The 143408-nt window shown below is 37.9% G+C and overlaps 9 protein-coding genes across 14 annotated transcripts in view; 4 read left to right on the top strand and 5 right to left on the bottom strand.

The window, feature by feature from the left end:
* Positions 1-16674, top strand: part of prex1 (phosphatidylinositol-3,4,5-trisphosphate-dependent Rac exchange factor 1) — a 94335-nt gene extending 77661 nt beyond the window's left edge. The window contains exons 24-40 of the mRNA XM_053625208.1: positions 42-252; positions 1765-2029; positions 2986-3171; positions 6107-6195; positions 6292-6374; positions 6716-6806; positions 7274-7402; positions 7526-7567; positions 8875-9092; positions 11332-11434; positions 12242-12385; positions 12732-12846; positions 13137-13203; positions 13437-13612; positions 14202-14304; positions 15042-15109; positions 16004-16674. Of these exons, the coding sequence (XP_053481183.1) occupies positions 42-252; positions 1765-2029; positions 2986-3171; positions 6107-6195; positions 6292-6374; positions 6716-6806; positions 7274-7402; positions 7526-7567; positions 8875-9092; positions 11332-11434; positions 12242-12385; positions 12732-12846; positions 13137-13203; positions 13437-13612; positions 14202-14304; positions 15042-15109; positions 16004-16046 (2133 nt within the window). The 3' untranslated portion in view covers positions 16047-16674. The remainder of the gene's footprint in view (positions 1-41; positions 253-1764; positions 2030-2985; positions 3172-6106; positions 6196-6291; positions 6375-6715; positions 6807-7273; positions 7403-7525; positions 7568-8874; positions 9093-11331; positions 11435-12241; positions 12386-12731; positions 12847-13136; positions 13204-13436; positions 13613-14201; positions 14305-15041; positions 15110-16003) is intronic.
* Positions 16675-25022: 8348 nt separating this feature from the next.
* Positions 25023-62223, top strand: kcnq2a (potassium voltage-gated channel, KQT-like subfamily, member 2a). Its single transcript, XM_053625206.1, has 18 exons — positions 25023-25606; positions 36726-36816; positions 39566-39692; positions 40300-40475; positions 42334-42462; positions 43024-43134; positions 43231-43326; positions 44479-44573; positions 49039-49101; positions 49338-49367; positions 49866-49919; positions 51650-51840; positions 53802-53895; positions 56075-56206; positions 56776-56826; positions 57978-57992; positions 61270-61387; positions 61523-62223. The coding sequence occupies exons 1-18, from the start codon at positions 25296-25298 to the stop codon at positions 62219-62221; spliced, it is 2583 nt and encodes an 860-aa protein (XP_053481181.1). The 5' UTR covers positions 25023-25295; the 3' UTR covers positions 62222-62223.
* Positions 62224-62626: 403 nt separating this feature from the next.
* On the bottom strand, positions 62627-69304 carry si:dkey-183p4.10 (dentin sialophosphoprotein). Of its 3 annotated transcripts, none has more exons than XM_053625201.1 (7): positions 69118-69304; positions 68810-68971; positions 66800-68536; positions 66613-66685; positions 66269-66329; positions 66053-66178; positions 62627-63980 (listed from the first exon to the last, which is right to left on the bottom strand). In XM_053625201.1, the coding sequence occupies exons 2-7, from the start codon at positions 68850-68852 to the stop codon at positions 63879-63881; spliced, it is 2142 nt and encodes a 713-aa protein (XP_053481176.1). In that variant the 5' UTR covers positions 68853-68971; positions 69118-69304; the 3' UTR covers positions 62627-63878. The 3 variants fall into 3 exon arrangements, with proteins under 3 accessions (XP_053481176.1, XP_053481177.1, XP_053481178.1); XM_053625202.1 differs by having other exon boundaries at positions 69146-69304; XM_053625203.1 differs by having other exon boundaries at positions 62628-63980; positions 66059-66178; positions 69118-69301.
* Positions 69305-69345: 41 nt separating this feature from the next.
* Positions 69346-74839, bottom strand: dnase1l1l (deoxyribonuclease I-like 1-like). The gene is made up of 9 exons (XM_053625205.1): positions 74754-74839; positions 73491-73642; positions 73183-73271; positions 73006-73092; positions 72732-72853; positions 71815-71927; positions 71557-71714; positions 71065-71161; positions 69346-70986 (listed from the first exon to the last, which is right to left on the bottom strand). Exons 2-9 carry the CDS (start codon positions 73629-73631, stop codon positions 70906-70908), a joined length of 888 nt encoding a protein of 295 aa, XP_053481180.1. The 5' UTR covers positions 73632-73642; positions 74754-74839; the 3' UTR covers positions 69346-70905.
* Positions 74840-75067: 228 nt separating this feature from the next.
* Positions 75068-85508, bottom strand: LOC128607924 (TRAF3-interacting JNK-activating modulator). The gene is made up of 14 exons (XM_053625204.1): positions 85330-85508; positions 84273-84759; positions 81824-81929; positions 81656-81722; positions 81523-81550; positions 81389-81418; positions 80878-80973; positions 80037-80108; positions 79695-79835; positions 79451-79588; positions 77838-77973; positions 77505-77644; positions 76923-77048; positions 75068-75699 (listed from the first exon to the last, which is right to left on the bottom strand). The coding sequence occupies exons 2-14, from the start codon at positions 84591-84593 to the stop codon at positions 75502-75504; spliced, it is 1599 nt and encodes a 532-aa protein (XP_053481179.1). The 5' UTR covers positions 84594-84759; positions 85330-85508; the 3' UTR covers positions 75068-75501.
* A 1035-nt stretch (positions 85509-86543) lies between these two features.
* atp5pb (ATP synthase peripheral stalk-membrane subunit b) lies at positions 86544-97124 on the top strand. Its single transcript, XM_053625198.1, has 7 exons — positions 86544-86692; positions 87549-87585; positions 88540-88685; positions 92389-92552; positions 93337-93462; positions 94039-94218; positions 96905-97124. The coding sequence occupies exons 1-7, from the start codon at positions 86665-86667 to the stop codon at positions 96980-96982; spliced, it is 759 nt and encodes a 252-aa protein (XP_053481173.1). The 5' UTR covers positions 86544-86664; the 3' UTR covers positions 96983-97124.
* A 100-nt stretch (positions 97125-97224) lies between these two features.
* On the top strand, positions 97225-118594 carry eps8l3b (EPS8-like 3b). Of its 3 annotated transcripts, XM_053625197.1 has the most exons (20): positions 97226-97607; positions 98423-98508; positions 99658-99725; positions 99821-99885; positions 102508-102666; positions 102838-102987; positions 103721-103827; positions 104045-104175; positions 105615-105739; positions 105866-105986; positions 106081-106151; positions 106992-107066; positions 107384-107529; positions 110552-110723; positions 113794-113825; positions 114278-114371; positions 114898-115002; positions 115135-115220; positions 118028-118160; positions 118361-118594. In XM_053625197.1, the coding sequence occupies exons 2-20, from the start codon at positions 98471-98473 to the stop codon at positions 118400-118402; spliced, it is 1920 nt and encodes a 639-aa protein (XP_053481172.1). In that variant the 5' UTR covers positions 97226-97607; positions 98423-98470; the 3' UTR covers positions 118403-118594. The 3 variants fall into 3 exon arrangements, with proteins under 3 accessions (XP_053481171.1, XP_053481170.1, XP_053481172.1); XM_053625196.1 differs by having other exon boundaries at positions 97225-97607; positions 98448-98508; positions 105615-105986; XM_053625195.1 differs by having other exon boundaries at positions 97225-97607; positions 105615-105986.
* Positions 118595-119004: 410 nt separating this feature from the next.
* LOC128607921 (glutathione S-transferase Mu 3) lies at positions 119005-123645 on the bottom strand. 2 transcript variants are annotated; one of them, XM_053625200.1, is made up of 9 exons: positions 123522-123645; positions 121921-121996; positions 121725-121789; positions 121542-121623; positions 121042-121139; positions 120296-120391; positions 120061-120171; positions 119815-119927; positions 119005-119164 (listed from the first exon to the last, which is right to left on the bottom strand). In XM_053625200.1, exons 1-8 carry the CDS (start codon positions 123555-123557, stop codon positions 119832-119834), a joined length of 660 nt encoding a protein of 219 aa, XP_053481175.1. In that variant the 5' UTR covers positions 123558-123645; the 3' UTR covers positions 119005-119164; positions 119815-119831. The 2 variants fall into 2 exon arrangements, with proteins under 2 accessions (XP_053481175.1, XP_053481174.1); XM_053625199.1 differs by lacking the exon at positions 119005-119164 and having other exon boundaries at positions 119631-119927.
* Positions 123646-127598: 3953 nt separating this feature from the next.
* ampd2b (adenosine monophosphate deaminase 2b) overlaps positions 127599-143408 on the bottom strand; it is a 21859-nt gene continuing 6049 nt past the window's right edge. Inside the window, exons 2-18 of the mRNA XM_053625194.1 lie at positions 141882-142003; positions 140324-140454; positions 139946-140014; positions 139756-139864; positions 138717-138903; positions 138487-138619; positions 138209-138298; positions 137813-137942; positions 137463-137657; positions 137203-137334; positions 135972-136135; positions 135689-135815; positions 135391-135554; positions 133115-133235; positions 132105-132278; positions 131771-131881; positions 127599-127952 (exon numbers count right to left, since the gene is read on the bottom strand). Coding sequence (XP_053481169.1) covers positions 127740-127952; positions 131771-131881; positions 132105-132278; positions 133115-133235; positions 135391-135554; positions 135689-135815; positions 135972-136135; positions 137203-137334; positions 137463-137657; positions 137813-137942; positions 138209-138298; positions 138487-138619; positions 138717-138903; positions 139756-139864; positions 139946-140014; positions 140324-140454; positions 141882-142003 — 2372 coding nt within the window. The 3' untranslated portion in view covers positions 127599-127739. The remainder of the gene's footprint in view (positions 127953-131770; positions 131882-132104; positions 132279-133114; positions 133236-135390; positions 135555-135688; positions 135816-135971; positions 136136-137202; positions 137335-137462; positions 137658-137812; positions 137943-138208; positions 138299-138486; positions 138620-138716; positions 138904-139755; positions 139865-139945; positions 140015-140323; positions 140455-141881; positions 142004-143408) is intronic.

Raw genomic sequence — 143408 nt, 5'->3', positions numbered from 1 at the left:
GCTTACACCCCAACCATTTGTTCCATTTGTCCCATTCTCAGTTTGCAGACGAGCTGCAGAATAAGGGCTCGCCCATGCTTAAGCAGGCTAGCAGTAAACCTCACATCCTGGGCTGCATGGATTTTGTCCCCACCAACTGCCACCTGAACCTGATGCAGGTTTCATGCCCCAAGAGCACCACATCAGCCGGCCGTGCCTTCAGCATCCGCTTCGGGCGCAAGAATTCCTTTTTTGGCCTTGACCCAGACCAAGGTTGGTGTTCATTTAAAAAACTTAGTCTAGTTTTTGTCACTTGTTTAAAAATGGTTCCAACATAGTGAAATTTCAATCAAACTGTTTGAGGAAAATATGGCTAAATATTGGTAACGGTTTTACATTATTTGTTAAAAAGGGCCATGATTCACACTTGGGTAAATATAGCCTATTTCCCCAGCAAAAAAAAAACACACCTTACCTCATGGCTGTCAGAAGCAATTAGCTAGATTGTATCCCTGACATAAGGATTCCATTGAACAAAACTCCCCTAGATAAGAGTTAAACATCATGAAATAATAATTAAAGCATACAGTTTAAACCATGAGGGCCTCGTAAATTTCATGCCTTGCTGTAATGACTATTCCCACAGCAAATCAGAGCCTTTTTAAAGCTCTCAGGTTGAAATTACTTCCATCAACCTTCCATTACGACTCCATTAGGCCATGCTGAGTGGCTCAGTGATGTCAGCTCACCTCATCCCTGAGGAGCAAGCTCTCCCATTTCCTGCACCTTAAAGCCGAGGATTTGTTTTCATGTTGTTCACAGCTTGATGTTAGGCCTTTAGCTGAAATGGTTGATTGAGCCAATAAAGTCTTAAGCTAAATAGTACCATGTGTATTGTGTTAACTTTATTTCAGTGCTTTGTTTGTACACGTGTTTGTTATTACTGTTTATATATAATGTACATCATTTACCACATGCTAAGAAATAAGTTATAATCAGTTATAGTGTGAGGTTTCTGTGGCTTTTTTTCGGTATTTATATACACTTGCAGCATATTAAGGCTGTGTTATGTCTGGCTTTTGTTTGTTACTGCACCTGCCACTAGACATGGTTGCGTCTACATGTATCTGCACCAGTACCAGTTGTGTTGTTATGGCTCCTCTTTGAGGTTGTTTGGTTCAAGTGCTTCTCTTCACATCTGCTCAGCAGTTGTGACACGGTCAGAGATACTTCAAATTCTTTTGATGATTGAGCTCACTGAGATTACTGTATGTATCAGGAGCTTTTCCAGGCTGTGTGACTCTGAGTTGTCCCATATTTTTAAGCGTCGTTTGCAATACATGAGCTTGTAGTTGAATTATAGTATTGCTATGAGAAGAAAACCACTAGCATTACTGTCTATTCAAAAATGGCTGATCCCATTTAGGAATGCCACCTTTCTCTCATCTCTCCATCTGCTCTGGTTTTCCTCTCCCTTTGATGGCACTTTCCTTACAATACAATATTCTGTTCTATGAAATAACAATATTTTTATAAAGTGTTGAAAGTCTAACCATTGGTGGTAACCTTATTTAACGATATATTGCCTCAGTTACATATTTAAGTACATTTGAACATGAAGATAATTGGAATTTAAACAAGTAAAAATCTTATACTGATGTATGCTTTCAGCATGAAAAAAAATTAGGGTGTGGTACCTGGATTAAATATTTGCTGTCCCTTCACATCATCAACATAATCCAAATCTTCATCAGACCTTTCAGTCTACCGTTTCTTCCCATTCAGCCAATCTGAACCCCATGTCCCACACGGTCCACTGTGTGACCAGCATGGCAGCCCCATCCTGGAGCTGCATGGGCCTGGATGACGAGGAGATGGAGGGAATAGATGGAGGCATTGAGGCATGCAGGAGGCACACGCAAGGTGAAGGAGGCCTTAGTTTTCTCCTCAAGCAGGAGGACACCGAGAGCCAGGACAACTACATCTGCCTTTATAACCGGCTGGACATCGCGGTCAGGGAGATGAAGCTCTACGTGGCTCAAATTGATGTGTAAGTCTGAAAGATGAATAAAAAAACATTAATGGCAACAGTCAAGGAAGGTCACTACAGTGAGAAATTATGTTTTTTATTAATTGAATCTACAATATGTCTACTCTTAAGCTGTAGTAAAAAAATTTTTTTTTTAAATATTACCGTTTATCCATGCATGAATACTGCTTTATCTGAAAGTTTGAAGAATTCTTTACACCCACTTAGCACAATCACACCATATCATTTATCCCTGAAAAGTGTGTTGTCTGTTATAAATATTTTCCTCTCAGTTTCCCATAAACACCTTATACTTTTTGATACTTTTTCTAGTGTGGAAATACATAATTTTCATTTCTAATTAATGTAGCAATTAAATTTACGACTATATAATATCAAATGACACTTTGGATTGAGAATATACTTTATAGAAGATGCACTTTATAGGTTTCAGACAAATCAGACATATACATGTTTAGGTGGTCTCTCTTTCTGAGTGTGTGTGTGTGTGTGGGAAAATCTCCTTTATCAAATAGCATGTTTTAACATCCGGGTGTGTCTCCACCACACCAGAGAACAGCGAGTCCCACCAGCCACAGCTCTGTTCTACTTCTCCTTCCTACATCAGGAAGCCTTTTCTGAAAGTCTAAAAATATTTATGGGCAGGGCAGAGGAAGCCGAGACTGTAGCCATAACACACTACAGAGGAGGAGACACCATATTTCCCTGCTTCTCCCTTTTGTCACTTTTTTAACACATTGAAATAATCGCTGGGGGTGTGTGTGGCTCACATAAATAAAAAAAAACGAGCAACACCTCATTAACTTTAGCTCTAAAAGTTCTCATTCACATTCTCCTTGAGCTTTAATATTGTGATTGATACATTACCTAGTAATTACAATCAACCTGGAGCCGGTTATGTATTTCTTACATCTTTGTGTGTTTTTCTTTCTATAATATGTGGCTGTGTGCTGTAGGCTCCTGTCCTCCATCACCGGTCCCATCCAACCTCAGAGCTCTGAGCCTCCTTCCTACGACAATGTGCCGTCTACTTCTCCTGGGCATGAGGAGGCCATTCAGGGCAAAAGAGTGTGCTTCAAAGTGAATGAGGATGATCAGGAGGATTCTGGACACGACACCATGAGCTACAGAGACTCTTACAGGTGAGACAGAGACAACAAAGTCAACACTCGAGAGTATCCAGGATTAAATCTGCAGGAAAAGTTCAGATTTAGATTTTTGCAGGTGTTTAAAAATTTTTGCAAGCAACTATTGAGCTTGCTAGTGCTTGGTATTAATTGCATTAGCTAGATAGAGTAGAGTACTATTCATTAAAATAAGACAAAAGTAAAAATGATGATAATAATATTAGTCATAAACAATGATATTAGGTAGGTAAGATTAGCTAGTTAAAGGTTCAGTTCAGCATGAGCACTTATTAGACACATCTAATACAAGCAGCTAGGCACAATAAGAATAATGATTTTCTTATATAGTCAGATATAAATGCATAAATGTTTCCTGAGGCACAAACTACACACCCTTATTATATAGCTATAGTTTTTATTAGTCTGAATGGGAGAATAGTTTCCTGTCCTGTCTTTTCTCCACTGAGCCAAAGTGTTCCTCAATGTACCTTAATGTAACAAAGATTGATTGGGAGAAGCTGAGAGAGCCATGTAAGTCGTAAACTTATGAAGAGATGTGTGTCTGTGTAAGGAAACAGAAACAATGAATGAACTAGAAATTGAACCAGGTGAGCAGAACATTGATCAGTTTTTTAAAATGATTTTTTAAGAAGACCATGGCTGAAATGTAATTGCATAAAATTCCGTTTCACTTCCCAGGAATATTTCTATTTAAATGTGCAGTAACATTAAGCTGTCACATATTCAGTAAATGTATGGGGGGGGAAACTGCTAAAGTTCCAATTTTTCACTTTGTAATGAGTTCCATTGAAAGCATATAAATCATAAAACACTTGTTTAATAAAGTTCAGGCTGATTGTAAACAGCCGACTAAAGCTCGTGTGCTGTACATCAGCAGAGCCGATCCCCTCAGGTAGGTAGTGCTCTCTACAGTACAGGCCTCGTGGCTGCTCCTCCTGTGGAACAGGTGTTTTTAAACCTGACATGTTTTGCTCCAGCAAATTCACAGCACATTCTGTGTGTAGATGCTTTATTACACTGCGCCATGGCTAAAACCTCACGTCATCCTCATTCCCCTCAGTGCCGTTGCTCATGTGGGGTGTTTGTAATTTTTGCAGATGCTGGTTTGAGCAGGGCCTTGCTCACACTGACCACTAACAGCCTGCTGACTGCAGTAGCTCTAAATGGCTGGCTGCGTATGCACTCTCTTCCATTATACAGCCACCCACCATTAAAGCCTGATACCTTCTGAGTGGGTGATCTCATACATTACAGCCCCCCTCGCGTTACCGAGAAATTACATCAGCTTTTGGGGCTATCTGTGGAAAAAACACTTTGCTTGTTTTAATCTGGTTTCATGCATGTATTGAATGTGTGAGATTCAAGACTCCTACAGCGCTTATCTCATTTTTACTGTAGTTCTCGCTCTCTCTCTCTCTCTCTCTCTCACTCTCGCTCTCTCTCTCTCTCTCACTCTCACTCTCTCTGTCTCTCTCTCTCTCGCTAGTTTTTTTTTCCATCTGCTGTATGTTTCACTCCCTTGTGTGGGAGGATGAGTGTTAAGACATGGCTAAGTGTGTCCATTCTTGGCGAAAGCGTTGTTGCAGTAATTGTGTCCTCTGCTCTCCCAGACTGATCTGTTATTCTATAATCTCACGCAAATTTAGCCATTATCAGACTGTCCATATGCATTTAGTGACACTGTCACGAGTCAGTATAACACTTGTGTTAACACAGGCCTAGGGCATATTCTCTCTAGTCCATGGATCTCTAGTCCACTTGGAAATGGTCTGGGGTTCACTTCAGGTCAGTTCATTCACTTGTCATGGTACTTCCTATTTCAAGTTTTACAATGGTGGGAATATGGGATGCTGTGGTCTACAAAGGAGACAGAATGCTTCCTGTATATGACATATGAAGTGAAAATAAATTCAAGTGCCAATGACTACGCTTCAGAAATCATGAAGTATTTTTGTCTATAAGTGAGTCTTCTTGACTGAAATTCCTCGTCCTGGTCACTGACCAGCAAAAGTCAGGTTTGATATTGGAGAATACCGTTGCCATGAAGGGGTGTACTTGGTCTTCAACAATGTTTTGCTAACATCAACATGAATGCCAGGACCCACAGTTTCCCAGCAGAACACTGCCCAGAGCATCATACTGCTCCTGCTGGCTTGCCTTCTTCCCACAGTGCATCCTGGTACCATCTCTTCCCCAGGTATGCAATGCACACACACCCAGCCATCTACATGATGTAAAAGAAAATGTGACAAATCAGACCAGGCCACCTTCGTCCATTGCTCCATGGTCCAGGTCTGATGCTCACATGCCCATTGTAGGCACTTTCAGCGGTGGTAGACAGGGTTCAGCATGAGCACTCTGACTGGTCTATGGCTACACAGTCCCACATGCAGCACGCTGCGATGCACTGTGTGTTCTGACTTCTTTCTATCATAGCCAGCATTAACTTTTTCAGTGAACGCTGGATGCCCATGACCCTGTTGCTGGTTCACCGGTTGTCCTTCCTTGGACCACTTTTGGTAGGTACTAACCAATGCATACCCAGAACACCCCATAAGACCTGCCATTTTGGAGATGCTCTGACCCAGTCGTCTAACCATCACAACTTGACCCTTGTCAAAGTCACCCCGATCCTTACGCTTGCCCAGTTTTCCTGCTTCCAACACATCAACTTTGAGAACTGACTGTTCACTTGTTGCCTAATATATCCCACCCCTTGACAGCTGCCAGTGTAATGAGATAATCAATGTTATTCACGTCACCTGTCAGTGGTTTTATTGGTTTTAATGCTATGGCTGATCGGTGTATTTCAAAAGATTGTTTGCTAAGCAGGTTTAGCACATTAGAAAAGATAATTGAACTTGAAGTGTGATGGGAAATGGATAAGAAGTGAGTAATTAGTGTGAACGTGTAGTGTTTGCTGTTTCAGTGAGTGCAACAGTAACCGAGACTCTGTGCTGTCCTACACGAGTGTACGAAGCAACAGCTCTTATCTAGGGAGTGACGAGATGGGCTCAGGTAAATGCCAACACCTTTGAAACCTTTTTTTTTAATAGTTATGTGTAAGTTCTGCTTGAGTTTGTGTCCTAATATTGTGTGTATGGTGACATGTAGGAGATGAGCTGCCATGTGACATGCAGATTCCCCTGGACAAACAGGACAAACTACATGGGTGTCTGGAGCATCTGTTTAATCAAGTATGTCTGTAGAATCGTATGCTAGCCCAATATATTACAATATGCCTTCTTTTTTGGTTAGATCTTCCTTTGGCTTTTGATTTTTTTTATCTCTTCTCATCTTTTCTGTTTCTTCTCTCTGTCTACCCATGCTGCTCACTTAGTCCATCTTTCCTTCCTGTCCTTTCTTCTCTCACATTACCGCACTCTTCCTCAGATAACCGTGCCCACCTCTTCTTACCTCTCTGTATTAACCTTTGATCTTTGCCCTTTGCCCCTGGACATAGACTTCTCCAGATTTGCAGCAGGCTGTACTGAAGGGAGGATTCATTGCCATGCTGTGTGTGTTTTTCCCCGTTCAGGTCGACTCCATCAACAGCCTCCTGAAAGGACCGGTCATGAGCAAAGCATGTGAGGAAACCAAGCATTTCCACCCTGACCACACTCAGCCAGGTACGGCCCAATGTGGGGCAAACACTGGTGTGTGTGCTATGTTTGGAAAAGTGTTTAGGGTGTGTGTATTTGTGGTCAGTCATTACCACTTTCTGAACTCGAGCAAGACAGCACATCTTTTCTCTGTCTCATTTTATAGACTGTGCGCTTGTTTGGGTTTGTTTGTCTGAGTGTGAGCGCACACACACACACACACACACACATCTGTGTATTTGCAGTGTGTTAGAGAGGGGTCATAATTAAAACCATCTTTACAATAGAAGCCTATGAGGATCTTAAATGCTTTTGTATTGACTCAAATAAGACACGCATGTGTGTCTGTGCACGCGGGTTTCTGCCAGGAATCGCAGACAAGAAAGCCTCTTCCTTCTGCCACACACACACACACACGCACACACACAAACACTCTTTCATTTGAGCTTGAATAGCCCTCATTATAACTGTGTGTCACACCTATGTGGGGGCAGAATTCCGCCACGCAGACGACTGGACAGCACGATGCAGATACATCCTACACAAAAACATCCAGGAGGACCCTTGGAACCTGCCCAGCTCCATCAAAAACCTAGTGGACAGTCTGCATCGCTTCGTAGAGGGTCTGTTCAGAGCCTCTTTTAGTTTTGTTCCTGTGTAGAGTTTAAAAATTATTAAAATATAAAAATTTTGCACAAATTTTATTTGGTTGATTGATTTGTTGATATTTATTTTATGTGTTTCAGATGGGAGGAATCAGCTCTTGCTGGCCTTGCTGAAGTGCACAGGTAAGGGTATAGTAATATGTACAGTTGATTTCAAAATTACTGGCATCCTGTGACTCCCAATGATCAACATTTTCCACTCAACATTTCCAATTATTTCTCTAATAAAACCCTTATTCAAATTGCATATTATTTCTAAATTAGGTTCAGTGCTGTTATTCAGTCCAGGAAAGACTTCAGAAAATACTAATTGTGTCAGCAGTTATGAAAGCACTGTTTTCCTCCTTGAGAAAACTTTTATATTTGGAAAAACAGTGTTAACTCATTACGTTTGATATTCATAAATTTTTTTTTTTTAAAAAACACCACCACACTTTTGTGCAGTTTTATGATTTACTATAGTTTTACTGTCATTTCAAGAAGGAAGGTGTACTTTCACTTTCACTTCCTGTACTTTTTCAACAATGAGCTGCATTATGTAATGTTTCTGCTGTGTATCATGGCACTGTATAAAACCTCTGTAGATTCTATTACATAATGGTTAAATGATTTTCCAGGATCACTGAGGGTGTGTGCTGTGAGATATTTGATTGTTTTATTGGAATTCCACTGCCATTCCTATGTGTGTGTGGGGGGGTGTCTGTGTGAGATTCAGAGTGAAAGTTCAGGAGGTTGAAAGTAAGAGGAGATCTAGAGTGCGAGAACTATTGAAAGTAGAGAGAGAGAGAGAGAGTGAGAGAGAGGGTTTGTCTCCTGGGACCTGTGGTGAGAGACATATGGAAGCTGTTGAGAGAGTGTAAGGGAATCTGATCTTACGACTGCTTCCTATTGCTCTCCCCAAACACACACTCTTGCCAGGACCTGCTCCTGCTCTTACCCCATCCCGACCCTGCACTGCACCGCTGTGTGTGTGTGTGTGTGTGTGTGTGTGTGTGTGTGTGTGTGTGGCGTGTGTGTGTGTGGAGGGTGTCTTCTGCTTTGAGAGCGTTTGGCGGATTTTCAGCATAACGCTATCACGGCTGCCAAGGGCTCTGAATTAATACTCCACTTGCTCAGAGCAGCTTCCAGAAGAACAAAGTTAATCCACAACAAAAACAATATTGTATAATCAATGTGCTCAGTGTTTATATGTTGGATGACACAATAGCCAGGTCTTGAAATCCTTTGTATGATATCATTGTCTAAAGTTCTAGACAGTTGATTCTCACCAGGAGCTGGAGGAGTAAATAGGGGGCTATTACTTTCTCTCAGTCAGCTATTTTAATCCGTCTTGTTACTATCTTTTGCTCTTTCTTTTCTGAGGCCTCTGTCGTAGCCAGCTGTTACAAGTCATCTCTATCTCTCCATATTTCTCTCTCCCCCTTGTGCAGACACGGAGCTGCAGTTGCGACGGGATGCAATCTTCTGCCAGGCCCTCGTGGGTGCGCTGTGCACACTAGCCGAACAACTGGTCTGGGCGCTCAACCTTCGCTACAACAACAATGGTGAATATGAAGACGACTGCAAGGAGGTCAGCCACAAATGGCTGGAGCAGATCTCGGCAATCGGAGTGCTCTTTAACTTCCAGTCCACTCTCTCGCCGCACGTGGTGAGCCACACTAAACACTCCACACCATGGCTCCATAATCATGTGTAAAACTTTTCCCTGTTTAGCAACTCTATGACACCTGATTTAATGTACCAGCTAACTAGCAAGCCCTTTAATAGCTTCAACTGGGGTTTCCTTTGCAAATAAGAGGACTGATGGCTTAGTCGTTAGCAAGTGGGCCTCACACCTCTGGGGTTGGAGGTTCAAATCCTGGCTCCGCCCTGTGTGTGCAGAGTTTGCATGTTCTCTCCATGCTTCAGGGGTTTCCTCAGGGTACTCCGGTTTCCTCCCTCAGTCCAAAGACATGCGTTGTAGGATGATTGGCATTTCCAAGTTGTCCGTAGTGTAATTGTGAATGTGTGTGCGAGTGTGCCCTGTGATGGGTTGGCACCCAATTCAGAGTGTCCCTCACCTTGTGCCTCGAGTTCCCTATGATAGGCTCTATTCTCCCCATGACCCTGTGCAGGATAAGCAGTATGGAAAATGGATGGAAGTATGAACGGATGGAAGACTGAAAAAGGCTTATGGAAGGTCAGATGATGCCCAGGCAGAAATCATTAGGAAAATCCATACAAATCATCCTGGCTGATATTAAAGGAATATTCCAGTGTTTTGTTTTAACCTATTCTCTACTACATCTGCAGTGTATATCTTATAATATCTTATCATAGACAATCATTTCAACACACACCCCTGTGTATAATAAAAGCCTATGGACAGCTGTTCATTCATACATTCATCTCTCAGCAACCGCTTTTTCCTGGTCACGGTTGAGTTAGAGCTTGGGAACACTGGGCACGAGGTAATTCACACTTGGGGGCAATTTAGTGTTGCCAGTCTACCTAAGAAGAGGAACCTGGAGGAAGCCCACACAGAGAGAACATGCACAGAAACTCAACACATACAGTAAACCAAGCTCATGAATGAAAGTTGTTTCCCCTCTCTTGTTTCCCCCTTTTAATTCGCTTATGAATGCCTGTGTAGCCATGCGCATTTTACTTTCGATTAGCAGCAATCCGGGGGCAGCAATTGCTTGAATGGTGGATTCATTATTATTCTTAATGAAAAACACAACAACAAATGACAAACGCGCTTATATTAAACATTTTAATATAATTTTGTAAACATACAAACTTTTGAAACCAAATCTTCCGCCATCATCTTGTCAGTCAGCTCGCCTCGCTCTCATCAGATGATAAATAAAATCTGATCTGTGCTGTGACTCTGACTCATTCGGGTCATGCTGAATTGAGCAGACGTGTTCAGTTTTTAATTGTAGCGTCCGTTCTCTAACTGAACGAAATGATTTTTATTACTTTAAAAAAAGCAAAACGACAGTGGGGGCGGTGCCACGGTGGGGAAGTGATGTTATTGGTGTACAACCAAACACCATGAACACCGTCTATCGCAGCATGCCTAGTATCCAGCACATCTGTGTTGTATGTGTAATTGCCACAGAATACTGAGAAACTGAACAGAAACACAGCTATAATGAAAGTCTATGGGTGGTGGCTCAGTGGTTAAGGCTTTAGGTTACTGATCAGTTGGTGGTTCAAACCCCAGCACTGCCAAGCTTCCACTATTGAGTCCCTGAGCAAGGCCCTTAACCCCATCTGCTCCAGGTGTGCCGTGTATCATGGTTTCTAAAAATCCTCATCCAGGTTCCTAAAGAGCTGTGAAGAAATAATTTAACTGTACTGAAATGTAAGGTTTTAAACCTTACATGAATTCTTCATTCAGATATATTAGTAAATTAAGCTTCTAATGTGTATAGAATGTCATTTCAGAAATTGGACTACTTTTTCACAGGGATGAATTGTTATGCATTACCATTATAAAACCACGGATAAGACAAGCCCCTCTCACCCTTTATTGTTAGAATGTAATGGTTTAACTTTTGAATTTGTGTTTTTTATATATATATATATATATATATATATATATATATATATATATATATATATATATATATACACACATTTACACATACACACACACAGTATATAACTGTTTATATATAATAACAGTTTCTTGTTTATTGAGTTCAACAGCTACCATTAGACATTTCATATTTTTAATGATAGAGTTTAAAGTAAACGGTTTTTCCTTCTTTTCTCAGTACAGTTCTTTAAAAAATGTATAGTTACAGCTGCTGTAGACAGAGATGCATTTGAGAAAAGTTGGAGTATTCCTCAGAGTTTTTAGTCTGCTACATTTCGAGTCTCTTTCCATGTGACAGAGAGAGGAGCGCATCATGCTGGAAGACACAAAAGCAGCTCTGCAGGATCTGGATAAAGTCACTGTGTTCTTCCGACCATTGGAGAATGAATGCCTTGTTGCAAGTGAGCATCTGCTTCTGCTAAACATAAACTTTGAATACTATCTAACAGACAACAGTTTGCACACAGTGCCAGTATGGAGCATTTTAAGAACCTGTTTCTTAGTTGTGTTTGTTTATAAAGTGTGGTGAGACTTAAACTATTGTAAGTTTCCATAAGGTCGTCTCTGAACTGTCTAGGGTTACATTGATGATAACATGATGACACGCCATAACTTTGAGCTCTTAGACCAGGATTTTTTTTTTTTAAATCCCATCCGAAAAATATGCTTTTGAAGTCAGAGTTTCAGTGACAATGCACATTTCTGCTGTTTATAAATAATTAGAATGATGTGTTTCTCTGTAGAGAACAGCTGCAGGAGTCCACAGTAGTGTTACTGCTCCAAATCCCTTCCCTTTAAAGTCGCCTCTCCCTCAAACAAACACACACACACACACACCCTCCAGATGTCCCTTCCAGGAATGTCAACATGGTTAGCAGAGATAGAGATAGAGTTTTCTCTTTATCTCAAAGCCTCTGTTTTGGTTGGAGGAAAGAGAAAGGATTTTGTAATCGAGTCTGTCTTTCCTGCTCCGGTGCTAAATTTCGCTCCTTTGTGTTCCCTGTTGAGAATGTTGCTTTGGAGGTTGTTTTTATACACTTATATACTTTTTTTTTGTATACTAACTAGCAAATTATGAATTCTTACATTTCAAAGCAGAACACACTAGGAAACACAATTGAAATAGACACTAATGCAAGTAAAACGTCTCTTTTCTTTGTCTCTGCCTCCTTGTTTCTCCTTCATCCTTCCATCATGTCTGTCCTCAGACACGCCAGTGCATTATCAGGTGGAAGGCAGTCGGCAAGCAATCCGTGTCACACTTTACCTGGACAGCTGTCATTTCAGCGAGCTTCCTACACGTCTGCAGAATGGAGGCAGCCTCAAGCTGCACTCGGCTCTTTTCACCAGAGGTGTGTACATAATTTTGTACGGTTTAAAGTAGAGCTTCATTCAGCTCGAGGTGGGAGTTTCCTCTGCGAAGGATTGTTGACACCCTCTAAACTGTATCGTTTCTGTCTGACGCTTCAGTTTTGATAAGAAACTGTGAATTATGAGCTACTCATTCTAACCATGAGTTACTCATTCTGGGAAGTGTCTTGTTCCCTTTATGAATCTTGGTTTCCATCTAGTGGTATTTAGTGCATACTGCAGGAAATTAAAGACACCGCAGCTCTCCAACACTACCCCATGTACACTGTATATGTGCAGAAAGTACTTTTGCTAAAAGAGAGATACATGGTGCTGTCTTCTTTTCAGCATTGGAGAGGCCGGAAGGAGTGGCAGCTCAAGACTTTGTGGCCATGGAGGAGTTTCAGCAGCGGATCAACGCTGTGTCACTTGAAAAAGTCAAATTTTATTACCGGAGACTCAGGTAGAGTTAGACACACACACTGTAGTGCTATGGATCTCGAAGTGATTTATTATTTTTTCTTCTTCTAATTTTTAATAACAAGACTATGAAGATTGCCATAAACTGCTGTCAAAGTTGTTCTTGTTATATACTTATTTATATATTATAGTTATTTGGCTGTTCACTTAAATCAAATGGGTGTAAATTATTCCAGTAATATTAATGTGTTTCTTATAGGAAGTTGTTGATTTCAAGCATATAAGTAAATATTACACCAACACCACGTTAACACTTTGAACCTTTTTTTGCAGGGCTTTCTATTTAGAGAAATCCAACTTATCCTCCGGCTCAAATTCCACCGCCATGAAAATAGATCATGTAAGTAAACCTCACAGGAATGTTCGATCATGTCTCTGGTTTGTTTGCACGGACAACAGTTCCTCGGTGATGCGCTGTTTGCGTTCTTGCCTGGAGCTCCAATTCAGATTTGATCCCTTTATAGCTTTATCAAGGTGTAAAATCTTAAATGGATGGCCAGAGCAACCCCATGTGGTCACCTCAGGCAAGAACAGTTAGACTTATTTTCCTTTACCGGTTTTCCCCATGTGCAGCTGCTTCGACCTCTCAACACCCTGGATGACCTGTGCAGGCTCATGCAGACATACATGAACGTGAAGCCGAGTGCGACGGGCCACCCATCTGGAGTCAGTGTGCTGCTCGTGTCCTCAGAGCTGTGCAGCCGCTTGGGGGCTTGCAACATCAGCATGTGTGCTACTGGCATGCAGAGGTAACAGCCACTTAATGCTGGAGTGTTTAGAGCTACGTTAAACCTGGTTGTTTCACATGTTATCATCACACATAAAACTTAATCTTTCTCTCTCTCTCTCTCTCCCTCTCTCTCTTTCTGTTCTCTGCATCAGATAAATTCTTAACAATGACTGGATATAATCTCCCTTAGAAAAACTAGAATCAATGCCTACATATGCTTTTTAATAAGTAAAAGGTTTACTCTGCCCTGCATTACTGATTATTGCCCACGTGTGCATTGTTGGTGTAATGCAGTGTGGATATGTGTGCCAACGAACCTACAGATCAAAAGGAGTTTGCTCATTTATAATTTGCACTGCAGCATTAAGCTTTTAATCAGATTTGCTGTACTATGTGAACAAAGTCTTAGAGTGACTTTTGTTGAGCTGGTGAACATAAATGAGCAGAATCCATGCTAAAATGAGCAATATGAGTTAAAGGGCTGCAAGGGTTTCAAAATCCGCAGCTCTACGCAATGTGTGTTATGTTTTAAACTAAACCCTCCCGTCAGTTTCTGTGTGCCTTCATCTATCCCAGAATGCCTTTAACTTGGAACATGTGTTGTGCAGGTGCACACTGACTGTCTCCTTGGAGCAGGCCATGAACCTGGCCAGGAACCACGGCCTCATTCCCCGTTGCTTCATGCAGACTATGGACATTATGCGCAAACAGGTATGACACTACACTATACTATTATATACACTATTACTATATACGTCAGGGATAATCCACAGCTAGGTGTGCGTTACACGATTTTAATGCACGATGTGGAGGCAACCACGGAGTGCATTAAAATCGTCTAACGCACACCTAGCCATGGGTTTTCCCGCTTATACCATGGTGACTTGCCAGCATTGACAAGTTAAAGCTGTCATTGATGTTTGCAGTGCAAACGTATATGAAAGGATATAAATAACGGTTCATTTTTGTTAGTTATTTTATAAATGGGTTGTTAGATCTAAAATTCTGCCCGCTTTAAATCATACACCAAGATAAAGTAGTGTGATAAGATTTTCATTTATTTAAATGAATTATAATAAATATGACTTACCTGCGTCTATGCCGCATCGCTACTAATAATGAAGCTGTGAGATTGACTACTGTATGCAACTGTAACTGTATGTTACTATGGTTACAGTTGTTTATAGGCAGCGCGTTCATTTATTACGGCGATTAAACTGACTGGAACTACCTGTGTATTCAACGGTTTGAACGCACACCTTCCAACCAATCAGAATCAAGTATTCAGACAGACCATGGTATATTGTATTGTACTTCATTTTATATACAACTACTTTATGGTGTACAATAGAGGTAATATGGGCTGAGATCATCTGTTTTGATTTTTTGGTTGAGTGTAATACTTGTGTGTAATATAGGTTAATGTGTTCATCCATGTTAATCCATAGGGCACCAGAGTAGAAATCTCTGCCAAAAACCTCAAAGTGATGGACCAGATGCCTGCCTTCGCACCAAGGTATCAGATATTCCACTTGTAGCCAACTCTTTTTTTTTTTTTTTTTCTTCCTGAATACCCTTTGCAACATTTACAGTTTATCTGTAGCAGTAATGATATTTGACCCCTGGCTTTGGCCATGCGGGAGACACCTGAAAACTAGGCTTTTCTGCTTTCTCAGCTATAGCAGTGGTCAGACGAACATGAATAAAAATCATCTGAAGTTGTTAGAAAAGAAATCGCCACTTCAGAAAAACAGATCAGAAAAAAAAAAATCACCTATCAGATGATCTAGATGTTTTGCCTGTGAATTTGTGAACCTTGTGGGACAGCAGAAAACAAAAGGTTGATTATTTTACTTTTCTGTGTTGTTAAACGGGATGTTCAATAGTAAAATATGCCGTCAATTGCCATTTAATATTTTCTTTCAGTGTGTATTACATAGAGCTTAATTCATAATCCATCTTGTAATCATTTTTAAATGAGTTTTGTGTTCCTATTTGGGTGGCCAAGTTGTTTGATTTGTTTGATGATTTCCTTTCATGTCAGTAATAAAAGTGTAAAGACAAGATAAAAAAAAAAAACCTTGTTATATGTTTTATCATGTGCAAAATAATACGGACATTGAGAGGACTGCAGTTCAGACATTTTCATTTTGTAAGTCAGCTTATACAGTCAGCTGTGTGCTGAGTGTACAAATACAAACAGTTTTTCTGTTTGCAGTTAAATATCACTTTTAAACAAATTCTATACATTTTCCACCAAAATACACGAGTGTTTTTGTAGTAAAACACTGTTTTATTCTCTCTGCCTGCAAGGGTTGTCTTGTTAGCAATGTTAGCACCTCTGCTTTTGTAGTGAAGTCAATATTATTCTAAGAATAATGCTGAAAGTCATTTGTTTTGCTTGTTCCAGACTCTTCAAGCTGTGTCTCCCACCTTCCGATGGCGATCTCTGAGTCTCTCACCGCAGCCTCTTGACCGTTCACTTGAAATATTAAACGAAAGACTTGTGACTTTGTGACAGTGAGACTTCTTAAAGAGGTCACTTTGCCTTCGCCAGACGTTTCCGTTGTACCACACCTCGGCTCTGAGAGGATTTTTTTTATAGGAGGCTGACTGAGGCTAACACATCAGCCTGCATGGAAATAGTCTAGTCACAATGCTATCCTTGGCTAGCAGCAACTACTCTCACTGCTCCAGCACAGACTTCTCCTCTCAATGTACTTGGATTTTGCCACTGATTGGTGCCGTTCCTAAGACTATGGATTATGTTGTTTTTTTTTGTTTTTTTTAACCGAGTTACTAAACTACCTGTAACAGACTGTGTTCCTCTCTTTGCCTTGGACTGCAGCGTTGGTGAGCTAACCTGTTCTGTCTCTAGCTGGCGAGGCTAACATCTCTTCCACTGCCTCAGACATGTGGTGATTATGTGCAATTACTGTAGCTTAGCATGTGCATTCCTGCACTGTTCCTTTCCGAGAGAATTCGTCAAAAGGAGTATTTTTATTTTCCTTACATCAGGTCTTAGAAATTACTGAAAGCATTCCAGTCTAACCACCTGACAGTATTATATGGACCAAGCTGACACGGTTTTAGTTTATATATATATATATATATATATATATATATATATATATATATATTTATAAATGCTTTATTTTATTTTATGTTATAGTTTGTGTCAGAGTTCCATAATGTATGCAGGAAGGAAGATCATTTTAGGTGAGAAAGCTAAATAAAGTTGAACAGTTGACATCTATTGATACTAAATGCTCAAGATTTTTAATCAGATCAGAGAAAGTGAAGATATTTCATTGTTTGTGTCTGGTTTTGGCACTTTTTAATCTCTGGGTGTTACAGTGTAAAGAACTATTCTAGAGCATAGCAAGAGTGTTTTGAGAAGCACAATAAAAAAAGCTCAAATTATTCAACAGTGTTTGCTAAATACTGTACAAAACAAAGGGATCATTGAAGGATGCTTAAATATAGTGAAAACTATTTTATTGAATTTCCTTTCTCTCTCTCTCTCTCTCTCTGTGTGTGTGTGTGTGTGTGTGTGTGTATATATATATATATATATATATATATATATATATATATATATATATATATATATATATAAAACAGGTCCTCTAATGCTATAATTTAAATTGAATTATTAATGTTAACAATATGAAACTGTACATCTTTGTATACATGCTGTATATGTGAATAGCAGTCCTTGTTGTGTATTTCCACTTACATTGTTTTCAGTATTTAAATTTCTAACCATGCCCATGTGGTCAGTAGAGATTTACAGACAATTTGAAAAATGTACCAGAGCCGTGCTTCTTGTCCGTGGGAAAAATCTAACATTAATATAACATTTTGTTTCCTCAAAGCAAGCTCAATTGTTATTTATTGATTAGCCTATGATGAACTGAGCATAGGCTTTTTTTTTATTATTTCAAAATCAATAACTAATGTATAAATATACTGAATTTAATATATACTTACAGAACGGTATGCATAAGATGTTTTAAATCACATTTTATTTTGTGGAATGCCACCTTCTCCCACAACATGAACATACTACAGATATGATTATATGTCTTTGTTTTGTCACATAGCCGACAAAACACTGTGACAAAGGGTGTGTTCAGTGTTATGCAGTGCTGTGTTTTTGACATTCACGGTGCCTTTCGGATAGGAAAAGAATTGGGTGTCTAGTTTGAAAATACCTGATATGTATAGCTATGTGCAGCACATCTTTAGTTGGAACTGGAATAGAGTTTACCACAGAGTGAGATGATTACGTCTATTTCAGGCTGAGCTTGCTTTGGAGAAACCAGATTAGCATGCTGTAACATTAAGTTTTTGAGTATATAAGTGTTGTCCAGCCCCAGATGGATTTTCCTGCATCATCCTATGTTTGGGATTAGCTGATACATGTGTAAGAAACACAGAAAGGTTCATGTGTGTTAGTCCTAAGGCTTGGAATGGGAATCTCTTGGTCAGTAAAAAAAAAAGAAGAGAAAAAGCCTTGTATACAATAAGCTTAAGTATATAATGGTGATGCTCTTTAACTTGTAATATCTGTGGATGTTTGAATGTACTGAAAAGAGGTTTTTTTTTTTTTTTTTTAAATCAATGTGATTATCACAATGTCCGCTCATTAACAGTCTATTAAAATCTGACAGGTTTGAAGTAATTTGTTGTCACACTACTGGCTGATGTGTGTGATCACCTACACAGAAATACTCTCAATGAAACAGGTATATATCATATGGTTTTACTTCACCCCAATGTTCTGTCAGATCAGTATGGAAATTAAAATTTCTTGTGGTTAATGATCAGTATTGTATAATTAAGCTTGACATTATATAGTAAGATATGTTGCCTTGTCAAATTATATGGTTTAACTACAGGGTGTCAAAAAAGTCTCCATACATAGGGGAAATTAACACTTTTTAGCAAAATGTCTTCCAAAATTGTTTATACTTAGTTTATAGTATAAAGCCTTATATATTTATATCGGATAGCTTTAAAAAAAAAAAACGCCTTTGACAAAAGAAAAATGTATTGAAATCATTCTCATGGCTGGATCTGGAAGCTGTTGCAAGGTTCTGATTTGATTTTAACAGGAAACAGGACAAACACATAACACACGACACTGTTGCCAAACTCACCCTGTAGTTATTACTCCAATTTTTTCTGTAGTATATCAAGCAAACTTAAAAGTGCAGGCCAAGGAAGTCATAACAGTGTTCATCTAGTAAGGAGAATTTTTCATTTAGTGGATTTACACAGAACACGGGAGTTAAATCTGGTCCTCAAATGGCTAGTGTAGCTACAGGTTTTAATTCCCACTAAGCAGGAGCACAATGATACAACCCATTTGCTGTTTAAGGACCTATATTAGGGGTTCCCAAACTACGACATGGAGTCGTTTGATTTACAAATAAGGTTGTGAGAGAAACTCACAGTCTAATCTTTTCTTTCATTCCCTTGTTGTATAAATTGTTAGCACGAATTTCGCTCTAACTATGAAAACAGATTTTGTGTGCTACTGTTTTGAAAAATTTTAGGGCGTTACAATCAAACAAACCACATTAAAAATGAGCACATTTCTCTCCATCCATACCTTCGACTGCCTCCACTACTTCCTCGACAACACTGAGTGACTCTGACTCAGTGGAAAATGAGGAACATGCCAAAAAACAATTAATTGAATATTAATTTACAAGTCCTGAAGAAAAAAAAAATGTAGAGTGAGCAAGGCTTGGGGTTCTAGAAAATTCGTAAATTCCATTTAGTGTCATTTGCCCAAAACGTTTGGGAACCCCTGACTTAGAGCAATGAATTAAACAAGCTGTATTGGGTGTGGCCTCTGCTTCAATTCAAGAGTTTTATTGGTCACATACACAATTATATACAGTAAATAACTTGCAGTGAAATGAAAACCTGGCCTAATCCTCTTCAGACTGTGCATTAAATACTAAATATAAGTAAAAAATGCTTGGTTAGAATGTGATATTGGACACCGCTGACAAAAACTTACATTGACCTTTTTTCAATTTACACAGTTACTCTGAAGCCATGTCTTTTTTGCCCATTTACAGACAAATTGCATTTTTGCTTGCCGCACATCTCCAGGGTTGGGTTTGAATCCTGCCTCTGCCCTGTGTGCGTGGAGTTTGCATGCTCTCCCCATGCTTTGGGGGTTTTCCCCGGTTTCCACGCCCAGTCCAGGGTGTCCCCCTGCCTTGGGAGTTCCCTAGGACAGGCTCCAGGCTCCCCGCAACTCTGTGTAGGATAAGTGGTATGGAAGTTGGTTGGTTGATTGGAAGTGTTTAAAATCTCTTTAGCTTGTGTTGGATTGTAAGCTTTAATTATTAGGATCTATTATACCCTAATTATATAAGCTTCTGCTGAGCTACTTAGGTACAGTATAGTCACTTTTTGTATAAATATAATTAGCATATTTTTTCATCTAAGTGACGCCAGTGATTTACTGCGCTCATTAACTACAGTACTGTAAATGCCCAAGGCCCAGAAAGTTTCTCTTATCTCATCTGAGATTCAGAGCTGTTAATCATCTATGTTTAACAAATGTTTAACAGCTTACTTTATTCAAATTGTTTCACAGTTTTTGTTAGAAATGGTGAAAGACAGCTTTTAATGATCTAACTTAGGAAAAAAAAAATCACATCTGTCAGCCTTACATTTTATTCAGAGCTCTATACTTCTGCCAGGTTGTGGAGGCAAAAAAGAATTTCTGCATTTATTGTTTTTACTTAATCTAGGGGGTGTAACAGCGTGCTGTGTAAAGAAATAGTTATACTGTTAACATTTTATATTACTTCCATCCATCCATCCATCCATCTTCTATACCGCTTATCCTTCATGGGGAACCTGGAGCCTATCCTAGGGAGCATCAGGCACAAGGCGGGGTACACCCTGGACAGGCCAATCCATCGCAGGGCACAATCACATACACACTCACGCATCTATTCATACACTACGGACACTACAGACATGCCAATCAGCCTACCATGCATGTCTTTGGGAATCGAGCCCCCGACCCTGGAGGTGTAAGGTGAACGTGCTAACCACTAAGCCACCGTGCGCCCCATTTTATATTACTTATGATATATTATAAGTTATACATCATATTTTTAAAAAAAAGTTTATTCATTGACATGCTGACATGACACAATGCCTATGACGCACACACATGACCATCTCACAGACTTCTAACTGTGTTTCTAGGTTGTAAAGTTCTAGGTTTTGTTCAGTTCTACCGCTAGTCTAAAGTTTTATTTAGCTCCAAGCTCCTGCACCCCCTCTCAGCACTGTTTCCCTGCTAATGCCTCATTTTATACTCATGAATTTCTGCTACAATTTGAATGGAATATAATTTAACTCTTACTATCGTGCTTTATTTTAAATATTACTACAAAAATGGATTTCAGTGTTTCAAATTGAAACACTGAAGTCCTCCTTCAGTAAGCTCACAGACTAATTTTCTAATTTTCCCTGGAATCTTGACAGTGCATTTTTTTTTTTTTTTTAAGTGAGTCTGGCATGGCTGCAAGTCATGCAGAAGGTCCACGGAAGTGCAACGTTAGAACTATTGCTGAACAAATTGCTGCAAAGTCATCAGCGCTGACTTGAACCCATTAATTACCATTAAAATACCGAAGAGAGTCAATATAGCTCTTGGCCAGTAGCTCTATAGAAGCTGTCCTGTGGCCTTAAGAGAAGCTCTTGCTTATTAGCTTTAGATTCCATTTCCTGTTGTATGATTTCCTGTACACGCAACTCAACAGCATGTTAAACTTAAGCACTGTATATTTTCTATATACTCAGTAAGTGATCCTAGATGTATGTAGATACATAACCTTATACTTTTCCCTGCTAAAAAAAAAAAAGAAAAGAAGCAGAGACATTATATCATGCTGTTCCATTTTCAGTTTGAACTCCAGCAGTAGGTTTTGTTTCTGTCCTGATAAGCCCTGCTTTTACTCCTACTCAGGTGCTCAGCAACTCCATCTTTTAATATTGAACCATTACACCATGCCTGTTTTCCTTATTCAATTAGATCTAAATGTGTTGCTAATGTTAAAATATGCAATAAAAGCATCTCTTTATGCATCAGCTTTGGTCTGTCAGTACTGACAAAGCTGCCAGAGCATGCACTGACAACAACAATTTTGCACTGAAATCATCTTAAAGCTATCATATTAAGTTATGTATATATCGCTCCACTATCTTAAGTTATGTTTAATGACTTTTCCCTAAACTTAATCATGGGGTAACAATCCCGAGGTTCACAGGCTCCTGCCCCTGCTTTCTTAGGCTCACCAGCTTGGATCCTATGGATACTAATCCTATAGTCCTACTATGATCAACCTGTCTCCTTTACCTAGAAGTTATAGTGATAACCATTTACTTAAATTCTTTATAACTACAATTGTTGCTGCAGAAGTGTGGAGGTTATTATAACAGCAAATGGGGGTTAAATCTGGAATGCGATGTTCAACAAACACTTATGGGTGTGATGATCAGGTGTCCACAAACTTTTGGCCATAAAGCATGTACAAAGTAAATCAAGTGCTAAATATAAATGGTGCAAAAAATATTCTCAGGCATATTGCTCCTGGTGTCCTTATAAAAGACACTGATATTGGTTAGAAAGATTGCACGTAACAAGTAGCAGTCATGGTGAAGGTGAAGAAGCTTCATAAAGTAGCAAAGCCCCTAAACATCCCTGTCACTACCGTTGGTTGGGGAATTGAAGACAAGACGAATGGGCCAAAATTGAACCACAATGGTGCAAAACTCCAATTACGGCTTTCCTTAGACGTCCCAAAGCTGTAATTGCCAGCAATAGCTTTGCAAAAAAGTCATTCATTTTTAAACGTCTTTTTTATGCTTATGAATACATTTTTTCTGTTTATATTTATAAGTACAAGGTCAAAGGATGTGTGTAACTTTGAAGTGGATTTATGCACTTTCAGCATATTAAAACAAAAAACAAAAGTATCCAAATACTTATTTCCCATCACTGTATGTAACTGTGCTTCTATGAACCCTGAATAACCTCCACAGATGCTGTGAAACATGCCAAGACCTTCAACCAAAGGCATGTAGTGATGTACAGTATATAATAAATACCTCTGTCATACAGCCATCTTTCCCTGGAACCATCTTGCCAAAATCTTTCAATGACCCTGGTGGTTATCAGAGGTCATAGAACCACAGTTACCTACATAACATGCATTCTATTTCATTCTAATTAATTACCAGGGTGGCGTGATACACATGGATATGGTATACTCTACCAACAGTATTAAGAAGAACTCAGGACTCACCTTAGGGCTACCAAGATGACCGCCACTAGAGTAGATAAGGAAAGCCATTTAACAAGTATAACAAGCATCCTGTCCCAGTGGGATATCCAGCTCTGCGAGGGAGAAAATGTAACGCTAGCAGTTTTGCGATACTGTTATTAGGATCCACTGATCTGATATAGTCGCTGTCCAATAAGTCAGTGGTTTTCAAAGTGGGGGCGCCCAGGGGGTCTCAACAATTTGGTGTGAAAAATAAATAAATACTTGATTTTCTCTCTAGGGCGCACGGTGGCTTAGTGGTTAGCACGTTCACCTCAGGGGTTCGATTCCCACCATGGCCCTTTGTGTGAGGAGTTTGCATGTTCTCCCCGTGCTACAGGGGTTTCCTCCGGGTACTCCGGTTTCCTCCCCCAGTCCAAAGACTTGCATGGTATGCTGATTGGCATGTCCAAAGTGTCCGTAGTGTATGAATGGGTGTGTGAATGCATGTGTGAGTGTGCCCTGCGATGTATTGGCACCCTGTCCAGTGTGTACCCCGCCTTGTGCCTGATGCTCCCTGGGATAGGCTCCAGGTTTCCCCGCGACCCTGAAGAGGATAAGCGGTAGAAGATGGATGGATGGATGGATGGATTCTCTCTCTCAGACAACCACACACACACACAATCAATTCTTAATGTAATGTAATGTAAAGATGAAAGAGGTAATTATTAATAAAAAAAGGGGGGGGGGATATTCAGAAGTCTGTATTTTTAATGTGTTTTAAAGACATCTTGCAAAAGGGGGGCCTTGGTCAAATGTTAATGCCATTTGGGGGGTCTTGCCCTGGAAAAGCTTGGGAACCCCTGCAATAAGTGCCCCACTGCTAGGCCCTGCCCTTCTTGTACATACTGCCTGAAGTTCTGCAATGGTAGAGGGGCTGCTATCTAGGGGCCAACTTGTGGGGGTAGACTAGAAGAACCTTGATGCCTTTGGGGGAGTCTGGAGGAGTGCTCCACCAGGCAGGCAGGCCCTTAGTGGTGTTGGAACCAGGTTGTGGTGATGTAAAGGTGCCCAGTGAACAGTCTATTTGGCCATGCTGAATCTGTACCCTCCTATCCAGGCCCTCTTTGGTGGCCAGTAGGAAGAATGACTCTGTCATGCAGGGTAGCTTTTGCAGAGTCATCAGAGAGTCTTTACATGTACTGGCCAAAGTGTTCCACTACCAAGACTAAGGTGTGAATCATGACATTTTAATCCCTTTCAAAGGTTTTAATCCTATCCTTAGTTGTTAATCCCTTACAGAGGGATACAGAAAGATTAACCCTCTTGGAGGGACTGCTCCAAATCTAGTTGCAAAATAGCTAGTATATTGCCAGCGCCTGCCACACAAGTCATGTCAAATCAAGTGGGTTTTTAATTGTCATTCCTCTTTATAACTTGTATACATTGGAATGAAATGTCGTTTCTCCAGGACCATGGTGCAACACATAACTGTACACAAGACTACTGTACATTATTGTAAAGGTTCTCCTATATGGCATCAGGCTGAAAAACCATTTTTGGTTCTAAGTGGAATCTTTATTTTTAAGAGTGAAGGCACAACCTACCTGGTACTGGAACATGTAGTCCCATATGTATGGAGACGTTTGGGACACCCTGTATATCAAACAGTACTGAGTGTGTTGTAAAGATAGTATAGTATAAATATAGTATGGGCATATGTTGAATATTGGAGTTCTGGGATGAGCACAATACAGCAGCAGTCCTTAGGTGCAAGTCTGCAGTGTCCAGGACAGATTATTCATTGTAGCAAGGGTACCCTTTGTAATCTGATTGTGATCTTGGTGTAAACTGGCCATTCATTTTATATAAAACATCTTTGTTTTATAGAGTAGTAGTATTTTCCAACTGTCATTAGGATTGGTAAAGAAAAACAAAACAAAAAAAACTACAAAGTTAAAATGATTTGAATCAGCATGATCTTTTAGATATGATTCACTGCATGACTTGCATATGTGGCCACTACACCTTGCTCACGTTTAAAAACTAGTACGAATCAACTCTGTTAAAGTTACGACTGGTTAAACTCGGGTAAGAGGCGGAGTTAACACCCCCCCCCTTCCCCCGCACCGAAAAACCCGCCCCTCTCCCCGCACGCCCCTTAACGCGTTTCCAACGACTTCATTCATTCGGAATATAATAAAATCTCTACGAATTGCGCGTGCGATGGGGTTTCTAACGTAAGTACAGGACGGAACTTATTCTCAGGCAGGAGAGCAGGAGAGAGCTGCAGATTTTTTTTCCCCCAGTGGGGGAAAATCTCCGAACACACACCCATTCGGGCAATGCTCGCTTTCCAGTCTGACAGCCTGGCTCTCTGAGGCTCTGACAATGACGAAGAAATCGGCCAACGGGGACCTCTCTCGCTCTCCGTCGCAGGAGAAGAAGAAGCCGAAGGTGGGTTTCGTGGGAGTGGATGCCAGCGGCGCGGAGACGAGTCGGGACGGCGCGCTGCTGATCGGGAGCGGAGAGAGCGCGCGCCGGAGCTCCAGCGGCAGGATGGGGCTGTACAGAGCGCGAGCAGGCTTGGGCGGCGCGCGCGGGACTCACCGACGCAGCGCGGGCTACCGGAGACTGCAGAATTTCCTCTACAACGCACTGGAAAGACCTCGAGGCTGGGCGTTCGTCTACCACGCTTATGTGTGAGTAAAGCTGCATCACTTACCGTGACCGTCTAATACACAGCATCAGAATGGGGAAAAGTTTTGCAACAGCTGCACGTTTTGCCGCAGAACCGCACGCATCACTGTTTTCCCCGTGTAGGATGTTTTACCTTGCACGTGCATGAAATGACAGTCCTACTCTTAAAACATGAAACATTTAAAATTCTAGTATTTCTAGTATCTGCAACCTGCTTTTTAAAAATGTATTAATTAATTAATTAATTAATTAATTTATTTATTTATTTATATGTTCTATCAGAACTGATTTGCATATTAGCGTTATTTTGTTGGAGATAAAGGGAAACGTGGCTCAGAGTCAGGGACACACCTTTTATGCAGATGAGGATCTTTCTTCTCCATGCGGCGTCGGTAGAAAGCCGTGAGATGCGCGCGACCGCTTACGTTCAGCACCGGTCAGCTCCCGCACGCAGCTCCAACACACATACACACACACACACACACACACACACACAGAGAGAGAGCTTGGTGAGTCGGTGCAGTGCAGATACCTGCTGTTGGACTGCTTATTCTAAGAAACCTCACCATTACTCTGACTATAGTTCATATGCTTATTGAGCCTGTGATTGCTGTACTTGGTATGCACAGGGTAGTGATGGGTTAAGGTTATTTAAGGTTAGGAGATTTTAACTAAGTATAAAAGCCAGGTGCTAGTTTAGTATGACTATATATGTTGCATCTATATATATATATATATATATATATATATATATATATATATATATATATATATATATATATATATATGCGTTGTTAAAACTATAGATGTAGCCTATGAGCAGGGCTGTAACCAGGATAAAACATTTAATGAGGTCCACATTGCTGAAACGTGCCACAGTTAATACTGTCTGGTGCAGAATGTGTGCAATTTGTTGTCCTTCCATTTTTTTTTCTCCATAAACTGCTCTGAGTGACATGAAATATTTTGGCTTACAAGACAGCCTAAGGTACCTGTTGATTTCTGAATTTCTGTTACGTGATATTAGACCATCAGTACAATAATGCACATGGTATGTTATTAATAAGTAATATTACATTACTGTGGTCCAGACTTTGTTATCCTCATAGCTAGTGACGGCCATGATTATAAGTTTGTGAGGCATCACACTTGTGGAGTAAGACCTCCAGGGTTGCCGTAAAGAGGGTGTGTGGGGGAGATTCCCTGAGTAGATTGGGAGCCAAAAAAGGATCCTAGGGACCAAGAGTTGTCCATGAGAATGAAAGGTGAAAACGAAAGCTTTCTTTTCTTTCTGTAGTTTTATTTCATGACAGAAAAATGATTATTTCCCATAGCAACAATCACGATAGCAGTTCTCTCTAAGCAGAGCTCAGGCTCCTCTAAAGCCACAGAAGGCAGAAGTAATTGAAACACATCATCAAGAGTGTCCCATTAGCTCCAGTCTCCATGGTACATTTGTCTGATTTCTCCTCCATTCTGAAACGATCCAACTATGTGGTGCAGAGCTGAAATGCAAGCCCTATAATATGGATGAACCCATTTCAGATAGCTTTCATTTTATTTGTGCACTCTAGTCTTTATGTTTGTAACATACAGGAAGTTCAGCTCTCTGATATCTGCTGGTGTGTGCTAGATTTATTATTTATAAACGCACCAAGCCACAGTTTAGAGCCTTGGTCTCCTTCTATTTTTTTATTTGGAGGAGTGGACTATGCTGACTTCAGTGTCTTGCCCTTCTAAGGTTTTATTTTTGTTACCTTCCTCCAGTGCTGTGATAGCTCTCTGCACACAATACTGTCCTATTTAACTGTTGTGTAAGGCTAAAGAAAGAGCTGCTTTGGTGCTTTGAGCTGAAGTTTCCTTATGATATTTGACAGAGCATTTTACATAGACTGATTCATTTCAATAACACCTTAATACCAAAAAAAGGTTCCCAAAAGATGAAAGCATTACTTCTAGTCTAGGGTGAGTAAAATGTTTTGAATCTTATCATAATGTAAGCAGTAGGACACATACTTTCCTGGTTATCTTGTTTAACAGGACAGTGTTTGATGATGAAGAGCTTCTTCAGACTAGCTGTCCATGTTCATAGTGAATTTGTAAGATGCTTGCTGACTGAGTTGAATGAGTCAAATCAATTATATAGCACATTTTATGTAATGAATGTATGTTTGCTGCCATCATACCTAATGGACTATATCTTTACTAGTTCATTTTCACTGCCAATACAAACACAGCCAATACACTGAACAGATACACTGAACAAAACAATACATATTTGCCCTAGGGCCATGTATATCTTTTTATTTAGATCTCTTTGGCTTAATTTATTATTATGTAATTTGGTGTATACATACTGTGGATATAAAAAGTCTTCACTTCCCTGTTAAAACTGCACATTATTGTGATGTAAAAAATTAAACCAAGATTAAGTAATGTGGGATCATTTTCCAGTTTTAATGTGGTATACACTGCCCTCCACTAATATTGGCACCCTTGGTAAATATGAGCAAAGAAGCTTTTTTTTTTTTTTGCTAATATGGAGGAATAGTATCAGATCCCTTACCATGTATTCTCCAACCTCATCAGGCATTATAGGAGAAGACTCAGAGCTGTTATGTTGGCAAAGGGAGGTAGCACAAAGTATTGACTAAAAGGGTACCAATAATTGTTGCACACCTATATTTAGCAAAAATATTTTTGGGGGGATAAACCTGTGTTTTGTTTGCAATTGTTTGATAACCATGAGAGCAGAGTATTTTTGTGAATTTTTTTTTTAAACAAAAGATCAAAAGGTTAAACAATAAAGACAATTTTTCACAACCTTCTTTGCTTCTTTTGCTTATTTACCAAGGGTGCCAGTATTAGTGGAGGGCACTGTAGCAACCAACAAAATTCAAGTGAAAAACAAATAGAAATGTTTCAGGGGTAACAGGGCTCAAATACTGTCCTATTTTGGCACAAAACCTGCATTCCTCTGTTAAACAGCAGAAGATAAAAAAATTCACCTTCCAGCACAAATCCAAGTTAACAAACAAATAGCTTCAGAAGAAGATCATCAATGTTTTGGAGTGGCCCAGTCAGAGCCCAGATCGAAATCCTATTAAAAAACATGTGAAATGATTTGAAGAGGGCTTTGCACAGGAGATCCCCTTGCAAATTGATAGATCTGGAGCATTTTTGCAAGGAAAAGTGGAATAACATTTCCAAATCAAGATGTAGACTCTTACCCAAAATGAGTGCTGTATTACAAGCAAACATTGCTTTAACAAAGAATTTTTCTTCCTAAAACCTGAATTTTGTTGGTTGCTATATCACGTTGAAGGTGGAAAAAGATCTGACATGGTTTATCTTGATTTCTGCTATTTTAGCAGGGGTGTGTAGATGATTTATATCCACTGTATATATTTACACACATAGTCAGCAATGGATAATTTGGGACACTGTACACTTCACTGTGCATTGCAAAGGCTGACACTGTGAGATAATGTCTTATGACCTCTGTGGCTTCTGCCCAGTTTGTCCTTTTTCACAAACATAAATATTGTCTTTGCACGGTGGCTTAGTGGTTAGCATGTTTGCCTCACACCTCCAGGGTCGGGGGTTCGATTCCCACCGTGGCCCTGTGTGTGTGGAGTTTGCATGTTCTCCCCGTGCTGTGGGGGTTTCCTCTGGGTACTCGGGTTTCCTCCCCATGTCCAAAGTCATGCATGGTAGGCTGATTGGCATGTCCAAAGTATATGAATACTGAAAAAGTGTATGAATGGGTGTGTGAATGTGTATGTGATTGTGCCCTGCGATGGACAGGTACCCTGTCCAGGGTGTACCCCGCCTTGTGCCCGATGCTCCCTGGGATATGCTCCAGGTTCCCCGTGACCCTGAAAAGGATTAAGTGGTATAGAAGATGAATGGATGGATGGAAATATTGTCTTATTGTGCTATGCCTCTATCTCTTCATGGTCACAGCTCACTGTCTGGCAGCTGTCTTCATCTTTGTCTTTCCCTTGTGCACAAATTTTCTAAATAATAATTATGATATTATATATTGCAGCTTTCTTTCAAGATTGGAAAGATAACTGTACAACCCATTACACAGTGAATGATGTATAATAACTGCAGCAGTGTTGTATATCTCTCTCTCTCTCTCTCTCTCTCTATAGATATATATATATATATATATATATAATAGTTTATATATAAACGTTTTATATATACCTTCAACAAAAAGCTACCATATAGGTTAATGCCAACATCAATCTACTTCAGCAGCGGCCGACATAGTCTCTGCCTTCTGCTTCTTGTTTTACCAATCCACTGCAATTCTTCATCTATTCTGGTTCAAACTAATACGGCTCTATGAATATAAGTAATGAGAAATAATTAACCTCCTTGTGTGTTATCTGTGTTGACTCCCTCTGGCAATAAGCTATATTAACCACACAAAAAAGCACATTATCATTCAGGGAGTGAACAGTGCACATAAATGGCTTCTGTAATTAATATAATATGTACATGACCAGAAAATCCTAGATTTAAATAGTACTTAATTATGATTTAAATTGCATTGTATGTAAAACCTTATTTAAACAACTATTGTAAAATGAAAGTATTTGACAATTTTCCCCCACAAGGAGGCCATTCAGGTACTTGTTGGGTCCCCTGTCCTTTCCCTTGACTATTGCATGTTTCTGGTTGCTATACAGTGTTTGCAAGGGTTATTAGGTCATCAAAACTGGTCCAGGATGCAGTATCTCAGCTTGTCTTCAATCTTCACAAGTTCATGTACGTGAGTGGTTCCTGCATTAGATTTGAAACAACGATGCTTACAAAGACAAAAACGGGCCAGCATACCATTGTAATAAACTTGAGCTCTTTGAACCACAAATTCAGCTTGGCTTGACAAACCTCCCTTTAAGACGCAAGTTAGACTCCCTTTAAGACTCTTCCTTGTCCTTGCACTCGGGGGGTGGAATAAATTTTCCCTGACTGTCTGAATGGAAAAGCTGGCATCTGATGCACCAACACTAACCATACACATAAAAATATTATTTAACGTATATACTTTTGTATAAACACTGATTCAGTCTAATCTGCACTAGCACCCCGATTTGTTTTCTAACTAGATCTTAAAGCACTTCTATAAGTCACTCTGGATCATGGGTGCTCAATCTTTTTTTTTGAAGTTAACTGTAAAATAAATTGACATAATGATTAAAATCAAATTATTCATTATTACTTAAATGTGCACAATAATATTTGGCTACTATTTGGTGCCATGGAGTTTTTATTCTAGAATTTTCCATAGAACACTTAAAAATGAAAAATTATTAGGTTCACATTGCGATTATTTATTTGCCAACTTTTATAGGATGTTTTTGATGTATTACGATTTAGATTAGGGTCAGTCCATCTCAAGTGGTGTAATAATTTTAAAGTTGGTTGCTTGACCATTTTTCATTTTCCTAGTTTTTTTTTTTTGAGTGATTACCTCTATATATTGGCATTTCAAAACCACCATTCATATTTTTTACTTGATTTAACCACTATGGCCATCTTTGTTTCATGGCACACAACAAATTTTGTAATCAGTGGAATCTGAAACACAATTTTTACAGTAGAATGCTACTATAGAGGACTTATTTCTGTAAAAATAAAATAAAATTGAGGTTCGTATCTGGTCCCCCACCAGATACCATATTCAACCCGAAAGTGAGCGCAATTTTAAAAAAAATTCACTTTCTTGCCCCCATAAAAAAATAAGAGAAGTGTCAAACCTGAAATGTTTTGCATGGACACTATACTTACCTAGATACCCCCTAAAAAATTAAGACTGAGACTCAAACCCTATAAATATATAAATTATAAATTGACCCTAAAAGGGGAACTGTGAGCAATCTTGAGCATTACAATTGGACTTAAGTTTTAATTCAAAGGAACATGAATGTGCAAAATGTTTATATATGTACATGTACTTTGTAATGTGCTCTAGAGATCAGTTTTATTCCAAGGAGCTAGGACCATCCTGAGCTGAGATATTGAGTTTCCGTAAATAGCTGTATAAGCAAAATTTGTTGTGTGCCATTAAACAAAGATGGTCCTTGTGGTTAAACCAAGTAAAATGAAGAAGAAAAATAAATAAAAAATGGTATTTTGCAAAGCCAATACAGACATCACTAAAAAAAAAAAAAACTAGGAACATTTTAAATGGTTATTCAACCAACTTCATAATTATTGGACCACTTGAGATGGAATGACCCATTAAACCCAATTCAATTCCTGTATCAGTCAAGCTGGCTAAAACTGTAAGAACTCATTAATAAATAGAATAACTATGCTAACAGTGGGGTGTGTTTTCCACCACTCTAAAAAAATAAATTAATTAAAAACACATACCTCCTGGCTATGTTTTGTACCCCACTTGGAGAACCATGGCTCTAGATAATGGAATATGCCAAAAGCTACAGTATGCATCTAAATGTAAAATAAAACAGTCCCCAAGGCAACATATTCATTACCATTTTGTGTAATACATTTAGTTAGGATCCCTGCTGTTGTGAACAATTGTCTCTATAATGGTGCAATGTTCATTAACAACTCTGAAATCTGAAATCTTTGTTATCTTAAACTCGGAAATCTGTAACCTTCGCAATGATATTTAATATATTCTCTCACTCCTGTATCTCAGTACAATATTATATTTAGCTAAACAGAGTTTAAATTGTCAAAGACATAAACAGAAAAACCCCATTTTTTCAATTGCTACTCAACCAATGCAGAAATGATTGGTAGATTTGGTTATGTTCTTTCTTTGTCTATTTTCTAACCAATAATTGACATTTTTAGCAGTTTCACTATACAGTGTAGACAGGTTTAAAGAGTTTATCAAGCCTCAATTTCAGACATCAAAGAGCTTTTTCTGAGAAATGAAATATCAGCTCTCATGAAGTGACGCCAAGTTCCACTAAATGATTAGTACATCACATCAGGAGGCAGATGTCGGCTTCCCATTCTCCACTGATCACACAGACACACATACACATAAACACAGAGAGGGATAGAGAGGGAGAGAGAGAGAGAGAGAGAGAGAGAGAGAGAGAGAGATTACAAGGTTTTCTCCATCTGAAATGTCCACTTGATTCTCCTCCTCATCAGGTTTCATCATCATTGTTAATGTTCTTTCTTTCTTTCTTTCTCTCTGTTCTATAATCACATGCCTGTTGCTTAGTCAATATTTTGGCCCTCTTTTGTAAAACTTCATCATTCCTTAAAGGTTCATTTAATTTGGGACAGCTGAAGGCTAGGATGTGCTCAACTTTGGGCAGGGGAGGGGGGTACTGTGCTATCATCCTGACACCTCATCAATAATTTAAGAGCATTCTACATGACAGTGGGCTTTTATGAGAGAGGCGATTTTATATGTCTATAATATTATTAGTCAATTTCCGCTGTCTGCTACCTGCAGTGTTGCCTGTCTTGTCTATATGAAATAGCAGCACATTGGACAGTGAAGCCACATGTTTGGGTTCGCTTGAATGTTCCAGCTTGTCTTTATGAGGATAAATACTGCAGTGAACAGATGGAGACGTCTGAGACTGCAGCTGCACAGTGCTTTGGTCAGAAAGTGCAGATTTACACAAACTCTAGGCTAAAGATTGTCTAATCAATACAATATCTGGCCGAGCAGGAAACACCACTGGAGTAAAACAACATTATGAGCTCATGATGTAGTGCACCACAAACCTGTGAAGCACAATAACACATAACATATTTAAACCCATAAGATCTATTATTCATCTCTAGATTAGATTCTGTGATGACAAAGGAAAATGGAGCTATCATTATCTGATTCTGCTGTGACTAGTGAATGCATATAATCGTATTATCTATCTATCTATCTACCTATCTACACAGCAAAATCACCAGTGTTGATTTAACACCCACAGTGTTGAAATCACACTCTTCAGTGTTTATATAAGTCCACTGGACTCAAATAAACACTCTGGGTGTCAATTCAACACTAGGGATTTTACTGTTAATTCAACACTAGGGATTGTATCTATCCAACTCCACAGCTGTTGGCTATCCATCTATCTATCTATCTATCTATCTATCCATCCATCTATCTATCTATCTATCCATCTCCACAGCTGTTAGCTATCCATCTATCTATCTATCTATATATCTGTCTATCCAACTCCACAGCTGTTGGCTATCCATCTATCTATCTATCCATCTATCTATCCAACTCCACAGCTGTTGGCTATCCATCTATCCATCTATCTATCTATCTATCTATCTATCTATCCAACTCCACAGCTGTTGGCTATCCATCTATCTATCCATCTATCTATCTATCTATCCAACTCCACAGCTGTTGGCTATCCACCTATCTATCTATCTATCTATCTATCTATCTATCCAACTCCATAGCTGTTGGCTATCTATCTATCTATCTATCTATCTATCCATCCATCCATCCATCCAAATCCACAGCTGTTGGTTATCTATCTATCCATTTATCCAACTATCTATCTATCCAACTCCACAGCTCTTGGCTATCTATCTATCTATCTATCTATCTATCTATCTACCTAAATACCCACCTACCCACCCATCCATCCATCCATCCATCCATCCAACTCCACAGCTGTTGGCTATCTATCCATCTATCTATGTATCTATCTATCTATCTATCTATCCATCTATCTATGTATCTATCTATCTATCCAACTCCACAGCTCTTGGCTATCTATCTATCCATCCATCTGTCTATCTATCTATTTATCCAACTCCACAGCTCTTGGCTATCTATCTATCTATCTATCTATCTATCTATCTATCCAACTCCACAGCAGTTGGCTATCTGTCTATCTATCTATCTATCTATCTATCTATCTGTCTGTCTATCCAACTCCACAGCTCTTGGCTATCTATCCATCTATCTATCCATCTATCTATCTATCTATTCAACTCCACAGCTGTTGGCTATCCATCCATCTATCTATCTATCTATCTATCTATCTATCTATCTATCTATCCAACTCCACAGCTGTTGGCTATCTATCTATCTATCTATCTATCTAGCTAGCTAGCTAGTTATTTATTTATTTGGTTATTGCTATATTCATTTTACTACATTAGTTATTTAGTTCTCTCAGAAAACCTGCTTTTAGTGGTCTGCTAGGTCACTGTGCTTTTACATCAGTTATGGAAATTCAGTTTTATTTATAGCACTTTTAATAATGGACATTGTCAAAAAGCAGCTTTATCCAGGCATAAAATTTACATTTAAGTAGAACTACCGTCTAATATGCTCTTTCAGTATGCTCTCTCTCTCTCTCTCTCTCTCTCTCTCTCTCTCTCTTTATTTGACAAAAGAGTCTGTTTGGACCTTGCTGAGACGTCAGTGCTCTTAAATTGCATCTGACACCTCACTACAGGTTGCATCAAAGCCTCCTCAGCTTTATTTTAGTTCAATTTTTTCTAGATTTTGAGCTGCACTGCACTAGCTTGGGCTCAAGAGAAAAGATCCAAATTACTAACTGTAAATACAATGCAGGCAAAGCAAAATCTGATATATTTATGTTTCTCAAGAAGATGCTTCCCAGACTGGGAAGAAGACTATATAAGCTACAGTCCCCTCTGAAAGTATTGGAAAAGCAAGGCCAGTTTGATTGTTTTCACTGTACATTGAAGACATTTGGGTTTGAGATCATAAGATGAATATGGATCAGAATTTCAGCTTTCATTTCCTCATATTTACATCTAGACGTATTTAACAACTGAGAACATGGCACTTTTGGTGGCAGACCTCCCAATTTTTAGGTGAGCAAAAGTACAGTATTGCACCAGATAGTCTTAAAGTAAATGAAAGTAAATAACACTTAATATTTGGTTGCAGATCCCTTGCTTGCAATAACTGACCCACTGACATCACCAAACTGTTGCATTTCTCTTTTGTGTTGCTTTTCCAGGCTTTTACTTCAGCTTTTTTCACTTGCTGTTTGCTATCCCCTCAGTGTCCTTTTCAGGAGGTGAAATGCATGCGCAATTCAGTTAAGGTCTGATGATTGACTTGGTCAGTTTAAAACCTTCCACATTGTCCCCCTGATGAAGTTCTTTGCTGTGTTGCCAGTGTGTTTTGGGACATGGTATTGTTACATGATAAAGTTCCTCCCAATTAAATTGGATGCATTTTTCTGTAAATTGGCAGACAGATTGTTTTTTTATACTTCTGAATTCATTAACTGTTGTTTTGGGTTTCTTCTTTACAGCTCTCTGTTTCTGTCATCAACAGCTCTTGTTTTCCTTGGCCGACATGTTCCATGTCTGGTTGTTATTATACCAGAACTGAAATTCTGATCAACCGTCACATTCATCTTTTAATCTCAAACCCAAATATCTTCAATGTATAGTGATGACAATAGAATTGGACTTCTGTTCTAAGACTTACAGATGGGACTGTATATATAAGCTGTAGGAGACTACTCAAGAGACTCAGTGTGTCACAACCTGAAAAATATCCCAATCTTGCAGTAGCAGCACTTACTCACAAACATGTATACTAGACTATCTAAAAGAGCTGTCAAACAACCTCGTTTTGTACATGTATATGTGTTCTGAGTAGCCTCATAGATACTGTATGAGAAGGTAGAAATCTCATTGGGAAATTTGAGACACTGAGACATTAAAAGCATCAGCATTCTGGTTTACTTTAAGCTGAAGTGTTGGATACTGCTAGTTAGTAACAGTAAACAATGTGGCACCTAGTCTTACAATATTTATGAGTTTATGAATGGCTTTTTAATGATAAAAGGACAACCTGAATCTTTTTTTCCCTCACTGGAGGCGGAGCTAAAGCCTGGGCCAGAAAAAAAAAAAACTTTTTAAAAATGGTTTGAACCACTTTTACACATTAAAATTATAACATAATTAACATTGTTAAAAGTCATCCTAAGTCAGTTTCTTCACATGTCTAGACTGTGAAACTGATATAAGACTGATTTGTTGCAGATTGATCTAAAATAGACCTGGATCATGAAAAACAGACTTTCCTAAATTAAACACATTTAATTTGAAACCTAAATATGATCTATGTGTTTTTTTCTTTTAATGTTTCAGTTTCCTGCTGGTGTTCTCCTGCCTTGTCCTGTCTGTGTTTGCTACCATTAAAGAGTTCAAAAACAGCTCAGAGAATGCCTTATACATTCTGGTAAGTATCTTAAAATAGGCTTTTTTCCTGGCAAGTGCCATGAACTAAAGCAGACACTTTCACGTTAAATCTTTTCCCATCTTTTCACACCTATTGCTCATAATCTGCTACAGTGGCACACTGGAATAACTGACAGACAGGACAAGTTATCTAGTGTTAAATGCTGTGTGTTAAACTCTTTTGTTAGGAGGGCTGCTCTTAACCTTATCATAGCTGTGTTACTGTTGTGGCAGCAGAGCACTGAGGGATTGTGTAAAAAAGGAGTTTGTATGTCTTTAGGAACTAGTGTGGAACTATATTGTGTATATGTGTATGTGTGTATATGTATACCTTTTTTAGTACAAACTTTGTGTAAATAGTAAATTTTTATTTTATGACTTCTACATTATCGAGTCAGTACAAAAAACATTTTAGATTTCCAAACATTAGTTTTCCAGCACAAAATTACATGTTACTGAAAAATATTTATTTGTCAGTAAAGAAAGCAGCATATTTTTCAGACAAAAACATAATGAAGGCTGCTGGGTTTGCTGAAAAAATAAGAAGCAAGTGCAACAGTTAAAATCTCCAGAAGAACTGTGTCTGGTTTTGCAAGACGCTCAATAAAACTTACCATTTAATTTCCTTAAAATACTGCACAAATTGTACCTGAGACTACCATTTCTTTTTTAAGAAAATGGTTGTTACACCAAATATTGACCGTTTCATTTGTTACTGTTTACTGCTATTTATAGTATTTATTTTAAACATAGGGACATTTAATTTCATTATTTTTGAAGGCATTTTTGTATGTGCTTAAAACTTTACTGTAGTTACTGAATAATTCACTGATGAGTGGTCATGATATTAGATGTGAGGGCTAGATTCTAATATACAGTACATCAGTAGCTTGATAATGAAACTGTTAAGGGTGAGCAGTGCATTATATTACAAGGTCGCATAGATGGCATAATAAAAATGATGTGGGACAAACCTAAAGGCACATAGAAAGCTGCTTTTGTGATTTGTAATTTTTTAGTCCATACTGTCCTACTGGGTTCATGGCAAGCTTCCTCCAAATACTAATCACGGTAAACAAAAATAAAAAACACTAAACTTACGATTCTGTCATCTGTACTTTTGCGTAATTTGTAGTTTCATTAGATAATGTTTGCTTAGTCTGTCCATTTTTAGTTTTTCCTCCAAAGACATTTTTAGGGAGAGAAAGATGGGAGGGTTAAGGGTAGGTAAGGGGGTGGGTGTGCTTTGGGGGGGCACAGTGTGATCTTGAGCTTTACATCTTGAGGGAAGAAGCTATTTAAAAACCTGGTAGTCCTGGTACGGGTCCTCCTGGATCTTTTCTCAGACAGCAGGAGGGGAAACAGACTGTGGGAGGGGGTGGGAGGTGTCTTTAATTATACTGGAGGTGTACATCTTCAGCAAATGTAGATCTAAGAAAACGTACTACAAGAGACTGATGCAAACGTTGGTAGCTCCATCATCTTTGTAAGACTTAAGCTTACTGATGTGTCAGCTATGGACTTATCAGCTATAGGGAGTGGAAAATATCAGTCAAAATGAAGATCAAAAGAAGGGAGCGTTTTACTCTGTGTTATCACATGCCTTGTGCACTGCTTTCTTGGGTTTTCATACATATGATTAGATCCTGCAAACTCAATTTACAATGTATTAGCCATACAAAGATTACCAAAATTATTGATGCTATTGGATACTATTATGCTGACTCAAACAAACAAATATTTAAAACTAAGCCTCGCCTTCTTTCTTTGTGGCTGCCTTTGGGTGGGATTATGTTAATATTTCACATAGTGATGTAGACATTTGCAGAAGTAATATCTGGACTTCGAACAAGCTGTTTTGGGCAGGTTTGGAAAAGTGCTCTCTGTTAGATAGAATAAATCCTTTTGGGGGAGACTATGAGCTTTTTAACTTTGCAGATCTTATACATGTACAGACAGATACATTACACACTAAAGGAGAAGGAAAACATTAAAAAGCATAATATGACTCCTTTAAGGCTACATGAATCTACAGTCTGAGCTAGAAAGAAATCAGCCTCAGCCTCACTTCTTCATACCATTCTACTTACAATAGTCCTACAAAAGTCCAAAATGATCAGTCTTCAGGTATATATTAACAGCAAATAATGTATGTAGATTCTGATGTAGATTCCACAAATTAAACCATATATTGATGTCATTTTTCTTTGAAAGAGTAGGTGGAGGGCCCTGCTAGCCTGTTTATACCAGCCGCCCCTGGTATAAATGCACTTTAAAACAAACAAACAAACAAACAAACAAAAAGAAAACGAATAATAAGCCAGTAATTTAAGGAGTTAATTACTAAGCACTGCTTTCTTGGGTTTCTCATACATTTATAAGATCCTGCAAACTCAAGTTACAATGTATTAGTCATACCAAGTTTACTAATATTACTCGAACTATTAGACACTATTATGCTGACACCCATTCCAGGAAATGACAAAAGAGATCACTGAAAAACAAATATTTAAAACTATTCCTCAGGTTGAATCTTTGGTCTGTAAATATGTGACATACATTGATTTTTAAAAATTCCAAAATGTATTTTACTGGTTTGGGCCTTACTGCACTTTCTACCTCATTTATAATTCATAGCAATAATGTTGATCCTCCCCAGCCTTTTTCTGCTATTGCTCTTATATTGCTGCCTGCCACTGATGAGCTGTGGGATTTTATTGGTAATGTGATATGTCTCCACATCTCCTCAGGAAATTGTGACCATCGTGGTGTTTGGTGTGGAGTATATAGTGCGGCTCTGGGCTGCTGGCTGCTGCTGTCGCTACAGAGGATGGAGAGGGAGGCTGAAATTCGCTCGCAAGCCCTTCTGTGTTATAGGTGATGCTAATCATTCTTTTCTAAGAACATGAGACATTTGCGTTTTCACTTCTGCCGTCAGACCCCGCCTCCACATCCTTTCTCTTTTCTCTTATGCACTTTTCCACTGAGACAGGAAAAATGGGCCTTGGTTGCATTTTCTGGGAAATAAAGTGCAAAGCTGTTTGGCATGCTCTGAACTCAGACATTAGAGATGTCAGTACTATATTAACTGCAGCAGAATAATGGCTGTTTGCTCCATTCGAGCTGCTTAATTTGCTCACACCAAGGAACTGCACTGGCTGTCAGACAGGTCTCAATCACAGACTTATTTCCTATTCATCACTCATAATGAAAGGAGACAACAGGGAGACTATTCCTTGTCTTTGAACTGGAAAATGTTGTTCACATGTACTCCAGTTGATCCAGATGAATGTGAAGTGGTTCTACCATAACTAAAAGAGTTTTAATAACAGAGAGAAAACTGATTACAAGTGTTATTTTAATTAGCATTTATTGGAAGAGAAGGGAAGTGTCTTCAAAGAATCAATGACCTATAATTCATCTCTGTTGCAATGACCAAGGGCTGTGTTGGGAATGAAAAGTGACTAAGACTTCTCCTGTGCAGACATCATGGTGCTGTTTGCCTCTGTGTCTGTGCTGGCTGCTGGCTCACAGGGCAATGTGTTCGCCACCTCGGCCATCCGCAGTCTCCGGTTCCTGCAGATCCTCCGGATGCTGCGCATGGACCGTCGGGCAGGCACATGGAAACTACTGGGATCTGTGGTCTATGCGCATAGCAAGGTGTGTGTCTGCATGTGTGTGAATGAGTGATAGGGAAAGAAATGTTCACAGACATTACAATGATGGTAAAAGTTTGCTTATTGCCAGTAGGGAAGCAAAAGTTTCACAACAAAATGATAAATCAGGGTGAGTTGACAGTAAAATAAAAATTTTATTGAGGAAGACTCATTGCCTTACTTTAGTAAGTCTATTTAATAGCCTTTGTCATGCTTATGATGTTGTGTTCTGAATGACTACCACGTATTTGACTATTTTTAATCACGGTATAATTCTGTGTGCCTATAATCAGTTAAACATTGTATTACCATTCTTGGCATTCATAATATTGTTGTGATGGACAGCAATCTTCACACACTCTAAGGTTTCTTATTTTGGACAAATTTGAAGACCTTATGTATCTTTCTTCCCCTAGTATGTTGTTGGAAGAATTATGGGAAGGGCTCTCATAATTCTTCCAACAACATACTAGACAAAGCTGCTACACTGGGGGATAACTGTTCTATAAGTAAGGCATAAAGCAGTAATAATCAAAAATGTGGGTGTAAATATGATGCACCCTGACACAAAGTTGAGCTATTATTACCAGCCTGAAGTGGAGTATTTTCCAAGTGTTTTATTCCTCTTATACTACAGCAATTTACCAACAATTACAATTTTTACTTTATTAATGAATGGCACATCGTGCTTTTTACCCTTTTATTTTAGTTACTATTAATGTTATGGAACATCCTCAAGACAAATTACAGTAGTTCCTTTTAGTAGTTATGGTAAACAGTCAGTCCATTACTAGCTTCTTGTAACAAAGAGGTCTCAGGGATAGAGTAAGGATTGATATGCTTGAGGTTTATTAAGCACAAAACAGTTTCGGAAACAGTCCGGGTCATAACCAATAAATACTCAGAACTCAGACAAATCCAAAAACGTGAACAAAGAGCTTGAAAAAACAAAAATAAACAAGACACAGAATCAGCATTGAAATCAAAGGGGCTAGGCAAAGGCAAAATGGGTAATTCACAGACAACAATCCAAACAAATCACAACTTGGAACTTCAGGCAAACTCAAAGACATCAAATACTGAAAAGTCCATGTGCTTTTTTTATAGCGATCAGACAGAAAACAGGAAATGCAGCAGAAGAAAAGTTTTAGAATTTGGGGGAGGGTGCCCTCTCGTGGTCTGGAGGGGACGTGACCAGGCTGGGTGTTACACCTCTCATTTTTTTTCTCTCTCTCTTGAATTTATTAAGATCAAAAGATTTGGGCATGTACCAAGAAACCAGAAAGTGCAAAGTCCTCTGATCTGAAGACAGTGCCATAGTGAAAAATGTAATAAATGTTACAAAGACCTGACACCGGAAACTCCTCCATACATGTTATATAAACCTGTCCTTATGTCTCATTCACCATAGTGCCAATTATACATTTTGTCTTTGATAAATAACAACATTTTTAAATCTGTTTGTTACTAGATTATGTGCTGCGTCCATCATACAATTTCCTGTCAATGAGCCTTTACTACAAAAATGATAATGTATCATAACGCATGTATTGATATATACCCGTGATTTGAAATATAGTGGCACTGCTGTCAGTGTTGCTGTTATAGAAAATTCATCTTAACAACTTGACACCAAACAGATTTGAGAATTCAAAAGTGCTTAGGTATAGTGTACTTTTAAAGAACACAATATTATTGTAAAGCATATTAAAAAGGTTACATAATTATTTTGACTGGAAAATGTGATATTGGCACATGCCTAGAGTCTGATGTCATAATCAGTATTATTATTAATAAGAGTTATAAACATATAAACAGATCTAAGATAGTAGATGTGTGCCGTCTGTTTTGTTTACTCATAGGAGCTCATCACTGCATGGTATATAGGCTTCCTCTGTCTCATCCTGGCCTCTTTTCTGGTGTACTCAGTAGAGAAGGATAATAATGCAGAGATGTTTGAGACCTATGCTGATGCTCTCTGGTGGGGGCTGGTGAGTATCATAGCCGCTAACATCAGCCCAGGCCTTTGTGCCTTTGTGCCTTCATGCACTCCAGCACTAGAGCACTGCTGTTGACTAATGAGATTGTGAACTCTCATGAGGATAGCTGAGGAAATCTACCCCATTACTGTCTGAACTGACTAGAAATGCTGTTGACCACTAATGTAAAAATCAGGCTTACTGTTGAACAGAAAGTAATCAGATTCACATATAGTGTAGTGTCTGAACTCACAATGTTTATAAATACAATATATTTAAAAAAAAAAAAAAAAAAAGATTCCATAATCTGCTGTAAGCAAAGCAAAACAATACCATAAAAGCACCATGCTAATTAAAGCAATATCACATGTAATTTAGAAAATAACCAAATTATTTCAATTTTGTGCAAGAATTTCTTAGATTAAAAAGTTATAGATCATTTGTTCTTGAGCAAAAGAGAATTGATTTAGTAAGGTTTTTGATCATGATAAACTAAATGATAAACTCAAAGCAATCCAGTGTACAGTGGATCTGAATCATGTGGTATGATGTGAAACATGTCTTTATCCTCAGATCACTTTGACCACTATTGGTTATGGGGACAAGTTTCCTGTCACATGGAATGGACGCCTGATCGCCGCAACCTTCAGCTTAATTGGCGTGGCTTTCTTTGCTCTCCCAGCAGTAAGTTTGCATCCCTGTAAGTAAGCATCCCTGTCATTTCCTTTAGTTCTTTAGTCAGTTCTTTTAACAATCTCCATCCACCACACACTCTCTCAGGGTATTCTGGGTTCAGGCTTTGCTCTGAAGGTCCAGGAGCAGCACAGACAGAAGCATTTTGAGAAACGCCGGAACCCTGCTGCAAGCCTTATTCAGGTAAATCACATCTTGCACACCACAAGCAGACTCAGTTGCAGACCTGAATTGAATATATGGAAGCTTTCAGGGTTTTTCATTTCTTGCTTGAGCAGGGACACTGATCCTGAGAATTAAATTATGGTTATGCTGAGGTAATGGGATGATTTTTTTTTTGTCAACATTCAATCATATAGTTAAAGAAACAAATCACAAAAATTAAGTCATTGCTAATTATGAAATGTATGTAAATGTGTTTATGCCTTTGGACTGTTAGCCTCATTAGCATTTTAAATTATTCTCTTAGATTACAATGTATACACTTACAGTATCCCATTCAATCAGCATTATGTTTGCGTAGATGAGATAAAATGCTTCATGCTATAGTGCCTGGCATAAATATTCATCTCCATTGAACTTTTCCCCATATTCTAGTGTTACAACCTGGAACTGAATTTCTTCTAATAGCTTTGCACCTCTGGCTTCTCATATTTTGCCCATTTTTCTTAGTAAAATGGCTTAAGCTGTGTCAGTGTGGATAGATCCTGTTGGGGAACATCAATTTTCAAGTCTTGCCACAGACTGTCACTAAGATTGAGGTCTGGTCTTTGAACAGGCCATTCAAACACATTCAAGTTCTCAATTTTGAACCACTCCAATGTAGCTTTGGCAGTATGATAAGGGCCATTATTTTGTTTGAAGGTGAACCTCTGTTGCAGTCTCAAGTCTCCTGCAGACTAGAACAGGATTTCTAAGACTGCCTTTTACATGTCTCTATGCATTTTGTCCTCAACCCTGACTAGTTTCCCTTTCCTTGCTGATGGTAATCAACCAGACAACATGATGCTACCACCATCACGCTTCACTGTGGGGATGATGTTCTCAGGCTGATGAGCAGTATTGGGTTTCTGCCAAATATAGCAAACATATTTAAGTGATTCACAGTGAAGAGGGTGAATACTTATGCAATTATTTTTTTTAATTTATAAATAATTAATATTTATTTACAAGCCATATTCATTTCAAATATTAACATTGCGTAGATTCATGACATGTAATCCCAATTAAGTTCCAGGTAATAACACTACAAATGTGAAAAAGTTGAAAATGGATTACCTATCTTATATACCTTTTGGCATTTTTTTAATTAGCAAAATTAAATTTCATCATCAGGCTGCCTGGAGATTCTATGCAACAAACCTTTCTCGAACAGACCTGCTGTCAACCTGGGATTTTTACGAGCAGACAGTATCTGTTCCAATGTACAGGTACAGCAGTACATTTGAGCTGTCATTTCAATGTCAGCTATTGCATCACTATTTCATCATTTTTTGGTATTTCATAGTTGAATTACTCTCATTTTGATACTTTTGCTCTAACAGAAGTCTATAAATTCAGTATCTCCAGGGTACCACTAATAATGTGTAATAAACCATTAAAGACCTTTAGGCCTTAAGATAAAAAAAAAGTGCAACCTGCATTAATGCCTGAAGGAGTTTTCATTTTACTGTGATGGAAAAATTTTACTGAGCCAGAACTGCAAACATTCTGTTCTTTCGTTGCCAGAAACACAATGGCCAATTGTACTTTTAAGATATTAAATGAGTCATTGGTTCTGTTTACATGTGTCGTTATATCGTAGTTTTACTGCTTAGTATGATGAAAAAAATGAACCATTAACCATAACACATTTTTGCAAAAAATTTAATGAAAGAAAATTCAGTGTGCTAGTATACCATGATAAGAAAATTTGAAGTAGATTCAAAGAGTTACAGTGTTAATGTTATGCCATGATACACTATATGACCAAAAGTATGTGGACACCTAACTATCACACTCATATGTCACACCCAGCCTTCCATAAACTGTTGCCACAAAGTTGGAAACACACAGTAGACTAGGAAGTCTTTGTATACTGTAACATTACAATTTCCCTTCACTGGAATTAAGGGGCCCAAACTTGTTCCAGCATGATAATGCCCCTGTGCACAAAGCAAGCTCTGTGAAGAGCACAGTTTGCCAAGGTTGGTGTAGAAGAACTTGAATGGCTGCAGAGAACCCTGACTTCAACCACACCAATCACTTTTGTGTTGGATAAACTGGACTGTGTGCCAGGCCTCATTGCCTGTCATCTGTGCCCAACCTTACTAATGCTCTTGTGGCTGAATGGGCAAATCCTGTCACACTGCAAAATCTAGCAGAAAGCCTTCCTAAAAGAGTGGAGGTTATTATAACAGAGTGGAGGCTATTATCTTTGTTATTGCAAAGTTGTAACCAGATACTGTGAACGCAGAATTCATGATATTAGATTGTATGGTTGTATGGTCCCATTAATTTTTCATGCCATTACACCATTTCCAAAATATCTTATGAATTTAGCTGTTGTAATAGATTTTTAAAGAACACTTTAGCTAAACTCTTGTTACAGCCTGATAGATATTGCTAAAATAGATGCTACAGTGCTGTGTGTCCTGATTTCTCCTGTTTACATAAAACAAAGGCAACCTGAGTAAACACACAATATAGTTTGTATTTTTTTTTAAGCTGAAGCAAAAGAAAAGTTATTCAACACATATCACCCATGTGGAAAAACCAATTGCCCCCTTAAATTTGAAATCTGGTTGTGCCACCTTTAGCAGCAATAACTGTAACCAAACGCTTCCGATAACTGGAGATCAGTCTTTTACAAAGCCATGCTGGAATTTTGTCCCACTCTTCTTTGCAGAAATGCTTTAGTTCAGCCACACTGGAGGGTTTTCAAGCATGAACTGCCTGTTTAAGGTCCTGCCACAGCATCTCAATTGGTTCAAGTCAGGCCTTTGACTAGGCCACTACAAAACTTTAATTTAGCTTGTTTTGAGCAATTCATGACATATGGCCCCAAAATGCTAATGGAAAGTGTTCGATCACCAAAAAGATGGTTGTTTTGCCTTAAGAAGAAAGCAGATCTGTTATAAAGTCTATAGAGATATGGAACCATGGCCATTGCAGGACTGGGCAGGATTTTGCCAGCTGAGTATGTTTCTAAGTATAGCTTTATAAATGCCTGGAAGAGAGAGGGGCATTGACCAGTCCCTATGACATCACCAAATATTTATAAGGACCTGATGTGGTACTGAAAGCTCTCTTCGATTTGTGACCCTCTCTGATCCCATTTAAGTTGTAGGCAGTAAGACTGTAGCTGTTTTGAGTTGTTCCAGTGCTGAAGGCACCAGACAGAGTGGGTAACTATATTATACTGCTGTTTTGGTTCAGCACACAATAATCAATTCAGGAGTGGTGACCTATTCCCTGCTTCTGTACAAACACGAAGACTGCAGACACCAAGTCTGATGTAGCCTTTCTGCAAAGCCACAGAGTTGTATTCTTCTATGGCTTTATTTTCTGTGGCAGTTAGTAGGTGGAGTGTGATCAAGGTGGCGTGCCGCCTGAGAGCAGGTTGATGGCATAGTCATAGGGTCTGAGCAGAGATAGGGCGCATTCTCTGGATTTCCTAAACACCTCTTTGAATTCACCTTATTTTAGCTTCATACTTAGAACTTAGCTTCATACTTTCCTGCGTAGTTGCATCGCTATCTACAGACATAGTGGCTGCAGTGACTGTAAGACGAGATAGGCAGTTATAAAAGTGAGGGGACCAGGCTGCAATTTCTTGTTGAAAAAGCACCATTGTGGGAACAGACTGATTAAATTGAACCCTTGTAGATTGAGCACATCTTGCTAAGTCTACAATTTCAACATCAAGAATCAGGTGTGTAAGTGCACAAAGCCTGCACCCACAACAGACCTTTCTGAATCACGATGCCACATAATGATATCATATCAATATCCTTGAAAGGAAGAAGGTTTGAAAGGCTGGATGGAGGTTGTAGGACTCCATTGGTAGCTGAAGCTATAGCAACCTCTCTAACATTGATTACAGAAATAATATGATCAGAGATAGGCCACTCCTTGATATATGACTGCAGCATGGGGCAGCATGTAATGTTCAGTAATAATCAGGTCTCTAGTGAAAAACCATGGAAATAATATCAGATTCTTAAAGTGATGCATGCACAGATACAAGACACTTTGCTCAAGTTGTGATTAACCTGTTTTTTTCCTTTTCTTTTTTTTTGTGTGCATGTTATCAGAGCCAAACACCACATATTACTTACAACATTTTAACAGCCATCTCGAATCAGTTTCTGAAAGACCACCTTGTCAGTCTGATTCAGGTTTATGGGTCTTGCCCCATTCAAGCAGTTTGGAGCCTAGTCTTGTATGATTGAAAATACCTGCCTGGGAAAAATGCCAAGATGGCCACCAAGTGGACATATTTTACTATAAGGACTTTAAATTACATACAGTACCAGCCAAAAGTCTGGAGACACTGGATTGACTACATATTTGTCATTGTCTTAAAGGCATTTTGATGCTAAGTGTAATTTTTCTCTCTTAGTAACAGAAAAAACAAACCAAAAAAACATAAATTGTTTTATGATTATAATTTAAAATCCAGGCAAAAGAAATGAATAAGTCGATATTTTTTTGTTTTGTTTTTATTGCCAAAAATATCAGATACCAAAATCAAAAGTGACTTATGTTTATGGTTTATTATCTTTGTTTTCACATCCCACCACCCAAAAGAGCTAAATACATTATTTACATTAGTTCATTCAGTTCAGAGGTAGCTCGGTCTCCCAGGTCCAGGCCTCATTTATAGATTTGCTTACCGTGTGTTGGAGAGTCAAGTTAAGTTATGCTCAGCTCAAAATCTTTTTGCTTCACCAAGATCATATGTCATAATCTCTGATATTTTTATGCAGTACAACCCTCTTCAAAATTGTCTATGATCATTTCAGAATATCATTCAAAAGCTATATCCAAGGCTAGCTAAAAGCAGGGCATATGTGTATTGACTGGACTTGACTTAATGATTTACACTCTTATCTGCAACGACTGATTTAAGGGATGCTTTTCTGTTTGAGTTCATTTATGATTTTATTTTTTGATATACACAGAAGCAAAAGAAATACGAGTTGCTTTTGAATTGTGTATCTGCTATTTCTGACCATTTAAAAAAATCTGTTTGTGTTTAACTTCTTCTGTCTGGATTTTTAAATAATAATCAAATAACCGTTTGTGTTTTAAAAAATACATATATATTATTATTTTTTTTTCTGTTACTGTTTTTTTTTTGCACATAAATAGAATGACCAAAAAGTACACTGACCTTTGATAAAGGCTTATGGTTGAAAGATGAATGTAAATAGTGAAATTAATGCCCATGTATAAATGCATTTCTGATTCAAAATGTAATTATAATAAGGAGTTTTTGCTTTACCTGAAGTAAAGCTGATTCAGAAGATGCCAAAAACGTGCAAAGCTTCATTAGGAATACTGTTAAAATTTTAAAATATAAGAGTTTTACTTTGTTGAACACTTTTCTTGGTTACTGCATAATTCCATGTGTTATTTCATAGTTTTAATGTCTTCTTTATTATTCTAATATCTGCATTATTGTTATAAAATAATATAAAATAGTTAAACAAACAAACAAATAAATAGAAAATAAAACCTTCTATGAGCAGCTGTGTCAGAAATTCGGACTGATAGTGTATAGTGTATTATATTTAGTTTGCATATAAGACATCTATAATGAAAAAAATGCAAAATGGAAATAAAAAAGGGTTTATAGCTAATGCTAATTTTTCAATAATAAGTGTGTTTTCTGTGAATCTATTTCCTCAGACTGATCCCTCCTCTCAATCAGCTGGACCTCTTGCGCAGTCTGAAGGGCAAGTCTGGATTCAGGTTGGAGTGACACTTCTCTATTAATATTAAATGGATTTCTTCCAAATTTTATTTTGTGCCAGCAGTATACAGGAGACATGGGAGTCCATTTTTAGTTAGTGAATTTGTTGTTATTTTCAATTATATGAGTTTTGCGTTAGTCACAATTCCTTAATCATTCAATACTTTATTAATGCTATCTCATAATTTATTGTCCGTGTCTGTCTATTCTCTCTCTCTCTTTTTTTAAACCAAAGGAAGGACTCACAGCCTGAAGCTTCTCCCAGGTTGGTTAAATAGCTAAAGTTTTCATGGATTTTTGAATGTCGATTTCCAAAAACCACTCATTACAAAGATCATTCATGTGGCAGATTTTTTGGGAGTTCCATGCACCAGCATTATTCTTCGTAGGAATGCAAAGTCCATGCATTTCTCTCTGGATATCTGTGATTCAAAAAATTATATTCAGTTCAGTAGCACTTTATAATACAGTACTGCTTCATATATTTACAAGGTAAAGACTCTGGTACAACACATTTAACATCTTATATCAATACCGCGTTATAAAGTTTACAAAGGTTAATTACGTTCCTAAATTTATACTTGAGCTGTATACTTTTGACAAGTGAATACCTTCTAATATACTGTACTGTAATATTTCAAAGCATATTTCAAAATTGAATTGTCTTCTCAATAAATTATCTCTTAATTATGGCCTCCACCATTTTGACAATTCCTTGTACAATCTCTTGTGTCTCTCACCACCCACTGAACCACACTTGCAGTAGTGAGATTTCACACAAAGACCCCCTCTGTGGGTGTTGCCCGAGAAGCAATAGGTACCGTAGCACACAGATACTAACATCTGCACGCCCGGATTTTACTCCAGCACTTGGATCTGTGTCTTTTCCCTGTTTATAATTTCTCATTTCTGACCTTGTTTCGAAATATGTTCCTTCAATTTATTCTCCGTAATGTAAAAATGTCAAGTGCCGCTTTTTGGATAAAAACTATAAAGTAGTTCAATGCATTTTAACACCCAGTTTTTCACATTTCACTGGTTGTGTTGTTGTCAGTAGACTCTGCTCTGATATGTCAACTATGATCACTATGAAGACCAGACTTTTAGCTTTGAGTGAAGACAGAGTGGGAGAGAGGGTGTGTTAGAAGGATGGAAGGATAGACAGATAGACAGAGAGAGAAATTGCAAGAGAGATGCTTGTAGCACAGCCTGACCATTTCAGGAGACCTTTCAACAGCTTGAAAGTTGCCCAATGAGGTTTTGTGAATTATGTGTAGGCCTAGTTATGTGTAAAATGTAATTACCAACAATAATTTAAACATTAACCACTTAGGAAATTGCCTTCAGTCCCACCGTTAGACAAAACCTCTATTGGGAAGCTCTTTCTCTTTTGAATAAAATGTTCAGAGCTGTGGAAAATACAGATAGTGTCTGTGTCATCAGACCATGTAGCCTACCATTTTGCCATTACAGCAAGCTTTTTCATAAACTAGCAATCTCACTGCAATATGCAGCATGCAATGAATGACACAGCTTCATCTGTATTTATCATGTCCAAATGGCATTTGAATTGAGAATTATTTGACAGTTGCTGCCACAACAACAAACCAAAAAACAACAGTATTTCATTTGACAAATCAATAAAACCATAAAATCAAACCTATTTCTGTGATATCATCTTTGGCATTCCAGGATCTGCACAAAGCTTTCCTCACAGTTTCTCTTAGTTTCTGAAAATACTTGGCACAAATCAAATTTGAGTGGTAATTTAAGGCAAGCTTGACAATCTTGCACCTGATCAATGTCTAAGATATTAGATTATATTTTAGACCGATTTTTTTTCTTTTACATAATGCCTATTATTTCTTAAGCAACCTAACATACAATGTTTATGCAATCTAATATGAAGACAGTAGAGCACACACTTTCAGCATGCTCTACATACAAACACTTTCAGCATGCTATAACATGCATGACTTCTTTTCTGCTGTTTTTCCAGTGCATTATACATGGCTGTGGCAGCATGAGGGGACTGTAGATTGCATGGCGTAAATGATGGGAAGCATTACTTGTTTATTGTTTTTGTGTGATATTTATAATAAAAAAAAAAAACCCAATTAGGATGGAAGCAGTTATACAAAGTGAATTGAAAATGACTTATGTCCATTGCCATTTGGTATATCATGTCTTAATGAAAATGGTTTTATTGTTACGTATATAAAGAAAACGATTTTGTTATTGTATTAATATAATCATGAAGTAATATGAATCTTGACACTGGTGTCCAAAATTGCAGATTTTGTCACTGAACAATAGTTAAACTACAACTAAATGTCCTTCTAAAATGGAAATTGATCATTGAAAATGAATGAAATGAATCATATTTCCAGAATACAGAATGTTAGACACTCTATTTGTTTCACAGGAGTATGTGTCAATTCTTCAGCAGTGTGTTGTCATTTATATTATCAATACATATAAATAATGATTTGATTATTCCTTTGCTTCTGTTTCACTCGTACACCCCCCAAAATGCTTCACGCACAGCCGTAAGTCAAGCATAAAAGAGAAAGCATTCCCCAGCCCCTCAAAGAGTGCAGGGGGAAAGGAGACCAAATCACCTGGAGCAGACGAGGGAGCGGCAGAAAGTCCTAGCAAGGTGCCAAAGAGCTGGAGCTTCACTGAGCGTAACCGCTCCAAACACTCCTTTAAGATGAAAGAGGGTCGGACCTCAGAAGGTCAGAATTGTTTTTCTTTTTATATATATACACACAGTAACTCCTGCAGGCAAACACACATTCACACACACCTATAATTACTCCTTGTGTTTCAGTTTGAGTTTTGCTCTTTAATGTGAGGACCATGTGTGTAATAAGAACAGGTTGTATTGACTGGCACAGAACCAGCTGTCATAGCCTTTTCCCAGATCTGTCATGTTCAAAAGATGGTGTCAGATATAGTCTACTGATTAGCATAGTTTATATAAAAAATTGAGGGATAATTATTTCCATAACATGCAAATTTTCATTGACTGTACTGATCCATAGGTTATGCACAGGAATTTGAATAGTTCTCCTCCACTAGCTAGTTTCTTTGCATCTTCATGCCATGCTGTGATCAGCTTTAAAAAAAAAAAAAAGAGAGAGATTTTATATTTCATTTCTTCCTGCTTACAGTCTACACTCTCATCGCTTCCTTTCTCATTTCTCTTCACTGAAAAAAGTGCTGATTGAGATGCAGGATGAAGACTTCGGAACGAAGAGTTCTCCAGGTTAGGCTGTGATCCAGAAATATGATCCAGAAAGCATCAAGATGACATTGCAGTTTGCTGTTAAAAAATATATGTATATATATATGTAGTAACTGCAACTGCTTTATTAGTCAATTACTGCCTCGAACATAAATGTTTTGGGTAGTTAATAGACTTCTACATTTGTAGATGAAAATGATTAGTTTTGAAAATGTGGCCCACTTTCAGCATCAAAGCCATGGCATCATTTAATCATGATGGGTCCATTCATAAAGTGCAATAATTAGCCACCTAATGTCTGCAACTTGTGATTGACATGTGGTTCTTTAAACCATTTTCATCTGAAACTTTTAACCATTTCTTTCCCATTTCTCTCTCTCCACATTTTGGCAGCAATTGAGGGGTTGATCAGTAAGACAAATCATGTTTTTTAGGGTTGCGCTTTTACTTTAAGCCACAATAACACAAGCTCAGCTAGGAGCAGCTACAGAAGAAAAAGAGTGCATGTCTAAAAATGGCTTTTTAATTACTGAGTTGCAGCTTGCCTTAACAAGATTTGCTTTCCATGCAACACCCTCTGTCATAAACTTTGCTGAGTCCTGCGTCTCACCAACAGAGGTTACTAAAGGCCTATCCTGGTAGTGAAGCAATATCTTAAATGCCTGAATATGCATATCTGCTGAATTATTCATCATCAGTTATTTTAATGATTATGTCTTTTTTTGGGTATCGCAAGATATCAAATGCAATAATAGATTTTGTGACGAATTTTTTATGACTGAATGTGTTGCAAACAAATATATTTTGTCATTTTGCTCTTTTCCCCCACCCAAATTCTTTGCATTTACCTGCATGAGGATTTTTCTATGCTTTTGGAGGACACAAAAAATGGTTGTTTACAATATTCAGTGATTTCATCAAAGAATCACTGACTATTTTATGTCATTTGAATTGGTTGTATAATTCATATGACTCATACCATATGATTCATATGACTCATATTAATATCTTAATTCATATGACATAAAAATATTCCTGTTACATTTTCTACCATCTTAACATGCCAGCCAGCGAAGCGTAGTACTCGCTAGAGTTCAAATATGTCTTGCTGTGAGTCTTTTTATGTGCACAGTGCGGTTTAATATTCAGTGTGTCAGGTAAGTGGTTTATGCATGGTTAATAATGCAATTAAATCTTAGGATGAGAACAATGAAGCCTGTCTAAATTTTCTGCTAAAAAAGATACTAACACCTAAAAGATAATTATACAATATACTGAGCTACCAAGTAATAACTTGGCTTGATTATGCTCTTGAGCATTTGTGTTTTTAAGATCGAGATTATTGCCACTGGAATGTTCTAACTGAATCACTGCTCTTGTGGAAAGCCTGATAGATATATGAGAAACATTATTTTAGTTTATAAGAGAATTTGTGGATGTGTGTTATAGAAGCGAGTCTTCCTGAGGACTTTGGCGATGATAGAACATATGAATTTCTGCAAGATATGTCTCCTGCACTGAAAGCCACCATAAGGGCAATCTGGTAGGAGACGGCCACATGGACTGTCTTTTGATAATGTTTGTGAAGGTTTTCAGTCACCAGGTTATTAAATAATCTATCTGTATTACGTCATTGTTCTTGGACTTGATGTCAATTTGCTTAGACTTACAGTTACTTGATTCTTTATTATGGACCAGCTTCTAATTTTAAAAATGAGATATTAGACCACTTTAAGCAGGATAAAACATGAATTAAGATGTTTTGCACATTAAAGAGAGACCTTGACAAAAGTAAATATCAGTTTGAATAAATATAAGACAATACAATGCAATATACAGTTCCCTCCAAAAGTATTGGAACAGCAAGGCCATTTTTTTGTTTTTGCTATACACTGAGGACATTTGGGTTTGAGATCAAAAGGTGAACATGAGACAATAGATCAGAATTTATTATAATATTTTGAGATACTGGATTTTTGATTTCCATGAGCTGTAAGCTGTAATCATCAAGATTAAAACAAACAAAAAAAAGGCTTAAAATATTTCACTTTATGTGTAATGAATCTAGAATATATGAAAGTTCCACTTTTTGAATTAAATTACAGGGAGAAAAACAACTCTAACACTTTAACAACCTAGAACCTGGCACCTTTTGTTTGAACCCACCCATTTTTAAACTGATCAAAAAATATTGCAACATGACTGGCAGGTGCATCTTGTTGCCCAGATGTGTCCTGTTACATAGATTTTTTAACAATTAATAGCTCTGAATGTCTAATCTTAGTTTAAGCCCTGGGTTTCACCTGTGAAGACTGCATTTGTTGTTAAAAAGGATAAGCCAACATGAAGACCGGAGAGCTGTCTATGGGATAAAAGCAAGCCATTTTGAACTTGAGGAAAAAAAAAGAAGATCGATCAGAACCAAGTGTCGGACATAGCCAATACAACAATTTGAGATGTCCTGAAAAAGAAAAAAAAAACAACCAAACATCAAACCATGGAAAACAACAGCAGTTGATGACAAAAAAACATTGTGAGAGCTGTGAAGAAAAACCCAAAAACAAAATCAGTGACATCACCAACAAACTCCACAGGGCAGGGGTTAAGGTATCACAATCCACCGTTTGAAGAAGACTTCGAGAGCAAAAATATAGAGGCCATACCTCAAGATGCAAACAACTCATAAGCAGTGAGAATCAGAAGGCCAGATTGGAATTTGCTAAGAAATACAGAAATGAGCCACAAACGTTCTGGAACCAAGATTAACCTCTACCAAGTGATGGAAAGGCCAAAGTGGGAGAAAGAAAGGATCTGCCCATGATCCAAAACATACAGTACAAGCTCATTGGTCAAGCATGGTGGAGGTGATGTAATGGGTATGGCTGCTTCTGGAATGAATAAATTCAGAAGTCTACAGAAACATTATGTCCGCCAATTTTCTGAGAAATTCATACAATGTAACTGGGAGGAACTTCATCATGTAGCAAGACAATGATCCACAACACATCAAATGACTTCATCGGGAGAAAAAAGTGAAAGGTTTTAGACTGACCAAGTCAATCACCTGATCTTAACCCAGTTGAGCATGTATTTCACCTCCTGAAGAGGAAACTGAAGGGTGAAACCCACCAAAACAGACAAAAACTGAAATTAGCTGCAGTAAAAGCCTGGGAAAGCATCACAAAAGAGGAATGCAACAGTTTGGTGATGTCAGTGGGTCGTTCGTTTGATGAAATTATTGCAAGCAAGGGATATGCAACCAAATATTAAGTGTATTTACTTCAATTAACTTTAAGGTTGTTCTTATCTGTTGTAATACTTTTGCTCTCCAAAGACGGCAAGCTCTAAGTGGCATCTAGATGTAAATATCAGGAAATAACAGCTGAATTTCTGATCTATTGTATATTCATCTTTTGATTTCCAACCCAAATGTCTTCAGTGTATAGTAAAAACAAAAGAATTGGCCATGCTGTTCCAATACTTTCAGAGGGCATTGTATATTTCCTAGCCCCTTTACAAAAGGACAACCTTTTGGTGTAATTCAGTGGTTGTGCAAATTGATTGTTGTTCTACATAATTCTAAACTAGTGTAATCATCTTAAAAATCATTGGTCTCAAAGTAATACTAATTGTTTCTCTTCTATAGAAATGTCACATCTAATGAAACCACTTCTGTTGATATTGCTGTTTTAACTGAGAAGATGTGCTTGTCTTGCTCTCAGTATCATGCGTTTCCTGGTGTCTAAGAGGAGGTTTAAAGAGAGCTTGAGGCCATATGATGTAATGGATGTGATTGAGCAGTATTCAGCAGGCCATCTGGACATGCTGTCTCGCATCAAGAACCTGCAGTCCAGGCAAGAACAATGTCAAATCACAGCTGCATTTACGTTCACATAACAACTGGGTTAATAATTCCAGATTTCTTCTACACATGCTTTCTTTGTACACAATATTTTGCCTTTTAAATTTTTGATTGCTGTTTCTGTAATCAGGTACAGTGCCCTCTGGTGGTTACACAATGTTGTATCTTTCTAGCATTTAAACACTCCCAATGGTTTGACTATAGTGGCTCAAAGCTGTCATACTCATGACACATTCACTCATCTCTGAGCACCCATGCACCCTAAAAAAAGTTTCAATTCTTTTCTTTTCTTTTTGTCTCACATTCCAAAATTCTGATGTGAGTCAAGACTCATGTTTCTCTCTCAAATAAGATTAATATATGTTGTGAAATCAAATCATTGTTCCACACATATACAATATATTCCAACAGCAAATAACCATTGCTTGTGTGTCATGACAAATGTGGGCATGGAATATATTCTCACTTATTTGTCCTTGGTTCTCTATGGAGCACTGTGTTTGGTATCCATGTGTTGCTTCATGATGCTTTGCCCCATTTCTTCTCTATGTACTTTGGCAGGATAGATTTGATTGTGGGCCCCCCACCCCCTTCGACCCCTCGCCATAAGAAGTACGTAATCAAAAGCCACAAACAGTTTGTAGTTTGCCCATTATTGAACAGCATTGCAATGCATATTGTCAGGATTTTAATCTGAATGCTTTTTACTAAATCAATTGCAATAAATGTAGTTCAGTATCCTGTTCTTATAGCATGACCATATTCTTTAAATGCCTGTTCTGAATCATGCCCAAACTGCTGTTATAAAAGCTACAAAAGCATGTAAATGCTGTCCAATAATTCTGTACTCACACCAGTGAGCATATACTCTAAATAGTGGGGGACTAATACATTTATGCATGCCATTCTTGCATTTGAAAATGAAAATCAAGCCAACCATTAACAATAGAATCAGTGAAGCATGAAGCATCATAAGGCATGGTACCAGGTAATATTTTTTTGAACATTCTTTATTTGCTCACTTATTTAAAGACCTTTTTCCTACAGGTATTATATCAAATGTGTTGCCAGTGACATGGCTGGCATTAAGTATAGTTAATACATCACCACTCAGTTGGGTGGATCTCTCTGCATTGCAATATTATTTTCCATGTGACCGTGCCAACTTTGACAGAGTGGACACTTGCAAAGAGTATGTGGGATGCGCTTGCCTTTATAACACCTAGATAACTAGCTAGCTTGATAGTTAGCTGTCTTGCTAACAGAAGTGGCTTGTGATTATACATTTTGGTGGGGCAGGACTACATTAAAAAAGAACATAGCCTCAAATAAATTTATGTCAAGAGGTTGTAGGTCTATTGAACCCTGTAATTAGGAATTGAGAGCTGACAACACACAATTATCCAGAATACAGTCTAGCAGCTAGTTTTGGATATTTTTAGAGGTAATTTATTTTGACTGTGTTTGATACAGCAAGGGTGTTTCACACTGGCATTGTCACAGTGGTTGAGGCTCACACAGAAGAGCTAATGTCATTAATCAGGGTTCAAAGGTTTCAGCAAAATTTCCAGCCCAACTACATCCACCACACAAACCACACAAGACCTGAAAATATCTCAAAATGTTGGAGATGCATTTGCCTTTGTGTGGCAAACAAGGTCACTCTGGTGCACACATATTTCTGATGTACAGACATTATCCACTCCATAACTCCCCTTTCCGTCTCCCAATCTTTTGCAGTATATCTTACAATAGAAGTACAGATCGACCGATAATCGGTTTTACCAATATTTTTCAATATATTTAAGCATTTTTCCATAATCGGTTATCGTTTTTTCAAAATCAGATCCACCGATAAATGGTGTTTTGAGAATTGCGCCATAACATTCATTAATGTACAAATGAAATATGCGACGTAAATGCTTTATATGTAGTTTCAGCAGCTTGGTGCTAAGAAATGGAAATGGAAATCTCACGGAGTTTACCTCATCGAAGCTTTTATTTTTTAAAAAAATACACTTTAGTAACAGTGCACTTTATTTTTTGCACTCTTTCAGACCCCTTTATTTATTTATTATTTTGGTGTATAAATTAGAGTTTTGTTTTGTTTTGTATACAAGGAAGTGAAATTGACAAAATTGTTATAAATGAAACGGTTTGTTTAGTTCAATGGTGGTGTTATCATTGTTTCAAAAACAGAAGTAAAGCAATCAATAAAATACCGGTTCTGCATATCAGTTATCAGGCACATAAACATGCAAATAATCATATCGGTATCGGTTATAAAAAAATCAATATCGGTCGATCTCTAAATAGAAGTGCCTTTGTGCGGAATTGTATTCGATTTCATTCAGAATATTTGCTATAGCACAAGATCTCGGCGGCAATCGAGTATTTTAGCCCAATTTGGCATAAAATTTGTGGCCCTGGCAACCCTGTCTTTAACGGTTCTGTTCTAATAAAAACTCTATGAAGTTAAATGAGACAGTGAGTGCTTCATATTTGTGCAACATCTAGAATGGCAAGCAAATCAGTGGAACATGAACTTATATCTGTCAAAAAACAACATTTGTTAAAAATCAAACTCATTGGTTACTCAAAAGAAGTGATTAGTTTTTTAGTATTAGGACTTGTGAATTGCCTTTACATTCCACACACCTTTTTCAATCATCTTGGTCTTCCATTTTAGTGATTAGCTGTTAGTTACAGTTTTTATTCTACTGGCTATTATAGTAGTTAGGCTCTATTTTACTCCTTTGTTGTTTGGTTTATGGTATCACATACACTCTGTTCCTGCAAATGGTGTTGGCAGCTTAAGCATTACTTCCTGTGCCAGCCTATGGTTCACATGGTTAGCACTTGAGTGAGGAAGAATGCTAACTTTGGATATAAACTCTGAGTGCCAGACAGTGCGATGGTTATCAGCCCTTTTACATGCTCATTTAAACCCAGCATCAAAAGCAGGGGTCACCCAGAAGCCCTCAGTAAGAGGACTCTCTGGATTGGGACCTTATTCCTCTGCTGAAATGGTGTCAGGTTGTGACTAGTTAAAGAGCATGTGGGTAGCCTCTCATGTGCTTTACCTGTTTGTCTTGGCCTTATGGGTGTTGATATTGCTGCTCAACTAGACACCTGTTTCAGTACTGATACACCTACTCCCCACCACTGAAACACTAGCTGCATTACCATCCTACTGTACACATCCCCTGCTGCGTTTCTATACTTCACAGTGGCTACCCCCGAGAACCTGTTCCACTGACAGCTTTTAAGCACTTTGCTTTATGAGCTGTGCTGGAATTAATACTGCTGTTTTCTATCTCTTTTCCTAGCTCTAAAGTGGGTCCATGTCTACACAGCGAAATCCCCAGTGTTTCATTAACTCCCTGAGTGTTTATTTAATACTATCATTTCAGTTGTGTCTAATAAAGAAACACATAAAGAAACACAGTAGGGTGTTAAATTCAACATTCTGGGTGTTATTTCAACACTGGTAGACTTTGCTGTGTACTTCTCTCCAAACTTGTAATGCTAATAGCATTAGCCTCTGCCATATGTAGAACCCACAGGTCAGTTCCTGTCTCTGTTTCCTGTTTTGACACCTAATGTCGTCTCTACTTATAGTTTGCTCATGTTTGAATCTCATTATTCTGATATGGATCATATCTGTTTTTCATTCTGTATATGTCTCAGACCTTATTACTGATCCTTCTTCATTGTCGATCTTATCTCGCTATTCCTGGGCCCATATTTTTTCCTGTCCTTGTGTCTTGTCCACTTTTGAGCCGCGGCACTTTTACTTATATTTGGTCAAATAAGACCCATATGCACCTCAAATCAAAGATATTTTTAAATATAGATTTTCAGCTTTAATGTAGTTTACACTTATATATAGTTTAATGCATCATTTTGTTTGCTGTTTTGAAAAAAGACAAATGGTCCACACACTAGCCAGATATATAAGATGTAAGAGATAACATGGTGTGAGAGATCTGAAGCATAATGTAATGTGTAGAACAACTACATTTTTTAAGTAGAAACCTAAAACTTAAATCAAGATATGTACAAGATATACAGTAGGCTATATTGTGCGATAATTTCATCCTCCTCTTGCAAGTGTGCACTCTTAAAGAACTAATGAATTATAACCAATAATTTGTAAGTAAAAGCATAATGTTGTACATAAATTTGTTTATTCAATAACCAAGTATGTCAACTTTCAACTAGACTGGGGAAATTGAGAATAACTAAATCAGACCAAGAAAATACGCACATAGATAAACCTTGCCATTTTCTCATTATTTCAAACTGACTGATGTTAATGCTTCAGACTACACAGTAATCTGAAATCTTCATAGACTGGTGACAGCCTGATATGTATATACCTGATATGTCTGCAAATAGCCCAATGTTATTTAGGATTTTGGTCAAAAATGTACTTTTGTCAGTATCATATTTGGGTATGGCAGCTATAGATTTAGGTGGTGCTACAGTACACCAGTGAGTTAAAATCTCAATACATTCTAGGCAAGTTCAGCTCCTGAAGTCTATAGCTGACTCTATTCCTAATTCCTAAGGATAACTAAACAAATTTCCCATCCCACCCCACCCTGCCAAACGGAAAAGGCAAAGGGACGGTGAGGGCACAAGAAAACAGTATTGGAATGCAGAATCATGGTTTAATACTTTCTCTGATCTTGCTTTTGCAGAGACTGTGGCACTAACCCTTTTATTCTGATGTTGTGTGTGACATAGAGAGCATGAAATTGTGAACACTGCAGCACTATTTTGCATGTCTCATTTTCTCAAAAAAAAAGAAAGAAAGGAAAAAAGAAAGAAAAAGGCAGTCACCCAGGGATCGTTATTGCCTTCCATATAACCAACAGTTTTTCCAGTGCATGATTCAGTGCATATTCTTAAACATTTGCATCCCTTTTATTTTTAATAATTAAGACCATTCAGTATTGTTTCTTTGGATTTGTTTCACACTGTATATCTGTGAGGAGGATACACAGAATCTCAGATCTAGATAGAAGAGATTGTTTCATGAATTATCAGGGTGGACCAGATAGTGGGGAAGGGAGTATCATCAGGGGATAAGGAGAAACCCAAGAGTGATACTGCTCAGGAAAATGACCCCAGCATGATGGGCCGATTTCTCAAGATGGAGAAACAGGTAAGAGCCTTTTTTATTATTGAATGTTTCACGTTTCACATATATTAGTTGTTGTGATATTAGTGATAGCACAAAGTGGGCCAGTTTCCAAATATGAGTGTAGTAAATAGCTGAGAACAACTTTTGGCCATGCAGGTGGGTGCGATGGACCGCAAACTAGACTTCTTGGTGAATGTATACACCACACGCATGGGTATTCCACGCTCTGAAACTGAGGCTTTGCTGGGTTTCAAGATGGCTGATCCAGCACCACCTTACCACAGCCCAGAAGACAAGAGTGAGAAGGTGCCGGACGAAAAAGAAGAAAAGAAGAGCCCAGAGCCCAGCCCGACTGGGACGCCCGCCAACAGCATGTGCCGCCCATCCACATCCTGGCATCAGCAGAATGAGCAGCCGCTCAATGTACCTCTTTGGAATAACAGCCGTGGGGCATCACCGGGCACTGATGACCCATCACTTTACCGCATCCCACCTCCACCATCACATGAGAGTGGGGAGGGTGGACACCAAAGGCGACACAGACGCACACGGCCTAACGCAGGCGTTGACAGTGACACATCCCTCTCCATTCCTTCAGTGGACCATGAGGAGTTAGACCGCTCATTCAGTGGCTTCAGCATCTCACAAGCCAAGGAGGAGGATTTCCTTCCTCCAGTGAATCTTGGACTGTTTGGAGGCGGAAGAGGAATGGCCTTCTGTACTCGTATCAGACCCTACTTGGCTGAAGGGGAATCGGACACAGACTCAGATCTTTACACACCTGGTGCTCCCTCACCTCTATCATTTACAGGGGAGGTGGCATTTGGAGACAGGGGCTGGCCAGGTCTGAAGTAGAAGAAAATGCCTTCAAATTGCAACAAGAGCCTTCAGATCCTGAGTGGGTAATAGCAACAGAAACTTAATCAAAGAACCCAATGTGGTCATTAATGCATGAGGACTAAAATAACACATTTAGAACCCAATGAACATGATCCACTCAATGGACACTTGTTATTTGGTATGGCCATATCATGTTCATAATAATAATATTACTTTGGCACGAGAGTGACTTTAACGAAAAAAATTGAACATACTTTGTGGCCTCCCAAATCAAGACATCTATCTTGTTTGCACACTTAAAAAAAATTTTTTTCATGTAAGCAGGTATTGGCATGAGTTATTCATCTCATGGGTCATTTGTTTGTACTAATGTATTTATGTATAGTTATGGTACCAATGCTTATTACCAAGGCAATATTAGAAGCACTTTACTTATTGATTGTACATACATAATAATAATTAATGATAGTATGCCTGCTTTTGCTCTTAGTTTATTTTTCCTTTTATTTCTTTTATAGATAACATAAGAGACTGTAATGATGAACAAACATGGATGAATTTCTGTGACATTTAATGGGAATGGACTGATGCTTTTATTTAAAAAAAAAAAAAGATTATCCCAACCAAAGATACAGAGAGAGAGAGAGAGCACTTCAGAGCACGATCTACATTTACACATTTTTAGTTCTATCTGCAATACATTTATAAACTTAGCATGTATTTTATTTTTATTAATACATTTACAGGAGTTTTTACAGGTAAAAATGTTTACATTTTACATTCAATTAAATGTTTATTATAATCATTATCTTGAGAATCCTTAAGCATCACCATGCCTTTGGAAATTCCAATCTGGTTAATATCTCATCAAAGGTTAATCATCATATAATTAAGCTTGTTATATGTATTGTTATAAATACATTTTTTTTTAAAACCTGTAAGAAATAGTGGTTAACAGGCATAGACATTTGATTGGCAGCTTGTAATCTACAACAACATTCCACATTCTTAAGCAAAAGCATCATTAGTAGCTTAATCATACATGTAAATCTTTAAAGAAGACAAAGCTTTCAGACATAAGGAGAGTTCAAGTGAAATTGCAGTATAGCATTATGAAAAGTATTACAGTTTCAATCCACATGCAATGAATTTTGATTCCCTAGTAATGGCACGACAAATGATGCACTATGCTTTATTAAAGAGCCCTCAAAATATTTCAGTCCCAGTATAAGTGATTACACTAACGATTACACTAACTGCATGGCATGTTTAGAGGAATTTGACTTTAATTGATAATGGTAATACAGGATTCTGTGCCAGTAGAAAAAAACCACTATGATATAAACATTCTTTCCTTCAACTAGAATCTTTCCATTGATGCCCAAACTGATGGCAAACTAAAATGACCAAGAGCTGTTACGTTATGATGAGAGAAAAAAAAATTCTTTTTATATAATTTAAAAAGGATTTCCTAGAGCATGTTAGAAGGCTGCAACGTTACAAGAAATAAAGTTGGTCTGATTTAAATGGACTTTTGCCTGCTGCCTATTTTACAAACATTAATAAGCCACTTATAATATCTCATTCCCCTAATTCTACATTTACACCTACACCAAGAGTATAATATTGATTCGTATTGTGTTTTCTTAACCAGAAACAATGAGGTGTGAAATCAGTGAATCCAATCCAGATTTTCTGTTGCCCACCAGAATGAAACGATGCCTATTGCTGTCAGTAGGCCAAATGCTAAGCTGGACTTCAGCACAGCAAGACACTGGAATAGATGGACAGAAACATAGAGAAGAGGTTTGATGAGAAATTGAATAATTAACTTATTTGAAAGTAAACAGTGTACTAATACAGGAGGCGGTTTATCTGCTCAACATTTAATATGTATTTATTGCATTGTTTGTTAAAAACCCTTATACCATGGCACTGTTGATTGGCAATTCGTGATTCTGATTGGTCAGACGGTATTGATTGACTTTCTATAAAATCACAGCTCTGACAGGTGCTACCAACATATTTTATAAGTTGAATATTACAAGTTTTCTGTGAGCAGACATTTATTTAACATTATTGGGAGGAGTCTTCAGTGTCAGAACCTAACCTTAATTTTTTTTTTTAAGTAAAAAAAAAAAAAACTGTGTCAGCTTGTTGCAGGTAATGTTTTTTTTTTTTCAATTGAGAGAAGTTTTCCGACACGGGATAGTTTTCAGAACTTTGTCGTTTCTCTGTAATATGTTTGCATTTGTTGTCTCATTAACTTGTGTGTAAAGAGTGAGAAATTAAGAGTGACTATTGAGGGAATTACTGTTTATAGCTTTTAAAATGTACAGTGCCCTCAACTAATATTGGCACCCTTGATAAATATGAGCAACGATGGCTGTGAAAATTTGTCTTTATTGTTTAACCTTTTGATCTTCTGTTAAAAAATTTCACAGAAATACTATGCTCTAATAAATATCAAAAAAATTGCGAAAAAAACAGGTTTATTAAAAAAAAAATCTGTTAAATATAGGTGTGCAACAATTATTGGCACCCCTATGAATTCATATTAGAAAAATATATTTGAAGTATATTCCCACTGATATTTTATATTTGTTTTAGTATACCTGGGTGACTAGGAACAGGAAATTGTTCAACCATGACTTCCTGTTTCACAGGGGTATAAATATGAGGTAACACATAGGCCAAATTCCCTTAGTTATTCATAACAATGGGTAAGACAAAGGAATATAGCTGTGATGTGCGGCAAAAGGTTGTTGAGCTTCACAAAATGTGAAGTGGCTATAAGAAAATAGCACAAGCATTGAAAATGCCTATTTCCACCATCAGGGCAATAATAGCATATATTGTCTATATATAGACTATATCTCCAGTCTATGTTGTCTCAACGCACTGTGAAGTGGATGGTTCGAGTGGCCAGAAAATCTCCAAGGATCACAGCTGGAGAACTGCAGAAGTTAGTTGTGTCTTGGGGTCAGAAAATCCTGAAGTCTGAAGTCACCTACATTACCACAAGTTGTTTGGAAGGGTTTTAAGAAAAAAGCCTCTACTCTCATCCAAAAACAAACTCAAGCATTTTTCAGTCTGCCAGACACTACTGGAACTTCACTTGGGATCGAGTTCTATGGTCAGATGAAACCAAAACAGAGCTTTTTGGCAATAAACACCAGAAGTGGTTTTGGCGCACACAGAGAGGTAGCCATATGGAAAAGTATCTCATGCCCACGGTTAAATATGGTGGTAGCATTGTAATGTTTTGGGTCTATTTTTCTGCCAGAAGACCTGGACATTTTATTAAGATACATGGCATCATGTAAAGTAAATGAAAAGGTTAAACGATAAAGACAGTTTTTCACAGCCTTCTTTGCTCATATATACCAAGGGTGCCAATATTAGTGGAGGGCACTGTAAGTATAACAGGAACCAACTTATTTAGTGGACAATCAACTATAAATTGAACAAAAGTATGATGTGTCATTATTTAATAAATGAAAAAACAATTTTTAGCATTGGCAAATTGCTGTGGTATTAGAGGAATAAAACACAGGATGTGCTCTTATAGGAACATAATCAACTTTAGGGTGGTAAGGCATCACAGCTTTATTTTCCTATAACACGAGACTCCATTGTCCACCAGACTCAATTTTATTCATTACATAAAAGATGATCAGAAATTGTTAACAAACAATAAACAAAAAGTATTGTTTTTCCAATCTGAAAAGGTGCTACACATTTATTAGTAGTTTTCTCCCGCAAACACAATGGGTGCAAATAAAGTGAAAAGGCTAAAACGGTTCATTCTTTGTTTAATATTGAACAAATCACAACAATACTGACTTTTACCTTGTTCCTCGGAGGATGCTGCTTCTCTGCTGCACTCACTGGCTGCTGTTCCTTTGGTTGCATCCTTGACCTCTCAGGGTAGTAAGGTTTCTCCAATGGGTCATCTGACTCACTGTGATACTACAATACGAACATGATCATGGACTCGCAAACGCCACTATCATGTGTCATGGTTATAATCTAGTTATGTAGACAAGTTATGGTGAATACCTCTTTTTTCAATATGTTGAGATCTGGTGTGTTGAGATCTGAGTCCAGATCCTCTTCGGTGCTATGGGATGAGGAACAAGGCCAATCAGGTAGATATGCAGTCTCTTTTAGAAAAAAGTTTCAATCAAGCACCAAGCATCATCAGTGGTTCTTTGGTTTGTTCCTCTGAGAGAAGCCTTAAACGTTATATGTATAATGCAACAACAGAGGATTTTACAGAGGGAAAACTAGAACCACTCACCATCCAAAGAACCCTTGAGGAATGAGCATGCCATAACCATGCAAACTGACCAACTCTACACTATAATGGGTGCAATAATGTAGAAGATGTTGAAGCTCATTACCTGTCAGACTCATCATCATATTCAGAAGATTCATCATACCTTTCCAATCGAAAGGTAACCTTATGGTTCCTGCCTAAAGAGAGTAAAAGGAGTAAAAATTCCTCACTTACTTGCAGTCCATTCACAATTTTATCAATGTTGGAAAGGCAACCACGGAGAACAGAAGTGTGTTCTCTGTAGCACTTACCCACAGTATCCTCTGGGTCAGCCTGATCACCATAGAATCTATAAAACGCCTCAATTCTAGTTTTCTCCAGCTCCCAGTCCCGATTTTTATTTTCATCAGACTTCTCCACGGCTCCCTCTGTGTACTCTTGATTTTCTCCTTCGCCTGAATTTATCTTAAATGAATCTTCAACAGTCAAGCCCCAGTCATATTCATCTAAGCGCAGGTTGTCTTCATCCATCAGCAGTGATGAGGACCACAAAACCTCATTTATTATGTTTTTGGTATCCCCTACATTGTCTGAAGACTCTGAAGATGATTTGTCATGGTCTTTTATGGCTGTGTCTGTTTTGTCTGACTCTATGCTTTGGTGTAATTCTGTAGATTCTGTATTGGATTCTTCATAATATGAAATAGAGCTTGTGTTTGTGAAGCCTCTTTCCTCGACATCACAAAATGATAAATGTCCCTCATATTGTTTCTCAGGACTGTTAACATCCCCATTCTCTGTATCTGGACATATGTAATCAATATCATTATCCACCCTCACCATGTCTTGTGTTGAGTTATGTTGTGTAATATGAGACTTTTCCTCTTCCTGCTTTAATGATGGGAAAAAATGAGTTTCTTCTTCGCTTGTGCTGCGATCATCACTACTACTGTCACTGATATAGTCTGCTTGATCATTAAGATCACTTAGTGCTGCAGCATCCTCTTTATTCTTGGCATATTCCTCTGTGTTTCTATCATTTGGTAAATATTCTTGGACATCCTCTTCATCAAAGCTCCCTCTCTGGAAAGACAGATCTAAGTCTGCTGATGCTGAGATCATCTCAACCTCTAGGTCCTTAATCCCAGAATTATGATCTAGGGCACAACTGTCTTTGTTTTGCAAGTTCACATTTTCTGCATTGGACAAATCCTCCATCTTGTCTGTGAAGTGATCGTCACTAGAGCTGATGTCTATGAGGGTGAACGGCTGGGCTGTAGCATTTTCAGCAGGCTCTTCGGTTTCACTGTGTGAAAAATCCGAGGGATAATCTGCAAGGCTTTCCTCAATCTGTTCTTGGTCCTCCTCTGTAAACTCTTTCATGTCATCACTGTCATAGTATTTGTCAGCAATGTTTTGACTCATTGCAACAAAAAGTTCATCCTTGTTACCAGTAAATTCACACTGAGATTGTTCTGTTGTGCTGTAGTTCTCAAGTAATTCTTCGTCTGATTCGGATGACGTCTCTTCTGGTGTTTCACTCTCACTGGACATTGAAGGTGATTTCTGTGGCTTATATTCTACGTTAAACGTTTCCATGTGTTCCTCCTCTGGGAGCTCCTTTTCATCTCCTGATATGTTTAATTCAGTAACTAGTCCGTGCATAGAAACACCTGCTGCTAAGTCACTTTGCATGTTTCCTTCCTCTGCAGTACACTCACCAGCTGTATAGTTTAGTTGTTGTGCTTCTGGTATCATCGTGTTTACAACCTGATCATTATCTATTTCATGAGAAAGGCAAAATGGAGACTCTGTGTCGATAGGGAATGAATTACTTGACTCACTCTCACTTGTATCAGAGCTTGCTTCACTTTCTTCCTTTTCATAAACATTAATGAAGGTCTCAACTGAGCCTTTCTCTGATGTTGTCCAGAGATCACTTGCACTGTTCACATCATCCATGTCCTCATCCATAACTAGCTCTGTTTTAGATGTGTTAGTGCCCTCATCTGATTGTAGATGCTCAAAATCTACATGTATGTCAACATCTAAAGGAGACACAAAATTGTGCAAAATATATACAGTGAGTATTACAGTTAGATTACATAAACACTCTTAGGAAAAAAAGCGTTCTGAACAGTTCATTAATTGGATTCCCTTCTGATCAAGACGCACTGTAGTTGAATCCTTTATAGAACCTTTAAGGGTTCGCCTGAAAAACCCTTTAGGCTTTTAGATTGAAGCTTTTTTCTAAGAATGAAGTCAGAATAAGTTCGCAAGTGTCACAAATTGTACAAAACAGACAATTTAATTATTCTTACCTGAAAAAGCATCCTTAAGCAAATCCGCAATGTTTTGTTCCATCTTCGTTGGCAAAAATTGTAGCTTGTAGTTTCATTTGACAAATTTCATGTGATTCTTTTAACTTTGAACAAAAATTTGTGCTCAGTTGTGCGCTTACTTCTTTGTCTCACAGTCGCTTCCTGTCAAAATCAGGTCATGAAAATGTTTTCATCCTCTGTACAGTTTCCATACACATAAATAAACTTAACCAAAAACATTACAATTAAAAAATTAATAATTAATTGCACTGATTAATAATATTGCACAAATATTGATACATGCTTACCCCAAATAAAAAGCCATCATGAAATTACCTGTTGTTACTCCGTTGGTTGAGTAAAATTTTATTTGAGCTGTGGTTTCAAATGCTCGCAACTGAGCACCCCAGAACAAGTACATCCTCTTTCAGTACCAGGAACAGCTGTACATGCATGCTGCAAAAAATAGGCAGAGAAAAATAGGTGGTGAGCTTTATATTCCCCAGTTTATAGACTTAAAAATGTCCTATAATAAAATGTCCTATAATAAAATGTCTTATAATAAAATGTTCTTGGTTAGCTAGTTTATGTCCACATACCTTTCAGTTCTGAGAAAATAACCATGTTTTGATTTAATGTCTGTTTCTACATACAGTGTGACTATACACCAATTAGTCATAACATTAAAACCATCGAGGCATGGACTGCACAATACCTCTGAAGGTGTGCTGTGGAGAAGATCCTTTAAGCCCGGTAAGTTGTGAGGGGAGGCCTCCATGGATCAAACTTGTTTGTCCAGCACATCCCACAGATGCCCGATCAAATTGAGGTCTGTGGAATTTGGAGGCCATGTCAACACCTTAAATTCTTTGTTATGTTCCTTAAACCATTCCTGAACAAGTTTTGCAGTGTGGCAGGGCACATTATCCTGCTGAAAGAGGCCACTGCCATTAGAGAATACTTTTGACATGGTCTGCAACAATGTTTAAGTAGGTGGTATGTGTCAAAGTAACATTCACATGAATGCCACGACCCAGATTTCCCAGCAGAACATTGCCCAGAGCATCAGACTGCATTTGCCCGCTTGTCTTCTTCCCATAGTGCATCCTGGTGCCATTCTTTCCCAGGAAAGCGATAAGTTGTTTGTTTTGCCCTTGACTAATGGTTTGTTAAAGTCATAATATTTCTAAGCAAAATGCAACCTTGTGGTATTTGCTGTAGACCTGTCATAAGCACAGTGTGTTTTCCACCAGCTTGCCTTCTTTGTATAGTGCATCCTGGTGCCATCTCTTCCCCAGGTAAGCGATGCACATGCACCCGCCATCCACAGGATGTAAAAGAAAACAGGATTCATCAGACCAGGCCACCTTCTTTCATAGCTCCATGGTCCAGTTCTAATGCTCACATGCCCATTGTAAGCACTTTTGGCAATTGATAGGGATCAGCATGGGCACTCTGACCGGTCTGTGTCTACGCAGCCCCATAAGGAGCAAGCTATGATGCGTGTGAGTTCTGACATCCTTCTATAATGGCCAGCATTAATTTATTCAGCAATTTGTTCTACAGTAGCTCTTCTGTGGGATAGGACTAGATGGGCTAGCCTTCACTCCCCATGTGCATCACTGAGCCTTGGATGCCCATGACCCTGTCTCCGGGTTACTATTTGTCCTTCCTTGGACCACTTTTGGTAGGTACTAACCACCGCATACCAGGAACACCTCACAACACCTTCTGTTTTGGAGATGCTCTGACCCAACTGTCATTTGGCCCTTGTCAAAGTCACACCGATCCTTATGCTTGCCCATTTTTACTGCTTCCAACACAACAACTTTGAGAACTGACTGTTCACTTGCTGCCTGATATATCCGACCCCTTGACATGTGTCACTGTAATGAGATAATGTTATTCACTTCACCTGTCAGTGGTTTTAATGTTCTGGCTGATCAGTGTATGACTGTATTATATGGTGGAAAATATGCAATAGCAAAAATTGTTAAAATATTTTATTAAAAATCATCAGAAGCAAATTTGGAACAGCCACTCAAGGATTCAAAGATATGGTCAAATAAAAAGGTACAAAAAGTACAGGTTTTTGTTCAGAGTTCATTCCGGAGGTGGTAGTGATGACTTGACTTTAGGTCAACCTCTACTGGATAGTGGTCACTCACTTCCAAAGCCTAAAAAAGAAAACAGTCAAAGTCTGACATTTGACATTCAGTTATTTGTTTTGTATCAACCCATAAACTATAGAATACCTCTTGTTCACTTAAACTGAACTCCCTTTTGAAGTTGAAGGGTTGAGCAGAGTCCGGTACAATCCCAGAAATCAGTGTTTTTCCATGTACAATTATCCTGAGGGGAAATAGAGAAAACGTTAGAATGCGCAACAGTAAGCTTTTATAGTTTTTAATGGCAATAGAAGTGCAACAAATGCTTGCCTAGTAACATAATTTTAGGCTAAAGGAGGCCTATGTGTTGTAATTTTGGGCAACATGAAGTGGTGCGGGTTATTATGGGACCATTAATCATTTGTTATCAGGAAACACTCAGGATCACATGACTCACATTAATCTGCCTTCGACTTCTATAATAACTCGAAGTCAGCTAATAATGGTTGTTAAAATGTGACTTTGCTAAAAACATTCAAGTAAGGAAAAGTGAAAGATTTTGACTAATGACAATGTTTCTCCAAGTTTGTTAAAGTCATAATATTTCTAAGCAAAAACTTAGTGGTATTTGCTGTAGACCTGTCATAAGCGCAGTGTGTTTTATCACGAACAGTGGTGTCCTGTTCATCCGTAATCAACCAGAGGAACTTTGGATCATTCCTTAGTCTAAGCTTCTTCAGGCCTTTAATAGTGACATAGCCACAGTCAGCATTCAGATCTCCCAGGAGCATCACATTCTACAGTGATATTACAAAGCAAGAAACATCCTAAATGTTAAATCTGTAATATTGAAATGTTTAAGAATCAATTTTCAGAATTAAAAAAGTAATGATGCACCTCGGTTTTCCACTTGTTTCTGACAACTTGAAAGACTTCAAAAAGTTCTTCCATCTCATTCATGGCCTTCCTAGGACATGAGTGATGACCAATGATGATAAAGTTTTTCACAACTGTAAAAGAAAATTAGCAGTCACATTAAGAAAGGCAGTAATATGGAGCTGCGCTTGTTCACACAGGTTTGTGTGCACTCATGAGTTTCAAGTATTGAAATGTTGTTGTTGTTGTTTTTTCTTCCTCGGAGCAGCAATTGATTGGTTTCCTAATGATCATGATGTTTTCTGCTTGCACAGTTCAATATCTAAATATTTGCAGGTGAAACTGGGATTTAGAATATGGAGGAGCCAGAGTTCTTTCATGGGGGCCAACAGTGTGGAAGTATTACCATTCAAATCATGTATTATTATATATATGTGACAGGAACAAGTTGTTTTATTTTTATTTGCTTCAAATATAGTATCTATTTCTGCCCTATGAGTTTAATGGAACTAACCACAGTTGGGTGGTGAGACCTTAAGGTTTAATTGCTTTAATGATGAAATTTATATGTATATACACAGCAGTCACAATCTCAAAACAAGCACCTTGACTAAAGGAATCGATTTTACCATTACTAAATGAGAGCATTTCTCTATAAAGCAATCTTAAACTGTATTCATTATGAAATTATAGTATGCCATGATATATTATTTTCCATTAAAATCTAGCACTGTATCTCACCATGATGAGTGAGATATAAATTAAAAATACAATTGTGTGCTTCCAATTTGTGGTAACAGTTTGTGGAAGATCCACATATGGGTGTGATAGTCAGGTGTGCATAAACTTTTGCTCATATAGTGTATGTAACCCAACACACCTTTCATCATACAAAATGGTTTCTTTGTGAATTATAAAATAAAACCTATTACACTTACAGGTTGTGGGTGAGTGGATCCTTATGATGAATGGTTCTCTGGAGAATGTTTCGGTATCATTGAACTCTACCTGTTTCAGTTCATGATAATAGACTTGCTCTTGCACCTGCAATACATCCTTCCTGAGGTCATAGCAAGATGATTTAATATGATATTTAGGAATTACATCTATTTAGGGTTTGACCAAAGGCTTAACAATGCCAGTGACTGGATGTTATATTTATAGATTAGTTATTTTGTGCACTATGTCAGCATAATGTATAATCCATCTTACCTATAAATATAAACATACTGCTCCTTGTATGCATTCTTCCCCAGCCTTTGGCTCTCTAAATGAGTGTACACATTAGATTTTTCAAACCTAGGCAGAATGATAAAAATTATTATTTTAAAAAATAAATACAAGAGTTTACTGATTTAACACACTGGGGTAAATCAGCAGTACATGTACCTGTTTAGGTTCATAAGCAGTGCAGGAATGGCTTTACCTTTGGAGTCTCGCACTTCCTGAATCAAACTGAGGTCACAGCGGGAAATTATCTGAAAAATGGAGTTGAACATAACTGAAGATTGGGAAAGACTATGCCTGAAGCGCCACCTTCTTTCTATTTAACTTCCTACCCCATATATCTCTCCGCTAGTGACAGAATTTCCATACCCACCGTGTCTCCATGTCCTCCCTACTATTCATCCTGTACTACACAAGAGTCTACTATGTCAATGAGGAGAGTAACATCCTTGGTTTTATACTTGGTTTACCTTTGTTAAAATCCCCATAACTCTTTTGTTGTTGGCTTTTGCTTCTCCAAAGCTTTGGACATTAAAGGAGCAAATTTTCAGGGAAAGTGCTGTTGTTAAAAAACCAATTCCCACGATGCAGATCAGCAAGAGAGATCTCATTTTCACAGCACCTAGTGGCAAATGGAAAACAACAATACTCTAAACAATACTCATTATGCTCATTTATTTATTCGTTGAGTCAAATACACTGTATATTTGTGGTGGACTAGGAACATCTGCCAGAAGTCGCTACAGCTGAATTATTGAAAAATGACCAAAACTGAGAGGTTTTTTTTATGGCAATAAAATACTTTGACATCTCTACTTCTTGAAAACATAAATATTTTTCACAGAAATTAGATTTTTATTTTTGGCTACTTTTTAATCATGTTGGTTAAGGAGCCAGTTTAACAAATACATTTGTAAATGTAGTCAGTCTATATTGCTAAAGATGTCTAAACCCTTAAGCCTAATTAATCCAGTTTATGATCAGATACCAGCAGTCAAACTGTCTGAGATGGTCCGGCACCACCACATCTTTATCAAACAGAGACACATTCTGTACATCTGTTTTAAAAATGTTTAAATAAAAAGACATTAATAATGAGAAATTTAGTCAACAGAACAGACCTGACTGAATTCATTAGCATTTATTTCACCACCAGTGTTAGTTCAGTTGAGCGATGACAATGAGACTTATCACTTCTGTTGGAAGTGACATATGGTGATGAGATGCATATGGCTGATAACCAAAGTGATAATCAGCATTTCCTACTATAAATGTATGATTCTTTAAAATGTTTATATTATTTTGTTTATTTTAGATTAGGTTTTGAATGACATCTTTCAGTGGAATTAGAATGAAATATTTAAATGCAATTTTTTTTTTTTTTTTTTACACTTCACTTTTGGAGGTAACTAGATTTTAAAACATTATTTCTATTTGAGACACATGCAAGGGAGAAAAATATTTTGGTTCAGGTAAGCCTGTTTTTAAAACTACATGTACTGTCTACATGTCTATATTTGACCATGTGAAGGGTTTTTCTAGGCCACCAGGAATATTTGTAGCTCATAAACGATAAATAACAGCATTAGTGCTACATAACCACTAACAGATCACGGATGTAATGTTGCACTTCCTGGTTCACATCATGCTGTTAATAAATGGTCAAGCAAATACCACAACACTGATTAGAGATTATGATAGCTTTGGTCACACTAGAGAAATGGAGCACTTACCGTGAGCGACGGGGTCATCACATACTGTTGTACAGTTGTACAGTTTGAGTCCATGTTTTTAAAAGGCTCTCGTTAGATCACACAGGAAATATGGTGAAAGGCCTGTGGGAGGGACAGTGTTGTTTGAGGGTGTGTATGTGTGTCCTTTTAAAATAAGCTGTGTCAGTGGTCCTGCATAGCGCAGCTCTGTCTGGAAAGCTGAAGAGAGGGACCGAGTACGACACAATGGCCATTCAGGACCATCGAGTCCTTGTATTTTTTTGCTCAGTGGGATATTTCAGTTAAAATCACACAATAGAAATGACTTCAGTAAATTTCAATTCTGTACACAGCTTTTATTCAAGTCTTTTGATTTTAATCAACCAAAGTCTGTCCATTTGAACTTAAAATGAAACAATACTAGTTTGAGATTGTGTAAATCGTTAACTTCTAGAACGTACAGATAAAGATAAGAAAAAGCATGAATACAAAGTAAACCTTAGTATGTAGGAAGGATACGTAACCTCACTTTGAAACCTTACAAGGATAAAATATTTCACTTCTTAAACATCTAAAAAAAAATGGTTACAAGTTCATAACTATATAATCTATTCTACATACTACACACACTGTGCAACATTTTTACTAAAATTATTTATGGTGTATTTTGGCTCATATCATAATAAATATATGTTATATAAATATATGATATACAACCAATAAATATCAACCTAAAGCTAATACACATGTGAATGTGATGGTGTCTCTTTCAGACAGGTCTGAAGCAGCCCGCATGTTGTGCGGATGCTGTCTGCATTAGATAGTCCTCCACTCTCTCCTCCACTGCAGAGTAAAAGTCACGGAGCTGCTCCCTGACTGATGGACGGTAGATCCAGACAGCGAACATTACTGCAGTTAGTATCAGGATGAAGAACAGAGCAAAGCACAGAGTGCTACAGAAACGTCTCTGTGAGGAGAGAGAGGGTTAAGGGGAAAAAAAACACTTCATTATTATGAGTCAAGGAATTATTGTGAGGTAAATTATTATAAAACATGCATTTATGGAAAAGGGTATACTCTGTAATTCAAAAAATATTTAATATACAGTTTGAATAATTCTCTAAACTGCATTTATGTAATAATCAACTGTAAGACAATCAGCTGGTGGTACATACTGTATATTTCTTCTGTTGGTTTGTATTGACAAAAGGACTGTACTTTTATGGCCATCACCTCTGGCTCTTTTGTTAAACTTATAGCTTTCCCAAATTGTCACTCTTCTCTCCTCTGAGAAATTATCTATGATTTTCAGCAAAACGCTGATACAATTTAGAAAATATGGACTCATCTTTTATATAATCCACCCATTCATCTTCCATAATGCCTATCCTACATAGAATTGCAGGGAAGCCTGGAGCCTATCCCTAGGAACTCAGGGCACAAGGCAGGGGACACCCTGGAGGAGCTGCCAACCCATCACAGGGCACAATCGCACACACATTCATAATGAGCCTTTATTGGTCACATACACATGACAGTGAAGAAATTCTTGTGTAAATCGTTAGTTAACTTCTAGTACATACATATAAAGATTAGAAAAAGCATACCCCAGCATGTCAGGAAGCTGGGGTCAGAACACAGGGTCAGCCATGGTACAGCGCCCCTGGAGCAGAGAGGGTTAAGGGCCTTGCTCAAGGGCCCAACAATGGCAGCTTGGCTTGAACCCCTGACCTTCCGATCAGTAACCCAGAGCCTTAACCGCCAAGCCACCACTGCCCCCATTCACACACTACAGGCAATTCTGAAATGCCAATCGGCCTACAATGTATGTCTTTGGACTGGGGCAGGAAACCAGAGTACCCGGAGGAAAGCGACAAAACACTGTATGCATTACTTAAATGTTAAGCCATTCGTTTTTGAATACATCTTTTTTAGTTATATATCTGGGTCTCTAATCTGTTATGCTCCGTCTTCTAGTCTATCTTTGTTTTGTATGACCCTATTCATTAAAACCTGTAATAATAACCAAATAATACGGCGGCCATTTAAGCTATTATTCCTAAATTCAAACTGGTCTTCCAACAAAATACAAGCACCAAGAAATGCTAAGAAAACTGTTTAGGCATTTTTTTAAGCACATATACAGTTTTGCATGAGAGCATATATTTGTGTCAGTTATAAGATTCCTACCCTTGGAGTTCTTCTGCTATTGCGAGCACTTAGTGTGTTCAGCTCGTCCCGACACTGAGCCAAACGAGTCTGATAACTGTAGCACTCCTGCTCCAGGGCCTCCAGTTCAGCCTTCAGCTCCACACACTGCCATGATTAATAAGACAACACACCCATCAATCACATAAGAAGCATTTAAGGTTATAATATGAACATATTTAATGCAATGCCATATATTTCACTATTAATATCTTAACATACATCCTCAGGGTATGGAGACTAGATACAATTTAAATTTGAATAAGAAAAATGATTTATATTACTATGGTTATGCTTGGGTTATTCTGACCTATTAATAATAGTGAAATAAAATGATTTATGCATATATACATATCATTTAATCACTTATTAAATATATAGATGATGTTATTTCACTCACACCTTTTGTTAGGAGAAGCAAACAAGCATGTGAAGGACTTTTGTGTATCTATTTACATAAATATTGTTTATATTGCTAAGATTAAGAGAAGCAGCAAATACAGCGGATATTATAATAGTGAAGCAGGCTTGAGGATTAAGCAACACTTCAGAGAGTATTCATACCTCCTTGTCCTTTAGGCTGAGTCTCTGCTTGGCCTGGTGGAGCTGCTCAGCGAGGCTGTTATCCATCCCATCAAACTGGTATGACTTGTGTTCCTGCTTGTGCAAGTCCGTGATATTATTCCAGGATCGGTGACTGTTTTCTGAAAGGGTTAACCCGAATAATAAACCTGCTTATGACATGACTATATTTCATGACATTAAATTAAGCATTGGTCTTTACAATTTCAAACAAAAGACAGTCAGAATTAAAGCTTATGTAAAGTGATATGATTTAAGCAAGTTCTAGGCCAGTAGGTTAAAATGCTATGCTTGATATGCAGTTGTGGAATGTACCTGTGAATTTTTCTAGTTGTTCTCTCAGGGTATGGTTGTCCTGCTCCAGCAGAAGGACAGCGGTGCGAAGTTCTGCCTCGTCCTGCTGCAGAATATCACACTGCTCCCTCAGTGACTGCTCGTTCACCCTGGATCTCTGCACAACACACACGTACAAACATTTACTGTAAGTCTTCGGATTGTATGATGTACATTCTTAAACAGCAGTTTTCTAGAGTTCTTGAAACGTAACTCTCAAGGTTTGGAGACTTAAGTATAATGAAAAGTAAGAAAACGTGGCTGAATGACAGGTCTGTTAAACTATGTACCTGTACTGTGAAATCAGCTTGACCAACTGTCAAAAAATGACACATTTAACAACTATTCCATCCACATATTGCCACCAGTGGACAAAATTGCAAGCACAAACAATTTCTGGCCAAAAAAGTGGTTCATCTTCAGTAAGTTATTTATTCTGAGCAGGTGGTGGATCCTGAAAACATGTGCTTACACCCTGGTGGAAAGTGGAAACAGTGTACCCTGGCCCATACACATTCACACACATGGGCAATTTAGCGTAGTCAATCCACCTACTAATATGCTATTATTGGAACCTGGAGGAAACCCACATGGACATGTGAAACTCCAGCTCAGGATCAAACTGGCAAGCCTGGAGAAGTGAGGAAACAATGATATGGATTGCACAACCATGCCACTCTTATAAAAATATCCATAAATGAAAATCTGCATAGGTTGATTTATACTCAACATACTAAAGGCTTAGGTATGTATTGACTAGGTGAACAATGTGCACAATTATTTATCAGCAAGTGGCTGAAAATGCTCCATCATTAATATATTTAGAGGACTTTCACACTGGCAGTTTAGTCCGAAACAGATGATGGTTTCCATGAAAAATTGGTAGTGTGAAAGCTGTCACGCGGACCGGGAAGCACACAGTGTTACCAAACCCGAGACTACCTGTAGGAGGTGGTCTGAGTTCAGTTAAACTGGAACTGTGCCATGATTCCCAGGAATGAGAACGCAACTAGTACTCGGGTCCACACTTGTTCGGGAAGTAAAGTAACCTGCGTGTGTGTTTTAGCCGATGACGTCATTAGTTTCCACAACACACGTGTACCATGAGAGGCAGGGGAGGTGCACTGCTGTGCATAAAATCATTTAGCACCAAAATCATTTTTTTTTTTAAATATGGCGAGTCGCATTGGGTTCAGCATGTGTGTTTGTGATGACGTAAAATGAAAGCAAATGCACTGGGGTTCAGTAGAATCGAGTGAGTCTGAAACCAGACCAATGGTGCGGGGGGAAAACTCGCCGTCAAATTCAGACCACAGCAAACGTGCCCAATGTGAAAACCACCTTAACCATTTACAACTCCTTGTAAAGTTTTGCTAAATTTCCTCTCAAGTGCGATACCATAAATTTGTCACGGTAGCATTTTCATTTATATTCACTGAAAAAAGCTAGAAGTAGTGCAGTTGTCCAAATTCATAATCTGCAATAATCTGAAAATCCCACAGCAACATAATGTGATCAAATGGTGCTTGGCCCCCTGTAATTGCTAATAGCAGCTTTTTTTTTTTATTGCCTCTTATCTCTGCTTGTGGTCTGACCTGAAACTGATTCTGTAGCTGTTGGAGCTGATCTGTGCACTGCTCCTGACTCTTCCTCAGCATGTTGGAGCTCTCTCTCAGCTCCTCATACAGCTTCTGCCACCGCACTGACTCTGCACGGGCCACCTGTAGTGCCTCCTAGTGGAAAGATGATGTTGGGATCATAAGTTGACAATTAGAGTTTAGATGATCTTGTCTATGAATGAGAATGAAACCCGACTGCTTCTTCAACAGTTGCACTAACCTGCAAGTTCTGCAGCTTGCTCTGTGCTTCCGAATTCTCCTCTGTGGCCTTCTGAATGGCCTCCAAGGCCTTTTTTTCATACTCCTCCTTCTGGCTCTCCATCTTTAACACCACCTTCTTTAGTCCATCCTGAGGAACCCTCTAAGGAATAAGATGCAATCACAGGTTGTGAAGAAAAATAAAAGAAGGATTTTAGATGGACAAAGCACTGTGATATACACTCTTTTGGTATGTTCACACAAAACTGGTTGATAGCTTGATCTAGTTATGAATTTCTAAATTCAGTTTGTGAACACATAGTTTATTAAGATACAAATCAAAATTTCTAGGACTCAGACTTACCTTCATGCACAGCTGTAGCTGAGCCTCCAGTGTCTTGATCTTGTTCTTCAGCAGATCTTCATCACAGCGAGTCTGTGGGAGGAAAAGGAAATGCGGTGTGACACAGGCACAGCTACAACGGATGCAGTTTCACTGAAAGCCAAGGTGTATGCACTTGAGCATATATCTTAGATTTTATGACAGTGTAGTGCCATATATTGTGCCAGTATATCATTTTTTTTATCTAGCTTTATGAACAAGTAGATGTAGAAATCCTAAAAATAATATTTAAACAAATATTATGAGGCAAACCCCTGTCAGCTCTACCTGTTGCAGATGAAAGTATTATGCATTTTGTTAACTGTTTTGTTAACTGTTCTAGCACCACAAGTGCTATAGGAGAAGCTGTATATATACAGAGAACTGTGTATATATATATATATATACAGAAAAGGCCAAAACACAAAGCATGTAGGGTATTTGCTACCTAACACTTTTTTCCGGCGGTGAGTCAATGTCGTTCTCTTTTTTTTTTCTTCACACTGAAGCAAGCAAACAGCCGGATACGTCCAAACCACAGAACCCACTCGCACATTTATATTTCTGACACAAGTAGGAAAGACAGCAAAATTATGTACGTTTCTAGTGCATATTTTCATGAGCTGTCTGGAAAATGCGTTTAAAATCTACCGACATAGATTAAGTGACTATGTCAGGTGGTTTGAGTACAATTTATTTCTTTTGTATAACTGTGAAAAATTAATTTAGAACAACAACAACAAAAAAAAAAACAGTACAAATTACTGGAATGTTTGAGAGGTGTGAGAGGAAATAATAAACCAGTGTGATCTGCTACACATACCTTCCACAGCAGCTCAGTTGAGTGCAGCAGTGTTGACGTACTCCTCTGTAGGGCAGTCAGCTTCTTTTTCAGAACCTCCTCTCTATACAGCGCCTCCTGCACAAGCCACAAATCAGACCAGATGTGAACACGGTTAATTGTTACAGTATGTCTGATCATCATGAAGTGAGCTAACTGGTATATGTTTGATGAATTATTTGTCCAAAAGTTAGATATTTGATTTACTTATACATTATATGAATTTGTAGTTGCTTGCGGATGTGCATTATTACACTATTGCTGTTATCAGGAAAATTTTTTATTTATTTAATCCTCAGATATACTTTTTAATAATTGTAACAGGTTTAGATGGGAGCAGGGAACATTTGGATCCATGATCTAATTAACACTATAACACAGTAACTCGATATTCATGTTGCAAAGCTTTGAATGATCGACACATGCAGTCTATTCTATGCTACAACATTAATTATATAATATTAATTCAATAAAATATAGCGCATAAAATTACCTCTAAATAAGTCGCCAACTGCTGAACATCCTACAGTAGGCGAGATCAAGAGAAATTGACAAACTTAATAGAAATAAAATGTGCAGTTGTTACATTGAAACAGTTGCGAACAGTGACTTAATTAATCATCTCACCTCATCTTTGACAGTTGCAGTGCCTGACCTACGAGAGAAGAAAAAGCAAAGTCACAAAACTGTAAATGAAACCTACTGACAATACTACAGTAGTAACTGGATACCATGTACTGCATGAAGGAAGATCACTCACTCAGTCTGTACACTAGCAGTGTGTAGAGTCCTGTTGTTTGTGAGCTGAGTGATATCTCTAAGGAGAGCTAGGAGAATCAAAATATACTCAAATGAGCAATGCTTTTTGCTTATGAGCTAATCAACATGTATGCTGTATGTAAAGCAAAAAAAAAAAAAGTCTGCTTGCCTCGTTCTTGCCTAGCTTTTCCTCTCTGATGAAGCGAGTCCAGGACAGCTGCAACACGGTCATGCTTCAGTGTATTTTCATTATTCAGTGAAGCAGTGGACACTGACTGTAGGGTATTACATAGTAAATGGTAAATGGTCTGCACTTATATAGCACCTTTTTAACCTTAGTGGTTCTACAAAGAGCTTTACACTGTTTCTTATTCACCCATTCATTCATTCACACACACACACACACACACGCACGCACACGCGCACGCACACACACACACACACCATTCATGCAGGGTGGTAGCCTGCCATTGGGAGCAACTTGGGGTTCAGTGTCTTGCCCAAGGACACTTAGACGTGGGCCAGGGATTGAACCACAAACCCTGCAGATGGGACAACCCGATCTACCACCTGCGCCACAGCCGCCCCAATATAAACACAGTGCAATATTACTGCAAAGATATAAGGATAAAATGCTTGAAGTTATAGAGTCTTCAGGATAGAGAATTTAGCATTTTGTGGTTTGTGTGACAAGAATTCTTTGGATTATTACCATCAAGAGATGTTACCCCAATTCTGAAAAAGTTGGGACATTATGGAAAATGCTAATAAAAACAGTGATTTGTAAATGTTTTTAAACAAAAAACATATAAAGACAACGTGTTTGATGTTTGACCTAATCACCTCCATAGTTTTTCAAGATAAATGTTTATTTTGAAATTGATGCATGCAACACCTTCCGAAAAAGTTGGGACAGGGGCAATTTAGGACTAATAGCCATGTGACAAGTTGAAATAAGAAGGTGATGTGAAACAGGTAGGGCAAGTGTCTAATCATAGTATATAAGGAGCCTCCAAAAAAGGCCTAGTCCTTCAAGAGCAATGATGGGTCAAGGCTCGCCAATCTGCCAACAGATAATAATCCAACAGTTTGAGAACAACATTCCCCAAAGACAAATCGGTAGGATTTTGGGCATTTCACCTTCTACAGTGCACTATATAATTAAAAGTTTCAAGGAATCCGGTCAAATTTTGGTGCGTAAAGGGCAAGACCGAAAACCACTTCTGAATGCACATGATCTCAGATCCCTCAGACGTCACTGTCTTAAAAACCGTCATGAGTCTGTAATGGAGATCCTGACATGGGCTCAGGAATACTTTGGTAAACCTTTGTCAGTCAACATCATTCACCGCTGCATCCACAGATATAAGTTAAGGCTTTACTATGCAAAGCAGAAGCCACACATCAACACTGTCCAGAAGAGCTGCGGACTTCTCTGGTCTCGGTCTCATCTGAGATGGAAAGTAGCACAGTGGAATCATATCGTGTGGTCTGATGAGTCAACTTTTCAAATATTTTTTGGACAAAACAGCCGTCGTGTTCTCCGGGCCAAAGAGGAAAAGAACCATCCAAGCTGTTATTAGCGTCAGGTCCAAAAGCCAGCATCTGTCATGGTATGAGGGTTTGTCAGTGCCCATGGCATGGGTAACTTAAACATCTGTGAGGGTAGCATTAATGCAGAAAGATATGTACACATTTCGAGCAACATATGCTGCCATCCAGAGCAGGACAACGCCAAACCACATTCTGCCCAGGTTACAAGCGCATGGTTGGGTAAGCAGAGAGTGCAGGTGCTAGCATGGTCTGCCTGCAGTCCTGACCTGTCTCCGATTGAGAATGTGTGGCACATTATGAAGCGCAAAATAAGGCAACGAAGGCCATGTACAGTTGCACAGCTGAAGAAATGTATAATGGATGAATGGGGAAAAATTCCACTTGCTAAACTTAACCAACTGGTGTCTTCAGCACCCAAACGCTTAATAAGTGTTATTAAAAGAAAAGGTGATGTTACACAGTGGTAAACAGTTGAGTGTACCAACTTTTTTGGAGTGTGTTACAGTCATCAGATTTGAAGAGTGCATATTTTCAAAAATCAGTTAAATTCACCAAGTAAAACATCAAATAATGTGTTAATAATGTGTTTTCAATATAGTACCGGGTGAATTTAATCTTCACGTGACTCTTTTTGTTTGTTTTTTTGCATTTTCCATACTTTCAAACTTTTTCAGAATTTGGGTTGTAAAAAAGAAGAGGCTGGTAAGGACATGTTTGTAGCTGCTGTAACTTAAAAGATAACAGGTACTTATTTTGCAGATTTTCCATAACAATAAATGTTATGGGGAAAATGGTTGAAATGTATGATGTCATTTATTAATAACATTTTTAAATTGTAATCATTTGTAAATTGCTCTGGTATAAGAGGAATAAAAGACCTCGGGATGTGCTGTTATAGGAAAATAGTTCAAATCGGACCGCATCAAGCCACCCCAACGTTGATTACTTTCCTATAACAGCATGCCCCCTTGTATTTGAAAAATTTGTTATTTTTAAACAACAACAACAGTAACTTAAACTTGTAGACAGGCTATCAGAATATATGTGTGTTTACTCTTGTTCACCTGCTTAACTGGGCTGAGTTTTGGACGCCTGTATGATGTAGACATTTGCGTCACACGACCTTCCTCTTTTGCGTAATTACGTCTTGACCGTGGAGATAACAGAGCATTCACACTGCAGTCAGCTGGTCGCCTCTTTGAAAATTCATCCTGCCTTTTGCGGTGTAGTTCATTCTTAATCCATTTCGTATCCACATCTCTGGTTGGACTTCGGCATGTTGTTATATTGTTTCGTTCCGCAAGATTTCTGTGCTTTACAGCACGTCGTTCCACTTTTAAATCATAGTCACACTGTTGATTTGTGTTGCCATCAAGAGTGATCATCGTGCCCTAGTTGGATGGAGCCTTGTGCTTTGATGCTTTTCAAAAGTTGATGCTTTATGGCAGTTTTCTCAGTTTTACATGTATATCTCAGTAGAAAGGATGTCTGGTTATTCACCTCTGAGGTTTTTTCTGGCTTAAGAGCACACACTCGCTGATCTTCACACAGCTGCAAACACATAACAAACTATCAAGCTTCATTTAATTATCAGGTCCTTTTAATGATTAATATATCTATTAGTAGTTCTAGCTTTTGAAAACAGTTCTGTCTTACACTTCTTCTGAAAATGAAACCCTACATTGTAGGATACTAAATAGAACCTTAAAGAGAGCAAATCAAAGAACCCTTTGGAGTACTAGAATGAACCATTTTCCCTATTAATGTCAAACTGGCAAAAATAATGACAATAAATGATTAGATGAAAAGATGACCTTTTAGTAAACAAGTTAAAAAAATAACCCAAAAGATACAGCACCTCATCCACTGCTCACATTCATTCATTTACACAATGCTATAAATTTCACATGTACTCCTATGATGTGCTATGCAACATTTTCATTTCTAATTTCTCAGAATGTACTAATTACACAAACTACATAGGATGTTTAGCATTTACATACATTGAATATTCATGTTAGCTGAAAAACTGCACTGATACATAAACGAGAGCGTAGTAGGAAACAAACTGAAACAAATATTCGTAAGAATCCTTTAGTACTAGAAACTTTGAGAAAATACCTGTTTCATGTGAGTCCTGGAAAACAAAATAGTGCTGAAAATGGAGTCTGGGAAAACATTTCAGCTGAGAAAGTGAAAATGAATTCGAACAGTAAAAGCGGGTTACTTCTTCAGCCTTGCCAGTTTACAGGAAGTAAGAGGAAGCACACAGTCTTGCATGAGTTGCTCTATCTCTGCAGCCACCCATACTGAAAGTGCTGCTGCACAAGGATGGGCCTTTAGATTAGAAATGGTTGGTGTGTTCACATGGCACTACTCAGCTGAATTGCTGGTGCTTGAAAGAAGTGGCACATCAGTACAGATGTGATCATAACATCATGGCATAAATGTGTGTGATTGAAAAGTACAGTTTTAGTTCTAAAATAAACACACGTTTAATCATTTATAATAACATTTATAACAAAGTCTATTTTTTACAAGGTTTTTTCTTCTTCCCATGATCCTGAAATGCAGACGAAATCTCCTGTCGAACATGCATCTTGTAGAATTTTGCATATATTTAACAGGTGAATGTGCTCATATCAGGGTTGTATGAATGTGGTCAGACTAGAAGGTATATTTGTTCATAGCCTATAAAGGAAGCCTCATGGAAATGGGTGTCTTAAGCACGTGACTTTAAATGGATTCAAATACTAATGCAAAAATAAGAAAATTTTGTAAGTATTTTAATGATTATATTTCAAGGTAAAATGTAGCGTAGTGGGCTGGGAGAGCACACATGCTATTTGCAAAGTGCTGTAGACTATTGTTTGAAGATATCTACAACAGGCACATACTGAAGGTTGTTACGGAGGACACTTGGGTTGTGTTTAAAATACGTTACCTTTCCGTCACATACATATTTGCAAATGTAATGTCAGTGGGACACAAATGGCACTCCAATTGAGGATATAAATCAATGAAACAGCAGGGTTGGGTTCTGTCCTTGACCAAAATAGACAACATGCACAAAAAAAGTATTTCGTACCTTATTTGAAACTTTGCTAGGACAAAAAACCTAAGTAAAACAATGTAGGATTTTATATGGACACTGAATATTCTCAATCATTCTACCTATAAAATGACAAATCAACATTTGTGCACTGTGTAGTAAATTAGGCGCCATTTCATCTTACCAAACATGTCGTGTAAAACCAACTACCCCACCTGCTGGTTCATAGTGTATCTCGAGGACCCGGATGTAACTGAGGGAGTTACGCGAGTTCTCGCGATATCACGGGTGAGATTTCTGCAGCACCCTTGCTCGTTGCAGAAGGGCACAGCGAGGCCGAGGAGTGCCAGTGTCTGCTATAGGATACATTTCGGCCTGGATTGTTGCCCTTTCTTCCTCCAGATATGCTGTCCAGACTTGTGGTAGTTTCAGGTTGGTCATTTTAAACAAAAACAACAACAAAAAAACCCAACCCGTTAACGTGGTTGCTTTATTGTTTTAGCAATGTTAATGTATAGCGAATGTGAAGTTGAAGGGTAAAAAGAGCAGGCCTGACTTCCCTAGCTAGCTAGCGTTAGCTATGTGAATGAATTAGCCAGTGAGTTTGCGCTAAATATTCACGGATATTTCAGAAGTTGTTGGAGTTAAAATACTTCCTGAGGATTTTTTTGTTTGTTGATGCTTATACTGTCGCCAAACTAACTGTTAGTTGAGGTGCTGTTAGCCTTTAGCCACATAACCATGCAATGCCGGTAACGTCAGTAGTCGAGACAGACGTCCTTCATTTAGCCCAAGTCCAAACGCGTGTACTACATACTACATCAGAACCGCTTATAATACTGCATACTATTTAGCACGCTAGTATACAGTATGTATTGGATGTAGACGTAATGTTGTTGGACAGTTTAGGTAGAGAGCAAGTATCGTTTAAATCGAGTGGAAAATGACTCAATTTGGGGGCTAAGTGGTTCACTGACTTTCTGACCTGGAAGTGAAATTGCAGGTTATTGTGACCAATGAAGAAAAAGATCCATTTACTCGATACAGTAGACCTAGTAGCTGCAACTTATGGAAGAGAGAAGCAAAGTGTTTTGTGCAAAAGATAATCATTAACAGCTTAATTTACCTTCTGCTACAGCATATTTCACTGGATTTGAACACAGGCTGTGTACACTTCTTCATATCCAGCTTGCCATCTGAGTAACTTTGAAGTAGTTGTATTGAAGGGCTGTGGGTCTCATTGAGAATGACATTGACATAAAGGATTGTATCTGTTCTCTCTATCCAGGTTCAGCCCTGAAAAACACTGCTTCCTTTGGACCCTGGTACGTATGCGTGACTACATTTACATGGACAGCGGTAATCTAATTATTGACCTTATTCTGAATAAGACAATATTGTGATTAAGGTGCTTACACCAGTCGCTTTTAGAATATTCCTTTCATGTTCAGGTTTTACATGTTCTAGAACATAGATCGGTTAACGGCACACGTCATTACGTCCCCACGCCACGCCGTCCGACGTTCCCTCCAGAATTTCATGTATCGGCATACAGTTCGCTGTCGTTATGGTATTATATACAATTTTGGGTGTTTCATTTTTAATTTTACGAAAGCTTCAAGCGCAGTTAATTATTCACTGCTTGAAGCCGTGGGCTGCGTACGAAACCGCAGACTTACTTACTATATGCTAGCTGAAATACATGTATTTTGCTTACTGTATAGCAGGTAAGAATGCGGTTTCAGACACAGCTGTGCTTTCATGTTTACCGTCAAATGGTTGAGCACTGCCGTGTGTGTACATGTCCTGTTGCAAAATGCGGTGAAAACTTCCACCTTGAGCAAGGTGCTTAACGGGCCCTCAACTGCTCAGTTGTATGAATGAGATAAATGTAAGTCGTGCTGGATAAGGATAAGTCTGCCAGATGCCATAAATGTAATGTAATGTAAATTATTAAGATATAATGCACATCGATAATGCAACTAAAACAGGAATACTCCACATGTCTTAATTCGATTTGTGTTTACTTCGAGTATGACTTTAGTCGGATTAAGGTAATCAATAATCATTGTTTACATGCTAGTTTCTTAATCAGAGTATTGTCTTAATTGGGTTAATATCGGATTATTGTTGTCCATGTAAACGTACTGAGTGATTGTGTTTTCCCCACTATGAAAATTTGTTTTGACAAACATAAAATTTGTAAACACTGAACTTTTTTTTTTTTTTTTTTGTAAACTTTTGATGTGAAAGTTTATTGAATGCTTGTTTTGTTTAAGTGTGGTCCAGGCCTCTCGTTCCCTCCACTCGTCTCCTCAGAGCCTGGCACCTGTGCCCCCTCTGCCAGAGAAGGGAGGAAAAGTCCGCCATGGAATTTTTCCAGAAGAGCTCTTCACGCTACTGTACCCAAAGACTGGTGTCACAGGTAATTATATTTTTTGTCTGTCACTTGTCTCAGTGGTGGCCAATTCAGGAAGCCCAGATAAATAAATTTCATTATTATGCAGCAGTTGACTTGTAATTCCCAACGTTTGACCAGATAGGGATGTCACGATACCAAAAATCTAGTAGTCGGTACCGATACATGGTGGCCCATTAGGAGGTAGTTTATAACATTGCAATGCGTCAGTGTCATTAATAAATAACTGGCTATCACAAACATTAGATGGAGCATAACGTTAGCTGGTTTCACGGCCTCAAACATAATATGGGGCCCATCTTTCAGGTGCTTCGCCAAATTCGAGGTGTTTCCTCGCTTTGTTTGAAATGAATGGTAGCATCGGTTGCACACAGGCTTCAGAGCATCAATTATACCTTTGTTGTCATCCGCCTTGAATGCGAAGTATTTCCATATTTGTCTCTTACCACCGTTCCTGTCAATGAGTCGGGGTGGAGCTAAACTTGTCGCCATCTTCTGTAGTTTTTCCCATGTGCTTGTAGGCATTCTTCTTCTTCTTCTTCTTCTTCTTCTTCTTCTTCACCACTTGTGGACTGACTAAAACACTTGCACATATTTGCTGCCCCCATCAGTTGCGGAAGAATTGCAACACCGTTACCATCATTACTAATGGTACCCACGTTACTGCAGAAAAACAAATACAGTCACTTTTTTTTAAATTAATGTTGGTACCGAAGTATCGGCTCTCGTGACATCCCTACGTCCAGTAGAAGCCAAAGAAAACGACCCCTCAACTTGAAATTCCTACCCGTCAGTTTGGGGTTAGGCTTCTCAACTACAGGTCCTTCCCCGTTTATGGCATTAATTCAAGTCAGCATGGCTGTGCACAGCGTCTGAAGTAAACAAAGTAGCTCTCCTTACCTTTGAATAAGTTATGTTGTTGGTTATATTTGCTTTAGATCAATCGACATACAGGCATATTCACTTGTTAAACCTATAACATTGACTATACAGATTGCTGTTTGAGAAGGAAAATATACATCACTCATCACAGTTAACTGGCTAGCTTGTTGCTTAACATGCAGGCATCCATCTTATTTTTTTTCCACTTCATATTTAGAATTTGCCAAGTTCGAAAAAGTCCGTCCAATCTATGAATTTCCCCTTACGAAGTGCAAGTCAAAAGCAGCATTAGTGTTGTATTTAAATTTTCCTGGCAGACAAGTAGCTTCACCAACCAGACAAAGAAAATAGACCTTACTTCCTATTGACTTTTGCACAACAAAAGTTGTTATTTGGCATGTATGTTTAAACGTAATGTGCTTTATGTTGGTGTGACACACCTCTCTGCTGTAACTATATTTGCATGCTACACTGGCCAAGATGATCTGACTGAATGATTTTTACTAGTGTAAACGTATGACCGACAGATTTTTCTGAATCAGGAACCAGCAGGCATGTGGACACACTAGGGACACAGTTCACTCTCCTGCTAGCACAGAACATCACGTTGCTTTTAAACATATTGAGAGACCCTACCCAGACTCAAATAATATTTATCTTACAGTGTGAGCAGAGAACACCACAACTCATAGCCATTGTTCCCCAAAGACCTGTAGACTTTTTTGATATGTTAAATAATAATAATAAAAAATTATCAGGACTTCATATACATTTAGTGTGTATTGATGCTCTTAACCAGCTAACTATTTTACCATATCTTATTACATTACGTTAGCTACCTCTTTGGCATGAGTCTGTCCTAATCAGTACCGAGTGAGTGTGTTGAGTCCGTGTTAGATCGGTTGTTTAGCCTATTGAATGTGTGTAGGAGAAGAGCAAAGCAAGCAAATGTCACTTGGAATAGCAACCATACCATACCTCATTTTTCAACTTTTCCTTGCCTGCTCAATACTTCTCTACCTCTGCTTCTGTTCCCCTGTTTTTGTAATGAAATGGCTTAACAAGGGTCCAAATTATTTAAAACAGCTTCACAGTAATGAAAATTGTAGCCAGGCAGATGTTTGGCTATGTCTCATACATGTAGACATACACCCTAAACATTGTTTTGAAAATAATTACATATGCAACATACAGGGGGCACGGTGCCTTAGTGGTTAGCATGTTTGACTTGGGGTTGGGTTTTAAATCCACCCTGTGTACATGGAGTTTGCCTGTCCTCCCTATGTTTCGGGGGTTTCCTCTGGGTATTCTGGGTTCCTCATCCAGTCCAAAGACATGTGTTTTAGGCTGATTGGCATTTCTTAATTGTCCGTAGTGTGTGAATGTGTGTGTGATTTGCCCTGCGATGGGTTGGCACCCCGTCCAGGGTGTCCCCCACCTTGTGTCCCTTGTGTCCTGGGATAGGCTCCAGGCTCCCCCATAACCTTGTGTAGGATAAGCTGTACAGAAGATTGATGGATGGATATAAAACGTACAGTATTATGCAGTTTAGGTCTTTTGCCTTGATGCTGAGTCTTCCTTTTTTTGCATAAGTAATTTTTTTCCACAAACTTTTCTCAACTTTTCACAGGAGATGTAAGGCATTTATCAGTCAGCCCTGAATGGTGCTAGTTCTTCACCATCTGCTTGGTGTCATGCCCCAAAAAGATAACAAAATGAACCTTTGTCTCAGTGGGCGGCGCATCGTTCCATTTTAGAATATTACTTATAAGTATATACAGTGCTGTGAAAAAGTATTTGCCCCATCCTGATTTCTTCTGTTTTTCTGTATATCTCACACTAAATTGTTTCAGAAACAATATCTAAGATAAACCAATGGCAACCTGAGTGAACACAATAATAATGATGTGTATATAAAAATTTTATCAAATACCAACTAGGCCTGTGTGAAAATGTATTTGCCCCCGTAGTTACTAATTCCCCAAATCTATGAAACTGCATTCATAACGGGGTTCAGCTGGACTAGACACAACCAGGCCTGATTACTGCAAACCCTGTTCAATCAAATCATCACTTAAATAGAACTTTTTCAACAGCATGAAGTTGGTTAAAAGTTCTTACCCAGTAACACACTATGCCAAAGTTGAAAGAAATTTCAGAAATGATGAGGAAGAAGGTGATTGAAATACATTATTCATTATCTCCAAATGGAAAAACTCTGCATAGTAGTCAACTTTCTGGAAGTGTCTGACCTTCCAAAATTCAATAATCGCAATAACAATCTGCTCTCTACCAGAAAATCCTAAAGGAGAATGTCCGGTCTTCAGTCAATAAGTTGAAACTCAAGCGTAGCTGGATTATGCAGCAAGACAATGATCCAAAGCATAGGAGTAAATCTTAGTCCTTGAAGTAAGTAAAAGACTGATCTCCAGTTAACGGAAGTATTTGGTTGCAGTTATTGCTGCTAAAGGTGGCACAACCACATTTTATGTTTAAGTGGGCAATTAGTTTTTCACATGGTTGATAGGCATTGGATAACTTTTTTTTTTTTTTTGTTCAATAAAAATAAATATTTTGTTTTTTGTTTGAAGATCTAAACCTATTTAATATGAGATATATACAAAAACAGAAGAAATCATTTTTTGAAATCAGGCAAATACTTTTTCACAGCACTATGCAATGTTCGACTATCTTAAGTCTCATGGTTTGATTACAGATTTCACAGATTTAATAAATATGATGCAAGTCAGGCTTTGTTGATATTTTTGAGAAAGCGCAATGAACATCACCACACTGCCTCCTACTAATGACACACTTTGTTTTCCAGGACCTTACGTGCTCGGCACCGGTCTGCTCCTGTACTTACTTTCTAAGGAGGTCTATGTCATCAACCATGAGACCGTCGCTGCTGCCTCCATTGGTGCAGTGATTATTTATGGTGTCAAGAAGTTTGGTCCCCAAGTGGCAGCTTTTGCTGACAAATTGAACGAGGTGGGTTTTATTGGGCAAGTCATGCTCTTGTTGACCAGGTTGGTCATACTTTTATAGAGCATGTATTTCCAATTAACTATGGAAGTTTCTGAAAATAGCTTGCTTGCCAAACTGAATCCAACTTGATTGGTACAAGATAATGATGGAGTTTGGTTTCACACTAACGCCTGGGAGGAGAGATGTTTTAAAAAAGGTTAATAGAAGCTGCAAGGCGGATATCCAGTGGGAATTGATTCTATAAATGAGGGGCAGCAACTGAGAAAGCTCTGTCCCCCTTAGTTTTTAGCCGGGGTCGAAGGACATACGGAAACCTATCCGAAGATCTTAGAAATTTGTTAGATGAATGTGGCATAAGAAGATCTTTGAGATAAGAAGGAGCTTGATCGTTAAGAGTTTTAAAGACAAACAACAGAATCTTAAACTGAATCCTAAAATGGACTGGGAACCAATGGAGCGATGCTAAAATTTGGGTGAAATGATCAAGTTTCTTTTATTAATGTGAAAATTCTGCTAAAGTTTAGGAAAAAGATATGCTAACAAAGTTGTAACCATAAAGTGTGTCCATATCCTATAGTGAAACATCAGTGTCGGTGTATTTACATCACATTTATTATGATTAGTGTAGTCATAAAATTACAGAAAAGAAAATATTTCTGTACTTTACACTGCATTTAATCTAAAACAGTTTGACCTAAATTAAGTAATATATAAACTATTAAACAGTTTAACTAGTGTTGATGAGGTGCCACAAACCTTTGATATTTCCTGTTCTTTCTCCCTGTAGGAGAAAGTGGCAAAGATCCAGGAGGTGAAAGACCAGGCCATGGGCAGCCTGGCTGAAGCCATCGAGCAAGAAAAGAAGGAGCAGTGGAGAGTGGAAGGAAGGCACATGCTTTTCGATGCCAAGAGGGTGAGAATGTTGAAGAAGATGCATACCTTTGTTTATGTAAAACATGATTTTTTATGCCTTTGCCACTAGGTGGTGGTAGCAGCATTATGTTTTAGGTTGTCTGTGCATGTCTGTCCCATTGCTTTAAAATTGATCCAATCAGGATCAAGGTCACAGCAAGGTTAAATGTTTTTAAAAAGTTTTTTTTCTTCAATATGTTCCTTCCTGGTTGAAGTAAATTCTAAGTGTATTTACTGCATACCAATTAGTAACAGAAACAAAAACCAATTAGTAAAAAGACTTGTTGGTTGCGGAGGCATCCGCAGTGACGCAGTTGGCGTCAGGTTCTCTTTGTTATATGTTATCTTTGCTTCACGGAAAGTTTTTATTCACAACCTGTATTTTGTGTTGGACCTATAAGTACTGCGTCAATCAAAATATAACATGAGCAAGCATTTAAGCTATAAACGTGTGATGAAAATTGTAATTGTTAGTCATCGTTCTGGTCGGTCTCTTAACATTCTGTGCTCTGACGGATCAAACTTTATAAAACACAGTAATTATATGTAAAATGTCTCTTTACATTATGGTTTACAGAACAACGTGGCCATGCTGCTGGAGACCAACTACAGGGAGCGGTTTCACATGGTGCACAATGAGGTGAAGAAGAGGCTCGATTATCAGGTGGCACTTCAGAACTTGCAGCGTCGCTTGGAGCAGGAGCACATGGTCAACTGGGTGGAGCAGAGCGTCATCAAGAGCATCACACCACAACAGGTACATGGTTCATTAGTGTCTTGTCTTTGGATTTGTCTCGCTATGGAGAAGCGTCGTGAAACCCTCCTAGACCTTTGAAGTCCTTAAAAGTTATTTAGGTTGAATATATACAGACGCATGTGAAGATTTCTGGAGCCTCTTAATGTGAGAATCAGTAATATAGTTGCATTCCATAATACAGACGCATCGTCAAACCCTTATGTTAAACGTCCCGTTACTATCCATTACTTCTTGAAGGGAAAATGTCAATTTTCGCATAGTTTTGGCTCCTGGTATAAGTTTGGATTTGCAGTATGTTGCTGGATAGACTGGATTATAATTGAATATTGTGCATGTGTAGTTTATGATAGCCCACTACTGTTGCATGCAAAAAGTGGCTGTGGTGATGTCTATTTATTAGTAATTAGTAACACAGACTCCATACAACCGCACCTGTCAGCATTGCCATATCCAATTAATAGTTCTTCCAGTAAAATAAAGCACTGCTGACACTGTAAACTGTCACTTGGATCCAAGTTCAATACCAGAAAGAATGGATGAATGGAAATGTGGTGGTTGTTGTTGAAGTTACCTGCTTTAAAACAGGGGTTCTCAAACCATTTTGCAGATGAGAACCACTTTAAATCTAAACTAAATTCCATAGGTGACCATAGCACGAAAATATGAGCATAACCCAAGTGTTTAAATATTAGTCCCATTATTTAAATGTGTTCAACAATAGAGCTATTTATTACCCATAAATAAAGAGCTTTTTAATAATAATAATAAACTTTATTTTATAAAGTGCCTTTAAAGCAGCTTCTCAAAGCGCTGTACATAAAATCACAGTCCACAGAAAAATAAAACAAATAAAAGTTAATAAGAACAAAAACAACATTAATAATAAAAATAATTATAAAACAATCTAAAAAGACATCAGCAGTCGAATGCAAGTTTAAAAAAGTGTGTCTTGAGAAGAGCTTTAAAAATGCCAGAAGTCTGGGCTTCCCTGAGTTCAGGAGGAAGAGAGTTCCAAAGTGAAGGAGCATAGACAGAAAAAGCCCTGTCACCCATAGATTTTAGGTGTGTTTGTGGAACAGTTAACAGATTACACTGTGAGGAGCGCAGTCTGCGATTTGGGGTGTAAGGGATTAATAAACCAGATAAGTATTGCGGAGCCAATCCATGTAATGCCTTGTATGTCAACATCATGATCTTGAAATCGACACGGAACCTAACCGGGAGCCAGTGCAAGGACTTCAAAACAGGAGTAATATGGTTACATTTCCTGGTTCCCGTCAGGATCTGGGCGGCAGAGTTCTGAACATATTGCAGTTTGTTTATTGCGGTTTTAGAAACTTTGGCTAAAACGGCGTTACAGTAATCCAGCCGTGTGACAACAAATAAATTAATCAACTTTTCAGCGACAGATAAGTTTAGCATTGGGTGTAGTCTGGCTATATTTCTGAGGTGAAAAAAGGATGCCTTCACAGTGCCCTGAACAAAAAAAATCAAAAGTGAGGCTGGGGTCAAAAATTACACCAAGGTTCCTCATCTTACTTTGGGTCTCTAAAACAGAGCCATCAACAAACAGACAGTGGAGCCGCTTTGCGAATTTGATGACGGGAACCTATAATCATAACCTCAGTTTTCCCGCTGTTCAGGCACAGAAAGTTATTGTTCATCCATGTTTTTATCTCAGAAATACAGTCAGAAAGATAACAAGCATCAATGTTTTCACCAGATTTAGAGTGAACGTAGATTTGGGTATCGTCGGCATAAAAGTGATAATGGAGGCCAAGCGATCGCAGCAGATGCCCAAGTGGAGATAGATAAATATTGAAGAGTAGAGGGCCTAGAACTGAACCCTGAGGAACACCAGTGAGCACCGAGCAAGTGTCAGACCTAAAGCCACACACAGAAATAAACTGGGAACGGTCAGTAAAATAGGATTTAAACCAGTTTAAAACTGTCCCGGACACACCAAAAACACTTTCAAGGCGGGTAAGTAAAAGACCATGATCCACAGGTTTTTTTTTTTTGTTGTTTTGTTTTGTTTTTTTTTTGTTTTTTTTTTTGTTTTGTTATTCATGGAATGTCCACTGACGCAGTACATTAGGTCCAAGTTAACATTATTTATAGGCAGTTTTGGAGGTTTTGATTAAACCCGTTCAATTTAAAGCGACCAGTCAAAATCTATTAACAAGTATGATAACACAATATTAAATAGAATTACTTTGGGTAAAAATTCTACTGGTTGGGGTTTGTGCCACTGTAACCACTGCTTTAAATGTCAAAGAAATTTGTAAATGAACTTCTCAAATAAAGATGCAAGTATAATCAGATTGCCTCTGATGAGGATGTGTTGTACAATTAGTATATTTTGTACATTTTTAAACGTTTCAGGGCAAGTTTGAGTAATCGTGTATTAACGAGGATCTCACATCACACAACTGTTTAGCAAACAGTTTGCTTTAGTTGTTTATACAAAACGAAAAACAAGGCATTGGATTTACCTGACTTTCACTAAATGCAACCATGGCACCTGCCACTAGATGGAGCCTGATCCGGTTACAGCTTTTTTTCATTGAGACAAGGAAGTGCAGAAACTTCAGGTCAATTAATAAACTGAAACTCATGCTAGTGATATTCATCTTAATGACCTCACGTGGTCCTAACTGATGTTTTTCTCTGTTTTGATTTTCAGGAAAAGGAGAGTATTGCTAAGTGCATCTCAGACCTGAAAGTACTGGCTAAGGCCACTCAAGCCAAGGCCACAGCATGAGTTTCTGTTGATGAATCTCTCTCACATCCATAATCAAGCCACCTGCTTTTCTTTATGAATAAACTATGTCCTCGTAAAGATGGTTTGATCGTGTCCTTTAAGTGTACATACACATTGAATAAAATATTTGGTTACTCACTAACCGGCTTCTGTGCGTTTATTCCAGAAGAGAGGTTACTGTATTTTCTCTTATATGATCCTGTGTTGTTGATCTGGATGATTGAATTATTGGTTTTCAGCACTATGACAACCATCATGTACAAATACCTCTTTCCAAGTCTTAACTGGCCATAAATGCTATCGCTAGTTCGTTATCCAGGAGGGTGAAGTTCTAACTGTTCTCGATTCATGCGTCATCTTAGGCCTTTCGAACAGCAAAAAAAAAAGGTGTTCCCAACCTTTGGACTGAGTATATAAAATTGGATTTTCCATTCCAGTAGCTCATAATCACTGACTTAAAACCTACCTGAGCACACTTTCCGTACAGGTGCAGCTGGACTTTGCAACAGGGTTTTTGCTAAACAGGAACATATTTGTGAATCTTTTTCTGGCATGCGTAAATAAATGGTGGTTTTCCGGGATTAATAATGGAGCACTAAGTTTGGAATTATACAGACTTTCTCAGGTAATCTAATTTTGTTGGATATATAAGTGATCTGTCTAAAGATTTATAACCAACTGATTAGATGATAAACTAGGAAGGGGTTACATTATAGTATCTAACAGTGGTAAATTGTTAGACAATTCTGATACCTTTATAATAAATAAAATGGGAAAAACAATCATTCTCATCACTGACAAATGAAAACAAATCTGAAAAAGCTTAGACATATAGTCTCATATCAATAGCTGTTATTGCTTCACTTATATAAAGCTAATAGAATTTTGCACGGTCTGAAATAAGGTCACATTAATAGAGATAAAAAAAACTATTTCAATAATACATTGAGGACTGAGAAAATACGGTGTTTTAGACCTAAAAGATTCCAAAACGATTAACATATTTGGGAGCAAAATTGGTTACTTTTTAACCAATTTTAATTTAACAATTTTAAATTAAATTGTCAAAACTGTTAACCTATTCTTGAAACTCTGCATTTTTCAAAGAGTTTAAATTAATTCCAAGGTTTTGTGTGAAAATTCTGGTATTTTAAGACTGAGCCATAAATTTCTCATCTATGATAATTTGTGTGTAAAACCTCATATTCAATGGCATATAAATAATGATCATAAGGTTTATGAAATTGTTGCCAAAAAAAGACAGAGCTTTATAATATAAGAGTTTGCGTTGGTTTCTCATAACACCATAAGACCTACTTGTGGTTCCTACTGGGGATTTTTTAGGTCATTTGCTGTTTTATTTAGTTTATTGATATAATTTTACTTAATGTCACTTCATACCTTATTTACCTTGAATGTGTTTTCATATTTTTGGCTCAGACTGCCAGCACTGTTTTTTTAATAGGTGTGTGACATCAGAAAGGAAGAATGTTCATGAACAACAACGGCCCAACCTCCCCCACAAGGTACTCATTAAAGCTAAAGCCTGTTTCTAACCACAATAAGCTGGAAGCATGAATGGTTTTAGGATGCTGCAAATTATGTGGCAGCTTTAATTTTATTTTCTACATGTATTTAATTGTTCAATATTGACAGTTAATACCTACCTCACAATAAATGTGAACTACTCAGCTATTCCCATGTTTATGAATCATTTGCATATTTATCATTTTAGGTTTGGGTATTAGTTACAGTCAAGCTTAGGCTGGTTTCTATTAAACTGGACAGGTTTTAAATTGATTAGGACAAAATTACTCGGTCCAATCTGACAACTTTGTGCATTGTAGTCCTTGCAGTGTCTAGTGCTAAGAAAGATGAAACGTGTAAAATCATTTGTCTAGTTTTTTCTGTATCTGGTCAAATATTGCGTCACTGCAGCAAAAATAACACCCTGAGATTGAGAACATTTTCCATTTTGAAAGGCAAGCAATTTTTAACCTGTTCTAGCAGTACACTAGCATTCAATCAACTTATCGGACATATTCAATCAGTATAAAAATAAATTATTTTATAGCTACAAGTCTGTTATGCAATTAGTAAGGATACTGTTGGGTTTGTGTGTGTAGAGTATCATTATTCTGTGTTTAGCTGCTGGTGAGTAGGGAGATGGGAAAGGTTTGCCCACAATAGAATTGTTATAGAGATAAAACAGGCAGCACAACTAAAGCTTTTTTCATAGTAAAACACTCTATACAACTTCCACAATAAAATGATAACATTTCAAAATACTTATGAAAAACTGCAAATTCTTAAAGCCTGGAGTGTCTACTTTCATATTAGCCATTAACCAGTACTGTAGAGTGTAGACCTCACAAAGAAATGAAATAGAAACTGAACATGAGCACCCCTCCCCCCCACCCCCATCCAACCATGTGGAAATTCAGATTCAATTTAAATTGAATTTAATAGATTATCATATGATGTATGGTGTCAAAAAACAGCATTGTTAAATGAAATATTACAAATACATGATAAGAGAAAAAATATTAGTAACAGTCAGTAAAGTATTTAAGGTTGATGTAATCTGAAACCTGGCATCCAGTACTCTATTATTTGCTAATGTCTCATATGAGCTGCGGTCCAGATGCACAGATTGTATTGTGTTTGTATTGTAGAGGTTTCTCATCAGAGGCATTCTCTCAGAGGTCCGATATGTCTCGACCCAATGCAAAATCCATCTATAGTGAGTAATAGCTTCAGGCCTTTTTACTTTTCTTTCCCACCCAGAACTTCTGTATGACTTCTTTCTGTAATTCCATGTTTTCTGTTGCAACACAGTGCAAAGGAAGGAATATTTGGAGACCATAAACAGACAAGCAGATGCTTTTCAGTACAGAGTGGAGGTAAGGAGAATCACTGCTAACATTTTTAGAACATTGTGGTTCAAAGAGCGAGTTTTGTGGGTGTTCTGAACATTTTATGTAAAGTTTGTAGCCATTCAAACAATATTCATGTACAAGCCCAATTCCAAAAAAAGTTGGGACATTGTGTAAAATGTAAATAAAAGATATGTACTTTTGTAGAACATAGAAAACAAGGTAAAGGAAAAAATGAGGTCATTTTGAATTTGATGGCTGGAACACGTCTCAAAAAAGTCGGCACGGGGGCACCAAAAGGCTGGAAAAGTAAGTGTTACTAAAAAGAAACAGCTGGAGTAAAATTTTGCAACTAATTATGTTAATTGGCAACAGGTCAGTAACATGATTGGGTTTAAAAAGAGTATCTTAGAGAGGCAGAGTCCAGCCCAAGAGTGTCATCAGGAAAAGGACTTTGTACTTTGTACTTTCTTGCTAACATGTCAAGCTACATTATTTTTTTTTTTTTTTTTTTTTTTTTTTTTAAATAAAGAATGAGAGGCAAAGGTAATAACAGGAAGTAACTGATGGTCTCAAATGATGTGCCATTCTTTAATGAATAAATTTACTGTGTGGTACAATACTGCTGTGGTGTAAAAGGAATGAAAATGGTTTGGGACATACTGTTATAAGGAAGTAATAAACATCAGGGTGGGAATGAATCACAGCATCCTGTTGGTGAGTACTTTAATCAGCATGCCCCATCATGGTTTATTCATCATAGCTTTATGAAGTTTCTGGCCACCTGAATGTATCATTTGGCAGACACTTTTATAAAATCAGATGTAGATATGTCACATGTACCAGATGCAGTTAAGGCAGAATACAATCCAATCACAGAGCTGTTAAAGGAACAGAGTAAAAGTGCTACAAACAATCAGTTAAACTATACTTTGGATGGTTACAGGTTCAGGCTGGGCTTGAGGTTTTTTTTTTCTGAAAGGAAACCCTCTGCTGTAGGGCTCTACATAGAACCTATAAGAAATCCCCCGGAGAGACAAATCTGTGTGGAGTGCTACACAGAACATTTTCTAGGTGTATTTTATAATTAAAGCAAATGATGTGTTTGATTATACTGTAGGGCTAAAATATAAAGGGTTAATTACTTAGCCCACTGCTCTCCTATAACCAAAGACAGAAACAGGTGCAGCGGATGGTTGAATGCGTGTTTTAATTTATGATTTATATATCTGACTCTACTGAATGAATTCTCTGACTCCAATTAATAATAACTGTTAACTTATTTATCTGACTCCAATGAATAATCCTCTAATTAGTGCTAGAAATATAATACCTCAGTGTTCTGATTATAATTAGTCTAAAACAGTTTCATGCTAAGCTTTCATTATAAAATGAAGTTCCTATGTCAGAGGCTTTTATATAGCCTGTAATAAACAGGTTCGTATTGATATGCAAGCCTAGGCCTTTCCTATATCTTTTATTTACTTGTCAGAGATTTCATTTAAACTAGCAAGTATTAGCCTTTTCTATTAGCTTGTCAGAGGTCGATTTTAACGTGTCTAACAAACTACAACTTTAGCTTAGGAAACTATTTCTAATAACCATGTAAATGTCATTTTTAAAAAGTCATGCATTTTTAATGCAACATTAAAAATGTTGCATATACAGAAAACAGAAAAAGAGAACTTACAAAATGTTGATCTGCGTCATGGACACATAGGATGCGTGTTGTAAAAGCATCTCTAATGGTAAAAAGCCTTTTCTGATGTTACAAGCCAACCTTGAGTTATACTAAACACGCTCTCTTATATGTGTTACATATGGTGACCAAGATAGCAAATGGGAAATAAAATAATGTTTTATGGCAGAATGAACCCCCAGTTAGTTAGGAACTCATTAAAGGTGTGTGTGTGTGTGTGTGTGTGTGTGTGTGTGTGTGTGTGCGTGCGCGTGCGTGGAGAACAAGCAAGATATATATACTACAACATATATTGTAAATGTTGTCTCCTGAACCTATATGATATTTATGATATCACCACATCGTTCACCATGAAATATGGATAAAAAACAGTACCAAACATGCCCTGAGGAATACTGTAATTAAACACAGTTCAGATGACCAGTTTTGGATTCCCTGGTATCTCTATAACACATTCCCCATCATTTTAACCTTAATCAAATTACTGTCACAATTTATACATCTTCTACAATATTATACACTATGTAAACTTAAAAAAAAAAAAAACAACTGCTAAAGGTTTGAAATTATATATCTGAGAATTCTTCTATATCTGGCCATGTTCTGATCGTGAGTAAGTTTTTAATATTTTGGTCTAATACGTTTCATATAATATAATATAACATGATATGATAATAGAGGAATGGACCATTGATCACCTCAACAGGAAACAGCACAGTTAAAAAGAACCCATGTATGGTAGATATATATATAATGTACAGTGTGCACACCCATACACACACACACACGCAAGTAGTACTTATTGACTAAAAGCCCCTTAGGTGTATAATTTTACTCTCTCCCTCTATGTATACTTACTGTAATATATAAAGAGTTTACATTTCATTAATTATCATTATAAAGAAATTCAAGGTTTCTTGTTATTAATTAATTTACGACTCATTCCTCAGCACTTGTTTACATGTGAAATAAATGGGAGGGACCTGAGCAGCATTGATGATTGCATGGCCAAGCTGAAGAATCTGGACAGCCGAGGGAAAGTGTGGGGTCAGGATATGATCCTGCAGGTGCAGAACGGCCACTTACAACTGTGTGATGTCGAAACAAAGGTCAGGGCTCACCTTATAGCACAAGCTTTATTTAATTTTTAAGGAATGTACAGGAATTTAAGGGTAAGGTACAGTATGTAATGTGCTCTTATTACACTGTTTCTTACAAATATTTCTCTCTTCTATGTCTCTCTTTCTCTCTTCAACCTCTTGAACTTGCTGACTCTGCAGGAGCTCCTGGATTCACTTCCTCTTGGCAACATCACACAAACAAAAGCAGTCCTGGACAGCTGCGCTTATGACTCCCTCCTTATTGTCACAGCTCAGGACATCAGCCGGAGGGCTCCAAATATTTTCTTGTTCCAGTGTGAGGAAACTGGGGTGAGGACTTTAATCTCACTATTGCTTATGCTTGCTGTGAAAATCAATAAACATTGTTTTTTTTTTTTCTTCAAATAACCTCTTTGATCTCTTAGATCTGTGTGTTGATAAGTCAGGTTGGTTTGTACACTTTGCCAGTTTATTCGGTACTTCTCACTTACCATATCACTGTACTTTGTATGGATACCGTTACTGACTGTAGCCCATTAGCCTCACTCTACTTATCGATGGAAAACGGCCACCATAGGACCATGGCTATCCAGATATTATTTGTGTAGCAGATCCTTCTCGGCAGCAATGCTTCTTACAGCAATGAGAACGGCACAATAGTGACATAGTAGTTGTGTGTCATGCTGGTATGAGTGTATGAAGTGGAGCAGCATTGCTGAGGGTTTTAAAAACCTTAATGTCACAGCTGGTTTGAGAAACAGTCAATCCACCAACCATACAGTGATGCTGTGATCAGAAACTGACAGGGATTATGGGCTTGAGGATAAGCAGGAATCCCATAGAATGAGATTTTGTGGTGAAAGACACTGGGATTTATAGATTAAGATGACAATTAGTAAAGAATAAAACACACCAGGTTTTATCCAGTTTGATTGTTCAGTGACTGAGCACTTGGTTAGACAATATTTGTCTTATTGAGAGGTAGTAATTGGAAAGGTATGTCAATGCTACATATTCTCTGGTTTTTAATACACAAAGTTGTGTGCACTGCTGAATTTTACAGGCAGAGGAGGTGAAAGCTGATTTAGACAGAGAGATCCAGAACAGGGATGCACCAGGGATGAGGGAAGGACCAGGATTTCCACCAAGTGAACCACCATTTGACATCAGGTAGGCTGCTGTCTGACAAGGGCCTCTTGGGAAATTGTGTCTGTATTTAAGAATCGCATTAAACAGTTAAAGTATTACTCCTGCCCCAAGAACAATATACAGAACTGTATGAATAAAAATGCCTTGTAGATGTGTTGCTACATCATTAAAAAAAATTATATGTAATGAAACAATGTCTGCAGACAAAGCCTGTAGTGAGATATCATGTCTTCTGCAGGAGTAATCTGGAGAACATCATAAGTCAAGGTTATTCAGTGGGTTTCCGCAGACCTGGCCCTCCTCCAGTGCGCTCCGCACCTCCTACGTCCGAGTATCCGCCTTCTCAGTCCAGCACCTTCCAAGACTATGGTAAAAAAAGACTCAAAAATTTAAAAACCTCATTATCCAATTGTATACAGAAAGAAGGAAAGTGAAATTGAATAACAAACTTTGAATGAAAGAATTTTAAAAAAGACTTAAAAACATTTTTTTTTTTAATGTAGAAGGTTTGACAGTGCATACTCTCCATATGCCTCATCAAACCATGTTTATTTGAAAATGTTCTTCAAAGGTTTTTGAACAGTTAGCGGTTCTTGGCACCCAAAAGGGGATCTCTTTGTAATTCTCTCTGAAAATAGATCCCTCTATTGTAAGGTTCTACATGGAAATAATATAGGTTCCCTCATGTGTCATATTGAAAATTTAAGCTATAGTATATGCTCTAGAGCAGTGGTCACCAACCCTCTTCCTTGAGATCTTCTTTACTGCAGGTTTCATCTCCAACCAAAATCTAACACAGCTGATTTAGTTGATCAAAATCTCCTTAAGGCAATGAGTAGATGGTCAGATGGGCATGATTATGTTTGGAGCTGAAGTCTTCTGGAAGGTAGTTCTCCAGGAACAGGGTTGGTGAGAACTGCTCTAAAGTGTAGTCATAAATCTCATTGCAGGTTCATTTTTAAGTGAATGTACAGAATTGTTGTCCATTTCCGAACAGTCATGATGTAAGATTTTGTGGTGAAAGAGGCTGGGGTTGTTATATTCAGCTTACATTTAGTAAGAAATAAAAGATGACGTAGTATGCTGCATTATGAAAATAATCAACAATCAATAATCAGCTGTATTGATTATTTTCCAATAACAGCATGTCCCCAAAGCAATTTGTAAAATCTGTTTAGAGTTATATTTTATGTCATGGAACATCCCTGTACAAAGTTAGCTCCTGTTATTACTTAACTTATAACAGCTATAAACAGTTGTTCCATCACCATCCTCTTTTTTGCTGTCTTTTGAAGTTAAGACAAAACATGTAGCTTGTCATGTTACTGAATAACTGGAAAATGCAAAGTCCTCTGTCCTGAAGACATTACTGCAGACTGTTACAAAGGGCTGAGACTGAAGACTCATTCAATAAATGTTTTATAAACTGCTTAAAGAATGCTTCACCATATAAAGGAAATGTGCTGTTTTTAATCTGTTCATTTTTAATCTTATATTGTGTGAAGATACCATAGAAAGTGAAAGTTACCATAGAAATGTTTACATATTAGAATGAACACATTAATTTAAGCCTGAGATTTGCCATACAGCTGGAACTACTGTTAAAGGAAATGAGAATCTGAATGGAGAATACAACAGCGCTGTAGTGCAAAAGGTTTTAATAAATTGGTTGAAATCTTTACAAGTCACTGGCTGATATTTTTCAAAGCAGTGGTTCATGTTTTCAATGGCTGAAAAGAGCTCTCAATCTCTTTTCAATTTATAATTTCATTCTTAATTCTGTATTATGTACAAAACTCTATTTCCAGATGATCACCAGCCTCCAATGTTTCCACCCAGAGAGGAGAGCTATTTCAGTCCAGACGTGCATGAACGACAAAACCCCACAAATCAGCAGCCCTCTCCCCCCATGTTAGACATTGACAGGAGTGTGGTCAGTTTATCTTCAACTAATTCTGCCGCCTTCTCATCCAAAATCAACTTTCTAAAATGTGTGCATGTTCATCTGATTGTTTGCTTCCCTATACATCTATTTAAATACTGTATCTCTTCCCTCCAGGAAATCTTTAATCATGTAGTGGCTGACGTTGAGTTCTTTATGGGCAAAGTTGGAGCAGCTTTAGCACAAGCGGATGGAAAGAAGCAAAAGAAAAAGAAAGGCAAAAGCACAAGAATATATGGTAAGCAACAGCAGTGTGGGCTAAGTGATTTTTCATTTCAGCAAAGTTATAGATAGGAAATGTATTAATTTGTTACTCTTTATTTCCTGTGCAGGTGAAAACTTTCCCTCTATAGATGAATATATGGCCTGTCTTCAAAAAATTAAATATGGCTTTAATCTTCTTGTAAGTCAACAACTTGACCTTTACAAATCTTTAAACCTTTTTTGAAGCAAAGAAAATATATATATATATATATATATATATATATATATATATATATATATATATACATATATATACATAGATATAGTAGTGTGTCATGCTGGTATGAGTGAATGAAGTGGAGCAGCATTGCTGAGGGTTTTCAGTATTTTATATATATATATATATATATATATATATATATATATATATATATATATATATATATATATATATATATATATATATTTGTGGTCGGAAAACTTTTTAACGGGTTAATCTTTATAAATTCAGCTATTATCTTGTCTTGTGGACTATATTTAAACTTCTGTTATGTGAAATAGCTTATTTTGTTAAAAGTATTAAGATTTTGCAAATTCTGCAAAGGGTATGTAAACTTCCGACTGCAACTTTAAATATATATATATATATATATATATATATATATATATATATATATATATATATATATATATATATATATATAAGTTTAATTACCACACTGTAAAGTATTAATGCAGCAATACTGCAGCCATTTAAATCTATTATATACTGTATTTCTCTAAACAGTTTTGGAGTTTTTTTTAGTATTACAGGAAATAACTAGCAATTTGCTTTGTCTTTAAGGTGACAGATTTAAAAATGACAGAAGCTGAAAAATGTAGATCAAGTGTATAAGCAAATAGTTTGAATTACTCAGAAAATCAAAATGAATGATAAATGCTTCAATCAGTAGTTGAAACAAATAGGCTAAAGTGCTCCAGGACATCATGCCCTTTTTGTGTAATGGGACTAATACTTGCCTTATTTTTCTTGTTTTAGGGGAAACTTAATGGACACTTAAGTAAACCTGATGCTCCTGACCTTATCCACAGTCTTTTCTCCACCCTTGATTTTGTGAGTATCTACCAGTTTAACCTGTTTACTTTGTAAAGGAGCAACAAAAAGCTTTCATTTAGCATTTTCTTTGTTCACTGTTAGTCACAACATCAACAATGTATGGAATAGAAACATTTTGAAACATTTTCTTTTAATTTCATCTGTTTGTTATGTCATGTGCTGAGATACCTGGTCTTCTAGCCTTAAATGTCCAGATTTCGAAAGCTTTCTCTTTGTGTCAGTAAATTATACCATGCTCTTTTTTTTTTTTTGGCCAGACCAAAATGTACCAGGACTCCTTGAATAACTAACCATTCTCTCCCCTCATGCTTTAGCTGGTGAGGCAGTATCCTTCTGAGGTGGCTCCTTCAGTTCTGAGTCCCCTTCTCACAGAACAAACTCTGCAGCTCCTCAGCCAGGTGGTGACTCCAGAGGAGGGTCAGCTCTGGAACAGCTTACAAGATGCCTGGAATATTCCCAGGTCAGAACACCACATATATTTAACATGTCAGGCTCTTTAAGAGTATTGATGCATTGAGACCATTGTGAAGATGATCAATGCAATTATTTTGGCTTAGTACAATAAAATATATTTTAAAGGTCCTATTTAAACTGGTAAAAAGTTCCACAATCATTTTTATTATTAATAAGATTAGTAGTAGTCTATTATTTATTTATTTATTTATTTATTGTGTCAACCCCAGAGTTCCAGTAGTGACTCATAGTTCATATTAAGTATAATATGACTAGAACCAGACTATATACAGTATCTCACAAAAGTGAGTACACCCCTCACATTTTTGTAAATATTTGATTATATCTTTTCATGTGACAACACTGAAGAAATGACACTTTGCTACAATGTAAAGTAGTGAGTGTACAGCTTGTGTAACAGTGTAAATTTTGCTGTCCCCTCAAAATAACTCAACACACAGCCATTAATGTCTAAACCGCTGGCAACAAAAGTGAGTACACCCTAAGTGAAAATGTCCAAATTGTGCCCAAAGTGTCAATATTTTGTGTGGCCACCATTATTTTCCAGCACTGCCTTAACCCTCGTGGGCATGTAGCTCACCAGAGCTTCACAGGTTGCCACTGGAGTCCTCTTCCACTCCTCCATGACAACATCACGGAGCTGGTGGATGTTAGAAAACTTGTGCTCCTCCACCTTCAGTTTGAGGATGCCCCACAGATGCTCAATAGGGTTTAGGTGAGGAGACATGCTTGGCCAGTCCATCACCTTCACCCTCAGCTTCTTTAGCAAGGCAGTGGTCATCTTGGAGGTGTGTTTGGGGTTGTTATCATGCTGGAATATTGCCCTGCGGTCCAGTCTCTGCTTCAGTATGTCACAGTACATGTTGGCATTCATGGTTCCCTCAATGAACTGTAGCTCCCCAGTGCCGGCAGCACTCATGCAGCCCCAGACCATGACACTCCCACCACCATGCTTTACTGTAGGCAAGACACACTTGTCTTTGTACTCCTCACCTGGTTGCCGCCACACACGCTTGACACCATCTGAACCAAATAAGTTTATCTTGGTCTCATCAGACCACAGGACATGGTTCCAGTAATCCATGTCCTTAGTTTGCTTGTCTTCAGCAAACTGTTTGCGCGCTTTCTTGTGCATCATTTTTAGAAGAGGCTTCCTTCTGGGACGACAGCCATGCAGACCAATCTGATGCAGTGTGCGGCGTATGGTCTGAGCACTGACAGGCTGACCCCCCACCCCTTCAACCTCTGAAGCAATGCTGGCAGCACTCATACATCTATTTCCGAAAGACAACCTCTGGATATGACGCTGAGCACGTGACCACTCAACTTCTTTGGTTGACCAGGGCGAGGCCTGTTCTGAGTGAAACCTGTCCTGTTAAACCGCTGTATGGTCTTGGCCACCGTGCTGCAGCTCAGTGTCAGGGTCTTGGCAATCTTCTTATAGCCTAGGCCATCTTTATTTAGAGCAACAATTCTTTTTTTCAGATCCTCAGAGAGTTCTTTGCCATGGGGTGCCATGTTGAACTTCCAGTGACCAGTATGAGGGAGTGTGAGAGCAATGACACCAAATTTAACACACCTGCTCCCCATTCATACCTGAGACCTTGTAACACTAACAAGTCACATGACACCAGGGAGGGAAAATGGCTAATTGGGCCCAATTTGGACATTTCACTTAGGGGTGTACTCACTTTTGTTGCCAGTGGTTTAGACATTAATGGCTGTGTGTTGAGGTGTTTTGAGGGGACAGCAAATTTACACTGTTACACAAGCTGTACACTCATTACTTTACATTGTAGCAAAGTGTCATTTCTTCAGTGTTGTCACATGAAAAGATATAATCAAATATTTACAAAAATGTGAGGGGTGTACTCACTTTTGTGAGATACTGTAGATGTTCTATTATTCCCAAATGACTGTTTTCTTGTTCACACACACACACACACACACACACACACACACACACACACAATTGTTCAAGCGATATACAAATACCAGTGTTCTAGGGTACTGGTCTAGATATTTGCTTTATTGCTTGGTTTGAATCAGAATGATGCCACAGCTATTCATGGGTAAGGGGCCAAGAGAACATAATTGGCCCAGCTCTAGCTAATTATGGGGTTCTGTTAGGTTGCATGTACAGGGCAAGATGTTGATGTTGCATTAGCAGCAGTTCAAAATGATTCAGTGGCTGGCTCGATGTTGGAGAGAGTGTTTTATCCCGTTCCCTCCCATGTTGGTAACTTCTATCTGGGAAGAAATCTGGGCATTTAAAAAAAAAACATGCAGTGATCAGAAATCAGTAAAGAGCATGGCAAGAATTGTACAGGCACACTCACAGCTAAGCAAATCACATCTGAATCCAGCATTAGTCTGGAGCATGACCTGTCAGAATGCACCACTTATTGGACTTATTGGCTGCAATACTCAAAAATAAAAATAATGTGAGTTGTTGATGTCTTCCTGGTACATTAGGGCCTGTGATACCCATTAAGGGATGTCTAAACAGCACAGTATATGTGGTAGCCATCATGTTATCCCAAAGTTTATCCCTTCATGGGCACAGTTTATCCACACTCAGCTAGAAACATCCAGTATGATAATGTGCTGTGTGACAAGGCACATACGAGAGCAAGTTATTTAATGCTCTAGTGAATTGCACACTTCCAGGAACTTATTGAGCATCATAGGAATGAGGTGGAAGGGTCTGTTTTTCTCAAGACTGTCTGTTTAGTGCTCTAAATATCTGTATCTATACTCGGATTTTAACCCGAAATGGGCATGGCCTAAACCATAACCTAAACCACTAGAAATGTGCACTATAACTATTTTGTAAATTGTTATTTCTGTGGGTTACATCCCTAGCAGGCACCTGAAAAACTGGCAACTCAGTATGTATAAATGTTGCATGAAGGGCTTCAGTATCAAAGGTCATATTGCTCAAGATACTGTGTACTAAACTGGAATCTTATAAACCAGTTTATAAGATTCACTCTCTGCATTCTTAGACCAGGTTGGCTGAATGCAGATCAGATACCACCATATGTTCCACAGTTTTATGATGGCTGGCAGCCGCCTGCACCAGCCCCTCCCCAGTCAGGACCCGTGAACCATCCTCTGTCACGGAGCAACAGTCAGAGATTTCCAGCCGAGAATGACATACAACAACGACCTGGACAGGTAAAAACCTCTGACAAGACATGAGGTCTCACTAGCACCTGAGTGTAGATTTTCGGTATTTAAAAAAACAAAACAAAACAAAAAACACACCTTAAACATATAGTATACAGTGCATCCGGAAAGTATTCACAGCGCTTCACTTTTCCCACATTTTGTTACGTTATAGCCTTATTCCAAAATGGATTAAATTCATTATTTTCACCCAAATTCTACAAACAGTACCCCATAATGACAATGCGAAAGAAGTTTGTTTGAAATCTTTGCAAAATTATTAAAAATAAAAACAAAAAAAGCAAATGTACATAAGTATTCACAGCCTTTGCTCAATACTTTTTTTGAAGCACCTTTGGCACCAATTACAGCCTCAAGTCTTTTTGAGTATGATGCTACAAGCTTGGCACACCTATTTTTGGGCAGTTTCTCCCATTCTTCTTTGCAGGACATCTCAAGCTCCATCAGGTTGGATGGAGAGCGTCGATGCACAGCCATTTTCAGATCTCTCCAGAGATGTTCAGTCGGGTTCAAGTCTGGGCTCTGGCTGGGCCACTCAAGCACATTCACAGAGTTGTCCTGTAGCCACTCCTTTGTTATCTAGGCTGTGTGCTTAGGGTCGTTGTCCTGTTGGAAGATGAACCTTCGCCCCAGTCTGAGGTCCAGAGCGCTCTGGAGCAGGTTTTCATCAAGGATGTCTCTGTACATTGCTGCATTCATCTTTCCCTCGATCCTGACTAGTCTCCCTGTTCCTGCCGCTGAAAAACATCCCCACAGCATGATGCTGCCACCACCATGCTTCACTGTAGGATGGTATTGGCCAGGTGATGCCTGGTGCCTGGTTTCCTCCAGATATGACACTTGCCATTCAGGCCAAAGAGTTCAATCTTTGTTTCATCAGATCAGAAAATTTTGTTTCTCATGGTCTGAGAGTCCTTCAGGTGCCTTTTGGCAAACTCCAGGTGGGCTGTCATGTGCCTTTTACTCAGGAATGGCTTCCGTCTGGCCACTCTACCATACAGGCCTGATTGGTGGAGTGCTGCAGAGATGGTTGTTCTTCTGGAAGGTTCTCCTCTCTCCACAGAGACATGCTGGAGCTCTGTCAGAGTGACCATTGGATTTTTGGTCAGCTCCCTGACTAAGGCCCTTCTCTCCCGATCACTCAGTTTGGCCGGGCGGCCAGCTCTAGGAAGAGTCCTGGTGGTTCAAAACTTCTTCCATTTACGGATGATGGAGGCCACTGTGCTCATTGGGACCTTCAATGCTGCAGAAATGTTTCTGTACCCTTCCCCAGATCTGTACCTTGATACAATCCTGTCTCAGAGGTCTACAGACAATTCCTTGGACTTCATGGCTTGGTTTGTGTTCTGACATGCGTTGTTAACTGTGGGACCTTATATAGACGGGTGTGTGCCTTTCCAAATCATGTCCAATCAACTGAATTTACCACAGGTGGACTCCAATCAAGTTGTAGAAACATCTCAAGGATGATCAGTGGAAACAGGATGCACCTGAACTCAATTTCGAGTGTCATGGAAAAGGCTGTGAATACTTATGTACATGTGCTTTTTTTGTTTTTTATTTTTAATAAATTTGCAAAGATTTAAAACAAACATCTTTCACATTGTCATTATGGGGTATTGTTTGTAGAATTTTGAGGAAAATAATTCATTTAATCCATTTTGGAATAAGGCTGTAACATAACAAAATGTGGAAAAAGTGAAGCGCTGTGAATACTTTCCAGATGCACTGTACACACTGTAGCTTTCTGTTTTGCTAAAATCTAGATACAGTGAGGTATTTTTTTAATACGAAAATGAAATTAATTCTAGAGACAATTGCTGCAACAAAAAAAAATTGCATCAGAAAAAACATTGCCACTGTTTGGAAGACTTCACAAAACAAGTAGCAATCATGATGAGGGTGAGGAGTACTAAGAGACATTATTAAACAGCGCTCTAATGAAAAAAAGCAAAATAGCCGCAAGCAAAGATGTTTAACATTCCTATCACTATACAATTGGTTTGATAATATGTAGGTGGAAAGTTCATGGAACCACAACTCACTGTCCAATGACAGTTGCACTACGCAAGATTTCACAACATGATCTCAGACTAAAGGTAAGGAAGCTAAGAGAGAAGACATTAGTCACTGAAAAAGAGTTGCAGGATGACTTGAAGGCAGCAGGAACAACAGTTACACGGAGAGCAATAAGCAATGAACTGCGTCAGAATCATATCCGTTTATACACCCCATACAAAACTCCTCTGCTAAAAAAAAAAGCACAGACAAATCAGAACTCTTTGGAACAAAAGATTAAGCCAAAAAAAATAAAAGAGCACTTTGGATATATTAATTAAGCTTATCATGTTTGGGGAATGAAGAGTTACACATAAGATCCCAAGAATACCATAGTATGAAGGAGGGAGTGTTATGATATGGGGCTGCTTCTCTGCAAACAGTCTTGGGGCATTGCACGTCATCGAAGGAAACATGGATGGAGCAATGTACTGGGACACATTAAAGAAGTTTCAACCAGGAAACTGAGTCTGAAAAGAAGATAGACATTTCATGCAAGACAACATCCCCAAATACAGCCGAGACTGGTTTCTAAAACGTTTATGAAGGTGCTTGCATGGCCTAGCCAATCCCCTGACTATTAATTGAGGGTTTTTAAATGGCAAGTCCATCAGAGGGACTCTTGTATCCTTGGGAATTGAATAAGAATGGGCCAAAATTGAACCACAATCCTGTAAAACCCTAATTACTTCTTACCATAGACATCTCAAAGCAACAACTTTGCAACAAAGTAGTAATTTGTGTCTTAATACTTTTCCCCCCATCAGTTTCATTTTTTAAACATATTTTTTGTTTACACATATTAATACACACGTTTATGTTCATATGTATAAGTATAAAGTCAAAATACATTATGTGTGTAAATTTGAAGTGAGGTATATTAAATAACAAAAACAAAAGTGTCCAAATACTTATTTCCCATCACTTTATGTAATGTGCATTAGATGGTTGTAGTTTAATAGTGACATTGTTGACACAAGCTGTTTACTTTCCCTTCCAGGATAACAGGCTTTTTGGTGCTCCGCCTGAACGGTAAATAACAGTCTGTGATAATACTGCTGTGACAGCTAATCATTATGAGTAAAGTGGACAGTATTGAAATCTAAATTATAATACCTTAATCACTTACAATACATCAAACTCCAATCACTAAGATTTTTAAGAGCTCAAATTTTCAGAACAAGATGATTTCCATGTCTTTCATCTTGATACAACAATATGCCCAAACGGAAAATCCTTTCAACACACTTTGTAATGTTTGCCCTTATGCTATAAAGTTAGTATGACTGTCATGGCTTACTCATTAGGAATCTAATCCTACATCCAAATTACTATAAAGGTTAGGTGACAGTGTCTACTGGTAAATGCGCTATACAAATAAACCGAATAATGCATACATTTAGGAGCTTTAGGGGTAGTGTTAATGTCATTCTTGTGAAATTATGCATCTACAAAGCAATTATTTGTGCTTTTTTGTCCTGTAGCTCAGGAGAACCTCCGCTCCACATGCGCGTGATCTACGATTTCACAGCCAGAAACCGTCAGGAGCTGAGTGTGATGAAAGGTGATGTGGTGCAGGTAAGATCTACTGCTGTAAAGTCATACATACTTGATTTAGTCACTCCTTTTCACTTTTACTTAACATTCTGTATATTTCTGTTTGTTTGTTTGTTTTTTTTTTTTTTTTTTTTTTAAACCATAGTCAATGTATAACATAAATATAAAAATTCCATTACTTGGTGTCACCCAGAAGAGAATGGGTCTTTAGAGTCTGGTTCCACTGAAGGTCTCATCCTTACATAGATTTTTAGTCTTATATAGTCTTTTAGTCTTATATAGTCTGTTGCTCATTAGGGCTCTATATAAGAAAAAATCTGTAAAATCTGCTAAAAACTTTATACAAATAAGATCAAATAAATTAAAATGTGTCTGACTGACTGGCCAGACTGCAATTACTGGTCTTTTTCTTTAAAAAAAAAATTTTTTTTAAAGTGCATACCTTCTTTCCCACAAAAGCAATGTTTTGTTAGCACTGTTTGCTCAGCTTAAATGTATGAAACACCACCCTGTATGTGAGAAGTTGTTTGTGAACATGTTCCCACAGGTGGTACACAAGTCCAGGCAATGGTGGGTAGTGCGAAACAATCTTGACGAGGAGGGCCATGTGCCTCCAAATGTTCTAGAGCCCATGAATAGAGAAGAGCCAGCAGTAAGTTCCACCAGTTTTCCATTATTTAAAGCATCGTTCATCATTTACTGTACTTTCTGATTTGAATGTCAAGAAAGCCAAGAGACACACAAGAGGTGTTTAACTTTGTCTTCTGTCCTACCATTTTGTCAGAGAGTGAATCGACCTCCAAATCTCGATATGAAATCCAGCCCAGAGGAAGTGAGGACCTGGTTACAGTACAAGGGCTTTTCCAGCTCGTAAGGAACCATTTCGAATTGTGTATTAACTGTTCAAAACTGCATTTTACAAAGCCGCATTATAAGCCTGAATGCTGTTTCGTTCATAAAATATTACCCGGGTCATGACACGGTATGTTTCGTCAGATGCATACAGTAGATTTACTGACTGAAATTTATACATCCTTGAAGGGAGGCTTGCTATATATATATATATATATATATATATATTGTTTCTATAGTGTGACAGAAAGCTTGAAATAGGGTGTGGAGAAATGTCATGTTCCTCTATGACTAAGCAGCAACAACAACCTATGGACTTCCTTGGTGCCAGTTTACTCTTATATTTGTAATAGGCTACTGGATGTCTTAGCATAACTCATTAGGTTTTGGGAGTGTTCCCCTCTTATCACTGGTAAATGAAGAAATACTGCAGCTGTCATGTCTGATAAACTATTTGTTTAGCTCAGCCCATCTTCTTTATCGTCAGTACCTGATAGCCTGCCATACATTTAACATTTTCATTCAAAGCATTTTATAGCATCTATAAACTTTTATATTTAGACTTTAGTTAACTCAGGGTTTCATCTTATCTTGTTCTGTGCACAATTTTCATGCTGTTAAATTCATTAATGAATTTAAAAAAAGGCAGGTACAGATTCATTAGGTGTAGTATGTATTGTATATGTGTATCTAATAAATGTAGTAACAATATGCATATATTCATACATACACCACATTGCCAAAAGTATGTGGACACCTGACTATCACACCTATATTTGCCAATTCCAAAACCATTGGGATTAACACAGAGTTGCCCCCCGCCCCCGCCCCCCCGTCTGGGAAGAATTTCCACTAGATTTTGAAGTGTGGCTGTGGGGATTTGTGTTCATTCAGCCACAAGAGCATTAATGAGGTCAGGCTCTGATGTCATGCGAGGAGGTCTGGTGCACAGTCTGCGAGGTCAGGGCACAGGCCACTTGAGTTTTTCCACTCCAACCTTGGCAAACCATGCCTTTGTGCACAGGGGCACTGTCATGCTGGAACAGGTTTGGTCCCCTCAGGTCCAGTGAAGGGAAACTATAATACTACAGCATACAGAGATAGTCTAGACAATTTTGTGCTTAAAACTTTCTGGCAACAGTTATGGGGAAGACCCACATATGAGTGATGGTCAGGTGTCCACATTGTTTTGGCCATATATATGAATATTTAGTCTATATATAGTTAAGGGAAAGAGTTTGCATCTGTTATGGTTTATTTGAATTGAAAAACTCATATAAAATGGAATTCTTAATGAAAACAAACAAAAACCTGGGTCTATACTACAAGAAGACAACAATCCAAAACACAATCCAGACCTAAGGCAAATGTTTTTAATGACTCTGTTGGATTCCAGCCTTAATCTGAAGAAGGCCCTCTGGCAGAATTATAAGATATATAAAGGAAAATGTCGTTTACATTTTGTTCTAAGCATATGCAAACTTTCTCTCATTATCAATGCAAATATCAATCAGCCAATCATCTGGCAGCAGTGCAATGCATAAAATCATGCAGATACAGGTCAAGCACTTTGCTGAAAATTCACATCAAACATCATCAAATAACCACTCTTTGACTTGACACTTGAAGGTTGGAAAACATTGCCTGGTCTTTTTCCCATGTTCAATCTGAGGGTACGGTGGGCACATGCTCACCCAAACTGCAGAGTTTTTAGGTGATAGTTTATAGCCTCAAAGTACAACATGTTGCACATTCAGAGATGCTTTTCTGCTCATCATGGTTTAAGGTTTATTTGAGTTGCCTTATCCTTCCTGACATCTCAAACTAGTCTTGCCATTCTCCTCTGACCTCTCTCTTCAACAATGTGTTTTTGTCTGCAGAACTCACACTTACTGGATGCGCATTTATTTTTCACACCATTCTGTGTAAGACTTTAATACGTGAAAATCCCAGGAGAACAAAAGTTTCTAAAATACTCAAACCAGCCTGCCTGACACTAAAAGTTATGCCACTGTCAGTCACTGAGATCACATTTTCCCCAGTTTGATGTTTGATGTGAACATTAACTGTGAACATTGACCTGGATCTGCATTTTATGGATGTGTAATTTTGTGGATTGCACTGCTACCACAAAATTGACTGATCAGGAGTAGAAGTGTTGCTATTAAAGTAGGAATTGAGTGTACAGAGTATAGACATATCTTTTTCAATTCAATTTTCATCTATTAACTATAAATTAGAATGTTTAAAAAAAATTATATATATATATATATATATATATATATATATATATATATATATATATATATATATAGGGTATGCAAAATCTAATATAAACTAAATAATGGAATGGATTGTATATTGGTTAATTAAATGTCATAATAGGAAAAAAATGTTTTTGTGCCATAATAGTTTGTGCATACAGTATATTTGTAAATGTGTGGATTAATACTTTTAATTTCTTTAGAAATTTATACTGAAAATATTCAGCTATTGTTGGCCTTTTGGTCAAAACCACATCAAGAAGCAAGAAAAGCTGACATTATTTAAACGTTAATAATTGAGTTTCACAATTTGGCCACAAATATGTTAATTACAGTTTACAGCTGACTGTAAAATATACAGAAGCCTATTAGCTACAGCTATAAGTGCAAAGTTACTCAATTAACTAGTTACTCGTGTATAGGATGTACACTTTTAGGAGCACTGTTAAATAGGATTGCAGTTGTGGGTGAAGCACCATAATCATTTATAACACAGTGCTATAAACCCCACTTCTCTTTCGCCTTGTCTGGGTTTTATGAGTGCGAATTTTGTGTGTGTAGGACAATACGGAACCTGGGTATGATGAATGGAGCATTGCTTTTGGGGATGAGGCGTGATGATATACGAGCTGTGTGCCCTGAAGAAGGTGGTCGTGTTTTCTTCCAACTGCAGGCCGTTAAATCATCTATGGCCGTATGTATAAATGTGCATACACAAACATATCGTTTAACCAGAACTCTTACTTATTGGCGCAACTCTTATAATGCATCAGTTTAATCACCCAAAACCAAAGTAAATATTTGTTTATACATTTATAATAGCAGACAGGTTCTAAGGTTATATACACATTTTTCACCATATTTAAGTGCATGAACATGTGCATGTTTCTGCAGCTTGCAAGTGAAGCAGAATACAACCACTACAATGGCCATTAAACCTGACATCATGGGCTTTGGTGAGGATGCAGATGCCAGTTGACGGATTCGCTCAAGAGAACTGCACAGTGATTACATGCTGGAATTATCATCATTTGTTGGTTCATGAAAACAGGTTTATGATCTGAACATAAATATCAACTGAAGTTATACTCCCATTACAATTTTAAATAGGTGGTAAAAATGTGTTGTTTCGTGTCATGCCTTTTTTTGATCCTGTGTTTATCCTATTTATCATCTAACACTTGTGTCAGAATTGTAAAGATTAATCTGAAGTTAATAATGAAGATATATATGATTAAAACTATATTTAAAGCCATATTTACGGTCAAATATTTATAGAGTCTATGATCCAGTTTAATCTATCCACTCTAATCAGAAATTATTCCTAAAACACACTGATTATAGATTTACCTCTCCATATTGCTTGTGTCTCTTTGTATGTACAGCACTGTGCAAAGGTTTTAGGCACATGCAATGAAATGCTGTAGAGCAAAGACACCTTCAAAATAATGAAATTAAATGTTTCTACATAAAAAAAACAACTGTAAGGAACAGTAAACATTAGTAAATGAAACGTCAATATTTGGTTTGACAAAAAAATAAAAATAGTAAAATTTATGCAGTTTTATAAGGAGATTAATTGGTAAGTTTTATTGAGCATCTTGCAGAACCAGCCACGGTTCTTCTGGAGACTTTGACTGTCGCACTTGCTTCTTATTTTTGCAGCAAAACCCAGCAGCCTTCATTGTGTTTTTTCATCTGAAAAAATTACAAACATTTTTCTGTAACATTTCATTTTGTGTTGGAAAACTAATGTTTGGAATCTAAAATGTTTTAGTACTGACTTGATAATGTAGAAGTCATAAAATCAAAAAAATCTATAACAAAGTTTGTACTAAAAAAATAGGGTGCCTAAAACTTTTGCACAGTACTGTATATTCCTCTTTACTTTATAGACCGGAATTTTCAAGCAAGACTGTATATCATGTATCATCACAAAGTATGATGACTGCTATCTAGAATGGTTTTGCAACTTCTGGTAAACCAGTCTTCTGAACTTTGACCTATTTGAATGTATTTGATGTTCAAATAAAAGTGACGATGTATGGGACATTTTGTATTGAGAAAATGTTCTGAATCATTGTGCTGTTTCAGCATGACTATGTTTCTTATTTCTTAATTCAGAGCAGAAAATCAAAGTGTTATGAGTAAACTGGCAATGAACAAAAATCTTTAAATTTTTATTGAACGAAAATAAGAATGGAGCACAATTTAATAATAAGTGCTTGTGTCTTACATCCTTTCCAAAAATACGTTGGTCTAATTTTTTTGTACAACAGAGGTTGCTTAAACTATTTACTGTTTTATGCATTTTAAGGCTTTTAAAGGTGACTTCAGTGTATCATCACCGAAAAGGTGCCAGTCTTCATTCCTTCTTGTATCCCCACTTTGCCATCTTGTTGTTTACAGGTGTTTTCATGAACCTGCTTGATTTCATGTATGCTGAGATCTTCTCAAGTGCCTTCAATAGAACAATAGCACAACATTTAGTCAACAGTCTGCTTACTTTCTTAGTATTTATGTTTTTTATGCAGACATCACAATAACTGAAGCTTCCAATATGATTCAAGAAACAAACAGGATTTAACCCAAACCTCAAATCTGTCCAGGAAATCTTTGAGGTTCTTGAAGTTGTCCAGGCATTTGGGCTCAAACATGCGGTGCTGGTCCAACAATTCATACATGATGAAGTCCACAAATGTGATCTACATCAAAAGAATGCATGATTAATTGCACAGCCTACATAATGTTGGAGAATGAGTCATTTACAGTGTAAGACCAGAACATTCTGTGCAGTCAGCATGTTTCTTCCAGTAAGAGTTTTTTTACCTTATCACCAGCAAACCACTTCCTGTCTCCCAAAAACACAGAGAATTGCTTCAGAATTCCTGGCAGTGCCTCCAAGTAGCCTTTCTTTTTGTTATCCTGAAAAGTTGGACATATTATAGGATTGTATTAAACTATGAACACCACTACGCTATGAATTATGCATGCATAGTACTGAGTCAATCCCAAAATTGTGAGTGTGATAAAATAGCCTACATCCTGCACACATTATGATTTCAGAACCTCAATTTAAATTTTGTGCACAATTAACTGTTGTATAATACAAAAATATATATAATAAATGTTCTTCTGGTCTGTCCAGTCACTGTTACTTGACAAACGTTTCACCCCTGCCTAAGCTTTCGGTCACTGTACTTCTACTTCACTGTGCAAAAAAAGATGTGCTGGTTCAAGTGCTATTTTATAAGCTGGCAAATAATAATGGTGGAACCCTTTGTTCATTTTCAAGTTGTCTGTTGCATTTCATATTTCATATCGGGGGTGGGGGGGGGGTACATGATCTGCTTCTTTAGTTCAAAGTTTTCTGGTTTAAAGGTGTCAAGTGTCTGAAGGCGATCATCAATTCAGACCCCTCTACTTGAGAACCTACTCTGAATCCGAATTTTGATGTACAAAACATTTTGATCTTAAGTCATCAACTCTGAGTATGGCCCTCAGTGTCTATAGTTAACATCACATGAAGTGAACAAGAACAATTTTGAAATAACACTTAGACTGTAGAAACTTACAAAGTCTAGATAACAGAGCATGACAAAACCATTGCGGAAGTCCATTGCCTGATTCTCCAAGATGTCCACTCTGATGATCTCGTCCTCCGTCTCCCCACCTAAAGTCATGGTAAATAAATGTAGAGAAAGATACAGTAGACTGCATAAACTTTTATTTAGAACCTGCAACATATCAATAGCTTGAGTCCCCAAAAGCACTGTAGCACAAAGACCTTCAGTTCCACATACTGTTTACAAGAAACCTGTCGTTAAACGTCTGCAAGCTTCTCCTTTTGTGCTATTTAACAACTAGTAGTATTGTCTCTTCACTTATTTAAAAAATGCACTTGCATGCCACGCTTGTGCGGAAATGGTTTAAAAATTGTCGCAAAATGAAACCAACTGAACCTAATGATGTAATGTCAAAACAATAAATCTAACTCTGTGCTAAGAACAGCTTAAGAGACCAACCAACACCATCCAAAACAACAGTAAAGTGAATGAAAAAAGTGAGCCCTCACAGAGGTTGTGCTTGCGAGCAATGTATCTCATTATGGCATTACTCTGCACAATCTTCCTCTCTCCATCCTCAAGGTAGGGCAGCTAAAAATAATATAAAAGCAGAGTTATTGTAGAGGACTTATTAATCATTAACACCAAGATACAAATTGTTTTTTTGTTTGCTTTCTCTTGACACCACTTACATTAGGAAAGTCCATGTTGAGCGTGGCTTTCTCTTTGAACCAGCAGCTTTTATCATAATTGGGAGCTGCAATTAAAAACATGCATGTGAATGTATTTCCCCACATACACTGCTAATTTAAAACCATTATATTTCTATTTTTATTACATGATATAGACTTGTTGCTTTTTTTAAAAGGTTTTATTCTAGCCATTTACCTTCACCACAGGAATAAAATTTATCCTCCCATTCGGTGCCAGTGTACTCCAACAGCAGGCGAATGGGCTGAGCAAGCTGTTAAACAAAACAAGGTTTACATGTTTTAAATGGTGATGGGAATGCTTTTCAGTGACTTGGTCCAATCTGTTCAGCTCATCAATACTACTACTCTTCCAGCTCTCAAACAACTCTTTACAGTGTCCCCCCCCCCATAGCTGGCTAATTGCTACCCAACACTTAATTTATTCAATAAAAATTTTCTCAACATTCTGGTGAACAATATGACGACATTACACTTGAAAAGCATTAGTTATGAAATCTATTCACATACATGTTAAAATCAGTCCCTCCAGCATTTTGCGATGGCAGAAATTAACGCAAAATTAAGCAAACCCCGCAGTATTTGGAGGAGCTACCAATTTTTCAAAATTTCCACATATTTTCTGAAGATTTGGGCCAAGACACATCATGTGATATCACCACAACATGCATTCAGACATAGACCTTTTCAACTCACATTTGACAAACATGAGTACAGCTAAAAAGATCTCATGTACCAGCAAACATCACCGTGAAAGACCGTGCAATTTCAATTTCACCAATTCAAGTAGTTTTCTTCAAAAAAAAAAAAAAAGGCACAAAAAAACCCCAAGCAAAATCAGGCATTTTTGGCCGCAACAATCACCAAAAAAGGAAAATGACTTGCATATTAAACTTTATAATGTTTGAGATCACTGAAAGATTTTCTCCTATTGAACGCCATTGTAACTGCTCTGGTAATTTTCCCCTGGACAGCAAAGGACTAGTTTCTCACATATAATGAAATAATGAAATGAATAATAAAGATACAGCACAGACCTTCAAATTAACCCCAGACTCGAGAAGCACATCACAAACATTATTACATTTCAACATATTTAATGTGTTTCAATGTGGAGTTTTCCTTTAACTCGGATAAACGTAGTATTTGATTATTTCTTTTATCCTGATGTTCACCAGATGTGAACCTCATTTTGCCTCAGGCGCGCGCGCATTGAATCTATCACTTTGTCTCTCTCTGTCTCTCTCTCTCACACACACACACACACACACACACACACACAGCGGTCACGAATGCTCAGTATGGAGAATCGGAATTAAAGAATAGAACACTGCTATATTTTTAACAGAACACTGAAAGCATCTATTGCGGCTCTTTAGAAATGCGAGTCCACTCCCAGCATTCACCTATAAAAAGGCTTAAAGAGTCGACTCTCACGCGAACGACACATTACTAGTGTTGAAAAGTTTAACGGTCGGGAACCGAGTCAGTTATTTCCACTTCAAGTTCAAATGTACGGTTCATTCAACTTCATTTCACTTCAGTTGACTAATATACCCCCTGCTAACTGTACGGATGCAAACAGGTCGTGCTAAACGAATACTTCAAGTCACTTTGCTAGATCTTTCTCTCACTTGGCATGGATTTGCTCCTACATCGGCACACTTGTTTGTAAAAGCTATTCAACGCGTAAACAGATGAAACATCTTAACTAGACAGTGCTAAAACTTTAATAAATACGCATTATTTAAAACACGCATTCGGTTTCTCATCTCTTACCCCTCTTATATCCCAGTAAACTAGCTTCATCGCCATCAGAAACACAACCACAAAATGGATTCACACCAGAGCCCGTGCAGCGTTTAAGAAGCTCGGCAGATCAGTGCATTCAACCCACGGGCGACGCGTCACTTCCGCAATGTCATAACGCCATTACGTGAGCTGAAATAATAATTAATAGAGGTCAAGATTATGCAGGGTATATGGCAAGCCGTTTTAGCATCTAATGCACCTGGCTCTACTAGTAATTTTGATTCGTCATAATTGACATTAAAGATATCTTCAACATAATCATGACTAGTCAAAATACACACTAAAGATATCCACAGTGTTATTTTGACTCGTCATATACCTCCACTGACTTACATGGGAAAATATTTTGTGATATCTACAAATGAGTTTTGACAAGTAGGAATTGTAATTAAAGATACCTGTCATTCATTGTATTATGTATAATTCTATCCATCCATCCATCTTCTATACCGCTTATCCTTTTCAGGGTCACAGGGAACCTGGAGCATATCCCAGGAGCATGGGGCACAAGGGGGGAGGGGGGGGTACACCCTGGACAGGGTGCCAGTCCATTGCAGGGCACAATCACATACACATTCACACACCCATTCATACACTACGGACACTTTGGACATGCCAGTCAGCTTACCATGCATGTCTTTGGACCGGTGGAGGAAACCGGAGTACCCGGAGGAAACCCACGCAGCACGGGGAGAACATGCAAACTCTGCACACACAGGGCCACGGTGGGAATCAAACCCCCGACCCTGGAGGCAAACGTGCTAACCACTAAGCCACCGTCTGCCTGTATAATTCTAATTGGAGATATATCTAATTGAATTTTCACTAGTACTTAAAAGGTATGGCAAGTGGAATTAGCATATAAAACTAATTATATTTTAGATAGATAAAATTGTATAGTGACGAGTCATAATTATAATTTGGCTAGTAAGAATGATAATTAGAGAAATCTTTCATTATAATTTGACTAGTCAGCATGATAATTAGAGATATGTTTCATTATAATTTGACTAGTCAGAATGATAATTAGAGAAATATTTCATTATAATTTGACTAGTAAGAAATCTTATTCTACACATGAATCTTACCGTCTGTGTGAGTGTGTGTTGTGGGGGAAGGGGGTGTAATTACAGCATTGCAACGTCATAATTACGATAAGATAAGATGTACTTTTATTGATTGAAATTGAAGAAGAGTTTGGGAGCTTACTTGGCGCAAACCTATGCTTCAGTTGACACAGCTTGCCTGCTATAGTACAGAACCTTGAACAAAGACTTTGCACCAAGATTTGGATCGCTGAGTCCAGTGTGCTAACCAATACATCATGTAACCAAGCTATTTCCAACAGTACTTGAAGGTACCATATTGGTCCTAATGACCTCCAAACTATTAAGCACCAACTTCTGAGGACGACTTAAGGGCATCTGTAGTGTACTGAGTGTTTGACAGGGATACGGTGCCCTCCACTAATATTGGCACCCTTGGTAAATATGAGCAAAGAAGGCTGTGAAAAATTGTCCAAAACTGTCTTTGTTGTTTAAACTTTTGATCTTTTGTTAAAAAGAAATTCTCAAAATACTCTGCTCTCATGAATATCAAGCAATTGCAAACAAAACACAGGTTTATCAAAAAATATCTTTGTTAAATGTAGGTGTGCAACAATTATTGGCACCTCTATTAATTCATATGAGAAAAAAATATTTGAAGTATATTCCCATTGATATTTTACATTTTTTTTAGTACACCTGGGTGTCTAGGAACAGGAAATTGTTCAACCATGACTTCCTGTATCACAGGGGTATAAATATGAGGTAACACATAGGCTAAATTCCCTAAGACTGTGTTAGAAATCGCATACAGTGACAGTACGTATTGTACTGAATTCGATGCAGTACGTACTGCACAGCCGTTGAAACAGTACGTACTAATCAGTATGTGTAATATGACTACAATCCCGGACATGCTACATCTGCCATGTTGGCATTGTCATGTGATATTCGACATCATCATGAACCCAAAAATCTTAAAGGGACCACCAGATTAAAGCAACATCACAGATTAAAGCAAAATGTGTATCAGGAAAGTTGACTGAATTAGTAATGTAAAGTGGGCAGTGTTAACAGGCTGAGGTAAATTTGTTGCCGTTAGCTTGGCCAGCTAAGGCATGATGGAAAGCACAAAAAAGGTTTCAAACGCTGTGACAACTGTTTTCTTGTTTAAACCTTCAACAAGTAAACAGTTTATTCGGGTATTGTTAAACAAGTCTTATTTAGCCAAGGCTTAATACTTAAAAAGAGCAGGCGTGCTGTCTTCCACGATTTGTTTTTCTGAGCTCGTCTGCACCATTCCCGTTGCACTATGGGAATTTTTGACTCGCGTAGGACGCAGCCTTAGTCATTCATAACACTGGTTATGACCAAGGAATATAACTGTTATGCAAAAGGTTGTTGAGCTTCACAAAATGGAAGGTGGCTATAAAAAAAATAGCAAAAGCATTGAAAATGCCCATTTCCACCATCAGGGCAATAATTTAGAAGTTTGACCTGGAATTGGACATGTGTCTATATTGTCTCAATGCACTGTGAAGAGGATGGTTCGAGTGGCCCAAAAAATCTCCAAGGATCACAGCTGGAGAATTGCAGAAGTTAGTTGCTTGGAGGAATGGTCTCAGATCCCTTGCCATGTATTCTCCAACCTCATCAGGCATTAAAGGAGACGACTCAGAACTGTTATCTTGGCAAAGGGAGGTAGCACAAAGTATTGACTAAAACGGTGCCAATAATTGTTGCACACCTATATTTAACAAATATATATATTTTTGATAAGCCTGTATTTTGTTTGCAATTGTTTGATATCCATGAGAGCAGAGTATTTTTTTTTGTGAAGTTCTGTATGATAGTTTGTGTACACAGTATTATTACTGTTTTGAGGCATGAAGAAGAATTTGTTGTGCAAGGTAATGGAAATTGAGACCATGGTCAACCAGCTGAAAGAGCTTTTAATGTTATTATTAATTTTGCAAGATAAAAGTGTAGACCTTGGTTTTGTCAGATGATCTTTTAATAAATATATATATTTTTTCATTTAAATTCATTTGAGAGTTGCAGAATAATGAATATCTGAACACCTGGTTAATGAGTTTGTCTTGTGATTATTCAGCTTCTCCAAAAAGATTTTGGAAGCACTTTATTACAAACATACCTACATAAATCAAGTGTGAATTCTGAATCCTGTTTTGTTTTGTTTTTTAGAAACTTGAACAGAATGAAAAACATGGTTTTGAAGTGTTCAAGTTTCCTTGTGTAAAATAAATAGTAAGATATTTATTATTTAGAGGTAATGTATGCTTTTATGCTTTAAATCACTTTAAGAACTACTGAATAATGGAAGATCCGAAATGATCTTGATTAATTATTATATAAAGAACACAGAAGAGGAAAATAAAGTTTACTTCTTTTTTTCAGTTGCAATAAATAATTTAGTACAATTTTTCAAGTACACACATGTATAAAAGAAAATATTGTTCCAATGGGTAAATGCACTAATAAAACAGTAAATAACATAGGTACCAGGTACAAGCCAACATGATCAATATAACTGACAAAAAAAAAAAAAAAAAAGATCAGATACTGTGTAGAATAGCAGCTCTGACACATAACCATTGTTCATGGCATTGATTTTCCATTAAAACTATCCCTAATACACCATGTTTGATGCCCACGATCTAATGAAGCCCAGTCAGGTGTCACAGGAAATGCCAGGCCAGTTTTGATAATGCTATAAATAAGGCCTTGAACAATAACAACAACACCACCACAAAAGTACACCAACACATAGCAGCGCATTGGTTTGTCATGCTTGCTGGGGCCATGGAATATTTTTTGGGTAATATCTGATGGGAGCTGTGACCATTGGTGCAAACTACTGGCTGTTGACAGTGTGAGGTGCATAACTTTCAGGAATGATGTTTCTGCAGGCAGTACTGAAGACAGGTTCAGTAATCTAGTTTACATTCAAAAGGGCATGCACAAGTTTAAATTTTCACTTTTCTTTTTTTTGTGTGTGTTGATGCAGTATGTTTTACATCAGTTTAACACTCTAAGCATCACCTCAGATGTGACGGACTACCAGTCTCCTCAAACAGCCCCATTCAGACTGTCTACTCAGGGCTACTGTGCCCTGTCCCTACTGTGCACTGTGCAGTGTGCTCATGCATGGAGCCTCCTCCTCGATGGTCTCTAGTTCCTCACTCCTCACAGCTTGTGTGATCAGATTGAGCTCTTCGCACAGCGTCTCAAATCGGTACGCCACACGAATGTCGGGAACGTTGGTTCGGCGGATGTCGTTACTTTCTTGGCCTTCTTTTATGTAATTGGGGCCCAGCCAGTTACTCTTCACCTATACAATGAAAATGCATGAAGCATACACTCACCATCCACTTTAGGAACACATGTACTGTACACCTGCACATTCATGCAGTTATCAATCAGCCAATCATGTGGCAGCAGTACAATGCATGAAATCATGCAGATACAGGTCAAGGGCTTCAGGTAATGTTCACATCAACCATCAGAATGAAGAAAAAGTGTGACCTCTATGACTTTGATCGTGGCATGGCTGTTGGTACCAGATGGGCTGGTTTGAGTATTTCAGAAACCGCTGATCTCTTGAGATTTTCATACACAACAGTCTCTGGAGTTTACAAAGAATGGTGCGAAAAACATAAAACATTGATTGAGTGACAGTTCTGTGGGTGGAAACACGTTGTTGATAAGAGATGTCAGAGGAAAATGGCCAGATTGATTCGAGCTGCCAGGAAGGATATAGTAACTAATATAATCAATCTTTACAAACGTTGTGAGCAGAAAAGCATCTCAGCATGCACCAAACACCAAACCTTGAGGTGTATAGACTACAACAGCAGAAGATCACATCAGGTTCCACTTCTGTCAGCCAAGAACAGGAATCTGAAGCCATCATGGGCACAGACTCAACCAAACTGGACAGTTGAAGATTAGGGAAAAAAAATCACCTGGTGTTATTCCAGTCTTCACCTGTCCAGTTTGGGTGAGTCTGTGCATCAGGAGTAGAACCTGATGTGGTCTTTGGCTGTTGTAGCTCGTCCACGTTAAGGTTTGATGTGTTGTGTGTTCTGAGATGCTTTTCTGCTGACCACAGTTGTAAAGAGTGATTATTTGAGTTGACTATATCCTTCCTATTCTTTCTTATCAACAAGGTGTTTTCAGCCTGCTTCACACCATCCTGTGTAAACTCTAGAGACTGTTGTGTGTAGAAATCCCAGGAAATCAGCAGTTTCTGAAATACTCAAACCAGCCCATCTAGTACCAAAAACCATGCTATAGTTAAAGTCTCAGAGATCACGTTTTTTCCCCTCTCCATTCTGATGTTTGATGTGAACATTACCTGAAGCTCTTGACCTGTATCTGCATGATTTTATGCATTGTGCTGATGCCACATAATTGGCTGATTGGATAATTGCATAAATGAGCAGGTGTACAGGTATTCCTTATAAAGTGACCTGTGAGTGTAGATGTACATTCAAATCTAGACTTATTCGCAAAAAAATTATATTACAAACAATGATTCCAACAACAACAACAACAACAAAAAAACTGTGATAAATTAAAACTGCACAGTATTCAAGCTCAAAATTTAAGTGTATTTATATTTGTATCAGCTGATTTTATGATCTTGGTCTTGAGTCTTACTCAGGTTAGACTGCTATCTCTTTCCAGTGATCAACAGATTCAGGTACTAAATACTTTTTCACAGTAATGTGTGTTGGCTGTGTGTAATTCACGATTTTCATATAACAGATGCCAGAAATTACATAATGTATGTAATAATAATTGTTGACTCATAAATATCTACATAGATGGATAATAAAACCTAGTCAGAGATTTTCCAACTATTTTACTAAATATCTTACCAAACTAGTAAGTGTCATCTTTCCTGCTAATAATATAGCATCAGTGTATGAGACACAGCAACACTGTGTGTATTTATTAGCCCCCTTCATTAGACCTTTATTAGACACCGCTACAGTAGCTGTTGGTCCACCTTGGAGGTATATCATTAAAGTGATAGCATATCTTATTCCAAATATATGTGTCCTCTAACCTTTCATGAGGGATTTGACATTGTGCATAGCAATAAACTGGCTAGAGTCTGTAAATTTATAACTATAAAAGCGTACCTAGTTGCTAGAACTAGATGATAAAAGGGCCAAGGAATGGGGCTAAAAGGCAGATGAACAAAGTAGAGTCAAGTCAGTAGGCATATGTATCGTCAATGCACGGCATACATGTACAGTATCTCACAAAAGTGAGTACACCCCTCACATTTTTGTAAATATTTGATTATATCTTTTCATGTGACAACACTGAAGAAATGACACTCTCCTACAATGTAAAGTAGTGAGCGTACAGCTTGTGTAACAATGTAAATTTGCTGTCCCCTCAAAATAACTCAACACACAGCCATTAATGTCTAAACCACTGGCAACAAAAGTGAGTACACCCCTAAGTGAAAATGTCCAAATTGGGCCCAATTAGCCATTTCCCCTCCCCGGTGTCATGTGACTTGTTAGTGTTACAAGGTCTCAGGTGTGAATGGGGAGCAGGTGTGTTAAATTTGGTGTCATCACTCTCACACTCCCTCATACTGGTCACTGGAAGTTCAACATGGCACCTCATGGCAAAGAACTCTCTGAGGATCTGAAAAAAAGAATTGTTGCCCTACATAAAGATGGCCTAGGCTATAAGAAGATTGCCAAGACCCTGACACTGAGCTGCAGCACAATGGCCAAGACCATACAGCGGTTTAACAGGACAGGTTCTACTCAGAACAGGCCTCGCCATGGTTGACCAAGGAAGTTGAGTGCACGTACTCAGCGTCATATCCAGAGGTTGTCTTTGAGAAATAGACATATAAGTGCTGCCAGCATTGCTGCAGAGGTTGAAGGGGTGGGGGGTCAGCCTGTCAGTGCTCAGACCATACGCCGCACACTGCATCAGATTGGTCTTTAGAAGAGGGAAGCCTCTTCTAAAGATGATGCACAAGAAAGCCTGCAAACAGTTTGCTGAAGACAACGCAGACTACGGACATGGATTACTGGAACCATGTCCTGTGGTCTGATGAGACCAAGATAAACTTATTTGGTTCAGATGGTGTCAAGCGTGTGTGGTGGCAACCAGGTGACGAGTACAAAGACAAGTGTGTCTTGCCTGCAGTCAAGCATGGTGGTGGGAGTGTCATGGTCTGGGGCTGCATGAGTGCTGCCGGCACTGGGGAGCTACAGTTCATTGAGGGAACCATGAATGCCAACATGTACTTTGACATACTGAAGCAAAGCATGATCCCATCATGTACTCCAGCATGATAATGACCCCAAACACACCTCCAAGATGACCACTGCCTTGCTAAAGAAGCTGAGGGTGAAGGTGATGGACTGACCAAGCATGTCTCCAGACCTAAACCCTATTGAGCATCTGAGGGGCATCCTCAAACGGAAGGTGGAGGAGCACAAGGTCTCTAACATCCACCAGCTCCGTGATGTTGTCATGGAGGAGTGGAAGAGGACTCCAGTGGCAACCTGTGAAGCTCTGAACCGCTGTATGGTCTTGGCCATTGTGCTGCAGCTCAGTGTCAGGGTCTTGGCAATCTTCTTATAGCCTAGGCCATCTTTATGTAGAGCAACAATTCTTTTTTTCAGATCCTCAGAGAGTTCTTTGCCATGAGGTGCCATGTTGAACTTCCAGTGACCAGTATGAGGGAGTGTGAGAGTGATGACACCAAATTTAACACACCTGCTCCCCATTCACACCTGAGACCTTGTAACACTAACAAGTCACATGACACCGGGGAGGGGAAATGGCTAATTGGGCCCAGTTTGGACATTTTCACTTAGGGGTGTACTCACTTTTGTTGCCAGCGGTTTAGACATTAATGGCTGTGTGTTGAGTTATTTTGAGGGGACAGCAAATTTACACTGTTACACAAGCTGTACACTCACTACTTTACATTGTAGCAAAGTGTCATTTCTTCAGTGTTGTCACATGAAAAGATATAATCAAATATTTACAAAAATATGAGGGGTGTACTCACTTTTGTGAGATACTGTATGATCTGTGTGTGTGTCTGTGTGTGTGTGTGTGTGTGTGTGTGTCTTTGCTGTGTTCAGAGTGATTCAGCACCTTGTGGGAGAAGCCACTCATTAGTACACTGTTTCTTGCCAGCTCACACATATCACACGAACTCAGCTTCCACACCTGAGCAGCTATACTGTACTCCTCCATTAAGGGCTCCTGAAAGACACATATAAATAGACAACTTTTAGTGCTTGCCAGTTAAACATATAGCCTGACACAGACTCTTCACATATGTTTTAACCTGGATTTTCAGCTGAAACTCTCTCATAATTGAATAAACCTAAATGTAATGAATTCTGAAGATGCTTCTTTTAGGTTTACAAAGTTGCTTGTTATTAAGGTGTCTAAGTAAAATGTTGCTTGTAGAGCAGACACTGACTTTTGTGAAGTGAAATTGCAGAGGGTCATCAGTAGATAAGGAGACCATTAGGCCTCTGGATAGATATTCAGGCAGAGGGTTGCGATGGTAGCTAAGGAACAAGCTGTTGTTGCTGAGAGGAGACATGGCAATGCCGATCTGAGCCAAATAATACAGATACTGCAGCACAGGAGCCTGGAGGGAACATCACACATGCACAAACACACCTGCAATACTGTCTACTATTCATTAATCACAGCTATATAGAGATGCCTGCTGAGTGTAGACAAGAATATAATTTTCCAAGCAGTACAAAATGAACATGTATATTGTAGGTATACTATATGTAGGAGAAAGATAGGTGACTGTTCATACAATGTAGCAATGTTAAAAGTGTGTATTATAATCTATGTATTATGTTACGAATAAAGCCCAATAATTTGCTCTGGATAAGGGCATATGCCAGCCAGAAACATGTAAATGTAATTGTTTTTCCTATAACAGCATGTCACAAAGTGTTTCATTCCTCTTATAGCACAGCAATTTGCCAATGCTAACCCTTTTAATTTATTAATGAACAACATGTCACACGTTTTTTCCATTTATAATTTTTGTTTAATCCCCTGGAACAACAGTGAAACAAGTTAGTTCCTGTTATCATTAACATTGTAATAGCCTTGCTCTCAAGTGCTGCTATTTTTCCCTCTCTTGAAATTAATAAGACAAAAAATGTGGAAAGAAACACTTCCTATGACTCTCCTGTCATAGAAACTGCAACAAAGTGCAAACACTGAGGATTTTTACAAAAAAATTATTATTTAAAAATAAAGAGTTCACAGAAGAACAAGCGCATTATTATAAATCTGTGCCTTGCCTTATGACCAATCAGTATCAAGAATTCAACAGTGCTATGGTAGAAAGAAAGATAAGAGCCAATACAGAATGATCACGGATTAGTTCTTAAACCTTCCTAATGATTATGTAAGTCACAGAGAAAATTCTTGAAACATTCTGGTAAAGCCCTGTTTTACCTTCCTGAGGAGCAGGCCATGGGAGATGTTCTCTGAGAGCATGAAGCCAGACACCAAGTGGTGAATTGGTCCTGCTTCACCACAGTGTGGCCTCAGCACAAATGTATTGAAGTTCCTGCTCCTGTAGGAAATAATACTGTGTTCATGTATACTCTTTAAGAAGTCATAATCTCACTAACATTTATATCTACAGTATACGTGCTATTGTACAAGAATTATGGTATAAGAGATATTGTATATTAATTGAACTTCTATATAAAGAAACATTCAGGTACACATACATACAGTACATACAAAGAATTAGCAATTGCCTCAGCTCTCAGGTACAATTTGTGTTGTTTTATAAGGAAATTAGCTGGCAAGTTTTCTTGAGCATCTTGGAGAATGTACCAGAGTTCCTCTAGAGACAATAACTTTCACATGTGCTAGTTTTTGGGGGGGGGTATTTGCATGTAAAACCATCATTATGTCTTAATCTAAAAAGTGTGTCTGTTATGTAATATGTTGCTTTCTTTACTGATATGCAAACTTTTCTGTTACATAATTTTTTTTTGTTGGAAAAGTAATCTTTGGAAATATAAAATGTTTTTGTACTGAATACATAAGTCATAAAATAAACATCTATAACAAAATTTGTACTAAATTTTGTGGACCCTCCTTTTCAGTTCACTCCACAGGTTTTCTATGGGTTTCAAGTCAGGGGACTGGGATGGCTATGGCAGGACCTTGATTTTGTGGTCAGTAAACCATTTTTGTGTTGGTTTTGATGTGTGTTTTGGATCATTGTCCTGCTGGAAGATCCAACCACAGCCCATTTTAAGCTTTCCGGCAGAGGCAGTCAGGTTTTCATTTAATATCTGTTGATATTTGATAGAGTCCATGATGCCATGTATCCTAACAAAATGTCCAGGTCCTCTGGCAGAAAAATAGACCCAAAACATTAAAGAGCCACCACCATATTTAACCGTGGGCATGAGGTACTTTTCCATATGGCTACCTCTCTGTGTGTGCCAAAACCACCTCTGGTGTTTATTGCCAAAAAGCTCTATTTTGATTTCTTCTAACCATAAAACCCAATCCCATTTGAAGTTCCAGTAGTGTCTGGCAAACTGAAGACGCTTGAGTTTGTTTTTGGATGAAGGTAGAGGCTTATATCTTGAAACCCTTCCAAACAACTTGTGATGACATCGGTGACTTCGGATTGTAATTTTGGAGACTTTCTGATCCCAAGATGCAACTAACTTGTGCAGTTCTCCAGTTGTGATCCTTGGAGATTTTTTGGCCACTCGAACCATCCTCTTCACAGTACGTTGAGACGATATAGACACACATCCAATTCCAGGTTGATTCATAACATTTCCAGTTTACTGGAACTTCTTAATTATTGCCCTAATGGTGGAAATGGGCATTTTCAATGCTTCTGCTATTTTCTTATTGCCACTTCACATTTTGTGAAGCTCAAGAACCTTTTACCGCACATCACAGCTTTATTCCTGGGTCTTTCCCATTGTTATGAATGACTAAGGGTGAATTTGGCCTATGTGTTACCTCATATTTAAACCCCTGGGAAACAGGAAGTCATGGTTGAACAACTTCCTGTTCATAGTTACCCAGTTGTACTAAAAAAATGTAAAATATCAGTGGGTATATACTTCAAATATATTTTTCTTAGATGGATTCATAGGCGTGCCAATAATTGTTGCACAACTACATTTAACAAAGATTTTTTTTGATAAACCTGTGTTTTGTTTATAATTGTTTGATATCCATGAGAGCAGAGTATTTTTGTGAATTTCTGGAACAAAAGGTTAAAAAATAAAGACAAATTTTCACAGCCTTCTTTGCTCATATTTACCAAGGGTGCCAATATTAATGGAGGGCACTGTATATATTACAGTACTACCAGAACCTCATAAATATAGGACATACGTTTTTGATCATTACCCAAGAAAGTGACTGGTAAATTATCTTGTTTTGTTTTGTTCCCTGGCTTATAGTAAACCTAATGATCCCACTGATCAATGCTGTTCGTTAAAGACATTCTAGTAATGCAGGAGTAAGTTCTCTTGAGAGCAAGACCAAGTATTATTCCTTAACTGTATAAGAGATTTATTGTGGTAACCAGTATTACTAAAAAATGTAATTAGAATCAATTGCAACATCCCAAAATATATTGTGTCTCATCATGTCAAGTGAACTTATTGAGACAATGATGTGCATGGAGACGCTCAAACATCTATAAATACCTCTATTAACAAACATTGTATGAGAAATACCTCCGCAGGTGGTTTAGCACAGTCATATTGACGAACGTGTAATAGAGATAGTACGAATAAGGTGGATTATCTTCCTCTATCCAGCTGGCAGGTAGTGGACTGTCCAGGTTAAAGATGTGGTGCTCTGGTTTGGACTCATCATCCACGCTATCAAACCCAAGCACCTGGTGGAGATAGCAGCATCTTGTTACCTAACACTGATGCAATGCTTTGTAAAATAAACCAAAGCACATTACTCTGAGTTGACCTGTTTTACACAGACCTCTAATGCCTTTAATACTGTCAGCTAAATACTCACATGTTGCAGGAAGACATGCAGCTCTGGGTGGCTACTTGGTTGGATGGTGACTTCAAACAGAGGCATGAAGATGTTCTCCAACATCTCCTGGAAATTACTCAGCTGCTTCTTAGTGTGATAGACATCACTGCAAAGGAGACAATTCCATATTAACAGGTTATTTCCACATTTGTACTAAAAAATAGCACCAAAGTTCAAAAATATTTTGCTGTATATCTTGAACTACTAATAGTAAAATGTCACTTAAAGTGATGGACACATGAAGATAGACATCACCACTCACAACAGACGAGGCACTTGGACCAGCCAGCGCACGTTGTCAGAGTAGACTCTGTGCTTGACGGCCCACAGTGCCAGTTTATCCCACTCATCCCTGGAACGACCATAGATGGAGAGACGCAGCTCGACGTTCTGATATTTACTTTCCTCAAGATCCTCCATCACCTCCTGAAATGCAAAGCAGGGAATGAGCAAATATTTGATACAAGCTGCAAGGCAGCAAAATATATATTTTTTAATTAAATATCAATCAGACCAAGTGTGAGCAAATGGAGAAACAATGAGAAAGTGAGTTTTTTTGTCTGATGACACTTTATTAGAAACCCTCAGCGTTAACTGGTTGAATCACACAGGAATCATACCTCAAAAAATTTTAATTCCCAGTTTTCCTCCATTTTAGGGAACCATAAGTAACAGACTTAACACGATCTTAAACAAAACTGTTACATTTAGAACATGTACTTTAGTTACTAACTCCATAATACTATCCTTGGCCCCAAATCCTGCTTGATGGTTCACCCGACATAGACGTAAATCACCCCTAAATTTAGATGATCTTAAGTTAATTTAAACTATACCTTAGAGTGGGTGATTGTTTTGAAATTTATGTGCTTAAACACAGAGTCAAAATAACAAAAATGTGTTACTTATACACTCCTGGGCAAAAAAAAGGGACCAAGTCCAAAATGGCACATTATTAAGATTTTAATGGTATATTAAGCTTAACAACAAATCATTGGTCTGGAAATTAGCAAGTATTAAACAAATAGATAAAGTAACTTAGTATAGGATAGATTTTCCCTTTGATTTCTTTAAATGTTCAAGTCTTGTGGTAAACTTGCAGACAGCTTTTTATTATTTTATTTTATTTAATTTTTTACTTTAATTGAATTTTGTACACCCAGACATGTGTTAGTTTGAATTTTGCATCAAACATTTTAATCATTATCGTGATTTTACTTTTCCGTAGAAGTCCCTCATAGAAGACTATCTAAGTGAATCTGAACTATTTTTAGCTTTTCCTCCAAACAGTTCACTGCAGCAAAATTAAACGAGCAAATGGTGGCACAGTTGGTCTCAGGAGTGCATTTGTTTAATTCTTGCTAATTTTCTGACCAATTATTTGCTGTTAAGTTTAATAATAAAAAAAAAGATTAATATTTTTGCCCATTTGGGTTTGGCCCTTTTTTTTTTGCCCAGGAGTGTAGGCTGCACTGTAATTCTGCAAAAGATACCTTGATAATGTGTCCAAAATATTTCCCTTCAATATGGTTGTCTGTTTTAATAAAGATCTCCCGGAGGATGGACTCTCCGATTGGGTTGTACTTGGAGTTGAATTTGTCAAAGCGATGGAAAGTGTTTCGATCCTGAGTCAACAGGAAGAAGAAAATGAATCAACAGCTGTGATATAATGGTCTAATCCTTACTGAGGCAGACATGTTATGTAGGCTATTACATCCTGCTTTTCAGCATGCCTGAAAACAGACTTTCTTACCGCATGCATGTCTAGTGTGTCCACACTGAGGTCGAAAGCTGTCAGATTCATACTCTCAAAGACCTCCATAAGTGTCTGTTCCCGGCCTTTCTCCACATGTACAATCTCCTTAGGGTACTTCTTCATGGCCCTCTTAATGAAGCGTAGAAGGTGCTTCTGATTCATGCAGGAAGAAGCGTGGATATGTGTGTCCACCTGAAACAAGAGAGAAAAGATAGGAGGCATGATAATAATAGTATTAATATAGTGTCTAAAATGTGTTTAAATAAACATATTGGTGCTGTTTTATTTTAACTAGTTTATAGGCAAGCAGTACATTTTTTTTCAGACTCAGAGATCCAGAAGTTTACCTTGCGTATGTTGTAAAAATCCCGATGAGGGACTTTCTTCTGAGCTGCTAACTCCTTCATTTCATTCAAGAGGATGTGCATCTGAAACTTGGAGCTCAGGTACTGCAGCCTCCGATAGCAAAATGATTTTCTGTTGACACGCCCAACAGCCAGGAATTAAATACTCCTCAAAACTACACTGAAGTTACAGAGCAACAAATGGTCCATGTCCTATATTATACTACTATTGTTAACCTAATACATTGTATTAGAAAACAACACACTTAGGACACTAAACAACAACTGATACATTTAATATTGAGGTTTTTTTGTATGGCAATTAATCAGTATTACACCTTCAGTACAACAATATGCACCTTGACCGGGGATTGAATTCAAGGACTGAGCATCACTTACACTGGTCCGTTAATGATGAGGGCCATCATGACATTCATGTCAGCTATATATTCTTGCAAATCAGGGTAGGGTAGATCCAGCTCTGTAGTTCTGATGGAAGATGATAAGGATTTTAAATAGCATATATAATAACTATGGAGTGCTCTTTGGAAGCAATTAATACTACTCAAGATGCAAGGACATTCTAACAGTTGGCATATTGCATTAGCCCCATGTTTCTGGGTTGTACACTGGGATGACTGACATTTCAATGAAAATGACAATAAAAATATTCTCACTTTTCCATATTGGTCTTATGAGTAAACACATGCACAACACCGTCTATCATCTTGCAGCTGTAGCCCATGTCTGGTGGCATGCTGGTTGGGTCTAAGCCCTCATAGGGGTGTGTCTTTGGGTGGACTGGGGCCTCTGTAGAAAATATTCAATACATAGGATAACAGCATGTCACTTTCTCACATTATACATATTTATGCACATTTAAAAAAAAAAAAAACAAACAACTTGCCTGCAGTTACGGAGGTTTCAGGCATTTCCTGGTATGCATTGGGGTCCAGAGGCCTGTCCCCAAGCTCCGTCAAGTACCGAGCAGTGGTCCTGCAAAAGCTCTGCATGGACAGAGCCATGTACTTCTCTCTGATGAACAGAGCCTTCACCACACACTTAGCAGCATCCAATAGGTCTGTGAAGGGAACCTTGGAAAGGGCGAGGCAGGGATAGCTATCTTGTTAGGTCTATCTTAGAAGTTGTTAAATTATTAAAAACTATATTTAAAAAACCTAACAAACTCATTATTAAAATAAAAAACATAGTTTTTTTTCTGCAACTACAACAAACAAACTACAACTTCAAAATGCAGCAGCAAGAACATTAACACATGCTAGAAAACAAGATCATATTAGACCAATTTTAGCACCACTCTACTGGTTGCCTGTTTCCTTAAAAAACTCAACTATTTTTCATCTTCTCTAATGGTTGAGGACCTTCATACATCTCTGAATGCTTCATAAACCATGTTCCAAAGCTTGCGTTAAGATAATCCAGTGCTAGTATTCTCCATATTCCACATATGCAACTTTAAAAAAAATTGTGGTGAAGCAGCCTGTTGTTTTTATGAACCAAAGATCTAGAATACAGAACAATGGACATTTGTTACTGATTAAAAACGTATATTGTTTTTCACTTTAGTTTATCTAGTGCGAACTTGTACTGGCATGCTATTTTTACCTTACGTTTATATTTTATTTATTTATTTTATTTATTTAATTTTTTACTTTAAATTGTTTTATGTTTACACAAATTTTATTCTATATTTTACATTTAACATTTTTCTCACTGTTATTATTTATTGCACTATTATTATTATTATTTGATTAATTTTATTATTTTTTGTTTCTTTATTTCTTTCTTTTTTTTACTTCAGACTGTATCAAGATCAAGTTTATCTGTGTGTGTATATATATATATACATATATATATATATATATATATATATATATATATATATATATATTCTTTGTCAAATAAAGATGTCTTTTCTCCCTTACACCACATTGTTCTTCTCCAGAGATGGTGACTCTCTGGTACTCCTTCTCTGGTATGAGCTCGTGCTCTGGATACAGATCCAGTTGCGCTTCACTCTGCTCCTTCAGATACCTGCACAGAGACAAGAGGAAAATTGATTTTTAGACAGCTCGGGACCCAGATTTGAGTGTCAAGAAGAGGTTTCAAACTCACTCAAGATCAGCGGCACTGTCTGTCTTCAAAAAGTCTTGCTTGGCTCGGAGAAGAATGTCAGGCTCATACCTGTGCAGCAATGACAGGGAAATACCTATCAATGCACTCTAAAGAGCATAAATTATATAGAGACCAAATAACATTAGTAGGTTAGAAGATTATGATGTTTAGTTCTGCCTTGGGTCAGATAAGCTGAGAATGTCAGAGAAAGAATGAATTTCAATATCCAATATCCTTGGTGTAAAACATCTCACACAGACCCTAACATTTCCTTTCAGAAGGCCTACAGTAATAAAATTCTTATTAGTGTGAGCAGCACTCTGTTGTCTGCCATGATTAAAAGCAGCTGTCTCAAAGCAAAGAGATGGATCATCTTACTTAACATCCTGGCTGATCTGTCTCTCGAGTCTTTGCCTCCGCTCCTCCAGCTGCTCGATGGGACTGTCCTCGGGAAACTCATATGGAGCACTACGCATCTCGCTCTCAGCCAGACTGCGCGACAACAGCTCCTAACACACATGTACACACAAACAAATTCACACATACTGTACTTATCCACACATTGCTTACTGTACAAACAAACAAGAATGTAGGAATTGATGGAGGTTGGACCATTCACTCAAATATTTGATTGGACTATGTGTGCCCCACCTCAATAAAATATAGAATATCACATTTCAGTTTTATCTACTAGATTAAAATAAAGCGGTGTCATATCACAAGTGCATTTGACAACAACAATAGACAGTTTTTGAATGAATATTTAATATGATGAGTCTTGTGTTTCCTAATGAATTCCTTGGGTAGGCTATTTATTGTTTGGAGAATGTGGCTGCCTTTGCTGAGGAACAAGTTATATCTGGTTAAATATATTTTTAAATTGCAAAAAAATTGCAGAAAAGAGAGAAAATAAGTTGACCATTTTGTTTTTCATAAGCAACCACAAAAAATCCCATCAATTCTCGCTCTCTTTGCACCTGTTCCATCACCAGGAAGTGGTACCAATCAATTCTCTTATTCTTACAGCCAATAACGGAACAAGTTCTGTTTTGAACGTTCCTACTGTAACACGGAACATTGATTTAGGTATAAAAGACCACGGACATTCAGATGTAATTCAGATGTAAGGACCTATTATGTGCCAACTGAGGCAACAATACAGCTTAGTGGAAGGGTCAGCCAGTTACATTCTTTATTTTTCCAGCATTAAAGTGCACCGCTTATGGTTTTTCAAATATTACCTTTTATGTAGTGTGTTATACAGCTGTTTGTGAATGTAAAAATGTCTGCAAAGTTCTAAAAATCAAAGTGCACGACAAAAGGAGTTATTGCCTCTCAAAAGAAAGAACTGATTCTGAACAGCTGAAACAAGTGGTTAGTAATTCCAGACGAAAACAGCATTTACATCAATAAAAATAAGCAGCCTTGTAAAATTTTGTAATCTAATTTGGTTGTTAAGCCTGTTAACTGTTTAAGTTCAAAATGTGTGCAACAATGTGTTAGGTCTGGTCAAACAGTCACATGACCGGGATCTGCCTGTTAAAAGGCCCAATAGCCGTGTTAATAAAATAAAAATGATTCATGAGTCTTCCCTTTGTGCCTACTGTGCCAAATACTAAAACGATTTTTAGGACTGGTTTGTTTATGAGGTGCTGTTAGCTTGGTTTCCAGCAGTTTGTTTATATTTATGACCAACAGATAAATACACGCTGCTGTCAAAACTCGACAGCATTTCAGAGTTTTTTTTGCCAGAATTTTCCACTTGCATTAATGTGTCTCACCGCGGCCCCAACCCCAAGGTGAAAATCACACGTTTGCAAAAAATACAAAACAAAACATGGATCATTATATTACAAAAAGCATCTGATATTAAGTGTTTCATAAATGATTCAGTCCCGACTATGCCAAACAAGTGAATGTTGTTTGTAGTAATCACCTCAGCAATTTCTTTGTATTTGCCATCCATGGAGGTCCGCAGGTCTACAGGTCCGTGCTTGGCCACTGGGATACCAGGCAAGGAATACTGGAACGTTAAGAGATGACGTCCACCACGCAGATCTACGAGAAAGGGTTGGGGGTAAGGGAGGGTGAATTATGGGTAATTATGAAAACTTAACAAAGTTTTATTCATTGGCAGCATCTACATACATGTTTCCCTGTTTTTATGACTGTCCCTGTTTTTCCACAGCAGGACGGAGAAAAGTGGAATGTGTTAAACACTGCAGGCTAGAGATCAACAGATGGTTGTGTCTGCAACATAATGGAGCTTTTCTGGGGAAGAACATAACTGTGTGTGTGTGTGTGTGTGTCCAGGTTTGGTAAGTATTATGTTAACTGATTGAATTGCATTCCTGCCTGATTTCATTCTTCAAATCAACGCTAAGAATGTACCAAATATCTGCATATTTTCCCAGTCTTGCTTGGACTTTGTTTAAAACAACTGTAGGATACAGAGCTCATTTGAGATCTGGTGCTTCAGTGCACGGTGATCTCACTCACTATGGATTTTTCCATAGACCTCCTAAAAATATTTTCATCAGGAAAATGTCAGGAAAAACAAACAGAATTTTCTCAGAATCCTTTCACTAAATTGGGTTTGAACTTCTTACCACCTCTTCTGCCAAGTGTTCAGTGTGTGATGTAACCAATAATCAAACATTCATAAAGCTCATGCATATTTAAAGAGTGCAGGCTTGCCCCTGTTCTGCAGAGACACTGGAGCTCCTGGCCATAGACACACACACACACACACACACACACACACACTTCTTTTACTATACTTGTGGCATAATTCCATTGCTAATTCATGTTATGTGACACCTAAATTTAACCCCAACCTTAACCTCGGTAACCAAAATGAAGCCTCTTGTGAAAAGCTGCAGCCTCTTGTGGGGACATTTCTCGGTTTCCCACAAGGCATGCTGCTTTTGGTTCCCACCATAATATAAAAACATGACACCTAGAGTGCTGAAGTACTGAATATTTTAACTTAGTAATTTCAGTCGTTTCACATGCACACGTACTTGATACTAAGCATCGTTATGCATTAATACCAGTTTAAACACCGGAAAAATATAAGGCACCTTTTAATCTTAACTAGATTTTAGGAACGTTTATTTCCTCATTTAATGACACTTTAGACTAAATTCACTATATATTCACAAAATCATTTGTAATAAGAAAGCAGTTGTGCAAACAATATGTAAATAACCAAAATTACACAAACCGAGCCAGCATGTGGTTAAGACGGTATTCGGAATGACTCATCATCTCACTGTTTTCAATGCTAATGCTACATTTTGTTTCAGTAATTGAATTGAATAACTAATAACAGGCTTGCACAGAGATCAGTTTACATTTTGTACATGTGGGTTGATGTTACAGGGCAGATGGAGAGGATAATTACGACAGTCGCTGCTCATTACAAAAGAACATTATCAAAGAGATAGGGACAGCGAGTAAA

Source organism: Ictalurus furcatus, chromosome 5, assembly GCF_023375685.1.
Source record: "Ictalurus furcatus strain D&B chromosome 5, Billie_1.0, whole genome shotgun sequence".
NCBI lineage: Eukaryota > Metazoa > Chordata > Actinopteri > Siluriformes > Ictaluridae > Ictalurus > Ictalurus furcatus.
The sequence above is the reverse complement of the archived record's forward strand: the minus strand, read 5'-3'. Positions and strand labels throughout refer to the sequence as shown.

Excerpts from the sequence above, each read along its gene's own strand:
- si:dkey-183p4.10 (XM_053625201.1), bottom strand. The coding sequence starts at position 68,852 with ATGGAACAAAACATTGCGGATTTGCTTAAGGATGCTTTTTCAG. Across the intron at positions 66,686-66,799 it reads TGACCCAGAGGATACTGTGG|GCAGGAACCATAAGGTTACC; the intron begins GTAAGTGCTACA and ends TACTCTCTTTAG. Across the intron at positions 63,981-66,052 it reads CTCCGAGGAACAAGGTAAAA|TGTCTTGCTGTGCTGAAGTC; the intron begins GTCAGTATTGTT and ends CATCTATTCCAG.
- dnase1l1l (XM_053625205.1), bottom strand. The coding sequence starts at position 73,631 with ATGAGATCTCTCTTGCTGATCTGCATCGTGGGAATTGGTTTTTTAACA. Across the intron at positions 71,928-72,731 it reads GATCCACTCACCCACAACCT|TTGTGAAAAACTTTATCATC; the intron begins GTAAGTGTAATA and ends TTTCTTTTACAG. Across the intron at positions 70,987-71,064 it reads TCAGTTTAAGTGAACAAGAG|GCTTTGGAAGTGAGTGACCA; the intron begins GTATTCTATAGT and ends TTTCTTTTTTAG.
- kcnq2a (XM_053625206.1), top strand. The coding sequence starts at position 25,296 with ATGACGAAGAAATCGGCCAACGGGGACCTCTCTCGCTCTCCGTCGCAG. Across the intron at positions 36,817-39,565 it reads AGAATGCCTTATACATTCTG|GAAATTGTGACCATCGTGGT; the intron begins GTAAGTATCTTA and ends ACATCTCCTCAG. Across the intron at positions 43,327-44,478 it reads CTGCTGCAAGCCTTATTCAG|GCTGCCTGGAGATTCTATGC; the intron begins GTAAATCACATC and ends TTTCATCATCAG.
- LOC128607921 (XM_053625200.1), bottom strand. The coding sequence starts at position 123,557 with ATGGCGATGAAGCTAGTTTACTGGGATATAAGAGGG. Across the intron at positions 121,790-121,920 it reads ATTTTATTCCTGTGGTGAAG|CTCCCAATTATGATAAAAGC; the intron begins GTAAATGGCTAG and ends TTTTAATTGCAG. Across the intron at positions 120,172-120,295 it reads AGTGGTTTGCTGGTGATAAG|ATCACATTTGTGGACTTCAT; the intron begins GTAAAAAAACTC and ends CTTTTGATGTAG.
- eps8l3b (XM_053625196.1), top strand. The coding sequence starts at position 98,471 with ATGTTCATGAACAACAACGGCCCAACCTCCCCCACAAG. Across the intron at positions 107,530-110,551 it reads GATGCCTGGAATATTCCCAG|ACCAGGTTGGCTGAATGCAG; the intron begins GTCAGAACACCA and ends CTGCATTCTTAG. Across the intron at positions 114,372-114,897 it reads TGAAAGGTGATGTGGTGCAG|GTGGTACACAAGTCCAGGCA; the intron begins GTAAGATCTACT and ends ATGTTCCCACAG.
- atp5pb (XM_053625198.1), top strand. The coding sequence starts at position 86,665 with ATGCTGTCCAGACTTGTGGTAGTTTCAG. Across the intron at positions 86,693-87,548 it reads CAGACTTGTGGTAGTTTCAG|GTTCAGCCCTGAAAAACACT; the intron begins GTTGGTCATTTT and ends CTCTCTATCCAG. Across the intron at positions 87,586-88,539 it reads ACTGCTTCCTTTGGACCCTG|TGTGGTCCAGGCCTCTCGTT; the intron begins GTACGTATGCGT and ends GTTTTGTTTAAG.
- LOC128607924 (XM_053625204.1), bottom strand. The coding sequence starts at position 84,593 with ATGATCACTCTTGATGGCAACACAAATCAACAGTGTGACTATGATTTA. Across the intron at positions 81,930-84,272 it reads AACTCAGCCCAGTTAAGCAG|TCAGTGTCCACTGCTTCACT; the intron begins GTGAACAAGAGT and ends AATACCCTACAG. Across the intron at positions 81,551-81,655 it reads ACTGCTAGTGTACAGACTGA|GTCAGGCACTGCAACTGTCA; the intron begins GTGAGTGATCTT and ends CTTCTCTCGTAG.